Consider the following 110894-nt stretch of genomic DNA (forward strand, 5'->3'; position numbering starts at 1 on the left):
CCAGACAGGCTTCTTGTCAGATTCTGATACAGGCCCAGTTCACTTTCCTTACGCCCCCCCCCCCCACCTTCCTTCCCCTCCGTGTTGCTGTCTTCATCAATCTGGACCTGGAGCACCACCAAAACAGGTGAATATTGCCTGTAGTGACGCCTCTTGTTACCTATCTAACGCTAACTTACTATATTCTTGAGTTGTTGGGTGAGTGTGTGCTTGTCCTATGTGTATGAATAATAAACAGTAGTCAGTTTTCATAAAACTTGTCTCTGTTGACCTATTATTACCTCAGCAGCTTTCATATAAACAGGACAGAGACCACTCCTCTATTTGAGATAATACTAAATTCCCCAAACCAAGGTCTCCTTATTACAACAGTGGGGAAACAGAAATAGTAAAAGAGTTGTCATACCGAGGATCAAACATTGATCAGAATGGGAACTTCAGCCAGGAAATCAGAAGAATGGGGAGGGTAGTTATGAAAGAACTAGAAAAGATCCTAAAATGTAAAGATATATAACTGAGTATGAAAGTCAGAATTGTACAAACCCTTGTATTTCCTGTTACCATGTACGGATGCAAGAGCTGGACAGTGAAGAAAGCAGATAGGAAGAAAATCATTTGAGATGTGGTGCTAGAGAAGAATGCTGAGCATACTGTGAATGACAGAAACAACAAACATATGGGTCCTAGAACTGAAAAGATGGAAATCTCCTTGAAAGCCAAGAAGATGAAACAGGCTGTTGTAAATTAGGCACATCACGAGAAGGCACAACTCATTGGGAAAAACAATAATGCTGGGAAAGGTGGAGGGATGTAGAAAGAGAGGGAGGCTGCATGCTAGATGGATGGACACTATTAAGGAGGTCGCAGGTATGAATGTACAGAAACTAAGCAGAGTAGTGGAGGACAAGGGGTCTTGGAGATGTCTCATCCACAGGGTTGCCATGGTTTGAGATGGACTCAAGGGTGGTTAACAACAACAAAAAATTGGCAAAGCAACTAAGAAGCCAGTAATGAAGATGGGGGAAAGAGAGTTGGAGGAGGAGGAGGAGGAGGTACTATCCACAGCACAATAAAGTAGCTGAGCTGATTAACAAATCACTCCCCTTCTCTCCTTCGTCAACCAACTTGCCTATAGTAGCAGCCATCCTGTCTATCTATCTGCAAGCCAGACAGGTTGTCTTGGAAAATGAGTGAGCTGATGGACAGCTGCACTTTCTCTGGCTGGTTTCACCGCATCAGTTTGTGGTTGTTAACAGAAATGGCTCACCGTTCACCCCATCAACAAGATATGCTTGAAAGGAAGCCAGGCTCCCCGTTGCCAGCCATTTCTTGTTATCTTATGTGGGGATCCAGTGACAATATGTGTTCCTGTACACACTGGTCAGGGATACAGCCTTTAGTCTTCTCCCTCATTATTTGGCCAATTCAGGCTTTGTCTGCATGGGCCAAAAGGCCCACTCCCTCCTCTTCTGTTGTGACATCATCCGTTTCGAACAATGAACAGCCTAAATCCAGGTTTTGGTGCAAGCAGTCCAAATGACATCCGGCACATTCTGCAACAGAAGTGGGGTATAACAACTTAAACTGGTTTTTACAAACCTACATCTTACTCTAGATTTTCCAGGAATAATTAGAGCCTTACAGTTTACATGCAGGACAGTGACTGGGTGCTTCACATTCCCTTGAGAAGAAGCAGAAAGGCAACGCAATGCATTCCCTGAAGTGAAACCTCTGGAAGGAGTTTGTATAAAACAAATTATGCCTTCACTTCCAAAATCCATGTGGATTTGAAGAGGTATGAGTGGTTACAGCCTTGCATTCATCTTTATACCAGGTCAAGCTGTACTTCGTTTTTCTCAGGCACTTTAAATTGGTCCATCCATTTCAATAGTTATTCTTTCATCACTGCAATCACCATTTTTACTTCATATTTATAGTCTACAGCCCCAAGATCGTCAGCTGAAGGGTGGTTTATAAATATCCAAAGACAAAAAGTAACAGGGTTTTTTGTTTTGTTTTTAAGGAAGAATAACCTGGGCAGCTTGGAACAGTGACATATTTTACTACAACTTCCGGAATCCTACAAACCTCCTGACCAGTGATTATGGGGGCTATTGTTGTCGTTGAGTGCTTTCAAGTTGTTTCCTATTGATGACTACCCTAATGTGATCCTATCTTCAGACATGGGGTTTTCTTAGCAAGATTTGTTCAGAGGAGGTTTTGGCATTGCCTTCCCCTGAAGCTGAAAACATGTGACTTCACCAATATCACCAGTGGGTTTCATGGCTGATGTAGAAATCAAACCCTGTTTTCCAGAAACATAGTCCAACACTCAAACCACTATGCCATGCTGCCTTTCATGTGGTTGTAGTTCACAGAATTTTAGAACTGAGGGGACCACCAGAGGCACCTAGTCCAACCTCCTGCCATGCAGGAATACACAGCTAAAGACCTGACCTCTGTTTAAAGACCTCCAAAGAGTCTACCACCCTCCAGGGAAGCATATTCCCTCTTGAACCACTCTTACAGTAATACATTAATATTTAGATGGAATCACTTTTCTTGCAGTTTGAATCCATTGCTCTGTGTCCTAGTCTGTGGAGCAGCAGACAACAAGCTTGCTCAATCCTGAATGTGACATTCCTTCAAATATTTAAACAGGTCTATCATGTCACCTCTTAACCTTCTCTTCTCCAGGCTAAACATACACAGCTCCCTAAGTCTCTCCTCATAGAGGTGCCAGGTGAGGTCAAATAGAATGGTACTATTTTTTCTCTCAATTTGTGCACGATGCTCCTGTTGATGCAGCCCAGTTCAAAGAAGTAATTTCTCCAAGTTGTATCAGTAATAAAACAAAAAACAAAACACCTGACCACAGCTTCCAGGAACCAGGCAGTCCAAGGAAACATCTACAAGCAACTGGCTTTTTGAAAACCCAAAGCTAGATACCAAAGGATTTTTATTGTCAAAAAACCTGACATGAGAAGTTCTTTCCTCCACCCCCAGAGATGAGGCATCACTTGGCCAAACTTCAGTTTTCCACCTCAGTGCTAACCTCAGGTTCTACAGGTTCAGGAGTTGTTGCTCAGAGCACTCAACAAATAACAGAGGGATCTTTTAGAGGTCAGGAGATTATTACCACTGCAGCAACACTACTGTCAGCCACATTTTCAGAAATGTTGCCAAAACCTAATGATTCATGGGAGAGATTCCTACCTAGCTTTAAAGATTCTCCATTAACCACAAAAGCAAATCATAACTTCTTTTAGCAGCATTTCCATCAGAGCATGAAAATAATGAGTTATAAATAGCAAGTTACTTGGAATTAGCTCCTTTTGCCATAATAAAAGTATACGTAAGTTGCTTCGCAGTTGTACCTTAAGGGGATCACTCCACTTCTTTGTGGTCATGACTTTTTAGTTTCTCTTAAAATCATTATTGTGTTGCTTCCTCACAAAACCCAGGAATGTCACTTTTTGGACTGCAATGCCCAGAATCCCTCACCCAGCAAGGCCACTGAGAGGACTATAAAGAAATGGCCATGATCCTGCTTTAGAGACTGTGGCTGCATCTTCACTGTAGAATTCATGCAATTTGACAGTGCTTTAACAGTCATGGCTCAATGCTGTGGAATCCTGAGATTTGTAGTTTGCTGTGGCACCAGAGCTCTCTGACAGAGAAGGCTAAATATCTCACAAAACTACAAATCCCAGAATTCTACAGCATTGGGCCCATACAGACTGGCCAAAATAAAGCTGCTTTAGGTCACTTTGGAGGTATGCTGTTTAAATGATGCATGCGTCAAGAGGTCATGCCAAAGCCACACTCCAGTCCTAAGGACTGTACAACAGCTTTGGCACAGCTTCTGGCCTATTAGGACGCATACATCATTTAAACAGCATACCTCCAAAGTGACCCAAAGCAGCTTTATTTTTTGGCCTGTCTGTATGGGCCCACTGATCCACGGCAGCTAAAGCAGTTTCAAACTGCATTATTTCTTTCATGCAGCCCCTGATTTGAAATTTTACAATGTCATAGCTACATCTTTGACAGGACATGCAGCCCTTCTAGTGAATTATTATGTATATTTAGTGTCCTGTGTGGTATCCCATTGCGCAATTAATGTTCCTGTTTTGCAAATCCCATAGAATCCTGGTGCCCAATGTGCAATGGAATCCATGGTACAATAGCCACACTGTTGGTTACATTTGCACAATGGTCCAGATATGTCACTATATCCCCTCCTGAGAATATGAGCATTGTGCAACATCACAATCCGCCTTTGCATGATCATAAGTCAGTTTACAATTATGTAAATACTTAACAAGATATCAGCCAAACATTTGCAAGCTCTGTTTACTTTTAGCAGGGTCTTGTGGGGGGGGGGGACTCCCAGATTGTAGAATGGCAAGCCTCATGAAATTCTGCAAACCATTTTAACTTTTAGGCAGCTGTTGATTACTTTGATGGAGAGACAGATTCAAAGGCACAGGGGTGGGGAAACGCTCTGGATCACCCGTAAAATAGACTGAAACACAAATGCTACTGCAGGGATCCAGTGTTTGAAAGTGAGATAATAGCCTACCTTTTTTGATGGCTTACAACAATTGATAGACACACTGTTAAAAATATACCATTAAGCTTGCCATAAATTGAAGCCATCATGCCTATGACACACAGACCTCCTTTTAATCTTGTCTGAAATTTAATGGCCTTTTCAGTCCTTGGAGTCTGCAGCCAACCAGCATAATCCAAGTAAGTATTTCCCAAAGGACTGTTTTGCAAAGGCAGAAAGTGGGGTGGGGGGGACGAGTAGCATGTCCTATCCATCAAACTGGCATCCCATTTCAGATGCCTTCTCCTCCTGGCTTCTCTGCCTACATGGGCTGTGCCATCTGCACAGCAGCACTCTCTGCCTGGTTCTGCCCATCCTTCTTGTGAAGCTATGGAGGCTGTCATCAGAAAGCACCTGTTCATGAAGCAGCAGCCCATTCGCACATCCTTAAGCAAGACATAATAAACGTACGCTGCCAAGGGAGCTGGCTCATTTTGACAACATTACTTGTCACAAGAGAGGCTGGCCATCTAGCAAAGCTCTTGACACAGAAGAGGAGGGTTCAGCCAGACAGGAATTCAAGAGGTGCAGCTCTCCCATCCGGCTGCAGCTGCCTCCATCGTACAAAGAAACAGTTTCTCAGACAGAAGTCATCCATCCTAGAGATGGGATTATTTTCCTTCCTGAAAATAAAACACGAGTTTAATATGAGTCAACCATGGGATGCAGAAGCTAAAAAAGCCAATATGATTTTAGGCTGCATCAATAGAAGTATAGTGTCACTCTAGATCAAGGGAAGTAATAGTGCCACTCTAGTCTGTTTTGGTCAGGGATACTGTGTCACCTGGAATACTGTATCCCGTTTTGGGCAACACAATTCAAAAAGGATGCAGCTGGAGTGTGTCCAAAGGAGGTCGACTAAAATGATGAAGGGTCTGGAAACCATGCCGTATGAAGAGAGACATAAGGAGCTGGGTATGGTTAGCCTAGAGAAGAGAAGGTTAAGAGGTGATATGAGAGCCCTGCTTAAATTTTTGAAGGGGTGTCATATTGATGGAGCAAGCTTGTTTTCTGCTGCTCCAGAGAATAGAACAAAGAGCACTGGATTCAAGTTACAGGAAAAGTGGTTCCACCTCAACATTAGGAAGAACTTCCTGACTGTTAGAGTTGTTTGACAACGGAACACATTCCTCTGGAGAATGCTGGAGTCTCCTTCATTGGAAGTTGTTAAATAGAGGCTGGATGGCCATCTTGTGGTCTCTTCCAACTCTATGATTCTATGATTCTGTGACTCTATGATTCTATCTGTCGGGGATGTTTTGATTGTGTGTTCCTGTATGGCAAGAGGTTGGAATGGATGGCCCTTTTGGTATCTTCCAGCTCTATGATTCTATCAAAAATAGTACAGTAAAGAGGCACTACTGCTATTGATGTGTGCTCACAGGGCTTGGGCAGGGGCATCATTAGGGGTGTGTGGACCACATAGGATGAAAGCTCAGAGAGGGGTTGAAGACCCAGTGGAGTGGTCATTCATAGTCTGTTTCAACCCCACTCACCTGCTGCCAGCCCTGGTGCATCTGGAAAAGGGGGAAGGGTGCAATATTGCAGTGATGCCCCATCCTCCCTTCCACTGCTTCCTCCACCTGCCCATCTGGCCACCCAGGTCCTTTCAGATCTGGCTAGACAAAACAGAGCAAGTGAAAAGAGGGCAGGAAAATCCACTGCTTCATTTGCCCAGCCAGCTATCCACCTGATCTTTTCAGGTCTGGCTTCAGTCAGGACAATGGGAGGATGGGAGGGCAGGGCAGTCCACTGCCTCATCCGTCCAGCCTTTCCAGGTCTGGCCAGGCAGCTGAGGAGTGGGGCAGTCCATTGCTGCTGCTGCCACCACCTCACACAGAGTGACACCAAGCCTAGTGATGCCACTGCCTTGGATGTCTTTTTTGTACTGCAGATCCCAAGCTGCTTGGGAGATTCCTGAGCTGTAGTCCAAAAAGAAAAAAGGGCACTTTGCTCTATATTCTTGCAGACTCACGTTCCTCCTTTGTTCTTGTTGTCTCTGTTCAGACAAAATTTGACAGGGTTTCTGATGGCCTGTGTTGACACCCAAACACACATGAACACCTTGCATAGACAGATGGATAAGACAGATATGTGTGTAAGATGTGTTTTCTGGAAATATATAGTGTGCCACGCAGGTGATGATACTTGGGTATTGCTGTTGTTATGTGCCTTTTCTAACTTACGATGACCCCTAAGGTGAACCTACCATGGAGTTTTCTTGGCAAGATTTATCAGAGAAGGTTTCCCATTGCCTTCCTCTGAGATGGAGAGAGAATGTGACTCACTCAAGGCCACCCAGTGGGTTTCCCTGGCTGAGCAGGGATTTGAACCCTGGTTTTCCAGAGCCCTACTCCAATGTTCAAACCATTAAGCCTCACTGGCTCTTTTGGCATGCCACCATCATAGCCCCGGAAGAGAAGATGTGCCTGCTTCCAGAGGGCTTCATCGGCTTTTAGACTCCCTGCATTGCGGTCTCGCTCCCTTTCTCTTTCTCTCTCATCTTCTGACCTTCCCTTGACAACTGGCCAACGCTTTTCACCTTTACAAAGAATTCAGTCCTCTCTTTGCTTTGCAAAGGTCTGAATTCTCAGACCTTTTTATCTCCTGTACCTCCCTCAAGAGACTCAGAGGGATTTGGCAAGCTAAATGAACAGCTTTGCTTTATTTGATTAAGCTTGTCTCACCAGCTAAGGGTTGCATTTTTTAAAAAAATCATTTTTGAAGCTGTTTCCTACTTAAAAACTTGCAGCAAGACCATGTACTGCAAAACTACCAATGTTGTTTATTGCTATATGTCTGTATGCTGACTCCAATTTATCACAACCCTATCCAAGAGCCAGATATCATAAAATCATAGAATCCTACACTTGGAAGAGATTCCACTGGCCACCCAGCCCAATCTTATTCTGTCATGCACAAGAGACATTCAACACCCAACAGATGGACATCCAGGCTGTTTAAAAATCTCCAAAGAAGGAGACTCCACCACACCTGAGGGAGCATACTCCACTGTCAAACAGCTTTTACCATCAGGACGTTACTCCTAATGTTTAGGCAGAATTTCTTTTCCTGTAATTTGCATCCATTGTTCTGGGTCCTAGTCTCTGGAGCAACAGAAAACAAGCTTGCTCCATTCTCAATGTGATATCCCATCAAATACTTAAACAGGAATATCATATCACCTCATAACCATCTCTTCTCCAGGCTAAACATACCCAGATCTCTACATATCTCCTTATAAGGCTCCGTTTCCAGACCTTTCACCATTTTGGGTGCCCTCCCCTGGACACACTCCAGCTTCTCAACATCCTTTTTGAATTGTGGTGCCCAGAACTGGACGCAGCATTCCAGGGGAAGTCTGGAATAAAACAAGGTCAGATCTGATGCAATGCAGGATCTTGGCTGTTACCTGCCAAGAGAGATAGCTGATTTCCCCAACTTGAATATATATTTTTGTGTGTCTTCTGCAAAGCATTTTGGAGTGGCTTGGTCTCAAATGGGCAATCAAGATGCAGTAGCTTTACCAAAGACTTGCCCCAGGTGGAGATGAAATCTGTTTTGTCAACAGAGATCCACACAACTGCATTCCTTGTTGTACGTGTGGATACAAGTCCTATTATTTATTTATTTGTTTGTTTAATTTCTATACCACCTTTCTTCCAAAAAGGGACCCAAGGTGGCTCACAATGAGTGCTAATGAGTGCCTGCAACTCAACATTTAAGACTTCATTTTAAAACAGTAATCCCAGCAGGGGTGAAAATCCTAGAGTCTCTAGCCATCAGTTCCTATCACATTTGTTGGACTACACTTTACTAGCAGCCCTAGACAGCATAGCCAAGAGTAAGGGATGCTGGAAGTTGCAGTCTAGCATGATCTGGAAGTTCACATGATTCCTACTCTTGAATAAAAGACAAGATGAGGGAAATGTGTTTGTTTTTTTCCCCTGCCACTGTTTTCCTTTTGCCAAAACATCCAGCAGAAACCAACTCTGGTCTCTCAAAGGATTCAACCCTTGGGAAATCTCGCTGTTTTTATTATACAAGCACCAACTTTACCTGAGTAGCATCAGCTCCAGATCTGTCCATCATGCAGATAGGACTAAGAGATTCATAAAATCTCTGGGGAGTAACTCACCACTTTTTCCCCCTCCTCCAAATAAAAAATCTTCAAATGTCTATTTCTCTGCTAGCACAAACTGTATGAGCATCTACAGCTCAGAAGTAGAGAAATGTAATGGATGTCACCAAAATGAGCCTTCATGCCCCCCTGGCTGGGGATACTGGAAGTTGCAGTCTGAAAGATCTGAGGGAAAACATCAGGCTGAGGAAGTGTGGTTCATATACTATTGAAAGTTACCCAAGCAAAACCAGAGACGTGCAGCTATCACCTAGATGGGTAAGTAATTCTAGTCACAGGTGGGGAACTTGAAGGCCTGGAACTGAATCTACCCCTCTCAGGGTCCCAATCCAGTCTCTTGCAGTTCTCCCAGATGGTCATGTCCCCTTCGTCATGATACTGTTGTTTGGTGGCTTCCAAGCTTTTGCATGAGTGCATTTTCCCACTCTAAAGGGTTTAGGGTTGCCATATGAGGGAGTCCCTCATATCCGTGCATCTAATTTGCCTATTGTGCAAATTATTAATTTTCATTCTGATTATGCAAATTCAACCCATTAATCACTGCACTTTTTCTACCAGTATTTTTCAACCTCAGTACCAGTACAAAGCTAACAGCTCTTTTTTTCTCCTTTCCTCCCCCCGCCACCAGCTCATGTGAAGAGGAAGGCTTCCAAGCAGCCCCAGAGAATAAAGGGACTCTCTTTACTCTCGAGACTGTTTGAAGTTCCATGGTGTTGCCCAGCCCTAGGCTGAAGCCGCCAACACAATCACTTCACAACACAAGGTCATCTCAGCTTGCCGCCTTCCCTTTCCCACCTTTTGAGCTTGTCAGGGAAGAGGGAGGGAATGGAAAAATATGGTGGCAATGCTATCCCTGTGCAGTGGCAACTGGAGCCTGCAGGAAGGGTTGAGACTCCCACCAGTGTCAGTCTTCTTGTACAGTTTCCTGCTTCATCGCCACTGCCACATTTTATTCTACCGATCATCTTGCAATAAATAAGAAATCCAGGATTTATTGCTTTAACTGGCCCAGCCACCCGGGACATTTTTTAGTCCCTTCAATCTGGGATTTTCCTGGTTTTCCGGGACAAATGGCATCCCTACAAGCTTAAATCACCTCTCTTAAGGCTTAGTTACTGCCACTAAGAGTTCTAAGCTCAACTATGATGGTTCAGCCCTCTTACTTGTGGTCCCTCCTACCACTAGAATCCCTCCCAACATTTATATGGCCTTTGGGTACAAAGTGGTTCTTGGCTCTTGATCTCCAAGAGGAGAAACTTCGTCATTGCTCTCCCATGCGCCTGTTACTGATTCACCAGAGCTTATCAGCTTAGGTCCCAACTATCTGAAAGACCGTATTTCCATTCATAAACCTGCCAGAGCCTTAAGATCCTCAGGAGACTGTTTTCTCTTTATCCTGCCACCATCACAGGTTCATTTAGGGAAGACGCAGGAGAGAGCCTTCTCAATGGCTGTTCCCAGCCTATGGAATTATCTTCTACAGGAAACTTAGGGGGGAAATAGACCACCCCAAAGGGGTGGCTTTAAGCAGTCTCTTCTAAAAGTAGATTGGGGCCGTGTCAACCACATGCTGCAGCCTCAATCCACCTTTTTGCTGGCTGAAAAAGGAGCAGGCAAGAGCCACTCTTTTTTTGAGCTGGCAAAAAAACTGGCTTTTCTGCCCCGCCGCATCCGGAAGCCAGCTTTAAGGCATTCCAGTGGCAGGCAGCATATAAATGTGGGCAGCCAGGCAGATTGAAGCCAGCCACATGTGTATAGTTGGGCAGTTTGAAGTCAGTTTGCGGGCATCTCGGAGGTTTGCATAATTTGTACAACATGTGCCCAAGCCAGCTAGAAACCAGCATTTTATGTTGGTCTGTTCTGGCCCTAAAATGGCCCCCTCTGAGCTCAATTTAAGAGGCAAAGAACTTTTAGTTCAAGAGTAATTGCTTGCAAGCAGCCCTCTTATGGGGAGATTTTGCTTTATTTTAATTTTTTAAAATTTTTGTATGCTTCGGAATGATTTTATACTGTTCGTACTTAAGGTTTTAATGTGATGATTTCTTTTTTTAACTTCATGTTTTAAATGTTATTGTTAGACTTTTAACCAATTCTTTTCATGGCCCGGCTTGGGTCCCACTCTGGAAGAAAGGAGGCATCTAGATGAAATAAGTAAGTAAATAATAGCCAGACATGCAGATTCAACATCCATCAGCTGTATACATAACACTCTAAGCCAAAGGCTGCTTTGACAAGAAATTGTTAATTTTTTCTCTTTTCTTTTTTGACATTTCTTATATAGCACATTTTTTAAAATTGGCCAAGTGCTTTACAAGCTTTATTGTTTGCCCTCACAACAACCCTGTGAGGTAGGTCACTACTATATTCCCATTTCGGAAGGTGAGGAACTGACGGGGGGACACATAAACAAAAAAGACTTATCCAAGGCCCTATAGAAATTTCATTATCAATAATGGGATATGGATCCATGTCTCCCCGGTCCAGCCTCCATCTTTTCTCTGCTAAAAATACACATCTCTTTTCCTTTATGCATAATTCAAGTGTAAAATCTACATTGGTTAGAATGTACTTTTGCTATAACATTTCAAATCATTTGCTTTCTAGCCCTAGGTTAAACCTATTCAGAGACACCCCATTCCAGTTGTGTGGGCTGGTTCAGATATCCGTGAGCCTAACAAATTCCTACATGTGGAAGAGTCCAGGAGAGGACTGTCAATCCCTGGCTGAGTACCTGCATTACATAAAAATATCTGCTGATATCCTACATCACGATCTACATTTCCTAACTTTATGAACCCATAGCTACCTTGAAGAAAAGCAGTGGAACTTGTTAGGGAATTGGGAAGGTGTACATCTGAGCAAGAGTGCTCCAGTGTGCATTGAGCACTTCTGCAATGCTCCAACACTTCCTACCTGGTGTCCTGATATGCATCACTGCCTGTTGTGCATCATGACACTGAACAACAGTCACTTCACTAGCTGCCACTGCATAACAGATGGCCGTACAGCGTAACATCACGACAGCCTCAAGGTGAATATGGACATTACGAACCTAATTCAAATTCCTGCACACGTAACTCCATTTACAAAGACGTACATCTGAATTCCAGCTGTGACTTTAAAAAAAAAACACCAACCCTACAACACCCCAAATTCCCTGGGAAGCATGGGGATTCTGGGAATTGTAGTACAAAAAGTAACATTTCCTAGCTGTCTTCTGCATGCAGAAGATGCCAAGTTCTATTCCTGGCATATCCTGCTAGATGACTTAGGTAGCAGGTTATGTGACCATCAGTCAGAGCGAAACAGTTACCACAGGCAGATGATGGAGGACAGGCACAGCAGCAAAAGTGGAGGACAGAGCTGGGTGAATGCCACATTTTCTCTCCTGCATGCCCTATTCTACTGCCTTCAGGTACAATGCCCTATTGCCAATGTTAAGATTCAACTGCCAGTCCATCCATTCTGTACAACAAAGTGGGGTAGAAGGTGCCATTTTGTCCCTCACTTCAAGAAACAAAAGGGCCTGCTGAACAGATGAAAAGTCTAATGTTAAGCAGCTGGACCATTACACTGAGGAAAAGGCTGGTCCCCCCCCCCCCCCCTGATTTCTATACAGGTGCCATCAGCTCTGTTTTATTCCAACCATTTGGAGAGGAAAGACAATCCTGATCCCTGTCCATATTTTGTCAGGGCACTTTCACACTGCACAGCTATAGCACTATGGCTCCGTACCCTCCAACAGAACCAGTTTGGCAGGGGCTGTCCCAATTAATCTTCTTTCATTCCACATTTTCAGGTGCATTAAAACTGTCCCAATTTCTTTTTCCTCCTTCCACTTTCTCCCTTCATCCTAGCTTCCAGTTGCTGCAGACTGAGTTCAAAGAGTAAAAGGAATCAGACCTTTGAGAGTTGGAAGAGACCCGCAAGGGCCATCCAATCCAACTCCCTGCCATGCAGGAAGACACAATCAAAGCACCTCCAACAGATGGACAGATTAAAAACCTCCAAAGAAGGAGACTCCATCACCCACCAAGGCAGCATATCCCACCATGTTAATTAAATCTGCACTCAATTAATTTAGTGGAGAAAGAAAAGATGAGAAGAGGAGGAATCTTGTCCTTCCCAGGAGGTTCAGCAAAAGCAAACTGCTGCAGCCTTTCCTAGCTTGTGTATTCTTCCTCATTAATAGCTTTTGCAACACTCTGATGCTGGTAAATCACAATCTGTCCCAGTTTTCATCTGTGAGGGCATGCTAATCTTGGGTCTTATTCTGCAGAATGAACCCTTTGGGACTAACCATCAATGGACTTAGCAACATGCTGCTCCCTGTGGCCAGACTGAGCTGTGTCCTGTATCCTGAGCTGTGTCACCTGTAATCCAAAGGACACTGTCCTCCTGAGGAACAGGTCTCAGCAAATGTAGTCCATCTTGCCTTTCTTGCTTTTCAGGCACAGCTGAAAATTTCCCATTATGGACTAGAAGCTTGAAAGCTTCACACCATCCCACCTCTCTTGCTTTGAGTCCTCTCCTCCCTGGCCTGCTGTTCATCCTCTGCTATGTATTGCTCTCTTTTTTTGAATGGGAGGTTTTGCTGGCTTCTGTTTGTTCATCCACAGTCCTTGCATTATCCCACAAACCAGTAACAGCTATGAACCCCATAGAACTTCCCCCTTCGCTCTCCACCCACTTACTTCCAGGTTACTATCAGACTGCTGTGGGGTGCTGTGCATCAGTGGTTTCTAGGGAGTGCTGGTTGCACTGGGTGACATCTTAAGAAGAGGGTGTCTCCTGGATCTGCTTATTGAAGGGAGACCAGGTCCATCTGCCTGGAGGCAGCAAGGAAGATGGCCAGGAAATTGTCAACATGCCACAGCAAACTCCTGGAGGCAATGCCCTTCACCAAATAGTGCTGTCATACCCTGCTTCCAGAGCATGGAAATGGACTCTGACTCAGTGGACCTGTTGGAACCTGCTGCTGAACCAGAGCCAGAGGAGGTTCCAGAGTTACAAGCTTTAGAGACAGACCAGAGTGCAGGACCAGCTCTGGAAGAGAATCCTGCCCATTCAGATTTAGAAGACAACTTACCAATTCCTACTTTCACCAAGCAGAGACAATAAAGGGGGGGCTTGAGGAGGTCTCAGAGGATTTATAAGCAGCAGCAATTAATAAGCAGCAGCTGCATTGAGCTGCTGATCCATAAATCCCCAGCCTTGCCTTCCAGGAGTTGTCAAGGGTTATAGCAAGTATATTTCTATACCACTTATCAGTGCACTTAAGCACTCCCTAAGCAGTTTACAATGTGTAAGCTAATTGCCGCCCAACAAGCTGGTTACTCAGTTTAGCAACCTCGGAAGAATGCAAGGCGGAGTTGATCCTGACTGGGTGGGATTGAACTCACAACCTTGTGGTTTGTGAGTGAGTGACTGCAGGCATTTAACCACTGCACCACCACGGCTCTTATCTGACCTACCTGGCTCCCTGTCATGTTCCTGTGTGTGACCTAAGCAGTGCTGTTGGCACCAGATACCATTTACTTGACTTGGATATTGCTGAACTCTGTTGCCAGACCTGAAGCTTATGACTCAACTTTGGTTGGGACTTAAGGCTTGTGCTTGCTAAGCAAAGTAAGTGCTGGACTGTAAGCTGCTCTGTTAGTTTGCTTGCTCATTAGCTAGTGTTGCATCTCTGCTATCAGCTGTGTAGCAACCAGCCTTTGGGTGGCTGCCTGGACTGCATTTGGACAGGTGGCTAGACCCCTTCAGGAGCTGCAAACAAGGTAGGAAGAATAATCTAGGACACAGGTATCCTAGCCCACCTTCCTGTCAACAATAAGGAGGCTGTCTCTCTTCCTCAGCAGTCCAATTCTACTCCTGTGGGACCACTGGCCTGGCTGGGGGTGTGCCAAGCAGCTTGGGGGTGACAGCATGAGGTACTGCATTAAGGTGATACCAATGCTAGTGATAGCACTGCTGTGCATTACAGCATAACTCTTCACACTTTGGCTCCCTTTCTCCAATCCACTTCTCTGCACCCAAATTGGAAGGGTCACAAACCCTTCCCTCCAAAACGTACCCAATAAAATGAGTTTCCAAATGATGGAAGAGACACACGCAAGCGTACCTATGGAAGACAAAGGGCTGTGAAATGAGTGTCAAAGGACAGGTCAGTGAACTCTTTGGCTGGTCATTCCCAAACCATTCAAGTGTGGCTCAAAAAACTGAAGAGCACCTTGAAATTTTAAGGGGAAAAATATTCAGGGCTAGCTATACTGGCTGTGCAGCAAAATACAACAAAATCAAAAATCCACAAGCAGCGAGAAGCCAGGAAAGCTTTGAAAGCTTGTATAATGGACTTTGGACTCAGCTTTGGACTGAGCCCAAAAAGTATATCTTGGGTACTTGTAAATTTTATTAAAATGTTAAGCTCCTGTGCTGAACGCATTTGTTACTCTTATCTTACAGCTTGCAAAAGGTTCCTTTTCCAAACCTGTCAGATTTCCCCTACCCTTGTCAGTGATCAGGCAAATGCCCACAATTCAGTGGGAGAAGAGCTGCTTCACCTATAAAACTGCCAGAGTTCAGCCCCAAATACCATGAGTTTAGCCTTTCAGAAATCCTGGAGAGCTGCTGCTAGCCAGTATAGAAAACCAGGAAGGTTCATGGGACCTCCAGGTGCTGTTGGACTGCAAATCACAGAAGTCCTGGCCATCATAACCTTTAGTAAGGGATGCTGGGAGGTGCAGTGCAACAATATCTAGGAGGTTGCATGGTGTAAACCAAGGAGAACCAAACCACAGCCCAAGAACCTCCCAATATGGGCCTGTGAAGCTACATCCTACATGTTCAAGCTGAGTAATGAGTGACCAGTTGCCACGACTGGGGCATGCTGGGAACTGGAATCCAAAAAGCAACATTTCCAAACTGTACACATCCCTCTCTTTCTGAGCACAAAAGAAAGGTGCCCTTCTAGTTTTCATATAGGGAACAAAATCAGCACCACACCCCAATTATCAAAAGTTTGGGAACATCACTTGCTGGACCAGGTTTGGTGTGATGACCTGAATGTTTGGACAAGTCCCTGCAGATCAAATACCCACAGATGACTTCCATACCACCTTGAAATACAGTGAAGACCATTCAGCCATTTTCAGCTGCAAGTGCTGAGTAATAATCAAATGATGTACACCTATGGGTGTGCAATCTTTACAGCACACAATCCTATGCGCATCTCATGGAGCTGAGTAAGACTTGCTTCCAATCAGTGTGCAGCAGATTCCAGCCCTAGTCTGCAGCAATTAGTTATTTATCTTGTATGATAAATCTGCTGTCCTCACTAAAGCCAGCATGCTTAGAAGGCCAAATTAGATGGAACGTGGAAAATGTGTGAATGCTATTTTTCTTTAACTTGGAAAAGCAGGTTTGGGGAGTTGTCATTTTAAGAAGTGCAGCAAGTGGAAGGAAATGTTTAACCCTTGCACCTCCTGCCATCTATTCCATAGAAATGAACATGCACACATCCCACCCACCTGTGGAAAAAGAGGCAGGTCATCATGTCTTTCCCAATGGATGTGAAAAAAAGCTGAAAGGGGGGAAATAAAAGTTACAAGTAGGCAAAGCATAAAGTACAACTGCACCCTTCCAGCTGCTCTTCTGCTCCCTTCGTCCTCCTTCAAAGCTACTTTGCCACTTTTAAAAAAAGAAAGGCGTCATGCATTTTCCACATCACTGTCTAGTTCAGCCCTAAGTGTAATGTCCTATATGTATCACTGTGTCTGTTGATCATATTCTATCTAGTTACTACCTTGCTGATGAGATAGACTATTTCGAGATGGCACTTCATTAATTAAACAAAGCTGTTAATTTTAGAAACTATAAACATCAGCTCAGGTAATGCAACATTTTAAAAGACATTGCTTCCCAGTAAGAAAAAGGATTTATCTGGACTGAAGGCTTTCCCCAGTACCTATAACCAGAATGATGACAGCTCAATTACTGTTGACCAAAATGGAAAATAATGGACTTGTTATCTTCATCCAGCCTCTGTGCTGCTGCATCCGTTGTCTGCTTTATCTCTGAATGACATGCAGCACATAACAATGAAGTTGCACCACCATAGTATTGGCTTAAAAAAAACTTAATTGTGTGTTACACTTGCACTGCAGCATGCTCTTATTGGTGTGGGTGTCTGTGTGTGGTTTCATTTGGGGACAGGTTGTATAAACTGCCACTGCCGTGCGGATATGTGATTGGCAGCTGTGATGCAGCAGAAATGCCTTCTCCTGGCCCACCTCCTTTGAAAGAAAGAGAGAGTCACTTGAGAGTAGGACGACACGGCACTGCAGCCTGATTCAAAATTCATCTTCGGAGCTATCGGCTAAAAGCATCACTCGGTCGTGCATGCTGTTAAATTCCCTCTGCTAGTGGAAAAGAGGGAGGGTAGAGAAGGAGAGAGAGAGAGAGACAGCAGAAGACAGAGAGAGAGAAGAGGGGAATAACATCAGCTACAAAGAATAAGAAGAAACCTTCTTTCTTTCTTTTCTTTTCTGCCTCTTCTCCAAACATTCTCTTATTAGAGCCCACATGCATTTCACAAAGCTGTAGGAAGATCAGCCCTTGTTATCAGGGAAACTTGCCATTGTTAAGAGGCACAGGTTGGGAAAATGAAGCCATGGACTACATATGCCCCCCTAAGGCCCAGGCTTATAGTCCCACAAACCCTCCTCTGACTGACCCTCCAACAACAACAATAACAACAACAAAAACCCTGCTAGAACCCCATTTAAAAAAAAACATCCAAAAAATCCAGTCCACAACAGAAAACATTTTGGTTTGGGTCCCCTGTCCTTCCTTTTCTCTACACCACCTCTCCCCCCCTCCATGCTGAAAATCAGCCAAATGTTGGATGATGCCCAGAAGTGAAAGTGTTGTACCGGGGTGAGATTAGGGATAGTAGGACCAGGGCAGATCGGAAAAGAGGGTGGATTTGGGTTGACTCAACTACCCTACAGGTTAGCAGAGGCTAAAGGACACACAGCAAATCAATGAATGCACTCCTTAATACAGATCTCAATTCTCAAAATGCAAAAAATTTGCTTGGAATGCTTGGGACAGTGCCTGTTGAAATAGCATTAACTAGGTAGTTTCTAAGCATCTGAAGGTTTGGGTCTCTGAATGATGGCTTGGTGCTCCTCATGGCACAGAAAGCTTGGCTAACAATGCATTCTTGTCAGTCTCTATTCAAGACACCAAACCTGTCGAAATCAGTAGGGAAGACTCCCAAATAATTGTGTGTAGCAGGGATGGCCAGCTGATGGTCTTCCAGAAAAAGCTTGAAATTACAGTTGGCCCTCCATACCCATGGATTATTTTTATCCATGGATTCAAGCATTCACAGATTGAAAATATTACAAAAAATATAAATTCCAAAAAAACAAACCTTGATTTTGATATTTTATGTAAGGGATGCCATTTTACTATGCCATTGTATTGAATGGGACTTGAGCATCTGTGGATTTTGTTGCCCATGGGCATCCTGGAATCAAAACCCAGCGAACTCACTTCCACATGAGGTCCAGTTAACCCTCTCCATGCTCTCTTTCCTTCAGCAGGCTAAGTTTTATATTATTTAAGCAGGGCTTGGACTGATTATTAATCATATGTCTGAACAGTGTTGAAAGTGCTGTACTTTTATCTTGTATCATTTTCATTGCTTTGATTGAGAGTTCCTGCATGGCTGGGGGTTGGACTGGATGGTCCTTGGGGTCTCTTCCAACTCTATGATTCTATAATTCTATGTTTTAAATGTATTTAAAATTGTTTTTAACTATCTGCTTTTAATAGTACAGAGTGAGTCTCCCTTATCCAGACTTCCAAAATCCCAAATACTCCAAAAACCAAAACTATTCTCAGAGTGAGACAGTGACACTTTTGCTTTCTGATGGTTCATAGAATAGAGTTGGAAGAGACTGCAAGGGCCATCCAGTCCAACCCCAATCTGCCATGCAGGAAATCATACCCGACAGATGTCCATCCAGACTCTGTTTAAAGACCTCTAAGGAAGGAGACTCCACTACACTCCAAGGGAGTGTGTTCCACTGTTGAACAGTTCTTACTGTCAGGACGTTCCTCATCTCTTTTGCTGTAACTTGCATCCATTACTCCGAGTCCTCTTCTCTGGAGCAGCAGAAAACAAGCTTGCTCCCTCCTCAATATGATATCCTTTCAAATATTTAAACAGGGCTATCATATCACCTCTTAACCTTCTCTTCTCCAGGCTAAACATCCCCAGCTCCCTGAGTCTTTCCTCATAGGGCAAGGTTTCCAGACCTTTCACCATTTTAGTTGCCCTCCTTTGGACACGCTCCAGTTTCTCAATGTCCTTTTTAAATTGTGGTGCCCAGAACTGGACACAATATTCCAGGTGGGGCCTGACCAGAGCAGAATATAGTGGCACTATTACTTCCCTTGATCTAGACACTATATTTCTATTGATGCAGCGTAAAATCGCATTGGCCTTGTTAGCTGCCACATCACACTGTTGACTCATGTTCAATTTGTGGTCTACTTGGACTCCCAGATCCCTTTCACACGTAGTCTGCCATGCACAAAATCATCTTAACATATTGTGTAAAATTAACTTCAGGCTATGTGTATAAGATGCATATGAAACGTAAATGATTTTTGTGTTTAGACTTGGGTCCTATTTCCAAAATATCTCATTATGTACACATGTGCAAATAGAAGCACTGAATAAAATCGGAAATACAGAACACTTCTAGTCCCAAGCATTTCAGATAAGGGATACTCAACCTGTACTGTTGTTTATTTGTTTTTAACTCTTCTAATATATCACTTTAGCTAGCTTCTATTTTAAATTATTGTAAGCCATCTTGGGTCCCTTGGTGGGAGAAAGATAAGGTATCAGTTGAATAAAAATAACTAAATAAAGTTCTTGTTTTGGACTACAACTGACCCAGCCATTGCCCACTGCTTGCAAGATTCTGGAAGTTGCAGTCCAAAAAAGTAACTTGAACAACCTCTGCTTCCAGATGTTGTTGGATTCCAGTTCCTCTCATCTTTGGCTATTCTGACTAAAGCTGATACAGACCAATAAAATCTAGAGGAGCACAACTTGCCCTGTCATGGTGAAGATGCCACTTAAATCACCCAGCACCTTTTAAAAAAGCAAACGTCCAGCTCTGCAGACTGGGTTAGGTTAAAAAAGCAAAATTAAATTTGGACAGTTCCTCAGGATGTCTCCACTAAGACTTATTCCATACCGCTGACTTGTCCTGATTTGGCAAAGACTGTCCCAATTAATCCTCTGCCATGCCACTTTTTCAGATGTTTCTCCTTTGTTTCTGGCTTACTTGAACTGAGTTCACACTCAATTCAAGGTGCAAAAGTAGTCTGCACTCAATTTAGCAGGGCAGAGAGCAGAGGAATGGAGGAATCTTGCCCTTCCCAGTAAGCTCAGTCAAAAGCAAATGGCTGTAGCATGTTTTCCTCATCATGAATAAAATTTTCTACGTTGATGACATTTTCAGCTTGGCCACATGTGTCCCAGTTTTCATCAGTGAAATGTTGAAAAAGTATGATAGTGTAGTTTCACAATTGTGAAAGTAAGTGTGTGTGTGTGTGGCGGGGAGAGAATTTAAAAGTCCAGGATGTGTTGCTTTAATGTATTTTCCTCTCAGCATGACTATGCAGTGCATTCAGACCTCAGCATAACTAATACAAGGTCTCTCCCATTAATCTGAACCAAAAAAGTTGTGCTTTTTCTCATCCCAAATTATTCCAAGGATTTTTGTCAGGGGGAAAAGGCTGGGCATTTTGACAACCGAGACAGTGTCCTTGCTACCTTTCGCTTGTGTCTCTTGAATCCATTTCTGCGTCGGCGGTTCATAATCTTGATGCTGTAGAGAGCTCCCAAGATGAAAAGGGCTCCAGCGATGCCAACTCCCACTGGCACCAACATCCCAGACATGTAACCTGCCTGCAAAACAGAGAAAGCAGCTGAAAGAATACTCAATAAGCTACTGGCTCTGATCCGATCTTCTGCCACCACTGCAATGGATCTAAATGTAGCTTTATTGCAGTGTCTGGAACATCAGGTGTCTGCGAAAATTCAGTTTTCATCAGTCAAATGTTGGAGGGTATGTGATTCTGTGTAAAACAGGTTGTTTCTAGTCCTATGGAATGAGGAAAGAAAAGTTTATTCCATCTACCTTCTTAATGCCATGCATGGAGCTTGGAAAAATTGTTTTTTCTTTGGCCATAGACAATACCTCCCCCAACACCCCCAGACTTTTTAAAAATAAAATACCAAGTGGATCTGAGAGTGCATCTACATTGTAGAAATAATGCAGTTTGATGCCACTTGAAGTGCTGTATTTCCATGCTATGGACTCCTGGGATTTGCAATTTTAGAAGGTCTTTTTCTCACCCAGATGTCTGTTATTTATACTGCACTAATGAGGTTGTGAGCTATGCTGGCGGTGGTATAGCCACTGGCAGGGCCTCCCATGCCAGACAGGTCACAACTGAAGGGTCTGACCAAGAGTGCCAAAGGGCAGGATGGGCTCTCTAGTCTTATGGCAACCATCCTAGGAGAAGGAAAACTCTAATCCCAAACCCGGGCAGATGGTGCTCGTCTAACCCTGTAAGGTCAACCATCTAAGAGAAGGAAACTCTAATCAAACCTACGACCCGAGGACCTCGCTGCTACCGTTCATGCTTGCCAAAGCCTCAGCAGTCGAACCTATGGTTTAAAGGGTGAGGCCAGTTCTGTGCACGCTGCACTCCACCAGAAAAATCCATTGCACAGGCTCGAAGGATACATCCAACGTCATCAACGCGCTTGTAGAAAGCATGGATGAATCCTTCCTGAATCTTCGTTCGCAAAGTAAAGCCAAGAATACTGCACTACATTTGGACAAATCCAGGAATTGGGTGAAATGAGTTTCTCTTAATGCAGTTACAGCCTGAGGATGCACCAGAAACCCAAGAGAAATCCCTTTGCTTCTCCTACCACTCCCCTCCCTTATGTTCTCACATCAAATGAAAAGTCAAGTAGCGTAAAGAGATGCTAAAAGCTCAGAATGCAACAACTGTGAAGCTCCCTAGCTTGGGGATATGAACAAACCACTTGTAAACACCTCCGTTTAGGGCAGAAGTGAAGAAACTGTGGCCTCTTTAGAGCTTTTTTGGGGCAGTTTCCCAGGATTCTCCAAAAGCTCCCACACATCCTTTCATTAAAAAATAAACTCAGGTGATTTTCACTACCAAATAACCCCTAAATACCAGAAAAATGGAAAACTCCAACCTAGCAAAACACAAACAGCTTTATGTGAAACCTGAAATCACAACACTAAGAGACTTCTGCTCTTGGGACAAGCTGGAGCATGTTCAGAGGAGGGCAACCAAAATGGTGAAAGGTCTGGAAGCCATGCCCTATGAGGAGCAGAGAGTTGGGACAAAACTAACAAAATGAATTTCCACGTGGAAAAATGTACGGTACTACTCTTATGAAGAATAAATGAAAGGCTCAGATATAGGATGAGGGACACCTGGCTTGACAACAGTTGATGCAAAGGGGATCTGGAAGCCTTACTAGACCACAAGCTGAACATGAGTCAACAGTGCGATGTGGTAGCTAAAAAAGCTAATATGATTCTAGGCTGCATCAATAGACGTATAGTGTCCAGATCAAGGGAAGTAATACTACCATCTATTCTGCTTTGGTCAGGCCTCACCTGGAATACTGTGTCCAGTTCTGGGCGCTACAATTCAAAAAGGATGTTGAGAGGCTGGAGTGTGTCCAGAGGAGGGTGACCAAAATGGTGAAAGGTCTGGAAACCATTGAGTCCTATTAAGAGCAAATAAGGAATCTGGGTATGTTTAGCCTGGGGAAGACAATCTTAAGCGGTGATATGATAGCCCTGTTTAAATATTTGAAAGAATGTTGTCTTGAGGATAGAGCAAGTATGGAGCTATGGATGCAAACTACAGGGAAAAGAGGGAAGAGAGGTTCCAGCTAAACATTAGCAAGAACTTCCTGATCGTGAGAGCTGTTCGACAGTGGAAGATGCTGCCTCGGAGAGTGATGGAGTGGATGGCCAACTGACACAGGGGGTGCTCGGATTGTGTCTCCATGCATGGCCAAATGGGGTTGGACTGTATGGCCTTTGGGGTCTCTTCCAACTCTATGATTCTCAGCCACTGCAACCCACTAAGGAGACTATCACACCGGGAAAATCAGGGGATTAAAAAAAAATTCCCAGGAAAGTTGCGTGATCACAACAAAGTGAAGTCGAAGGCTTTCATGGCCAGCATCCACATTTTTTGTGGGTTTTTCAGGCTATGTGGCCATGTTCTAGAAGAGTTTCTTCCTGACGTTTTGCCAGCATCTGTGCCTGGCATCTTCAGAGAAGATGCCAGTCACAGATGCTGGTGAAACGTCAGGAAGAAACTCTTCTAGAACATGGCCACATAGCCTGAAAATCCCACAAAAAAATGATCACAGCAAAGATTTTCAGACAATGTCACGATCTAAGAGGACTTATCTAGAGATGAACCAGGAATGCTCCAGCAAGAAACCATTCACAGGATTTCTCTATGAATGGTTTGTTGCTGGAGCATTCCTAGTTCTTTCCGGGTTAAGTCCTCTCATATCACAATGTGTGTGAAAATCTTTGCTGCTATTGTGTTACTTTCTTGGAAAGATGCCTTTTTAATCCCCTGATTTTCCCTCATGTGACAGTCTCCAAAGGCAAGTTGTTGGGGCAAAAACTGCCCATGGCTATAGTTGCCCACCCTGACTTAGAACCTACACAAAATGACCATGACCCTGTCTGCATGAACTCCATCCTTTCGACGGGCAGGGTCCAGATGATGCAAGACCCAATCCCAGGCTCTGGTGCAAACTGTCAACACAATGTCCAGTCAGTTCAGCACCAAATCCGGGGTATAACACCCTTATAATAGATTTTAGAAACTCGCTATTTGCTACAGATCTTCAAGAAAGATCCAGAACCCTCCATTGCGGGGCTGGGGAGCTGTTTGCATTCCTGTCCCACTGCCACCTAGTGTAGCCACTGCCAAGGCAAATCACTTGCTCTGAAGTCAGAACGAGTTGCCCAGCCATGTGTCAGTGCTGGGCACATCATTCTGACCTCTGAATGAGCAACTTGCCAGTTCCATGCCAAACGGTACAACCACGTGAACAGCCACTTGGCATTGCAATGGATGGCACCAGGTAACAGAGGGATGTCAGGGCATCTTAGGGCCAGAATACTTCAAATACTCTGGGCCATACAGACACTACCCACAGACCACACCAGGCCAAAAAACCCCATAAGAAACCCCTTGCTCAACACTGAGCTGGAGGCAATCATTGAATAATGTTCATTATCTGTGAATAAGGTTGCCAGATCTCAGAGCCTGGCTCTGAGTTGTGTATATGTGTGAGTGAGAGAGAGAAAAGGAGGGACAGATTTTGAGAAAGTGATTATTTTCCAGCAAACACCCAGAATCTTTCCAATTAGCATTATTGCTGGCTCTTAGAAAAGGCTGCTGTGGAAACAGGAGAGGAAACAAACAAACAAAAAGACCCTATCAGAAAGTGAGAGACCAGAAGGTGATGCTATCAGGTTCATTAACTCAAAAGAACCATCATCAGGAACATACATGAACCGTCTTTCCTTTCAGATGCTCATCCCAAAGAGGCCATTAAGGCTTGTGACAAGCCATGTATCAAAATGTTCCCACCCCATAGATTTCTGAAAGTCAAAAAGAGTGCTTTTTCATTTTTAAATTCTCAGTTTTGATACTGAATGTTAAATTTGGACTGTTTTAAATTTGTATGTCTCATTTGTCCTTTAAAACTGTTTCATATTTTAATTAATGTGTTTTAATTGATGTTGATTTGTTATTGTTCCCTGCCTCAATCCATGGAGAGAGACTAGTAAGATTATTATTGTTATTATTATTATTATATTATTATTAAAAACACATTTAGACCAAATGAAATGAAGCACTTCTTACCTTATCTTTCAGCTTTTCCATCCAGCTTCTCACTAGAAAAATAAAAAAAAAACATACATGAATTGCAAGCAGAATTCTTAGTTTGATGCTAAACAAAAAGGATGAAGTTAACAAGTTTGTTATGGTGGGGGATTTTATTTTATTTTTTTTAGAGGGGGGAGATGTTTGAAGCAAGAACTGCCTACAATTCCAAGCCTTCCCAAGTTTTTGTTTTGTACTGAAAACTGACTTGCATTGTTGCTTTAAGATAATATTTTGTGTGTGTGTGAGTGGCAAATGATACAGCAGGCAGTTTCCAACAGAGGAAAGCATCATAGTCCATTTGCTGATGGACTATGGATTCCAGCATTATAGGCTTTATAGTTTTGGAAGATATTCAGCCTTCTCTGTCAACAAGCTCTGGTGCCACAACAAGCTACAAGTCCTAGGATTCTATTGAGCCATGGAAATTAAAGCGGTGTCAAACTGCAATTATTTCTGCAATGTAGATGAACTGGCAAAACCACCTCCGAGGATTCCTTGCCTAAGAAAACCCTATTGTCAGGGATGATGGGAGTTGTAGCTCTTCACCTCTGGCTCGAACTCACCACCTTGTTACGCACCGGCGCTGACCAGTTTTGGCCAGTGGTTAAAGCTTTGCTCTAAAGCAGCAGAGTTACAGAGAATAGACTGAAGACCCTGACAAACTCTCCAAGCCTTCTCACTCTTGCTTCCACAGAAGTCTTCCCACTTCTTCAGGATCCAGCTGGCTCTTGTATCTTCACTCAAGACACCAGACAACTCAGTAGTCTTATATAAAAGATCTACTTTATTCTACTATATACAGCTCCAAAACTATCCAATAATACTCCACTACTACTACCCACAAAATACATTGGGATTCATAGCCATTATTATAGCCCTTGGAAAACACCACCCACTCTTGTCAGTTTCCACCCAGTGGGCGTGTACATCCACTTTCATTGGTTCTCTTGGTTCATCCCACAATTAATGATTTCATCATCTCAGCCTTGACCACTTAACAATTCTCAGGTGTGTTCAATTATCCACTTTGCATTTCTGTCCTTGGCATTTAGGACTTGTTAATTACATTACCATTTACACCTGTGTGGCTTCTAATTGCTTTTGCTGAGTCATACTGACTCTCACATACATGTTTTATTTCTTACACTGTATATCCCATGTTGCATTTTCCTTAACATTCATGGGGTTGCCATAAGTTGACAGGTGACTTGGAGGCGTGCGCGCGCGCGCGCACACACACACACACACACACACACACCACTTTATATTTCACTATTCAAGACAGGATGTTTTATACTATTTTAATGGTTTTAACAGGGCCTTACAGTATAATGTTTGGAGTCTGTAAATGAATGCACCTTTTATAAGCAATGTAATGAACAGCAGCAATAAAAATACAAGACTTGAACCAAGACCAGCATAGCTTAGGTTTAGCCTACTGACTACTGAACCACATTAACACAGCTTCTTGTCAGTTCTTCTTTTAAAATATCATCCTATTTTCAAAAGATCAAAGTGATGAAACGGCAGGAGTGCCTTTTGCTAAGCCCACTGGTGTTAAGAGATTTGTCCACATGGCACAGAAAATAAAAAGGTCCCCCCAGGAATTCAGGTTGCGAACATCAATTGAAGGACACCCCTTACAGGTAAGAATCAAAGGGCTGACAGATTCAGATAAAATTCTCTATCAAAGTGGAACATTAAGATCAAGGATTATTTTTTTCCTCACACAGGACAGCACTGGAAACACAGCCTTGGGCGTGAATATGGTATGGATGTGGAGCTACATATCAATGTCACATGCCTGTATTGCAGTACATGGTGTAAAATTTTTGAAGGTGGAACTGCTCTATGGGTGCATCAATGGAGATTATCACAAGTCTATTTTCACACAATCTGGGCACAGGCTGGACACAGGCTTGAACAGGTGAAAAACAGATCTTATTGCACACCTTTTTGCTCAACTCATCCACACCGCATGACAGATCCAGACTCCTGGCATACTTTTTGAAGGATGGGAAAGTATCGTAGGTTCGAAAAGTACATTAGGAGGCTGAACTGCCTATGTGATGCAACTGAGTTGGGCAAAAAGGCATGCAATAAGATCCGTTTTCACCCGTTCAAGCCATGAATATAATATTTTCAAGCCATGAATTCTTGAAACTAGATAAAAATATCTGTAGATACTGACTATATAGGATGCAGGCATAGCCATGTCACACAACCCTTGTGCTGAACGGTAAGGTCACAACAGAGCAAAGCATCAAATGTGCAGCCCCCTTCCACAATGTGCATGCACATGCGCATGCACATACAATGTGTATCCATGCACAGTGTCACATGTACAACTCTGTTTCTGCAACCTGGAACTGAATGTTGTGCCTTCTCTCAAAGCCTTCCTCACTCCTTCAAATCTTCTTCTTTGCTATTATTAATGGTGCCTTTCTCCTCCAGATGAGCTTGGAAGTTGCACAGCATCTTTCCAATGGGACCAATGGGAGGTTTGTATGCTTGACCCCCTTTTGAAGCAGCGTGTCACTTTGCTTTCCCGACCACGTCTTCTTGCTTCCCCTTGAGGAATCGGAAGGAGAGCAATTTCCCCTCCGTCTCATGTACTGTCAACTCTTCATATTGCTAATTGCCTCATTAGCCACTCCAGAATCAGGCTGGAGGCCGATTAATTGCTTTGTTTGCATCTCCCGCTCTCTCACACACACACACCTCCTGCTTCCCATCACAAAAAGGTGTAAAAGGTGTAAAAAGAAGGGGAAGCAGGGGGGACCTTCCAAACTACAGCTCCCAATTTGGCCTGAAGGATGGCCATGCAGAACAGCGCTACACATAAAGCAGTGGTCCTTGGACCAGTGCCCATCCCAGAGCCATTGGCTGTTGGACCCTGGCGAGTTTCCAGGAATGAAAGAAACTATGGTACCCAATGGACACAAATATAGTGCTGATCTCTGGCACACAGCAAAATAATGATTGCCAATTCCCCAGATCAGACATCCTGAGAAGCATCACTAAAGAAGTTGGAGCAAGTTTGTTTACTGCTCCAGAAAACAGAGACCTGAACTGATAGAATCAAAATACAAGAAATAAGTTTCCAGAGCATCATTAGGAAGACAATTTTGTTAAAGTAATCAAGCATTTATTGCCCAGCCTTTACTGTCTTTTGTCCTCAATACATGTGAAAGGAGTCCTAGTAGACCACAAGCTAAACATGAATTTAACATGAGCTTTCATAGGAGTTTATCACACGGGAAACCCTGTGCAAAAATGGGGTTTAAATTGGGGGGGGGTTTAAAACTCGCAAAAGCGAGTTGATTTTTCACAAGTCATTGTTAAACTAATGTTAACACAAACAGAAAGTGGAGGGAAAGGAGACAAAAGCCGCTCCTTTTTAATTTCGGAAAATTCCAAAAGTAAAAAGGAGTGTCTTTTGTTTACTTTCTGTTTGGGTTAACACAAGTTTAACAATGACATGTGTGAAAATCAACCCGCTTTTGCGGTTTCTTTCTACCTTTTAAATCCCGTTTTGCACAGGATTTCCCTTGTGTGATAAACTCCATAGATTACAATTATTTTTTAAAATTAGTAATTTTTTTTTAAAAAAATTAACTTTTGTAATCAGTGTTTTAGCTTTGTCCTTTTAAATTATTGTAATCTGCCTTGAATCCCATTGTGGGAGAAAGGCAGGATATAAATCCTTGAAATAAAATAAATACATAAATAAATCTGACAGAGAATGCTAAAGACATTGGGAAATTACAAATCCCAGGATGGAGCTACAGCACTTAAAGTGGTACCAAACCACATTATTTCTATAGTGTAGATTCACACTTTATCTCATTTTTAAAACTCTTTTCTTGATTGCGGTTGGATAATGTCAGCATGGTCATGTTTTATGGCACCCAGTAAACTTACCATTGGGCAGCATGTCAATATTGTTGAGTGAGTGAAGCGATAAATACTAACCATCCTCAATAAGAGAAGGCAATTGGAGTCTAGGGCTAAGTGCATTTTAATTTGGTCAAAAAGTGAGTGTTGTTAAAGCTAAAACAACAGCGATTCTTCCTTTGCCTCATCAGACAGGGATGCAACCATCTCAGCTCTTTAGAGAGGCTCTCTGGAAGCACTCCTGCTGTTTCTGGTAGAGAAAGTGCTAGAGTTATTCTACAGTAATTGCTTTATCGCATTATAAAAATGCAGGACTGAACATATCACAGTTAACAAGCCTAAGGTTCATTTTAACAAGTTATGCTAAAGGCCTTCCAGGCTTCCAACTCATCCGGGTGCTTTAAGGCTGCCTCCATCTGTGGAAGGAAAATTGTCAACTGGTAGTAAACTGGCTTGCAGAGTTCTGAAAGCAATTAAAATAGAAGGTTTTTGGAAAGCAGGCTACCAAATGTTTGCAAAACATAGTGCCTTGCTGTTGTTGTGTGTCTTTCGGACATTTGGTGACCCTGACACAGGGTTTTCTTGGCCAAATTTGTTCAGAGTGGGGTTTGCCTTTGCCTTCCTCTGAGGCTGAAAGAGTGTGACTTGGCCTGTGGGTTTCCATGGCTGAACAGAGATTTCAACCCTGGTCTCCAGAGGAACACACAAACCACTACAACATGCTGCCTCTCTTTAGTGGGGGTTTCCTTTAGCTTCCACTGAGGTTCAGTGATTTGCCCAAGGTCACCCCATGGGTTTCCATGGCTGAACAAGGATTTGAACCCTGGTCTCCAGAATCATCGTCCAATGCTCAAGCCATCACACCACACTGGCTCCCAGTAAGAAGCAACCAGGGACTTCATCACACATGAGGAATTTCTCTTAATTTTGAATGAAAGGAAAGTGGGGCCAGAACGCATTCATGTGAATTTGTTAGTTCAGCGAATTTACGTGAATTCGAATTGCATTCGAACTGACTTCCCACTGCCCCAAAATAGCTTGCCATTGCCCGGATTTGCGTGTAGTGGGTTATCATGCAATAACGTTAAACCTCATGATTGCATTCAGATTGCCATTGGATTATACTTCCAATTTCCCTTGTCTGATAAACTCCCCAGAAGAAACCCTGCCAATTTTCAACCACCGCCCACCATTTTTATCTTCCCCCTTTCCCTATTATTCCCCACTTAATAGGACCCACCATAGGAAAGACAGATTACTTTGCAGAGGCACAAACTGATCACCCACAGAAGGCTTTTCAAATTATCTCCTCTCCCTCCATACATTAGTTGATTATCCTGTTGAAAGAAAAAGCATCCATCTTGCTTTCGAAACCATCTTAAAATGTCATTCCCGCTCCCACTAGGTCCTTGTATCTTTCCTTTCCTTTTTCTCCTACCCATTTCTGGCAAAACTGAATATCAAAGCTGCCATTTAGGGAAATGGGAGGATTTAAGAACCTCAAGGCAGCTAATTTATTTATTTATTTATTTAAAAAATATGTTATTAAGTTTCCCAGATATATAAAACACAACCACAGCCCTACAATACATCAAAAGGAAAGAAATCACATTAAGAGAAAAAAGAAAAAAGTAGAAAAGAAAATCCTGATGCAAAAAAAAGAGAGAAAAGAAAGAAGAAAGATAAAAGTAACCTCCAATCTTCTCCACAATGGTTATCAACCTGTATTGATCTATTAAAAATCCCTCTCCAATACAACAGATCATCAACCACCTTTCTCTAAAATAGAATTGTTATTAATAATAAGTCAATTATAGCTTAAACCTCTTTTAGAATTGTCAAAAGACAATACAGTTATTGTTATGACAGATGGTTGTGAAATGAGAGAATGCCGAAGATAATTTGCTTTGCTTAATTAAGCAAAATAGGCAAGAAACAAGATGATATGGTTTGATACCATTCAGGTTAGCGGAGGACAAATAATAATTAACATTTAGATGAAGCTTACTAAAAATATTTACCATTAACTTTTAATGAATCTATAGAAATGTTTTATTGTTTTTCGGTACTTTATATGTTCAGGATTAAACGCAGGGTTAATAAAGCAGCAGGTTTCTATGACAGGCACCTAGCCTACAAAGAGACACTATAATGTGGCTGGATGAGCTTTTACAGAATCTCCAGCTGAGATCCTGATGAATCCATCCTTTCACAAGTCAAGAAAGAAAGAAAATCTTTTCTTCCAAGGCACACCTTTCAGAAGCGATGGCTGGAAGTGTGTGCTAGTCTATGGATCTAATAATCCTTCTGACATATTATTCACAGTGCTTAACACAGACCTGATGGGGTTTTCAACTCACAGCCGGGTGTGTAATTCAGGAAATGGACTGCCAACAATAGAGGAACAGACTACACTGTGAAATGCAGCCACTGGTAACATTAGCTCTACAGTTATTTCTTTGATGCAAAGTATAGGACTTATATACCCCCGAGGGACTAAATCCTGTCTGATCTTGGAAACTAAGCAGGGTCAGCCCTGGTTAGTACTTGGGCTGCATCTGCACTGCAGAATTAATTAATTTGACACCACTTTAACTGCCCTGGCTCAATGCTATGAAATTCTGGGAACTGTAGTTTTGTGAAACATTTAGTCTTCTCTGTTAGTGAGCTCTGGTGCCACAACAAACTACAGTCCCCAGAACTCTGTAGCATTGAGCCATGGCAGTTAAAGTGCTGTCAAACTGGAATATTTCTGCAATGTGGATGCAGCTTTGGATGGGAGACCCCCAGTGAATACTGGGTGCTGTAGGCTATATTTCAGAGGAAGGAACAGGCAAAACCACCTCCGAGGATTCTTTGCCTAAAAAAACACTGCAAAATTCAGGTTGACAGATGACTTGAAGGCACAAACACAGAGACACATCATTAGGACAGACAGACAGCATGGTGTACTTGAGTATAGTACTACGACCCTGGAGTTTGTTGTTGTTGTGGACCTTCAAGTTGTTTCCAACTTATGGCAACCCTAAGGCGAACCTATCATAGAGTTTTCTTGGCAAGATTTATTCAGAGGGCGTTTACCCTGAGACTAAAGAGAGTATGTGACTTGCCCAAAGTCATCCAGTGGGTTTCGTGGCCAAGGTTAGAATTGAAACCTGGCCTCCAGAGTCATAGCCCAACACTCAAACCACTATGCCATGCTGGCTCTCATGACTCTAGAGACCAGGGTTCAAATTCCCACTAGACTGTGGAAACCCACTGTCCTTGGGCAAGTCACACTCTCTCAGCCTCAGAGGAAGGCAAAGGCATACCCCTTCTGAACAAGTCTTGCTGAGGAAACCCTGTGATAGATTTGCTTTAAGGTCATCCATCATAAGTCTAAAGAAGCAGGGTGACCAGAGGTACTCCTTTTTCAAAACATGTCCTATATTTCAACCTTCTGACCAGGTGGAATTGCAAAATGTCCTCCATTTTGAGCACAACTAAGAAGCATGCATTTATATTTATATTAGTGTTTTTCTAGGTTTTAATTTGTAACGTCCTACAATTTGCAGGGCATTATTCTCCTTTGGAGTTATGGCATCTGGTCACCCTGTGCAGAAGTCAACAGAGCCCTCTTATGGGCACCTTGGTTCTAATTGTATCAGATGAAGACACACACAAAATGAGTCATGAACATTGCTCTGTTTGGGCTCCTTGTACGATTTCCTCCTCTTCTGTCAACCTGCCCAAAGTTGGGATGGTCAGAGCTGTCGGGAGCTTCTAGGACACAGGTTTATTTATAGCTTAGTGGAGGAAAGTGTGAGGCCTATCTCTGGAAGAATGCATACAGGGACCGGTGCTTTCTTTAGTTATTCAAGGTTTATCCAGAGTCATGGATGGGTAACAAGATAAGCAAGCTTTCAAAGGACACTCAATTATTCAGAATAAGCAGAATCAAATGGGGAGGATATCTGATGATGGCTGGATCCACACTAAAGGAATACTCCAGTGTGACACCACTTTAACTGCCATGGCTCTATTATTATTATTATTATTATTATTATTATTATTATTTACAGCTGTAAATTTACAGTGCTTTATAAATAAAGGTTAATTATTATTATTATTATTATTATTATTATTAACCTTTATTTATAAAGCGCTGCAGGTATTGGAAGACTGATATCCTTTACATTAGGCCCTTGGTATCCACTGGGGTTAGGTTCCAGGACTTCCCATGGATACCAAAATCGATGGATGCTCAAGGTCCATTAAATTCAATGGCACAGTAAAATCATGTTCCTTACATAAAATGGCAAAATAAAGGTTTGCTTCCTGAAATTTATACATTTTAAAAATGTTTTCAAGCCATGGATGCTTGAATCTGTGGATATGAAGAGCTTACTGTATTAGGAACTCATTCCAAATAGGTGCCATTTTTCTTGCCCCTGATCTGCTTCTTCCTCTGAGCTGTTTTATAAAATGAGCAGCCATGGCACATCATTCAGACATTTTAGCTTCTACCATGAGTGCTAATAATTCCACCCCACCACTCATCACAGTGCAACTTAAGTATATTGTCTATAGCTGCCCTAGCAATTAGCCGTTAACTAGGGTTAATAGCCGTCAGTAGCTGTTTTAGTGGGATCTGGCTAGCAGAGTCAAGGAGATGACCTTGCATTCAAAATCATCCATAGCAGTTTAAAGGAACATACCTTCAATAGTCTAGCCTGGCTGACTGGTTCTATATCGCTGATTCAGAATGTGTACTGTTACTGTCACAAAATATTTGGACACAATGAAAACTAATTTAGGCAAAATAAAGGCCAGAATTTTTATCAAGGGGGCCAAACAGAAGAGGCCATATAGTTACAATGCTGCAAAGGGAGAACCCTATAACAGGGTGCAAAGGAGATGATGTGACTTAGGACCTTATCGCACACCATACTGTCCTCAAGGTGGCCCCATGCCATCACCCAGCACTAAGCCATCCCCGATCAGGAAAGCCGGAAAGATTCCCTCTTTCAAAAGTCATGCATCTGAGATCTGATTGGGGTTGGCTTAGCGCCGAGCAATGGCATGGGGCTGCCTTGAGGACAGTATGGTGTGCGATAAGGTCCTAAGTCACATCCTCTCCTTTGCACCATGTAATAGGGTTCTCCCTTTGCAGCATTGCAACTATATGGGCTTTCTTGTTTTCAATTATTATTATTATTATTATTATTATTATTTATATTCCGCTTTTTCAGAGGGAATCAAAGTGGATCACAACAGCATACAAATAAAATTACAGTTTAAAAGAAATAATTATTATAATAATAAAATGAAGCCCTGGTTGCTCAGTGGTTAAATGCTGATACTGCAGCCACAAGGCTGAGAGTTCAATCCCAGGACTCCAAGGTTGACTCAGCCTTGCACCCTTTCATAGGTTGGTAAAATGAGTACCCAGGTTTTTGGGCGCAATTGGCTTACACATTGTAAACCACTTAGGGAGTGCTTAGTTCACTGGTAAGCTATTACTATAGAAACAATTAAAGGAGCTCCATATTAAAAAAAACACACCTAAGGAACTATTCAAAACCCCAATCCTTAGTTTAATTTAATCTGTTAGAAGAATATGCAAGAGAACAATCAAGCAGACACTATTGAACCAAACAAGAAGTGAGAAGCAACACGTCGCTAACTGTTATGTTTTAATAAAAGGACTTGGAAGAATCTTTGTTCATATGAGGATCAGTTGGTCAGGCAATAGCCTTCCCAGTAAAATATTACTTCTTTTATCTATTGCCAAGACTATACTTTCAGTAGAAATGTAAAGCTATAGTCCTTTATCAATTAATTACATATGCGCTATTCCATGGAACTACAGGGTTGGGTAAAATGGACTCAGAGGATGGGTGTGGGACTGAAGAAAAGGAAAGAAAAAATGCCACAAGGATGATTATGGATTAATACATCTTCTTACCTAGCTGAAGATGACAGCAAAACCTTGAACACTTCTAAGAGGTTAATGGGAAACAGTTCTTTTCCGTCTCATTATTTCCACTTTTCAGTTCAGAAGGAGATTTAATTTTTTTTTTTTTATTTATGATGAATCAGGAACCAGAGAAACCTCTCTGGTAACAGCCACTCTATTGATCTTCTGTACAGATTAATGCCACTTTCAAAGTTTGGGGAGACCTGAACCCATTATGCTCTTATTGGAAACTGAGCAAAAGAACTGCTACAGTAATACACACACACACACACACACACATATATATATATGCTAATAGAAGGTCCTCTGTCTGGATCCCAGAGCAAAAAATGAGATTTATGAGCTTATTAAAAGAGTGCACTTGGCTGCAATAAAACCTTTTGGGGAAGGGGGCTGGATTCTCAAAATATAATTATTAATAATAATAATTTGGGCCCTTGATATCCACTGGGATTTGGTTCCAGGATCCCCTGTGGATACCAAAATCTGTGGATGCTCATGTCCCACTCAATACAATTACATAGTGAAATGGCATCCCTTATATAAAATAGCAAAATTCAGATAAGAGGAAGGTAACATGATGACCAGAGATGACCGGTGGCTTCTATGTCAGTGGGGTGCTGTAAATATGCTCCAGGTTTAAGTCCAAATTTTAAAGGAACCCTATTCCCACAATAGGTTCACCATCGTGGACAGCTCTGCTGGGGAGAGCCTTCTCTCAGTCCCACCATACGCACAGGTCCACCTGGTGGTAACATCTGAGACAGAGCCTTCTCAGGGGCTGCCCCCAGACTCTGGAACTCCCTTCCCAAAGAAGTTAGACTGGCATCCTCCTTTCTCTTTTTCCATTGAAAGATGAAGACGTTTCTGTTTTGACAAGTCTTTGAGGGCTGATTGTACAGGGCCTATCCCACCTAAACAATGTGCAGGATTTTCTATTGATTATGCCTGGTGTAGTGGTTTCAGTGTTGGACTATGACTCTGGAGACCAGGGTTTGATTCTCAGCTCTGCTGTGAAACCCACTGAGTGACCTTGGGCAAGTCACATGCTCTCAGCCTCAGGGGAAGGCAATCGCTAAGCTCCTCTGAACAAATCTCACAGGGTCACCATAAGTCAGAAATGACTTGAAGGCACACAGCAACAACATTTGTAATGCTGCATTTTATTATGGTTTATGTTTTTAACTGGTTTTAATTTTTCACAGTTTAATCACTTTTGAATTTTTGTATTTTGTGGATTTTCAACTATGGAGATTATCACATGAGGGACGGGACATCATTGTCCTATCCTTGTCCCATCCTTCCCACATGATTGCAGGAATGACTTTCAGATGATGTTGTGCTTATCCAGTCATTATCCCATCTGGAAAGTGTGAGTGACAGCAATCATGCTGAAGACTTTCATATGATGTCGCGCTGATCCTGTCATTGTGCTGTCATTGTCTCGTCATTGAAGTGGCATTGCCTGGCATTTTGCATTAACAAGAGTTCATGTTAATGCAATGCTGCTTCAATAACAGGATAGTGCTACTTTATGAAATAGTTCCATGCGATCACTGTCATGGACAGGATAAGGACCGCTCCCCAGTCCTATCCCATCTCTGTGTTATAATCTCCTATGTTCTTTTCAATCTGCTGTAAACTGCTTTGGGTCCCAAACTAGGGGGAAAGGGAGATATTAATAAGGAATCAGAATCATGGAGTTGGAAGAGACCCCCAAAAGCCATCTGGTCCAACTCCCTGCCATGCAGAAACACACAATCAAAGCACCCTTGACAGGTGGCCATCCAGCCTCTGTTTAAAAACCTCAGAAGAGACATATTCCACTGTCAAACAGCTCTTATCAACAATAAGTTCTTCCCAACATTGAGGTGGAATCACTTTTCCTCTAGTTTGAATCCATTCCTCCATGTCTTATTCTCTGGAGCAGCAGAAAACAAGTTTGCTCCATCCTCAATATGACATCCCTTTGAATATTTAAACAGGGATATCATATCTCTTCTTAACCTTCTCTTCTCCAGGCTAAACAAACCCAGCTCCCAAAGTCCCTTCTCATTAAACGAGTTTCCAGACCTTTCACCAGTTTGGCTGCCCTCCTCTGGACACATTCCATAACAAACAACATGGTCCAATAACAACAAACATTAACAAAATCTCCTTTAAAGTTGGGACTAAAACCCAGAGCAGATTCCCCACCCCTCACTAACACAGGAGCCTCCAGGCACCACTCACAATGATGGAATATGGCCTTCCTGTATTAAATATATCATACAGCCATCCCACATAAAATTTACATAATACATGTTGCTTCCGCAATTCCTTTACTCTCTTCTGGGGAATAGCAATGAAGCCAGTCCTTCTCCAATGAGCCCTGGCTGCTGCTTTTTCGTTTCTGGGAATGCACCTGTGCTTTCATCAATTTTATATCTTCTTTTATTTTGATTTAAAGTTGTGCTTGCTGCCTCTTGAAAGATTTTTATATTGCCTCTTAACATGCCATACCAATCAGTGCTCTTTTATAGTGGTGCACATTTCTAATGATCCCATTAGTCTGTTTTCTTTTCTCCTGCTTGCAAATTAGTTTGGCAGATTCATTAGACATCCCAGGTGTTTTTGTCACAACAGCTCCATGAAGGAGCTGTAAGATGGTGAGGGAAACATTTAACATGTTTCTGTAGGTGGGTGTTGTGTGCCTTGAAGTAGTTTCTGACTAATGGTGATCCTAAGATGACACTATCATAGGGTTTTCTTGGCAAGATTTGTTCTGGGGAGCTTTGCCATTGCCATCCCCTAAGGCTGAGAGAGTGTGACTTACTCAAGGTCAGCCAGTGGGTTTCATGGCTGAGCTGGAAATCAAACCCTGGTCCCCAGTGTCACAGTCCAATACTCAAACCACAGTGCCATGTTGGCTCTCCCAGCATGTTTCTATGTAAAGACATAGATCAAGCCAATGTGGTGAAGTGGTTTCAGCGTTCTGACCTCATTCCTGATCTCAGAACAGCAGTCCTTGAACAACAACAAAAAATTACAGTGGGTCCTAGGTATCTGGTGGGGTTTGGTTCCAGGACTCTCCCCCCCCCCCCAATGGATACCAAAATCCATGGATGCTCAAGTCCCATTAAATACAATGGCATAGTAAGATCATCATCATCATCTTACTCCAGCTAGGACTGAGATAGTGTTCCTTATATAAAATGGTAAAATCAAGCTTTACATTTTGGAAGTTATATATTTTAAAAATATTTTCAAACTGTGGATGCTTGAATCTGTGGATAAAAAAATCTGTGGATACGGAAGGCTGACTATACAAAAGAAGATTGGAAAGAGAAACAGCTGAATTTAGAATATGTCCACAAACCCCAATTCATCAACAGTGAGTCGAAGAGAGACAGAGGAGAATATCACACAGGGGGGAAAGGGGGAAGGGAAAGGCAAAATCCCACAATAATCACGCGACTGCGTGGAAGATTTTCAGACAACGTCACACTCACTTGAGACTTCTCCCGGGAATAACCAGCGATGCTCAAGCAACAAACCATCCACGGGAAATTCCCATGAATCACTTCTCAATAGCATGATTGAAGCACGATTGGCAGCGTGCAAAAGCTAATTGCGTTTCATTCACGCTTTTGGGGAAGCAATGTGGGATCTTTAAAATTTAAAGGGGCTGCTCACTTTCACTTTTAAACGCCCCAGTTGTTGCAATGATACAATGTTCCTTTTAGTTACAGTTCTGTCCCTGCCTTGATTTTTCTCTTTCCAAACAAATGCTATTACTGCTTGTACAGCTTTGAGTAACTGGTTTGTTAAATATTCTTCTTCTTTAATTATTTTTGAAGTTTTGCTTTATACCGTTTTCTTTATTACAAATCAATTGTTTCCCCAATATTTTATTAGTTTCTTGTATTGTATTCAAAGCATCACTACTTTGCTCAAAGTCTCAGCCCTCTGGGGATGGTTTTGTCTTAAATAAATAAATAACGGTTAGAGGAAAAAGACACCAGTGATTACATGCTAGTCTTCCCTGGGATTAAATGTGCTGGATTATAAAGGTCAGAGACTTTTCCTTTGAAGCGTGACCTTTGTCACTAACCTCAAGTGAGCATCAGCAACTCTCTGTTTAATCTAACAACCTTTTGCTGAGTACATTGATCCAAATTGAATTTGCCTCGTTCTCACATGCTGTAGCTGAAAGGATCTGAGGAGGGACTTTGGAGCAGACACACTGCCTTTATTATCCACAAATATCGGAGTTTGTTACCCTGGTACAATTAAACCAGATGCCCACACCGAAGGGAGGAGAATTCCCCATTTTATTTGCTGCATCAAATAGGTGTCAGTGGTCTTGTTGTTCTGGGACTTCAAGTCATTTCTGACTTATGGCGACCCTCAGGCAAAGATATCATGGGGTTTCTTGGCAAGTGTCTTCAGAGGGGGTTTGCCATTGCCATCCTCTGAGGCTGAGAGAGTGTAACTTGCTGAATGTCACCCAGTGGATTTACATGGCCAAGACTGGATTTGAACCCTGGTCTCCAAAGTCCTAGTGCAATACTCAAACCACTACACCACACTGGCTCTCCCCATTGCTTTAGGCCACATATGAACCTTTTCCAACTTCTCCACCAAAAGCATCTGAGGTAGACTGAAGTCTATGAAAGCTCATGCTACCAACTTCTTTCTTTCAGTTAGGAGTTTATCACATGGGACGGATCCCGTGCAGAAACAGGATTTAAAGATCCAGAAAAACCCATAAAAGCAGCTTGGTTTTCAGACATGTCAGAGTTAATAAGCAATAATGCCACACTAATCTGAATGGAAAGTAGACAAAACCAGCTCCATTTTACTTTTGGGATTTACTGAAAATAAAAATGAGTGGGTTTTGTCTACTTTCCATTCAGATTAATGTCACATTATTGCTTATTAAACCTTACATCGTGTGAAAATCAACCTGCTTGTGTGTGTGTGTGTGTGTGTGTGTGTGTTTCCAGGTTAAAATCAGTTTCTGCACAGGATCCGTCCCGTGTGATAAACTTGTTAGTCTCAAAGGTTCAACAAGATTTCTCTACATACTGATTCTACAGACTAACATGGCTCTCTCTTTGAATTTTCCAATGTTGGTTATACCTGGCTAATCCATAGTCCTTGCTCTAATAAGAAAATAAAGATGTCAGAATCAAGATGTATAAAGCATATACAGTACAGGTCAAATGGGCTTCTCTGTATGGAACAATAGGGGGGGAGACTTGACACTTCTGCTGTAGAGGTAAAATGTCTCTGTGCCATTCATAATCAGGATGATGGACATTCATGCAAGCCATGCACCAGAGAGCCTTCTCTGACTATTTCAATGTGTTTGTCCTAGGAGTGGGGGGAAATAAACAGGGAAAAACTTCATTCTTCTTTCAGCAGACTTGAACTTTGGAGTTTATCAGACAAGGGGAATTGGAAGTATAATCCAATGGCAATCTGAATGCAATCATGGGGTTTAAAGTTATTGTGTGATAATGCACTATACACAAATTCAGGCAAAGGGAAGTCAGTCCAAACACAATAAGGTAGTTTCATGTTATGGAGCGATAGACTGCCACACGCAAATTTGGGCAATGGCGTGCTATTTTCAGGCAATGGGGAGCCAGTTCGAACGCAATGCGTATTCACATAATTGCGCTAAACTAGCGACTTTAAGTGAATGCATTCTGGCCCCACTTTCTTTTCATTCGAATTTAAGAGAAATTCCTCCCATTTGATAAACTCCTTTGTCAACGCCCTTTGTGAACTGTGGTGCCCAGAAATGGATGCAATACTCCAGGTGAAGTCTGACCAAAGTAGAATAGAGTGGCACTATTACTTCCCACATCTAGACACTATACTTCTATTGGTGTAGCCTAGAATTGCATTGGCTTTTTTAGCTGCTGCATCACACTGTTGACTCATGTTCAACTTGTGGTCTACTAGGACTTCTAGATCCCTTTCACATGTACTGTTATCAAGCCAAGTGTCCGCTATTATATATCTTTGCATTTCATTTTTTAATCCGTAAGTGTAATACCTTACATTTATCCATGTTAAAAATCATCTTGTTAGTATGATCTTTTTGTCTATATGCTGCCAGACACCTTCTATATACTGGCACTTGTTATCTGTTCTGCTTCCTTTGGGCCTTGCAATTTTGGTCCTATCATCCACTTACTTCATTCAGTTCTCTGCTTCTCTAGATCACTAGCTATATCTTGTAGAACTACAAGAAGGAGGAGGGGAAAACACGTACATTTTTCTATTCATATCGGCATGATATTTCTATACTGGTGTCTTATATTGGTTTTCCATTTTCTCCCAGTATGCCTTATCATCTTTCCCAAATCCCAATCAAGGGCCTGTTACAGACAGCCAAAATAAAGCTGCTTCAAGTCACAGTGGAGGTATGGTGTTTCAATGGTGCATGCGTCCTAAGAGTCCAGAAGTCACACCAAAGCCACGCTCCATCCCTAAGAACTGGAGCATGGCTTTGGTGTGGCTTCTGGACTCTTAGGACGCATGCATCATTGAAACACCATACCTCCACTGTGACTCGAAGCAGTTTTATTTTGGCTGTCTGTAACAGGCCCAAGTAAACCTTAAAATGTACTATTATGGTGCAACACTGCAATATGTCAAAAAGCCAGTTCTTCCAACTAGAATGATGTTTTTATTAGGACAAGAGTGTCCCTAGTGCTGAACATCATGTCAACCACACTGCCAAGTATCTCAGATACTCCCACTTGGTGCTTGACAACACTGGAAGAGTGTTTTCTTTTGCTAAAAATGTTATCAATCAGAGAATCTTTCTCTGCAAGGTACACACACAATGCTGCAAAGAATAAATGTTGCTTACCAAGTCCTTGGTTCTGCTGTTCCCATTCAATTGCACTTGGCACTTGATAAGAGACTCCAGAGAGCTCTCCCGCAGGATTCTCCAGCTCTTCCAAGGTATCTTGTGAAGTCTCTCCAGGAACTGTGAAACTGGACAGGTCAGCATTTCCATCCAAACCTCCATCCATAGAGTTTAGGTCTCTATCATCATCACTATCATCTTCTTCCTCCTCCTCCTCCTCCTCTTCATCTGGTTCCTCCTCTTCCTCTTCTTCTTCCTCCTCTTCTTCCTCCTCTTCCTCTAGACAGGCAAGAAAAGATAGCAAGATGACATTCCAAAACAAACAGATTTTATCTTTCAGCATAATCAGAGATGAGTTTGGAAATCTTATTCCTCCTCTCTGCTTTATCCTCACAACAATCCTGTGAAGTAGATTTAGGCTGAAACTGAGTGGTCCAAGATTAGAGGGCCTTCTTGGTGGTTGCTCTCAGACTTTGGAACGTCACCTAAGTGAGAGTAGAAGGGCTCCTTCTTTGCACTCCTGCTGTTGGCAAATTAATTTTTTTACCTGTTCTGTCACTTAAACAGTTTTATCTGTTAGCTGCCTTGGGTCCCTCCAGAGAGAAAGGCAGGAAATAAATAAACAGAAGGAAAAGATACCTCAATACCAAATAGAGAAGAGAGAGAGAGAGAGAGAGAGAGAGAGAGAGAGAGATGTCTCTCGTGCACTGATTTTTCCAAGGAAAAAATGCAGAATCAGAACATTTTTAACCCTACATCATGGCATTTAGCACTCCATTTAAAAACAGTAAAGACAATAATGCTATGAAAGCAGAAAGCAGAAAGAGAGGAAGACCGCATGCTAGATGGATGGATTCAATCATGGAGGTCACAGTCCTGAACCTGCAGGACCTGAGCAGAGAGGTTGAGAATAGGGAATCTTGGAGGTATCTCATTTACAGGGCTGGTCAACCAAAGACAGTCAACAACAACAACAAATAACATTTCCAAAGGAGAAGGTTAGCACCTTGTTGGATAGAGTCAACAGAGCTCTCGCTGAAGTTTGCTCCACCTTTCCAGACCGAAAGATATAAAAGTGTGAACTGGCAGGTGCATCTGTTTACAAAAGGTCTTGCAAACTGATCAGGATGCTGCAGCTGACTCTCTCTCTCTCTCTCTCTCTCTCTCTCTCTCTCTCTCTCTCTCTCTCTCTCAAAGGATACAGTGGGTTAATGTAGTGTGTGGCATAGCCAGCCTTCTGCCCTAACACTGCCCTGCCAGTTAAGTAATTTCTCAGCCTTTGAAACAGAAGGAAACACTGCCATCTATCAAAAACCAGGAGGCAGTTCAGCCTCCAAGAAAGTTTCAGGAGGAAAACATTGCGTCCTCACAGAGACAAGAAGGCACATAAACGGAGGAGAAAACATAACAAATATAGGTTGAGTCTTCCTTATCCGGAAGTCCAAAATCCAAAATACTCCAAAAAACAATATTTTTTTAAATCATGGGTGGCTGAGATAGTGACACCTTTGCTTTCTGATGGTTCAGTACACACACACTTTGTTTCATGCACAAAATTATTTAAAATATCATATTAGAATTATTGATGGTTCCACCAATGCTTACGGATCCACCAAGGCTGCAAGCCTTTTAGGGTCTATCTCCACATTTGTGGGATGATCTCCCTTTGCACCTCCACCTGGAGGAGGATCTTACCTGCTTTCTAAATTGTTGAAAACCTTCCTCTACAGTTTACTGGATTAAGTTGCTGAGTGTGCCTAAGGCTAGCTACTGGTATATTAGTATATTATTTTAGTATTTTAGAAATTTATAGGATTGTGTTTTAGCATTTGATTTTGATTATATATGGCTGACGTTCCACCCTTTGGTGAAAAGGGTGTTATAAATAGGAATGTCAGTCTTACCCGATATACGTCAATTTCCAGCAGACAAAGGTTCAATCTCACCCTCTCCGCTGGGAAAAAACATTGTTGTTTCTGTTCTAAACGTACCTTCTGACTATGTGTATAAGGTGTATATGAAACATAAATGAATTTTGTGTTTAGACTTGGGTCCCATCTCAATAATATTCAATATGTACGTATATACAAATACAAGTATTCCAAAATCCAAAACACTTCTGATCTCAAGCATTTTGGATAAGGTTGGTGTCACCCAGTTCAGTAACTCATGGTGTCACCCACCTATTGACCTCATCCCATTTCACAAAACTACAAATCCCATCCTTCTACACCCACTGATCCATGGCAGTTGAAGCGGTATCAAACTGCATTATTTCTGCAGTGTAGATAAGACCTCAACCTCCCCATCCTTAAACACCATGGCATAGTGGTTTGAGTGTTAGACTGTGATTCTGGAGTCCAGGGTTCACATCCCAACTCAGCCATGAAACCCATTAGATGATTTTGGGCAAGTCACACTCTCTCAGCCTCTGGGGGAGGCAATGGCAAACCTCCTCTGAACAAATGTTGCCAAAAAAAAACCCCATGATACTTTTGTCTTAGGGTTGCCATTAATTAGTTGAAAGCACACAACACACACACAGCCTATTAAACCCCTGCCAAATCAAACAGCTTCCATCAATTTTGGACCAGAAAGGCATGCAATGAGTTATCTAGTGACCTTCTGCTCCTTCTCTAGAGGAGCTGGCCATGACATTAGGCAGAGTGTGGCAGCTGTCTCAGGGCACATGTTGGGTATGAGAAAAGGGAAGCAAATTGGCAGTAATTTAGTTTGTAGTTGCTTTTGTTACTGCCAGAGGTGGGGAGAGGTGCTGATGGGGATGTTCTCTCTCACTTGCCAGAATAACTCGGCAAGTAGCTTTCAACACCCATGAATCGTGATGGAAATGCTGGCGGATGATTTGTTGCTCTGCTTTGAGTGACAAAATGTCTTGGAACAACTCCGCCACCCCAGCCAAGCTCTGACTGCAGAGCTTGGCAAAATCACTGCTCCAACCTCTGGAGGAATCCTTGCCTAAAACGCTTCTCAGTCTTGCAAAATTGCAGGAACAGCCAAGACTGAACACTGGCATCTCACCATTCCCCCAGTTTGATAAGTCCCACTAGATGTCTTTTCTTTGCCAGCTGGTGGCTCCAATGCCAGTGGAGTGGTTAGCCCACTTTCTGCCACACTGCAGAATTAATGCAGTTTGACACTACTTTAGCTGTCATTGCTCCATCTTGTGCAGGATGACAAGATGTCATAACTGAGAGGGACAAGGCACTGCAAAATGTAAGACATTCAAGAAACATCATAGAATCATAGAGCTGGAAGAGACCACATGTAATGTAGGACATTTCAAACTGAAAGCTAAAAACACTAATGTAAATGGAAATTCATGCTCCTCAGCCACACTCAGAATGGGGGGCATTTAATATAGTAGGTCATGTCCTGGAAAAGTAGGAGCTCTGGTCACCCTGGCCCTATTGGATCGTGGAATTTGGAGTTTCTTGGGACACCAGAGCTCTCTGACAGAGAAGGCTAAATATCTCACATAACAACAAATCCCAGAATTCCATAGCACTGAGCCATGAGAGTTAAAGCGGTGTCAAAGCACATTCATTCTGCATTGTAGATTCAGCCCACATGCTTATTGATGGTCTCAATTTATTCTTATTCTTTATATGCATTTCAACCTGTGCTGGTTGGCCATCTTCAGGGGATTCATTAAAAATAAACACACACACACACATATATATATACTAACTTTAAAAATTTTACAACACATAAATAGAAATATTATACTTATAAATATTTAGTATTAGATTGCATACATACCATTAATTCAAACATCAGCAAAACCTTCTGGAATTACAAAGACCTTCACTCCAACAGCTGGACCGATAAGCAATGGAAGAAAACAATCTTGAGAATGTTTTATTATCTTTTATTTTCCTCTATTTTCTACTATTTTTTATTATTTCTGACCATTTGTTGAAAGGTATAAATAATTTTAATATCTTAAAATATTGTTTTCTTCTATTGCTTATTACTCCAGTTACGGGAGAAATAAATATTTGCTGATGCATGAATTAAGTTCAGACTTGACAATACTCAGCTATATGGATGAATGTCTGACCCAGGAGAACCCACTGGCAGGCTCATCCCTCACCACTGGCCATACTGGCTAGGATTGATGGGAGTTGCAGTCATGCCCTAATTCAGAGCCATGAACTCACTCAGCGACCACCCCCAAGGCTGTATCAAGGCATGCTTGGGCACCCTAGAGAAGGCACAATGTTGATCACCCTGCCTCCCATTACTGTTAGAGCCTGACCAGCTTCACATGCAAGAACATCTAGGAAAAGGCAAAAGCAATAATATATCTTCCCCTCTGGGGAAAAGCAACTATGTCCAGGGCTTTTTAATAAGGAAGGAAAAGTTAGCTGGTGGAGGATTAGCTGGTGGGAGGGATAGTTCATGGCTGGCTGAACTGGAAGAAATTTAACCACTCTGGCACCAAGCGTAAATGTTAGGGGAATAATAATAAATCTCTCTTTTTTTAAAAAAAAAAATAGGCTCAGTCAGGAAGGCAACCATTCCCGACACCCGCATTTCACCACAATTGAGTCTATGCACACTTCCTGGAAATAAGCCCCACATGAGTCAATGGGACTGAATTGCAGCAGATGGACATAGGATGCCATGGTGCCCTACAGTTTATTTTTAAAGCAGAGGCAGGCAAAGTGTGGTCCTTGGCCACAGGTGGCCCTCAAGGCTGCTTTCAAACTTCTCAGACTGTCTTTTTATTCTGCCGCCCCCGCCCTCCAAAACAGGAGGAATTGCCACACTTGTAATTCCCCAGGAGTGAAATTTCCCCTTTTCATAGTTGCAAGGGCTCCCCAACCCCCACACAATGTTTAACATAAGGAAATACACTACTAGTTTCTATAAGCAGATTATGACTTTCTGTCCACTTTTAAGTTGCTATTGTTATTTGCTTTCATGTTTTGTCAGTTTTGGCCCACTGACAAAGTCTTGCATAAAGTCCATAGGCAGAAACCCGACCTACTGCAGTCATCCATCCCTAGAGATGTCAAGGCTTGGGGTGGTGCAGGGAGAATGGAGAAGTTTGGCGGGGGGGGGACAAGCTGGCATCCAGATGGAAATTTTGTTGTGGATGTATTCACCTATTATGGGGTCTTCTTGACAAGTTTATTCAGAAGGAGCTTGCCATTGCCATCCTCTGAGGCTGAGAGGGTGTGACTTGCCCAAGGTCAGGCCAAACCAAGATTCAAACCCTGGTTTCCAGAATCATCATCCAAAGCTTAAATTACTATATCACACTCTGGAATTTGCAACATCATAAATGCACTTATACTTGCACAGTTGAGAACTCCTGCATTGCCCAATGGTCATATTACTAGGAGGGGAGTGTTGTTGTATCTGCACCATCAAGACCATTGTGCAAGTGGAACGATTGGTGTGGCCATTATGCAATGGTTGTGATGAATAACAGTACATCCCTTAGAATCATAGAGTTGGAAAAGGTCTCATCAGTCACTGAGTCCAACTCACTGTTTAATGCAAGATCTCCAGTTGAAGTATCCCGAGAAGGAAGCTGCCCAGCCTTTTTTTGAAGATGTCCAGAGAAGCAGATCCTACGACCCCTCAAGGAAATCGGTTCCATTGCTGAACTGCTCTCCTTGTCAAGAAGTTCTTTCTAATGTTCAATCAAAATCTGCCCTCCTGTAACTTCAAACTATTTCACTTGGGCCTACCATCAGAGGCAGCAGACAAAAGGTCTGCACCCTCCTCCCAGTGGCAGCATTTTCAACCAGAAAAATTGGGGGGGGGGGGGGGACTGAAAGTTCAAAAATCTGGGGACAGAAATGGCCTGTGGGATATCTTCTTATTGGACTTTATCACAAGGGGGAAATCAGGGGGGGGATCAGGGGTTTAAACTGTCATTATCCCGGGAGAGTTGTGCGGTCGCAAGAAGATTTTCACACACATAGCAATTAAAGAGGATTTATCCTGGGAATAACCAGGTAATAACCAGCAACAAATAATTCACGGGATTTCCTTGTAAATGATTTGTTGCTAGTTATTACCTGGTTATTGCCAGGATAAGTTCTCTTTAATTGTGATGTCATGTGAAAATCTTCAGCATGATCATGCGACTTTCACAGGACAATGACAGTTCAAACCCCCAATTTTCCCAGTGTAATAAAGTCCTCTGATTGATTAATAAAATGATTAAAACCAGGGGTGCATCTACATCAGCAATTCCCAAACTTTGGCCCTCCATTTGTTTTAGACTTCAGCTCCTGACGGTTGGCCAAGTTGTCTGGGGATTCTGAGACTCAAAAGTCCAATACATCTTGAGGACTAAAGTGTGGGAATCGCTGATCTATATAGTAGAAATAATGCAGCTTGACACCGCTTTAACTGCAATGTCTCCATCCTACAGAATCCTGGGGTTTCTAGTTTTGTGAGTCACCAACAGTCTGGCAGAGAAGGCCTAAGGCTTGTAAAACTATGAATCCAAGGATTCCATATGATGGAGCTGCACCAATTAAAGTGGTGCCAAGCTACATTCTTAACAGTGTAGATCCACCCCAAGTTTTCACATATCTATTCCCACAATAGTGTTTTTTAAAACTATATAAGTAAGAGGGTTTTATGTAAGGCAATATATAGTATCTGATTATTGCAGTTCTTGGTCTGGGTTTCCTTTTCTAAGTTCTTTTTATGAGAATGAGTGCTTCATGTCAGCTTGACACTATGGAGAACTGAAAGTTTTTGGAACATTGCAACTTTTGCAACGTTGACTATTTCTTCTGCTTTTATTTACTGTTTGCCTGCTCTTAATAAACTAGCAAAACCAAAGAGATCCCTGAGTTCAAGACCTTGAAGCGCCTTTTGTAAGTCTGTGTGTGCACATGTGTAATATTAAAAAGGAAATTCAATTTGCAATTCTTATTTACATAAAGGGTTCTTTAATACATGTTATGTTCCAGAAGCAACAAAGTGACTTTCAACCTGTAAAAAGTGCTAATTTCACATTTTTCCAACTTTTCTGAATAGGTCCAAATCTTCCCATCCAACCTCACCCCAAAAAACAAAAGAAAAGTTGTTTACCTATAGCTTTAAAATTTCTGGAAATTTTACATCTCTACCCATGCTAGCCCTAGTCTAAGGTATCCTTGACAGGGAATGAAAACATGCCCTCCACCTATCCCAGTTTAGCAGCAACAGTCCTGAATAATCTTCTAATCCCACTTATCCAATTGTTTTAATGTCCCAGTTTCTCACTCCTCCTCCCACTTTCCCCCTTTGTTAATTTCAATTGCTGCAAACTAAGTTCAAAGGAAAAGTGGATTGCACTCAATTAATTAACTTTTCCAGTAGGCTCATGCAAAAGCAAACTGCTGCAGCCTCTCTTAGCTTGCTTTTTCCTCATTAATAACTTTTGCCATCTTGACCCCACTTGGATGTTGCTTGGCCACATGTCCTGGTTTTCATCTTGGAAATACTGGTGAGTATGAGCAACTAGTAGCACCTCTCTCACCCACCTTCCTCCTTCACACGAACAGCCTCTCCTAGCTTGGGTGGTCTTCCTCATTAATATTTTTTACCATCTTGACCACACACTGAGGTTGTTTGGCAACAAGAGTCATGGTTTTCATTTGTGAAATGTTGGAAGGTATGTAAAAGTGTACCATGCAATTGTCATGGGACAGTGCAGATAATTATGACACTAGCTACATTTGCACTGCGGAAATAATGCGGTTTGACACCGCTTTAACTGCCATGGTTCAATGCTATGGGATACTGGGATCTATTATTTTGTGAGATATTTAGCCTTCTCTATCAGAGAACTCTGGTGCCACAATAAACTACAAATCCCAAGATTCCATAGAATGGAGCCATGACAGTTAAAGGGATGTCAAACTTCATTATTTCTGCAGTGTCTGTCTCTCCAGGTGAAAACAGGAAGTAACCAAGAGATGATGACCTCTCCCTTTACCTCTGTTCCTTTCATCTACTTTGATTTGCTCTCTAGATTTGCATGGTTGAGGTGCAGGGGGTTATGCTAGGCATCACCCCACACTTTTTAAAATCTTAGTCCTTTGTTTAGCTCGATTTTTTTAGCATGATCAGCACTGAGAGGATGGTGAAGGAAGGCTGGAAAAACAGAGGCTTTAGGTGTCATGTTTCAGCAGCAGGTCTGCAGTGAAGAAGGCAATAAAGCCTCAACTAAGAAAGAATGGGATTATACTCTGGTCTAGCCTATTTTACTGTAACTGTGGGTACAACAGGCAAGGTAAATAGCACCTGGCTCCAGAATCGCCTACTGAACATATTTGTCGCAAAACAGGGAGCAAAGGGGAGACCAGGTACGGCTCCCACACCAGTTACTCCCAGCACATTTATTTTGACTTGATTTGATTTGATTGACTGATTGTTCCTTTCCAGGACTCTTTTGTGAAAAATTTGCAAAACATCCTGGGTTTTGTACCAAAAAATGGTTTTACACAAAAAGAAATTCTAGCATTTTGCATAAAAAACAGTACATCTTGGTCCAAATACACAGTTCCATGTGCAAAATTGGTATTTTGTGCAAAAAAAAAAAAAAAAAACACAACCACCAAGGGTTTGTTTTGGGAGGGGGTGCACAAAATGAAAATGTTGCATTTACAAAGGCGGATTGCTAGCCACCGCTATCAATAGAGAATCGGACATAATCACAGACAGGCGTGTAACTAGGTGCATGCAAGGGTGAGGACTGCACTAGTGATACCTCAGATGGGGTGTCACCTGATGCACTGGTGGAAAGAGGCTACTTTCTGTGTCTAGTGGATCTGCTGGCTGGCCAAGAAAGTAAGGGGCTGTGCACACTGGTGGAAAACGCCGGGATGGGGACGGAATTGGGGCATAGCGTCCATATGACACACACCAAGCTCCACCCCCAGGGCAGCTTGACGCTGCGCACCACACCACACAGCACATGGCAGCATGGTGCTCCTCTGGTGCTGTGTCCACATGACACAGCACTAAAGGAGCACCAGAAAGCCACACTGCTGCGGCTATCTCATCCTTTGCAGGATGAGAAGCCACATCCTTTGCAGAAGCCACTTTTTGTAACTCCTTTTTGCAACCTGCAAAGGCCAGATCAGGGCTGCACCATATGGTTGCTGCAGCCCTGATGTGGCTGTAAAAGGGACAGCTGCAGGCCACCCCTTAGGGGCCATCTGCACAACTCCTAAGTCCCTTTCCTGCCCAGCCAGCAGCTCCATCAGACCTGGAAAGACTGTTGAAGAAAGGAGAGGGTTTTTTTTAAAATATGCACACCAGATATCAAATATACTAGGTATGCCACTGATCACAGGATGATCTTTGACCAGGTTTATATTGTTGTAAAAGATCCAGATTCTTAAACATAAATCCCTGGTTGATTAGGGAGTACAGGGAGAATCACTTAAGATAGGTACCTTCTGATTCCAGCCTATCCAGCTCATAGGTGGCAGCTGTGGTTATCTGGTGTGTGGCAGGAACGGTGGTCTTCCTTGTGGCTGATACCAAGGAAGGTGGGGCAGCCATGGCTTCATTCGCTCCAAGAATCTCTTCTGTCCAAACTCTTAGTTCAGCTGGAGATGTGGGCGCTTCAGCGATGGAAGTGACCTCTACCTTTCCTAGAGCTGTAGCACGCTCTGCAAGATGAAGGGTGAACAAGACAAATGCCTTAGATAATGATTCCAGACTGCCCATGCATCTTCCAATTTGCTTAACTGAAGGTAATGGTTGTGACCTGCAAACCTAAACAGCTTGGAGCCAGGATATGTGAAAGATTTGTTGTTGTTAATTGCCATCAGCTTCGACTTATGGCGACCTTATCAATGAGAGGTCTCCAACCCACTGAGTCATCAACTGTCCTACTCAGGTCTTACAAACTCAGGGCCACAATTTTCTGGTTTGAGTCAGTCCATCTGTAATGCGGTCTGTCTCTTTTCCTACTCCCTTTTGCTCTACTGAGCATTATCATCTTTTCCAATGAGTCATGTCATCTCACAATATGTCCAAAGTACAGCTGTCTGTATCCATGGATTCAATCATCCACAGGCTGAAAATATTTTAAAATATATAAATTCCAAAAAACAAACCTTGATTGTGCCATTTTATATAAGGAACACCATTTTACTATGCCATTATATTTAATGGGACTTGAGCATCCACAGATTTTGGTATCCACAGCTGGTCCTGGAACCAAATGCTAGTGGATACTAAGAGCCTGCTGTATGAGAGCCTCAGTTTAGCAATTTTGGGTTTTAGTTAGAATTCAAGCTTCATTTGCTTTCAGACCCATTAACTTGTCTTTTTGGTGATCCATGGTATCCATAGAACTCTCCTCCAACTCTCCTCAAAGGAGTTCCTTCTCTTCCTATCAGATTTCTTCACTATCCAGCTTTTACAACCATACATAGAAATAGAAAATATGAAGGCATGACTGACTGAAAGACTGCTGCCACTTTCATGTGTGTTTGTATGTACCTTCAAGTTGTCTGTCAACGTATGGTAACTCCATGAATTTCACTGGGTTTTCTGAGTGCAGGAATATTCAGAGGTGGTTTTGCCAGTTTCTTCCTCTGAAATCTAGCCTACAGCACCTGGTTTTTGTTGGCGGTCTCCCATCTAAGCACTAACTAAGGCTGACCCTGCTTAGCTTCCAGGATAAGGCAGGATCTGGTGTCATGAGCCTGTCTGAAGTATGAGATGTTCAGCAGTAGCCCTGTTGCATGTTCCATCATGCCACAAACATAGGCTGGTGGGCACATGTGGCAGCATCTCAACTATATGGGTTAGGTCAGCATGATGTAGTAGTTTGGGTCTGAATCTTAGCTCAGCCATGAAAACAACAGGGTAACCTTGGGCCAGTCACATTGTCTCAACCTCAGAGGGTGACAATGGCAAACCCTCTCTGAAGAAACTTGCCAAGAAAGCCCTGCGATAGGGTTGCCATATGTCAGAAATGACAGCAAACAACACAGAACACACTCCAGGCTATTTGGCAGACTGTATCTCCCTATATGAGCCTGGCCAGGCCCTGAGATCCTCAGAAGAGCCCCTTCTTTCAGTTCCACTGCTGTCACAAGTACAGTTGGTGGGGACAGAAGAGAGGGCCTTCTCGGTGGCTGCCCTCAGACTCTGAGACTCCCTTCCCTGGGAGGCCTGGATGGCCCCCTCTTTGTTGTCCTTCCATCTGCAGGCAAAACCCTTTTTATTTCAATAGGCTTTTAAAACAGAACATTCTTAAAGAAAGGGAAAAGGGGTGCTGTGTTTTAAACTGAACTGTTTTTATTTGCTTTTTTATCTATTAAAATACATTATATTCTTTTAACTGGAGATGTGAATCATTTTAATATTATGAATGTTCGCTTTTGGAATGTTTTTAACTGTATTGTTCTTTTAAATTGTAAGCCGCTGTGGATCCCAAATTGGGGAGAAAGGTGGAATGCAAATAAAAATGACAGCAACATGAAACACCCTTCCAAGAGATGTCAGGTGGCTCCAACCCTTTTGAGTTTCCAGCAGGTAGAGAATACATTGTTGTTTTGACTGGACTTTGGTTCTTATAACCAGCAGTGGCACCCAGCCTCTGCATGGTTTTTAATGGCTTTTTACTATTTTTAATAAGCATTGTGAGTCTATTTTTAAGGGGGTTTATTTATGTAGTTAATATCTTAACTGTTTTTGTCAATATCCTTCTTGAATGGGGGCTCCCAGAACTGGACACAATTCCAGATGAGGTCTGACCAAAGCAGAATAGAGTGGCACTATTACTTCCCTTGATTTAGACACTATATTCCTATTGATGCAGCCTAGAATCACACTGGCTTTTTAGCTGCTGCATCACACTGTTGTCTCATGTTCCACTTGTAATCTACTAAGACTCCTAGAAGGCAGAATTTAATACCTTCTCCATGCATAAAATGTAGTCCTGCAATGGAGTATGGGCGCCTAGACATATGAAGCAAAAATACTATAAACTAACCTGTAGCATCCAGTGTTTCAGCAACAATAAAATGAGTGGCAACAGGGGATGCAGTATTTGCAGAGATTTCTGACTTCTTCAACAGCGGGGATACGCTGGAAATGGTTGGAATTGGGGTTACTGTCTCTCTTTCTTCCTCTGTCACCTGATGTTGTCCTGTAGCCTCCTGGGTAATGGAGCCTCCAGGTGTCACACCCGATAACAGGTCATCAAAGTTGTGAAATGTTGTTGCTACCTCTTTTGTGATGCCTGTGAGAATGAAAGAAATACATAACAAGAGAAACATGCCTGCTATGGGACACATTTAGGAGCTGCACATAAAATGCCACATGCAGATGGGATGCATAGGTGCATGTCGTGTTGTTGGTTGCATATAGGGTTACCAGGTCTCAGGGTGCTGTCCTGAGTCCGCAGTGTTTATGGGTCACCTCTGGGTGACAAACAGAGGTTCAACATCTCTGGTTTTCATGGAGTCACATTTGGGTGGCAGACAAGGCTGCACACAAACCTCAGGCAGGCAGTCTTTTAGTGGCTTTGCAAAAATTAATTGATTTAAATTAAATGTTGCAATTGCCAAAGACATTGATTTCCAATCAGGAAAATACATTTTGCCTATGTATGTGTTCCAGTCATAAACTGTGAGCAATCATGCCTGCTATTTAGTGCACAATGCTTAATGGTATTACCAGCCATGACATAACCAGGAGCTGTCCCTGTTTATCAAGTTTTGGCCCAGAAATGTCAGGATGTGGGATGACTGTGACCTAATACTCTCCAACATTTCACAGAAGAAAACTGTGACATGTGGCCATGCAATATCACAATGTGATCAACGTGGCAAGAGTTCTTAATGAGGAAGAACGCATAATCTAGGACAGTGGTTCCCAACCTGTGGGTCGGGACCCCTTTGGGGGTCGAATGACCCTTTCATGGGGGTCGCCTAAAACCACTGGAAAACACTTATTTAATTACAGTTATGAAGTAGCAACAAAAATAATTTCATGGGTTTGGGTCACCAAGACATGAAGAACTATATTAAAGGGTCGCGGCATTAGGAAGGTTGGGAACCACTGATCTAGGAGATGCTACAGCAGTTTTCTTTTATCTGAGCCTACTGGGGAAATCAAGACACCCTCCTCTCCTAACTGAGTACAGACTATTTTTGCACTTTGAACTCAGTTTGCTGCAGTTGGAGTATGCTGAGGACAAAGGAGGCAAGGAGGGGAGATGAGAGAAACTGGGTCATTGTAAAAGCAGTTGAAAAAGTGGAATGACAGAAGAGTAATCAGGACAGTGCCTGGGTGCATCTGCACTGTATAAATAATGCAGTTTAGAACCACTTAAAATTACAAATCCTAAAACTGTTGTTGTCGCTGTTGTTGAGTTCCTTCAAGACATTTCCGACTTATGGAGATTCTAAGGTGAACCTATCACAGGGTTTTCTTGGCATGTTTCTTCAGAAGGGGTTTGCCATTGCCATCATCTGAGACTGAGAGAGTGTGACTTGCGCAGGTTCACCCAATGGCTTTGCATGGCTGAGTCAGGATTAGAACCCTGGTCTCCAGAGTTAGACTATGACTCTGGCTCTCTAAGATGGAATTGCAGCACTTAAAGTAGTATCAAACTGCATTATTTCTACAGTGTAGATTCACTCAAATTGAGGTGGTTGATGGGTAAAAGACCTGGCAATCTGCCCATTTGGTTGTGTTCAGTGGTACAACATTGCCCCTTAGAACAGAGATTATTTAGCACAACCAATGCATAAAGCCACAGGCACAGACAGTATATACAATGCCAAGGCAGGATCTTGGTTTTTCAGATTTTCATCAGAGGCACTGGACGTTTCCCTTCTGTCTTCTTAGCTCTTGCAATAAACGTTGACAGAAGATTCTTATCACTGCAGCCACAACACTGCAGAAGAGCAGCCAGGATGCACCAATCTGCTTGCCTTTACGGGTCTGTGGCTTTTTTGCTCCAGTACCCACAACATTATGTGGCCTCTGTTGATCTTTCTTTTGCAGAAAGCAGAGGAAAAGCAAATGGGAAGAGATGATTTCAGTCTTGGAGATTCTTGGGCAGCTGTTGGAAGAAGTGCAGGGAGGGGGGAGACAGCATGATTCAGCCTACTTTCCTGCCACAATACTTTATCCCCAAAAAAGAGTTTATTTCTTTGTGCCAGCTAATTTCATAAGAGCAATTGTTGCCTGGACCCAGGCCCAACCACAATGTGCTGCAGTGGCACAGAAACAGCCATAAATAAATAAATAAACTTGGAAGGAGCCTGCAGGAATCTCACAGCAGTCATTGCTCCAGACTGCAGAGTCTGAAGGTCAAACACTTCTTTTCTTCCACACTGTATTGGTGAGACTTAGCAAGGTAAAACAATGCAGAAAGCTATGGGGAAACACACACTCTCCAACAGTCCTGATTGGGCAGGGACAGTCCCGAATTACTCCTCTGTCATCCCACTTTTTTCAACTGCTTTTAAAATGTCCCGGTTTCTCTCTCTTCCTCCCACTTTCACTTTCCATCCTCAGCTTATCTCAGCTGCTGCAAACTAAGTCCAAAGAATGAGAGTAGTTTGTATTCAGTCAACTCAGCAAGCGGAAGAGGAGAGGCGTGCTTGGAATCATGCTCTTCCCAGTAGATGCAGGCAAAAGCAAACTGCTGCAGCATGTCCTAGCTAGTATGTTTTCCCAAAATTAAGAACGTTTGCCAACCTGGCCACACTCTGATGTTGCTTAACCAAACATGTCCCAATTTTCAACTGCAAAATATTGTAGGGTATGGAAACACCAATCACACACTGCCATGCCCACCTTTCTTTTTCCAGGAACGTTTAGGGTAGAAAAAGAGAGAATATGAAATAGATGCACTGGCATCTCTTCCAACAGCCTCTGTTTACGATTTACTGACCCTGTCTCCATCATATATTTCCTTTTGCTGTTTAAAGTGCTTTGTTATAATATATTATTACTATTCTTATTCTTATTATTATTATTTTCATATTTTAAAAAAAAAACAGTAACAACAGTTGTACAGTTGGCCCTCCACATTTGCAGATTTGACTTTTGCAGATTAGACTGCTTGCAATTGTGATCAATATGTTCTCCCTAGGAATCTCTAGGTCCACCAGGGCAACTCTGACAGACGTTGACAATAGTTTGTGCTGGAGACATAGAAATTCCTAGAGAAAGCACTTCTCTAGGCATTTGTAGGTCCTAAGGCATGATTCTATGATCAACATCTGGCAGATGTGGACCCTAGAGTTGTACAGAGGTTTTCTCTCAGGTAAAACGAATAGTATTTTTTTTATCTGTACTTTTTCCACATTCATGAGGGTCCTTCAACCTTAAACCCAGTGAATGTGAAGGGGTCGTTGTATATCATTTACATAAGATGGAAGAAATATTCTCTTTAACACAAAAATAAGAGAAACATTTCCCCTCAATTTATCCTGTCCATCTATTTCTTGGTTACATTACATCTCGCTTTAGAAATAAAGAATAATAATAATAATAATAATAATAATAATAATAATAATAATAATACTTCTCATCTTATCCCAATGAATTTCATTATGCTTATTGATTCCCATATTATGTCTCCTGCTTCTGGGGTTTTTTTTCCTGCTATGTATTCAGCGCTCTTACTCTATTTTGTTGCTTTTTCATCTTCTTTTTCACAATTTTCTTATGGATTTTTAAAAAATTTGGCCACATAGCTTTCCAAAGTGCTTTTGTTAACAATTTTTTAAAGTACAATTTGTAACGGTCATCATTTACACAGTCCAGCATCCTCTGTCAGCAAGCAAAGACGTTTTTTTGCCCAGGTGCTTTATGGTGCAGAAATATGGGGATCAGATATCAACACTGTCAAAACCTTGGAAATATTACAAAACAAATTTCTCTGAAAGCTCTGCACTTTACCAAATGGAACTCCTGCATCTTTTTTGCGCACTGAATTTGGCTTCCCCTTAGTTAAAACAAGAATAGACTTTACACAGATAAGATATTTTAAACATATTACTATCTCACCAACTAATCGTCTCCCAGCATTGTGTTACTTGGAAATGTGCAACAATCAGTTCTGGAAATCAAGTTTTCAAATTCTTTTACAATAATATAACTTCTCTGAGTTGAACACTGTTATTGGCGTGGATAAGAGGCAATTAAGGGAATTCCTCTTTTGGACTGATTCAAGAAAAGATCTGCAGTCAATTAGGACCTCACAATTCTCCTTTTGGTTCTCCTTTTTGAAGACTGAACATTTCAGAGCCAGATATTTGACTAAACCCGTCGCCTACTATGAGAATTGCCTTCACTGAGCTACGACTTCAAGTAATGCCTACTGTGGTTCTAGATGGACGCTACAACAAAGTGCCTTTGGAGAACAGACTATGCATCTGCAGTCAGCCTCAAGTGGAGGATACTGTTCATTACTTGTTAATTTTTCCATTGTACAGCGACCCTAGAAAGAAATCTTTAACACCCTTTCTGACAAACAAAAGTGGGAGCTCTACTGTTGATTTGGTCCAATTCCTTTTGAGTGATACCAACGACTGTGTAACACATAGAGTGGCTCTTTTTGCCATGGCTGCAAAAAAGATTAGAAAGAGAGAGTTAAATAAAATTGCCATAAATTGCCAGGGAAAAGCCAAATATTAATTAGATTTTATGATTATATCATATTTGCTTACTAATATCCAGGAAAGATGTCTCTTTTTCCATTTGCCCTTTTTAACAGTTAACTATTTTTAACTGCATATTAAATGTTGGGACATTTTTTGTCCTTTGTATTCTGTGCCTTTTGTTTTAAATGTTAAATGTTTTATGCTTTTTGATAAGCTCATTTTGTCATGGCCTTTGGCTAGTACAATACTTGAACTTGGTTTATAGAACTGAACATTTTTTAAAGAATGGGTTTTTTAAAGGGTACCATACTGTTTTAATTGTGGTGATTTTAAAACTGCTTTTTATTGTTATTAATTTTATGTTTTATTTTTTTTAAGATGCTGAAAATCTAATTCCATTTTTAATATCGATCCTTTGTATGCTTTAATTATATTGCATTCGTTTTAATTTGTAAGAGGTCCTGAGTCCAAGTTTTGGAGGAAAGCAAGTTATAACCATAGGCCAGAATCTACTCTCACATTGTACATTATGCAACTTTATGCATACATAGCTGTTTAGCAGAGGCTCAAGAAACCATTTTGTGAATTGTAAAGAATCATAACAAGACACTGGCCAGTGCGTCTTGATGTGTATCAGGGATGATCAATGCGCCTCGGCACTCCCTAGTTGGTATCGTTATGCAGCGGTACCATTATGCATTGGTAACAGTTCACATCAGTCATTTTGATGTCTCCCTATGTTTTAACAACAGCTCCTTACTGGATACGGACCTTACAGAACTGTCCAATTCTAATTCCATTTATAACTCCTGTATAGGACTCTGGCTAATATTAGTAATAATAGCAATTTATCTCTAGCACACATGTGTAACCATATACACAGAGATCCTTAATGGTGAGAGTCTATGTATGAAACAAGTTGCACAATGAGGACATACTCCTAAGTATTGACCAGCGCAACTGCGTACCCTCCAACTATCACAATTTATCAGGGAGAGTCCCAGTTAATCCTTTCTCATCCCATTTTATTTCAACTGCTTCTAAAATGTCTTGGTTTCTCTTTCCCCCTCCTATTTCCCCCCTTTGTTCTTATTTGGATAGGTGTAAACTGAGTTCAAAGTGTGAAACTAGCTTGGACACAACTCAGCAAGGGATTTGTGAAGGAGTAAAATCTTCCTCTTCCCAGCAGGCTCAAGCAAAAGCAAACTGCTGCAGCTTCCCTTGGCTTGTATGTCTGGAGTTAGCGTTCTGCAAGGAAGATTTCACTCCCTCCTCTCCTCCTGCCCTGCAAACTATTTTTGCATTTCAAACTCAATTTGAAGTAAAATGAGGATGAAGGCAGGAAATGGGAGGAGAAAAAAGAAACTGAGATTTTAAAAGCAGCTGAAAAAGTGGGATGGAAGAATTAACTGGGACTATTCCTACCAAATCAGGGCAGTTAGAGAGTATGACGTGAATTGCTTCTTCTCGAAATGCCCAAGAGCAGCAATTTATCTTTTGAACAGGTTGCAGCCCTTCCCATCCTTGCTGCACCATTTAACATGATTACAAAAAAGGATACTGGGTTTTCAAGACCAGAAGTAAACTTCCAGCCCCTTCCATTTTTTTTATTATTGTGCTTCTTTTCTTTTCTTTTTTTCTTCTTCTTTTTATTGTGTGTGTGGGGAGGGGGGGATGTGAGAAGCCCCCAGACCCAGAGCAGTTTTTCATCTCTGTTTTAAAATGAGAAAACCCCAAAAAGTGTGTAGATGAGGGAAGAAATTAACCTCTTAATGGGACTCCTTGGGTTTGGAAGACACCGGATTTGGTCACGTCGGTTGTGGTAGCAGTCTCTGGAATCAACCTGGGATGGTTTGTCACAACTGGGCCTGCCTTTCCCCCCATATTTCCAGCAGCATCTTCAGCTTTCACTGACGGATGAGTACCATGGACAAAATCCAGACTGGCTGAGAGAGTCGCGGATTCTCCCCCCTGTGTAGATGCCAAGTCTGAGCCAACCTCAGCACCTTTGCTTTCTTTTGCTGGGATTGCCAAAATTCTTGGTGGTGGGACCCTTTTCACATCATCATCATCTTCTTTTTCTCTTTCTGCTGGCGGGTAAAGTTCAGTGACCACATGGAGCTGGTTTGCTGCCTCTGGCAGCATAGCTTTTGCTTGACTGCCGGGTACCAGTTTTGTATCATCCCAGTCGTCGCTCAGTGGCACCGCAGCAGGAACACTTGTAGGAGTGCCAGGGGCCCATTTTGAGTGGCCCTGACTATCAGAGACTTCCACTTCCAAACTTCTACTGCCCTCAGTGGGCTTTGCAATAGAACCTGTGCTTGCTGAAACCAAGAGCCCATCTCTGTTTGGTGTTTGCTCAGAACCCACCAACTGGCGAATTGGAGGGGAAGGGTTTGTGGTGTGGTCACTGGCCATTGTACCAGGAAAACTTGCCATTTTCCCTTGCATGGGTAGTTGGGCGGTCACTGAATCACTGATCCTTTTTCCTCCTTCTGGGATAATGGGCATAAAAACATCCCCATATGGATTCCCTGTAGAGGTAGGTCTTGCTCCACCATCACTAGCTGTCTCTCTTGTGGCACTGCTCGGGAGATCACCATGTATGTTAAAAACTGGAGCAGTCACCGCTGTGGCCTTGGCTGGTCCATTCTGACTCAGCTCCTTATTGGGTCCACTAGTATGGAACTGCCTTTTGCTTTCACCAATCCCTGTCTCTACAGTGCTGTAAACATCCAAACTCTGGCGTCCCAAGAAACCTGAGACACCCAAAATGCTTTGCAATGTTGTTTTAATGGTGGTGGCTGTGTACATTGAACTCTCAGATGGTTCTGCTGAGTCTCCATACAGCCTTTTGGAGACAGGAGTACTGGCTGTTTGCAAAGGTGAGCTGAAGTTATTTTCTTGGCTTGAAATGCTCACATTGGCCGTGTCTTCTAAGCCTTCTGGTAAGGATCTTTGCAGTCCTCTTATGTGCCTTCCCTCTGGACTTCGAAAAGCAAGAGATTGCAAGCTGCAGAGGCTCAGAAGAACAAAGCAGATGGCGATGTACACGGGAAGCCCCATCCGACATTTCATGTTGGAAGAGAAGTTTGCATGGAAACAAGCAAATCCCATGGGACCAGAGAACGAGCCCTAGAAACAAGAAGCAAAAGAGATCCCTTGGTTTCTTTTTCCTTGCAAAATTAGCATTTTGGAATTGAAATGAAATGCCAAGTACAGTCCTGCCAGTTATAGCTATCTACCTACCATCTGGGAAAGCCGACTATCTTCTCTGCATATTTGTCTAACAAGAGCTCACATGCAAAGATCAGGTACTGCAATGATATCCTCCAAGGGGAAATCTCTTCCCCCAGAAACTTAAAAATGGTACTTTGAAAAGGAAGGAAGACTTCCACCATGGATAAATAGGGGTTCCTTCTGACAGAGGACTCTGAGTGAACAGCATTGTGTTTGAACTGATCTTAAGGAGAAAAGACAGAAGAAACAGAGAAAATACAAAAGGGCTACATAATGAAGACCATGGTGTCTAGACCAGATTTTGGGGAAATTACTCATTTGGATTGCAGCTGCCACTGCACCACCAACAATAACAGCACAGCATAAAGCATCCTAGCATAATATGGGGAAAGGAGAAACAAACAAATGTACATGTTTCAATTGGCTTCCTAACATCGTAAATTGACCTAGGTTGGATCAGCTGACGTAGATCAACTCATTACCTTGGCAAGGGTGGGCAACTGCAGAGGGGCAGGAGGTCATTTGCTTCCTCCTGTATCTCCCTGGCATACTGGACCATCATCCTTCACAGAGTCATAGAATGTTAGAGTCGGAAAAGACCCCAAGGGCTATCCAGTCCAACACCCTGCCATGCAGGTATACGCAAAGCACTCCTGATATATGGCTATCCAGCCTCTGCCCAAAAACCTCCAAAGAAGGACTCTCCACCACTCTCCAAGGGAGTGTATTCCACTGACAAACAGCTCTTACCATCAGGAAGTTCTTCCTAATGTTTTGGTGGAATCCTTTTTCCAGTAGCTTGAATCCATTTCTCCATATCCTAGGAGTTTATGAGACAAGGGGAATTGGAAGTCCGATGGCAATCTGAATGCAACCATGGGGTTTAACATTATTGTGTGATAACCCACTACACACAAATTCGGGCAATGGGAAGTCAGTCCGAACGTAATCATGTGGTTTCATGTTATTGCGTGATAGACTGCCACATGCAAATTCGGGCAATGGCATGCTATTTCTGGGCAATGGGGAGCCAGTTGGAATGCAATGTGTATTCATGTAATTGCGCGAAAATAGCGACTTTAAGTGAATGCGTTCTGGCCCCACTTTCTTTTCATTCTAATTTAAGAGAAATTCCTCCCATTTGATAAACTCCCTAGTGTCTAGAGCAGTAAAAAGCAATCTTCTTCCATCCTCAATAAACATGGCTACCATGCCACTCCTTAACCTTCTCTTCTCCAAGCTAAGCATACCCAGTTTCCTAATCTGCTCCTCATGGGGCTTGGTGGTTTCCAGACCTTTCATCATTTTGGTTGCCCTCCTATGGACACGAGCCATCTTGTCAATGGCTACATCTGCACTCTAAACATAACCCAGTTTGACACCTGTGGAATCCTGGGATTTGTAGTTTTGTGAGCCATTTGGCCTTCTCTGTCAAAGAGTTCTGGCACCACAACTATAAGATCTAGGATTCCATAGGATGGGGCTATGGCAGTTAAAGTGGTATCAAACTGGATTATTTCTGCAGTTTGGGTGGCCTCCAAAACTCTTCAATTTTGGTGCCCAGAACTGGATACAGTATTCCAGGTGAGATCTGACTAAGGCCGAATAGAGTGGTACTATTACTTCCCTCAATCTAGACACTATACTTCTGTTGATGCAGCCTAAAGTTATATTGCCTTTTTTAGCTGCTGCATCATACTGTTGACTCATGTTCTGCTTGTGGTCTTCTAACATACAACTCCACCTTGATCCCTTTCACATGTACAAGCCAGGTGTCACCCATCCTATATCTGTCCATTTCATTTTTTTTCTGCCCAAGTGTAGTACCTTATCTTATCTCTGTTGAAATTCATTCTGTTAGTTTTGGCCCAAGTCTCTAATCTGTTTTTGACTTCTGATCCTGTCCTCTGGGGTATTAGCTGCTCCTCCTAATTTGGCGTCATCTGCAGATTTGATAAGCATGACATTCCATCATCCAATACACCAGAAGTGTCATCACATCACTTCCAGCTGCCATTTTGGACTGACTTATTTGTTTTTTCGGCAGGTTGATGGCTGCTGGGAGGGCAAATAAAATAAACTACTGGACTTGCAGTCAGTTTTGGATCAACGTGGCCAGTTTTCAGGGGCAAAAATATCACCTGAAAAACAGCATTATAATGTATTGTCTTAGGGCTTTGAAGGGGTTCAGGAGATGCATGCTTGGGTCCCAAGGGCCACATGCAGCCCCCAGGTTGCATTTTGCCCACCTTTGCCTCCCTTGTCTTAAATTACCTTCAGTGTAGTTCCAGTATAAAGGAGAATGGATGGCTGTGGAGATGGGAACTGGGAGGCGGATTTGGCTGCTGCATCTGAGACCAATACAGTAGCAAAGTGCTTTGTATGTTCAGTGTCAACACCTTCACCCTGGCAGTTTACAGAAAATGTCATCCAGGCTTCTGTCTCATTGGAGAAGTACTGCAGGCGACTGTCAGCTGCCATCTCTCTACACTTTGCAGCCTTCCTGTCCCTGGCTTAGTCAGAAACAACAATTGGTGCAGCAATTAAAATGTCTAACAGACTGCTTTAATGGAGTGCTCTCATTTTCAATCCAGGAGCAACTAATCTGAAACTGCTCAGGAAGAAGTGTTAGGCTTAAACATGCTTTAAAAAACACACCTACTCCGTAAAAAGATAGGAAGTATATTATTGGGGCTGGATCTGCAATGCAGAAATAATACAGGTTGAGACCACTTTAACTGCTATGGCTCAGTGCGATAGAATTCTGGGATTTGTAGATTTGTGAGATATTTAGTCTTCTCTGTCAGAGAGCTCTGATGCCACAATAAACTACATTTCCCACAATTCCATAGCACTGAGCCATGGTAGTTAAAGTGGTATCAACCAGCCTTTAACTGCCCTGTCTCCATCCGGTGGAATTATGGGAATTATGTTTTCTTGTGGCACCAGAATCCTTTGACAGAGGAGGTTAAATGTCTCAAAAAACCACAATTCCCATAATTCTGTTGCATTGTGCCACGGCAGTTAAAGTGGTTTCAATTTGGATTATTTCTGCAGTGCGGATGAAGCCTGGGAAGAGATAACAAGTGGTGAGGGGAAGAAAAGAGAAAGAGATGCAAATTTGCCATATATCTCTTAGTTTCTAATGAGCAAGGATTTAGAAATGTCAGCTCATCTAGCAATCTTCCTCCTTACCGATTTCTAATTAGAAAAAAAGATTGAGACAAGTATATTGTATAAATTAGCAGATCAATAATGCCCAGTGGCATGTGTCAGCCTTTCTGGATGAATGCAGATTATTTTCACACCTCACCTGTCCTAGTTGGTGCTCCACAATTAAGAATGTTTAGAAGGAGACTGCAAAGGGTAGTAGGAGGGGAGGATGGAGGAGGATGTGGATTGTGTAAGCAAACCCCATGCCCAATTAATCTCTGAGTGTAAAATTTGTCCTAGACAAAGACCTAGATCCTGTAGTACCAAGTTGAACTGATTTCATTTTCACAAGTGGCTGGTACAGTTGCCAGGTCAGGACTCTCCTCGGCCTTGAAACTACGGCATGATACATTAGGCATCAACCACCTTGCAGAGAAAATGCTGTTCAATTTTTTTAAAAACACCACCATATTTAGTTGTTGTTGTGCCTTCCAGCTTATGGCAACCCTAAGGCAAACCTATCCTGGATTTTTCTTGGCAAGATTTGTTCTGAGGAGGATTGTCATTGCCTTTCCCAAAGGCTGAGAGTATATGACTTGCCCAGGGTCACCCAGTGTGGTTCATGGGTCAACTGGGAATCAAACTTGACCTACTTTCGATCTTAGGCTGGTGCAGCAACAGGGGGGTGTTCAATACCTGCCTGCCACTGCGACATATAGTTGCTGCCACCATACACCCCTTACCTTCCATGGTTGTCAGTTCTGGTCTGAAGGTGCCCACCGCCATCCATAAGAATGGAAATAAGGCATCTGGCTACACCCAGATGTCCCTTCCCAATGTCACGGGCCATGGCAGGGGCCTTCAGAGTGAACACGGCAGCAGGCAAGAGGGCACAGTCCCATGCAGTCTGCCAACTGTTGTGGTGGGGTTTCCAGGAAACTCCTCTGCAAACAGCTTGTCTTTTTGGACCATGCTGGACTAGAATTGGTTCAGAACCACTGAATCAGTGTCCAGATTGGCTGATTTTGGTCTGGGGTTATTGGCCTGTATTGTCCATGCAGAACAACACAGGTCTGGGGGGAACATGGGCCTTTTGGCCCGTGCGTTCAGCACAGCAGTAATCCAAATGGGATGTACCACTGGAGCCAGATCCAATGTCTCAAGGAACAGGCACAGTTAGTGCAGTAGCATTAAATGTGCAAAAGCAATCCTAGCCACCACAGAAACCTGGGCCTCCAGGTCCAAATCTGAGCACACGAGTTCCCAAAAAATGCAAACTTTCAGGGTTTAACTCAGGCTGAATCTCTATTCTCTGATCTGCCTTCTCACTAGGAGCACCTCTGCCTTGTTTGGATTAATTCAAAGACATAGCCATGTTAGTCTGTAGAATCAGTATGTAGAGAGATCTTGTAGCACCTTTGAGACCAACTGAAAGAAGTTGGCAGCATGAGCTTTTGTAGACTTCAGTCTACTTCCTCCAAAAGCATCTGAGGAAGTAGACTGAAGTTTACAAAAGCTCATGCTGCCAACTTCTTTCTTTCAGTTAGTTTCAAAGGTGCTACAAGATCTCTCTACATACTTGTTTGGATTAAGTTTCAGTTACAGTTGGCCCACCACATTTGCAACTTTGACTTTTGCTGATTTGATTAGTTGTAGTTTTGATTAACATGTTCTCCCGAGGAATATCTAGGGAGCAACTCTGCCAGAAGTTGACTATAGAATAGTGCTGGAGAACCTAGATGTTCCTAGAGAAAACACTTGAGGCATTTGTAGGTTCTCCAGTATGATTCTGTGATCAACTTTAGGCAGATGTTGACCACAGCATTGCACTGGAGGACCTGGAGATTCCTAGACAGGTGTTCTCTCAGGTAAAAAGAATAGTGTTTTTTATTTGCTGTTTTTTCACAGGAGTCCTTTGCACCTAACCCCATTGAATGTGGGGTGACAGACACTGGTGACAGACACTGATTTAGAACCAGGACAGCCTCCTTGGACCAAGATGGAAAGGAGCATGGTGTCATCCACATATTGATGGCACTGCACTCCAAAACTCTGGACAACCTCTCCCAGTATTTTCATGTCAAATAGCATGGGGGACAAAACAGAACCCTAAGGGAACTCACCCTAAGGGTCAAAAACCAGGGGGTCAGAGCCTCTCAAGCACCACCTTCTGGGTTCATCCCTCAAGGAAGGAACAGAGCCAGTGTACAACAATGCCTCCAAGTCTCATCCCAGTGAGCAGGGAAATGGTATCAAATGTCACTGACAGGTCCAGCAGAACCAACAGGGACACACTCCCCTGACCAGTTCCCTGCATAAGTCATCCACCAAGGCAACCAAAGCTGTCTCTGTTCCGTAACCAGGCCTGAAACCAGATTGAAATAGATCTAGATAATCCATTTCACCTCTGGAGTTGGAAGGTCACTACACACTGCAAAACCTTGCCTAAAAATGGTGTGGTAAACACTAGCCGATAATTATCTATTACGGAGGGATTCAGAAATGGCTTTTTCAACAGTAGCTTAACAACTGCATTCTTACAGGTAGTTGGAACTCTACTTAATAATAATAATAATAATAATAATAATAATAATTTATTTCTATTTTCCGCCTCTCCCAATGGATCGAAGTGGGATTACAAGCATAAAACCACAATAACATCTAGATTACAATAAAATATCATCATTTAAAAATACAATTTCAGGACAATAAAAACATTAACTAACATGCAGTATTATAGCCAAAAGTAGGATTTTCTTTAGGTTCTTTATAGAAGATCGGGTGGGAAAGCCCACCAGAAGAAATCCGTCTCTAGTGCCTTCTTAAAGGCATCTAAGGTGGTAATAAGATGGATCTCTTCCGGCAAGTTATTCCATAACTTAGGGGCTATAGCTGTATACGCTCTGTGGAAAGTTGTTGTTAATGTGATCTTTGGGTATTCTAATAAATTCTTCCTAGATTGTGTAGGAAGAGGCGTTCCCTCAAGTAACTCAGGTCCAAGCCAACACTTTGTATTGCACTCGGAATACAAATTGTTGTAGGGGGTCACCGACTACCCCCTTCACCCACTCAGACAGTCCCCTTCTGGCCTGTGTAAGGAGGCAAGAAGGGCAAAGATCTAGTTCACATATGTGGCTCTCTCCTCTCCAAGGATCCTGTCCACATCCTCAGGCTGCACAAATTGAAAGGTACCCAAGAACATTAGTCAAGCAGGAACCAAGGTTACATCCACTGGAACTATATCAAATACAGCATCCAAGTCAAGAGCAGATCTGAGCAATGTTATCTGCAAAGTGTCCTGCAAATTCTTCAGGATGGGCTGTTCAGTGGCCTGTATTTTTTTGCTTAAGGAGCAATATGCAATAACTCCCTGACTGTTCAAAACAGCTCTGCTGGACAGCTCCTTGCAGATGCAATGGTTGCAATAAAGAACACAGTCAGCCCTCCACATTTGCAGCTTTGGCTTTTGCGGATTTGACATATGTTCTGCCAGAAGTTGATGATACAGTTGCGCTGGAGGACCTAGAACACTGGTTTCCAAACTCTGGTCTTCCAGATGTTTTGGACTTCAGCTCCCAGAAGCCTCAGCCAGTTTGGCCAATGGTCAGGGATTCTGAGAGCCAAAGTCCAAAATATCTGGAGAAACACAGTATGGGAACCACTGACCTAGAGATTACTTGAGAAAACACTTCTCTAGGCATGATTCTATGGTCAGCTTCTGGCAGATGTTGAACAGAGTTGCGCTGGAGAATGTTGAGATTCCTACAGAGATGTTCTCTCAAGTAAAACAAATTGTGGGTTTTTTTATTTGTGATTTTTCCACTTTCACAGGGGTCCTGTGCCCCTAACCCCAGTGAATGTGGAGGGCCCACTGTAATTTCTTTGCTGCCCACACTGCCAAGGAGTAGGCCTTCAAACAGACTCTAGTTCATTGCAGGCTGGTAGACAGAGTTCAACCTGGGCCAAGGAGACTTGGGTCCAGATACCCACTCAGCCATAATGTTCCCTGGGTTGATACTTGAAAAGGCATTGTTGTTCAGCCAGGACTGTTGTGAAGACAGAATGGAATTATCACCAGCCCCACCATGAATACTGATCTTGACTCCTTGGGAAAAAGCGTAAGATAAAATACATGGAAACTGATTCTAGTGAGAGAGTGGTAAGAGTCAGAGAAGGAACCAACAGACCAGACCCACACAACTTTGGATCTACAAAACCAAATGCAAGCAATTAGTAGAAACTAATTCTAGCAAGAGGACACCCTCCAAAAGTCCCAGTTTGTCAGAGACAGTCCCACTGAGGCTGCTGCCACACTGAAGAATTAATGCAGTTTGATACTACTTTAACTGTCATGGCTCCATCCTATGGAATCCTGGGGGTTGTAGTCTGCTATGGTACCAGATCTTGCTGACAGGGAAGGCTAAATATGTGACAAAACTACAAATCCCATAATTCCATAGTATGGAACCATGGCAGTTAAAGCAGTGTCAAAATGCATTAATTCTACAGTGTAGATGCAGCTTTTGTTATACTGCCTTTTCACCTGCTTTCACAATGTCCCAGTTTCTCTCTCCTTCTCCCATTTCCCCCCTTTCTCCTGAGCTTACTTCAATTGCTGTAAACTGAGGCCAAAGTGCCAAAGGAGTTTCTCATCCATGAACTCAGCACAGGATGGTGGAAGAGGAGAGGAATCTTGCCCTTCCCAGTAGGCTCAGGTAAAAGCAAATTGCTGCATCCTCAATTTGTGTTTTTTCCTCAGTATCAACTTTTGCCATCTTGACTGGAGTTGCTTGGCCACATGTATCCTAGTTTTCATCTGTGAAATGTTGGAGGGTATGGAAGAGAAGGTGCTCAAAATCAGAGGAGGAAGCTAGTGGGCAGCCCACACAAATTTGGATCCCCAAAACCACGTGCAACCCTTTGGGCAGGGACTTTAAAAACACCTCTACTTTCCCATTGTCCTGGAAAAATAGATGAGTAATTGGTAGGCTGACCATATTTCCTTGAGACAAAAATGGAACATTGGGATGCCAGAAACAGGACGGAGTTATGCAATATTCCGGTATTCATGAAAAAGTAAGATGATCACAAAAGTTTTATTACATGAATGTATTGTGCTAACAATTATTCTTCAGTGATAGAACTCATGCAAAAATTCTGGTAGACGTAGAGGGGAACTGTATTTAACCACAATCGTAACATGAATATTTCTCCGACGAAATAATCCTACGCAGCAAGTTTTGACCTTTCAACACCTTATCATAAAACTTCTCACACTCCATGACACCATTTTCTTTCAGTAGTTGCAAACACTTCACTTTTTCTGTACTCTAAATTGCTTACAAGATTTTCAATGCTGATGGCTACTTTGTTAGCGGAAATATTATCTTTTTCAATGAAACTAATGTAGGTTTGGAAAGTGGACACTTGATCTCTCGCAAATTTGTTTTATATAATTTGTTTTTATTTAACTTTTACTTGTATTTGTTTTAACTTTTTGGCTAATTTTATACTAGTTTTTAGGTGTGATCATTTTTTTTATCCTTGTATGTATTTGGACATTCTAACATTTAGATTTTGTAGCATGTATTTTGTACTTTGTCTTCTATTGACACGGTCAGCTGACTAACCAATAAAGTTTGTTGTTGTTGAAAACCACAATTTCAAACAGGGATCTTCAACCACAACATAACAGGGCGTTTTTCTTGAAAACGGGGCAAAATTGATCTTTATATTAAAACGATGGAACAGTATGGAGATATGGGGGAAAACTGTACTGTCCCATTTAAAACGGTGTGTATGGTCAGCCTACTAATTGGGTATATTTGGGTTGGCCGTCACAACTTGAACTGATGGCATTGTGTTGACGCTGAACCTGCGACAACTCCACCCCGGGCAGAGCTACTGCACTGATGACATCAGAGATGAGGTGGGCACAGGTGTAAAACATTTTTAAAGAGAGAAAAACTCCGGTTATGTGAGCACCAACCCTTCAGCTTCCATCCTTCCAAAACATCTGATGATCCTTCTGCTGCAGGTGGAACGGCACCAAGCAGTAAGCAATGTAAAATACTTCACTTTAGGTGGAAATTGGCAACTAAACAGATAAGCCTCCATCATCCATCATCAAAATCATCACTGTCAACATAATTATATTTATTTTTGCCCTGCTTTCCCCCCAAAATTGGGACTCTCCTGTTTGTTTAAAAACTAAAGCCAATTCCTTATTGCAAGATGTTGCAACCACAAATAACGTGCGCCTTGCATTATGTATCGTGCCATAGAATGCTGCCGTCTCCTTTTTTTCAAGTTTTCAACAAACCCAGCATCTCTGCACAAACAAACAAATGGCAAATAGTGACAACTTTTCCTTTTCGCCTTCCTTTCCCCCACTAATCAGTATCCCAGGGCCTTTTGGAATATAATTTTAAATCAACCCATGGGGTTTCTTCCAAAGAATAGTACAACAGCAAAATACAAAACCCCTCCTTAAAAAAAAGTCCTCATTTTGCTTTTGCAGGGTCTTCTGCCAACCATTTCATCTTGGCATTCCACCAGACCGCTGACCCGGGAAAGGAGGGAGAGAGCTGAGAGAAATGAATGAATTGAAAGCCATGAATTGAAGGAAATTTGATCTTTTCACCAGAAAGTGGGGTGGGGGAGACGGTGGAGGGAGGAGAGCGACAAATCCCTGAACAAAAGGCAGACAGAATAGGCAGCACTGGGCAAGGGCACAAAGAAAGCACAAAGGAAAGCTCAGCAGTAGCAAGCCACCGTCTCTGTTTTTGTAGGATTCAGTGCTGGTGAGGAGTGGGGGTTGAGAGACTTCTTCATCACCCAGCAAGGCCTATTTGCCTCCCCAGCTTTCCACCCTCATCCCCGAAACAGGCCAAGGGTAGCCTTCATCCTTGGGCCCCTAGTAGAAATTGGGCACATACAAAAAAGACTTGAGATAAGTCTCTGCGGACAAGTTCTCCCCTGGCCTTAAGATCCTGGGTTTCTTTCATCTGCTACCAAAACAAAACAAAGAAAACAGCCAAGAGGTTTTGATCCAGCCTCACCTGAGTGCCCACCATTCTTTTAGCTGGGTAGCATCCTTAGGGTACCCAAGAGGAAGAGATCTTTGCCACTGGTCCTCCTCAGCATCCTGCTCTTACAGATGCTCTGCTGCTGCCTTCATGGCCAGGAGAAATTAGGAGGAGAAAAGAAAGGGAGGGATGGAGAGAAGGAGGGAGCTTGGATGCTTTTCATATTCATAAGACCCTCCTCCCCTGGCTTGCAGATTGGGCAGAGGCAGTAGCACGATACACCCACCTATCCACCCAGCCTTCTCAGAACCTCCTTCGCCAGCCCACCAATGTTAGCCCCTGCTCTGTGCCCAATGGAGCTGTTGGAATGAGAGGGTAATGGGACACATAGACAGACACAGGATAGCTATTTTCTCCGGTGGAATAATGAATGTTAATAATAAGCCTTTGCATGGCACGGTCGAGTGTGCAAAGCTTTCCACTCACAATGCAAAAAAAGCCATGCAACACAGTAGCAGGGTACATGGTTTGCATTGCAGATGGGACATGGTCTCAGCACAGATGGGATACAGCCACCTTCCTGAAGCTAAGCAGCATCAGGGCAGGGTAGTGTTTAGATGGGAAACTGCAACCTGCAAATCAAATGATGGAATTTATTTATTTAATATGCCAGCTTTTTCCCAGAGTGGGATCCAAGGTGGTTCACAGAAGGAAATCAATTAAAATTGACCAGTAAAAGCAATTAAAATAGCAACAACTATATCAAATTCCATTTGGCCCTCCATCTCTATCGATCCAATCATCCACAGATTCAACCATCCATGGCCTGAAAAAGTACAAAAAGATATAATCCCCCTCCTCCCCCAAAAAAACCCACCTTTGCTTTTGCTGTTTTATATAAGGGACACAATTTCACAACACCATTGTATGTAATGGGACTTGAGCATCCACAGATTTTGGTATCCATGTGTTATCCAAAATGCTAGGGTCTCAGGCATCCACAATTAATATTCAATAGGGGAATTTTATTAGCTCAGTTAAATCAGCTGAGGGGGCTTGGGCAACTCAAACCAGCGATCAAGCCTATGTATACCATTTCCAAGAAACAGAACACAGGTTCCAAAATAGTTTTATTTACAAGTCAAAGGTAATCATCATCCTCGCAAAGACACTCATGCACATGTTCAGGACTACGAAACTAAAGGTAGTAGCCTACAGCAATTTAAGGAGTTGCAGTGGGAAATACTGTACCGCTTCCAGAGGTGGGTGTCCAATTGGGGGATACTGGGAAGAGAGATGGCACAGCAAGCTGCCTGGGGATCATGACATGGCAGCAATGCTGAGGAGTCGAGTGAGATATAGACTGTGTATTTGTCTCACCTCAAGCGAGACCGAATTGTGTGTCTAAGCAGACATATTTATAGGGTAAAACCTGTCCTGGGGTAGAATTTAGGATTAAAGCGTAGTTTCCAGGAGAGAAGAATGAGAAGAGAAGTTGTGAATGGCTGGACCATCAGTGAAAATATCTGTGGACAAAGAGAGAAATGTTCTTGGATTTCTGTTCACTTGCAAGCACAAGGTCTATCACCCACCATCACTCTTACTGGTGAAGGAATTATACAGATTCGGATCTTGATTGGTTTAACCTTGGCTGTGCCATCTTGCTGAGCCTCCCAGATCTCTTCATATGGTAAGGTTATTTTTCCCACACTGGAGTACTCTTGCACCTACATGCTGTAAACATGCCTTTTAATATCACCTTGATATCAAAAAGAGAGGGGTGCAGGGAGCTAGATTTGGGAATAATACAGTGGGAGTCCTGGAACCAAATCCCAGCCAATACAAAAGGGCCCACTTTATTTAAAAACATACAAGTTCAAAAATAAATAACTCACACACACAATATCAACAACAACATTGGCAATAGGGTCGTGAGAGCACAATTACAAAATGTGGCACCACTTGGAACATGCACATTATTCGACAATACCTCACTAATTACTAGGTTCTTGGATAAGATCCAAATCATTGAGGGTCCAGAGCTCCAGTCAGTAATACCTGGTAGCCTAGAAAGTGAATAATAATACATGGAAGAAGAATTCGAATCATAGAATCATAGAGTTGGAAGAGACCACAAGGGCCATCCAGTCCAACCCCCTGCCATGCAGGAACTCAAAATCAGACTACCCCCGAGAGATGGCCATCCAGTCTCTGTTTAAAGACCTCCAAAGAAGGAGACTCCACCACTCTTCGAGGAAGTGTGGTCCACTGCCAAACAGCTGTTACTGTCAGGAAGGGGTGATCTCTTTTCCTGTAGCTTGCATCCATTGTTTCAGATCCTGTTTTCTGGAGCAGCAAAAAACAAGCTTGCTCCATCCTCAATATGAAACCCCTTCAAGTTATCGCCCCTTAACCTTCTCTTCTCCAGGTTAAACATACCCAGCTCCCTAAGTCTCTCTTCATAAGTCATGGTTTCTAGGCCCTTCACCATTTTTAGTTGCCCTTCTTTGGACACGCTCCAGCTTTAGTAGTATTAGTATTAGTACAATTAGTATTAGTAGTATCAACAGTATCAGTAGCTGCAGAGCAAGATTCAATCCTTGGCACCTCTAATTTTAAAAGGAGCAGATAGCAGGTGGTGGGAAAGACCATTTAATCTCAAGACATCCTGGAAATCCACTGTCAAGCAGTGTCTGGCCTACATGAACAGCTAGTCTAGGGCCCTTTCACACCATGCAATTATAGCACTATGATGCCAATGTAACTGCCATACCTGGCTGCATCCTATGAATCCTAGGGTTTTTAGTTTGGTGAGGCACTACAATAGAGAATTGTAATACATACCACTCCCTAAAATGCAAATCCCAGGGTTTCATAAAATGGGATCATGGTAGCCAAAGTGGAATCGCAGTGTTATAATTATGCAGTGTGAAAGGGCCAGAATACAGTTTCTTTCTCATCTTTGCCCACAAAATTCAGGTGAATAGCTCAAGGTTTGGACACTGTTCTCCCGTGTGTGTTGTTATCATTCTTGTTGTTGTGTGCCTTCAAGTCCTTTTTGGTTTACGGTAACTCTAAGGTTGGCAAGATTTACTCAGAGATTTGCCATTGCCTTCCCTGGGGCTGAGAGTCTGTGACCTGCCCAAGGTCACTCAGTGGGTTTCTATGGTCAAGCAGGGCTTTGAACCCGTGTCTCCTGGAATCCTAGTCCAATTCTTAAATCCCCTTTACCACTCTGGCTTTTGTGTATGTTTATGTGTATTCTTCATTTATCAGACTCAATGGATTTGGGGTTTTATTTGGAATGGCATTGTTGTTCTGTGTCTTCAAGTCATTTTGGACTTATGGTGACCCAAAGGCAAACCTATTACAGGGTTTTTCCGGCAAGATTTGTCCAGGGGAGGGGGAGTTCCCTTTGCCTTCCTTTAAGACTAAGAGTGTGTGACTTGCCCAAAGTCACCCAGTGGGCTTTCATGGCCAAGTGGAGATTTGAATGCTGGTCTCTAGAGTCATATTCCAGCACTAAAACCACTCCACCACACTGGCTCTCATACTGAATGGCATACTCTGCAACACTGGCTGATGCTTAACATGTCATGCTTAATGACTTCACCAGGGGCTTTCGCTTGTAAGATCACCCTTGTAATACCAACAGAGCCGTCCCTCTGGGACATCAGCAGGGGTTATTCCTTGTTGTTGTTAACTGCCCTTGAGTCAACCCTGACTCAAGGCAACCCTGTGAATGAGACATCTCCAAAAAAAACCTTCCTCACCTACTCTGCTTAAGTTTTGTTCATTCAAGCCCATGATCTCTCTAATTGAATCTATCTATCTGACATGCAGTCTGCCTCTCTTTCTACTGCCCCTCTATCTTTCCCAGCATTATTGTCTTTTCTAGTGATTCATGTCTCCTCAGAATGCAGCCAAAGTACAACAACCTCAATTTGATCATCTTGGCTTCCAGAGAGAGTTCAGTGTTGATCTGTTCAAGGGCCCATTTGTTTGCCTTTTTGGCTTCCCATGGTATTGTCATTACCACATCTTCTCTAGCTCCACTCTTCTCCAGCACCACATCTCAAATGAGTAGATTCTCTTTTTATCCAGTTTCTTCATTCACTGTTCAGCTCTCACATCCATACTTGGTGATGGGGAATACAATGGCTTGAACGATTCTAACTTTAGTGTTCAGTTGTATATCTTTTGCACTTTGGGATCTTATCTATTTCTTTCATAGCTGCCCTTTCCATTCCTAGACTTCTTCTGATTTCTTGACTGTAGTTTCCATTCTAATCAACGTTTGATCCAAGGTACGGAAAATCTTTAACTGTTTCCATTGCCTCATTGTCTGGGTTGAATATATGTAGCTTTTCTGTGGGTGTTATTTTTGGGGGTTTTGTTTTGTTTTACCAACATAGACTGGCATGCATACTATGCTCCTAGGCAGTCATCTTGATGCCAAGTAATCTGTAGTCTGCTGTTTATATCAATGCTTCTCAATCATTAGTTCATGTACCAGCAGGAGAACACAAAAATAGTTTAGCTGAAACACAAGTGCTTAGTCATAGGCATAAGAATTATTCCCAACGGTATTACTGCTATTAAAATCATAGAATCATAGAGCTGGAAGGGACACGGGTCATCCAGTCCAATCCCCTTTCATGCAAGAATACACAACTGAAATATTCATGAAAGTTTATCATCCAGTCTCTGTTTTAAGACCTCCAAAAAAGAAGAATTTACCACCTTTTGAAGCAGTCTGTTCCATTGTGCAACAGCTCTTAGAGTTAAGGATTTCTTCCCAGTGTTAAGGTGGAATCTCTTCTTGTAATTTCAGTCCATCTGTTTGTGTTCTCTGGAACAGCAGAAAACAAGGTCACTCTTTCACAGGATTTAAAGATGGTGATTATGTCACCTCTTAACCTTCCCCGAACAAATCTTGCCAAGGAAACTCTGGTGGGTCAACCATAAGTCAGAAACAACTTGAAGGCACACAACAACAACTCTTAAGTCCCCTAGACACGTTCGACTTGTATTGCTTTCAAGCCAGATGTCACTCATTCTTCATTTGGACATTTCATTTTTCCTGCCTTGATATAGGAAAAATGAAATATTTTATATTCTTTCTGTTTCCCAGTTACCATGGCAGTAAAATTTATTGTCAGCATAAATTTTTGGTTAGTGGAATTATTACTGTAAATGATACGTACAGTAACAAAATGTGTGCAAATATATTAATATATACATGGTAAGAAAACATGCTTTCTTTTCTGTCAAACTAAGAAGCAGGATCTGTAATACAGTGATTTGTGGGACTTAAGATGTAAACCATTGAGAACTGCTGGTTTAGATTACAGTATTTCAACATATGCGTCTGCCTTTCATTTCAGTCCTGAAACTACAGTTGACTCAGAACATGACTCTAAAAATACAGGCTGAGTCTCCCTTATCCAGAATTCTGAAATCTGAAATATTCCCAAAGCTAAAACATTTTCATGAGTGGCTGAAATAGTGACATCTTTGCTTTCTGATGGTTCTGTGTACACAAATTTTGTTTCATGAACAAAATTATTTTAAAATATTGTTTATAAAATTACCTTCAGGCTATGCGTTTAAGGTATAGATGAAACATAAATGAACTTTTGGGTTCAGATGTGGGTCCCATCTCCAAGATATCACATTATGTACCTCTATGCAAATACAGGCATTCCAACTCCCCCCCCCCCCAAAAAAAAAAATCTAAAATCCAAAACACTTCTGGTCCCAAGCATTTTGAAAAAGGGAGATTCAACAAAGCTGCTCTGGACACTATAAACAGATCGTGCCAGTTTACTACATGATCTTTATTACCCCAAGACCCCCTTCCTCTCCATGCATGCCTTTTCAATATCAAAACTGATGTCAAAAAGCCGGCTGAGGAACATAGCTGTGAATGCTCTGCCAGGGTGAGGAAACAGACATACCCTATAAGAAGATCAGGGACCATATGTGAAGATCTGGGAGGGATAGCATGGGGAAAGCACTAGAGCACATAGTGAAGGATGGATAACTCAAGACTGCAATGTGCATAAATCCCTTTACCAATTGGAGTGATGGTGGGTGACAGACTTTGTGTTTACAGATGAACAAATCCAAGAGCACTTCCCTCTGGAAGAGATACCCTTTTGTCCAGAGACATTTGCACAGATTGTCCAGCCATTCACAACTTCCCATCCCATTCTTCTCTCCTGGAAACACCACCTTTAATCCCGAATTCTGCCCCGGACAGATTTTGCCCTATAAATATGCCTGCCTATGCACTACCAATTTGGTCTCACTTGAGGTCAAACAGACTCTGTCCATATCTCACTTGACTCCTCCTCAGCATTGCTGGCCACACCACAATCCTAAAGCAGCTTGCTGAGCCACTTTCATCTCACAAGTGTCCCTTCGATTGGAGTGTGGCATCTGCAATCAATACAGTATCGTCCTCTGCAACTCCTTAAGTCTCTCTCTACTACCACCTTTCATTTTATTAGTTCTTGAATGTGTGCATGGGTGAGTGTCTTTGCGTAAATAGCTATTCCCTTTGATTCATACATAAAACTGTTTTGGAACTCACGTTCTGGAGTTCTTTTTCTCAGAACCAGTATACATGGGCTTGATCCTCGAGTTGAGTTGTACAAGCCCTCTCGGCTGCTTTTGATTGAGCTAATAAAATTCCTTTATTGAATATTGATTATGGGTGTCCTCCTGGGACCCCTGTATTTGGGCAACAAGATTGGTGGAGAACAGCAGGCAGGCCCTGTACCCCAGGAATGCTAAAGTGCATGTTGGGCCATCTGTGGATGCAGAAGTAAGGAAAGAAAATTTGAACTCCCAGACCGCAATTTGAATTGTGTGTAAGAGTGATTGAAAACTCTTTGTGCTTGAACCACTGGGACTAACTTTCGAGGGTGGAATCTGCTCCCCTTTCCATCTTCACTTTGTGTCCGGTAGCTGCTCCTCTAGAGAGAAGGCAGGGGCTGGGCACAGACTGTACCTTGGGAACTGCATTTGGTGACTTCAGGGAACACAAAACCCATATTGCAACAACTTCACTGGCTACCAGCCCATTTCCAATGCTGGTTATGATTTTTTAGACCCTCTACATCCTGAGCAAGGATTCAAATGCCCATAGCCCAACATTCAAACCACTATGCCATATTAGTTCACACTATACCATACTGCTACCTAACTTCTTAAAACCTCTTGAAAATAGAAGCAGCACTTAAAACTCATTTCATTAATAACTTACCAAACTTATATCTTCTTTCTGTCCCACTGCCAGCATAGGTACATCTGGTAGGAGCACAGGAGAGGACCTTCTTGATGGCTGCTCCCAGGCTCTGGAACTCCCTTCCCAGAGAAGTTATGACTGGCATCCTCTCTATTTTCTGCAACCAGCTGAAGATGCTGTATTTCAACAAGGCTTTGAGATCTGATTGCTTAGTCAGGATGTACCTAGAATCATAGAATCATAGAGTTGGAAGAGACCACAAGGGCCATCCAGTCCAACCCCCTGCCATGCAGGAAATCCAAATCAAAGCGTCCCTGACAGATGGCCATCCAGCCTCTGTTTAAAGACCTCCAAGGAAGGAGACTCCACTACACTCCGAGGGAGTTTGTTCCACTGTCAAACAGCCCTTATTGTCAGGAAGTTCCTCCTAATGTTGAGGTGGAATCTTTTTTCCTGCAGCTTGCATCCATTGCTCCGGGTCCTGTTCTCTGGAGCAGCAGAAAATAAGCTTCCTCCCTCCTCAATATGGCATCCCTTCAAATATTTAAACAGGGCTATCATATCACCTCTTAACCTTCTTTTCTCCAGGCTAAACATCCCCAGCTCCCTAAGTCGTTCCTCATAGGGCATGGTTTCCAGACCCTTCACCATTTTAGTCGCCCTCCTTTGGACACGCTCCAGTTTCTCAATGTCCTTTTTAAATTGTGGTGCCCAGAACTGGACACAATATTCCAGGTGGGGCCTGACCAGAGCAGAATACAGTGGCACTATTACTTCCCTTGATCTAGACACTATACTTCTATTGATGCAGCCTAAAATCGCATTGGCCTTTTTAGCTGCCGCATCGCACTGTTGACTCATGTTCAACTTATGGTCTACTTGGACTCCCAGATCCCTTCCACATGTAGTTTCTTTCAGCCAGGTGTCCTCCATCCTATATCTGTGCTTTTCATTTTTCCGCCCTAAGTTCAGTACCTTACATTTCTCCGTGTTGAATTTCATTTTGTTAGCTTTGGCCCAGTTTTCTAGTCTGTTCAAGTCATTTTGAATCTTGATCCTGTCCTCTGGAGTATTAGCTACTCCTCCTAATTTGGTGTCATCTGCAAATTTGATAAGTATTCCCCCAATTTTGTCCTCCAAGTCATTGATAAAGATGTTGAATACCTTGTACAAGGTGTTGGACTTTCTATTTGTTATTTTTGTTACACAGTTGTGATTTTCTATGGCTTATGTTTTTAATTGCTTTTAATTTCTTTTGCCCTTTATGCCACTACATTTCTTTGGTGGTAGAATTGTGTGCTCCTTGAAGCAAGGGGCTATGCTGATGGCAGCAGTGCTGCTGGATGGTATTAATAAGGAGGAGAGATGTAGCAAAAACAGTCAAAGGATGTAATGCAAAGTCTGACTGAATAATATTGATAACACTTCAGGGAAAACCCATCACTACAGCCATAATCTAAGTTTATGTTGCAACTACGGACATAGAAGAAGAAAGTGAACAATTCTGTGCTGGAGTCCAGGATGAAATTGATCACACAGCGAAAATTAATTCTTGTTAATCATAGATGATTGGAATATAAAAATAGGAAAGAAAGCAGAATCAAAGATTGGAGGGGAAATTGGCCTAGGATCAAGAAATGGCTCAAAAATTAGAGCAAATCTAAAGAAGAACATTAAACCAGCTGTCATGCCAAAATACAACCTGAAGAACATCCTCATAAAATTTAAAGATAATGTAAAAAAGAAAAAAGATTTGCTCTATTAAGCCCAATTGAGCAGGGACCAGAAGAACACTGGATTGAAGCCAGGGACATTGCTGGTGATGAATGCAAAAAGACACGATATGTAGCCAAAAAAAAGAAAGAGACACCTCAATAGTTGACAAATAAAACTCTTCAAGCAGTTAAGGGCAGAAGAGGAGCAAAAATAAAAGCAGACAGAAGTTGAGTCAGAATTCTGAATGCAACCATTCAATGATTTATGTGTAGGGAGAAGAACTACTATAATAATCAACACAGAGACATAATGGTCCAGAGAACACACTGCAGAAATAATCCAGTTTGAGACTGTTTTAATCGCCCTGGCTCAGTGCTAGGGAATCCTGGGAAATGTAATTTATTGTAGCACCAGAGCTCTCTGACAGAAAAGGCTAAATGTCTCACAAAACTATGGTTCCCAGAATTCCCTAGTAATGAGCCAGGAAAAGTTAAAGCGGTCTTAAACTGGATTATTTCTGCAGTGTGTTTTGGACCTAAGTTGACTTGACATCAGTTAACAACAACAAAGGCAGCACATGGAGGGAATAACTCTATCGTATGCAGAGAGATTAGACAGATGGTGGTATTAATTTTAAGCTGAAGTTGTTGTTGTTTTCTTTTTCTATCTCTGTCTTTGTTTTATTTCTGGGATGATTTTCATTATCTCAGGTAATTTATTTATTCCATTGATTGCATATACATTTTAACAGACTCGGCCAAGGAGCACTTAGCTCTGGAAGTCTCTTTTTAGGCTTTCTTCCCAGAACTGCAAATTACTTGTGTGACCTTGGGCAGCACAGAGAATTGTCTAGGTATTTTTACTCAGCAGTTTGGCTTCCCAGCTCATATTTATCTGCTGACTTCATTTAGAAAAGTAAAAAGGTCTCCTGCTTCCACCATCAGCAGTATAGAACCAGTGCATAGCTGCCAACATTTCACAGGTGAAAAACGGGAGGCGGGTGGCCAAGCAGCTTTAGAAGCTGGTGAAGACTGCAAAAGTTATTAACAGAGAAGAAAACACAAACTGAAGCTGCAGCAGATTGGTTTTGCCTGAGCCTACAGGGAAAGGAAAGATTCTGCTTCTCCCCTTTCAGCTCATATGATCATATCGCAGTTTAGATGCATACTGCTGTCTAGAATCATATTGCAGTTTATTGTAAGGACTATTATAGGAGTACATAATATGTAATAAGAATACTATATATACCTATCTGTAAGTCAAAAAAATGTATGCCAAAAAAGTGGACTCCCAAATTCTGGGTAGACGTATAAATAAGTCAACATGGTAATATTATTCTAAGCTTTTAAGTAAAAGACAAGATATAAGGGATAGATAGATATAAGCAGATATATATACTGTACTAGGCTTGCCATATCCCGCCTGGGGGCGGGACTTTCCCGGTTTGGGGCAGGTCCGCATGGTCCCGCCCTGGTTTGGCCCCGCCCCCGGGATTCCCCCCCCCCCCCCCCAGCAAGGCCCTGGAAGCGGCTCCCAAGACCCAGCGAGGCCTTGGAGAAGATTTTAATTTCCTGGCCAGGAAATTAAAAAAAAAAGTCCTACATTTTAAAACTTTATCCTACATTTTTCCCGGTTTGGAGGTCCTCGGGGATGGCAACCCTAATACTGTACACACACACACACACACAGAGAGAGAGAGAGAGAGAGAGAGATTAATACACTTTGTTTCACTTTTTTATTATAAATAAAAATAATGTCATGTTTATATAGACATGTAGAGATTCATTTATAAGGACAAATAGGAACAAGCAAATTAAGAATAGAATAGATGGAGTAATGTTTGAAAGAGAAAATGCCAATATGTAATAGAGGATAATACATGAAAACGTCTCTTGATTTTAATGGTCTGCAAACTGTGATCTTTAAGGGATTTTGGACTTCAGCTCCCAGAATCCCAGGCGGGCTACAGACGGGCAAAAAGGGGTGTATTCATGACGTCATGAAGGTAGAGCCTTCAGACGGCCCTTACCTGAATGCCGTCATGAACACGCCGCCCGCACGCCCCAAGCGGGAAGAGGCGGCATTAAAAAGGTGCTGCTTTTTTCCGCTTCTTTTTGATTTGCGGCGTACGTGCGCAGCTCCGTATGTAAGCTGCTGCACCGGTACGCCAGAATTGCTACGCCGCAAATATAAATTGCCTGTTTAAAAGCTCCGTGTCAGCTGTGTCGCATAATGGGTCGGGGTCCGGGACATGCGTGGTTTGCAGTCAAGCTTTAATTGCAACGTCCGCTGCCATGCACCTGTGGAAGCTGCGGCACAGCTGCGGCGCATTTTAAGTCTCGTAACCCTAACCCTAGAGCCACTTGTGCGCATGCGTTGCTAGAATCGCGGGAAGTTGTAAGTTTTGCCAGCGGATGTTTTGGTTGTAGAAAGTGATAAGGGAAAGTTTGGAATTTAAAGTGACCCCCTACACACATTCCTGCACCATTTTCACCTGGGAACGGGCACAGTTCGGCTGCTCCTGGCACAGCTGTGTGGCGGCTCCCCTTTGCCACCAGGCAGGATGGCACAGCCATCCACCAGCACCCCGAAAAAAGGCAGGGGGACGTCTTGGTCTCATACTGAGACGGCTGACCTCATAGCTATATGGTCCCAGCCAAACATTTTGCAGAAACTGGAGCAGTCCTACCTGAATGCTGACACATATCGAGAAGTGGAAGAAGCCATGAGAGCTGCTGCACCGGTACACCAGAATTGCTACGCCGCTAATTTAAGTTGCCCATTTAAAAGCTCCGTGTCTGCTGCGTCGCATAATGAGTTGGGGTCTTGGAACATGCGCAGTTTGCAGTCAGGCTTTAATTGCAGCGTCCGCTGCCATGCAGCTGTGGAAGCTGCAACACAGCTGCAGCGCATTTTAAGACTCCTAACCCTAACCCTAACCCTAACCCTAACCCTAGAGCAACATGTACGCATGCGCTGCTTGGAAAGTTTGGACTTTAAAGTGAGCCCCTACACACATTCCTGTGCCATTTTCACCTAACAATAAAAAAACCCTAAAACTGTAAATATTTACATATGTACAAGGGAGGTGATGGGGGATGGCAGGGGGACAGCGGTGGCAGCGGCGACAGCTGTGGCTGTGCATTGCAGATTCAGCAGGAGCGCGGGGACCAAAGGAGAGGAGGCATCCATGATGCTGGTGACACTGGCAAAGTGCAAGCGGACAAGGATGCCAACACCAGCTGATCACCAGCTGGCAGGAGACCACCTTTGTTGTTGGGCAGAGCGGGGGAAAAAGTTTTAAAGGGGCTTGGGCACTTTAAATGTGCCCATAGGCTTTCTGCCGCCGCTGCTTAGCGCTGCAGCTGCGCAGCTGCGCACCCGCCAGCCGGCAAAGGAAAAAAAAAAGCCCCGTTTTTGGCCGCCCGTGAGGAGGGGCAGACAGTCCCGCAGGGAGCTCATGGAAAGGGCACTGGGATTTCAAGAGACGGCACTAGGATTTCAAGAGAGGACACTGGGAGTTCAAGAGAGGAACTAGAAGTGCAAGTGAGGGCACTGGGATTTCAAGAGAGGAACCTAGAAGTGCAAGTGAGGGCAGTGGAAGTTCAAGAGAGGGCCGTTCAGAACCAGGAGAGATCAATAGACAGGTCAGACCAGGAGCAGAGGCGACTCAACACCACCTTGGAAGCCCAGACTGTTCTGATGGGGCAAATGCTGGAGATCATGAGGGGAGGGCAGGGTGGCCCGAGACGCAGAAGGGTACGTAGGGAGCAGGGTGGAAGAGGCAGGGCTGTCCTCAGGGTCGTGGAGGAAGGGGTTGAGCAGCAGGAGCCCCCAGCAAGAGCTGGAAGAGCCAGGGCTGTCCCCAGGGTCGTGGAGGAAGGAGTAGGGCAGCAGCTGGAAGGATTGCCCCCAGCAAGAGCAATCCTTCCAGCTGAGGAGCAGGGAGTTGCCATGGAGGTGGAACTGGCTCAGCAGCCTCTTGCTGGGCCATCCTCCAGCCTCTTCAGTGACTCTCTGGCAGTCCCACCGCCCACACCCCGCCCCCAAAGGCAAAGGGCAACTAGAGGGGGCCTGGGATCAAGGGGCAGGGAGCACTGACAAGGCACTAGGTCCCATGATGTCCCATAAAGACATCATTTCGCCAGGGCATGTGTTCCCTCCCAGCCCTATCTACTCTAGTCTACCCTTCCTGTTCTCTCCTCCCACCATGCCTGGCTCACTGGTCCCCAAACCAGCAATGTCCAAACTCTGTCCTTCCAGGTGTTTGGACTTCATCTCCCAGAATCCCCAGCCACCTTGCCCTGTGGTCTGGGATTCTGGGAGATGATGTCCAAACGCCTGGAAGGACAGAGTTTGGACATTGCTACCTCCCAGCACTCCTGCCTAGCTTTAGACTGCACAGTTGCGCCTAAGCTGTCACATTCACACTCACAGCCACACTGCCGCAGTTGCGCATAATGAACCACACAATTTTTTTTAAAAAATAAACTTTTTTATTTACAATAACAAAACATTTTTTATTTACATATGTACAATATTTACAAAGGGAAGGGGGAGGGTGAAGGGGGTGGTGGTGAAGGGGGATGGCAGAGGGGGCAGGGGAGGGAAGCTGCTTCAGGGAGGGGGAGGAGGCGGTGGGGCGGGCAGCCGGCGGAGGAGTTCCCGGAGGGTCTCTTCCATGGAGGAGACTCTCTCCGCCAGCTTGTCCACCTTCTCCTCCAGGGCAGCGAACCTCCTCTCCGTCCGGTTCTCTGTGGGGGGAAAAGAAAGAGGATGGTTAGGGTCAGCCTGTGGAGCCCATCACCCACTCCCACAGGCAGGGTTTCTGGGTGCCCCCGCTCCCTTCCCTGGGTTCACCTCTGCACTTACCTTGCTGCCGGGCTTGGAGGACTCGATCCAGGGTCCTGGCATCGAGGGCCAAGTCCCCTGGCTCCCCTGGCAGGCGGCGGCTCGGGCCAGGCTCCTCAGCGGCGGCGGCAGCAGCAAGGACATGAAGCCCTGCAAAGGGGAAGGAAAGGCCCAAGTTACCATGCTGGCATGGCAGACGAGGGCACAAGTGTTGTGGGGGCTGCAGTCAGGCAACCCCCACCCCTCACCCTAGGGACCTACCTGCCGCCAGAGGAGCCTGCTCTGGCTGCGGAGGGGCCACAGCAGCTGGTCCTGGCTGTGGCCCACCCTCGGGGACATCCTCATCCCCCGAGGATGGTGGAGAGGGCGACCTGGCACGGTGCCCTCCCTCCCTCCGCCTCGGCCGCACGCCTGCAGAAGGGAAGAGGAGGGATGGCATTGGCACCATGCAGGAAGGAGAGGAGGGCAAGGGAAGGGTCAAGGAGGGTAGGACAGGGCATGGCAAGAGCTCTGGCTTACCTGGAGGACGGCGATCTTCCGGTCTGGGCCTATCTCCCCTGACCCACAGGTCCTTCAGCCGCTCAAAGAATGGTGGCCGCCTGTCAACCGGGGGGTGCTCCCCGAAGTCTTCGAGGGTTTCGAAGAAAGATGCCTTCAGAGTTTTAAACTTTACTCTGCACTGATGCATCTTTCTTCGAAACCCTCGCTCTTCGAGGGCACGGGACGCCTGGAGAAAATACCCCCGGTTCGGCTTGTTGGTGCTGGCCATCACCCTTCGAGCGGCTGCCTGTGGCATCAGGGAGTCCAGGAGGATCCCGACCTCCTCATCGGTCCAGTAGGCCATGCGGATCGGGACCCTCCTGCGTGGCTCTGCCATCTTGATCGCCATCCTGGGGTCTTGCACAGTTGCGCACGGGTATATATGGGCACCTGCAGCTCAGGGCCGTTAGGCCAAGGTGGTCCTAGGCCAATGATAGCTTTCAGAGGAGCAGTTTGAATCTCTCCCCCAATAGATGCCCTCTGGGTGCCCTATTGATACATTCAAATGAGCCATTAGGAAAGCTTGAATTTGAGGGGGATTGATACATTGTCAAAGGGGCAATTGGCAGTTGGAGCTGATGTCTCTTTTTCACCCAGGAAAACAGGCGCCAGGAGACCTTTTGTGTGTGTGTGTTTGTGTGTGTCCCCCTCAGGCACGTGGCAAAACATGCCCACAGCACAGATCAGGAATGATAGGCAGACTCAAACTGTGGATAATGGGATACATTTATTCATGTGCTTATGCTATTACAGGACAATGCACTCTGACATCACAGATGATGGCACAGGAGCCATGCTTCAGATTCTCCTTGTCAGAAAAAAATCTGCCAGGGCATTCCTCACAGTCTCCCCTGCTGCCTTCTTGGCATCCTCTTCATCCGCCGTGATTGCTCCCAAGGTGGGCAGCACAAAACGGCGCCTATATCGCATGCCCTCATCCAGGACCCTGCCCTTGGTCTCACAGATGTTGTGCAGAATGACGCATGATACCAGGATGGGCACCACGTTCTCCTCTGCCACCTTTGTTGTTGGGCAGGGCGGGGAAAAAAGTTTTAAAGGGGCTTGGGCGCTTTAAATGTGCCCATAGGCTTTCTGCCGCCGCTGCTTAGCGCTGCAGCTGCGCATCCGCCAGCCGGCAAAAGAAAAAAAAAAGCCGCGGTTTGTGCCGCCCGTGCGGAAGCTGCCCCTTTCTTTGCGGCGTCCTCCGAGGCGGCGGTATAGAAGCTACGGGTCCGAAACGGACCCAGGTGAGGCGTCTTCACTGCCCCCCGTGTGGAAGCCCCGACACCTGAAGCACGTCCCCGGGGCGGGCGGTCTGGAGGCTCCGTATTCAGCAGAATACACCTCCAAGACGTCTTCCCCTGCCCGTCTGTAGCCCGCCCCAGACTATTGACCCATATGGCTGAGGCTTCTGGGAGCTGAAGTCCAAAATCTCTTAAAGAGCACAGTTTGGGGACCACTCATTAGACAGTCATCACATTAGGAAATCAAGAATGTAAAGATGAACAATATTCAAATATGTGGAGTTAACAGGCATTCTTTGTTTTTTCACATTTTCCTTTTTTCTTTCTTTATTTTGTACTATCATGTGTATATATCGGTAAATTTTAAAAATATATGGTAATATTGCTTGGGAAAATGGCAGTGGCGGCTCTTTCCGATCTCCTTGCCATAGTGGGAAGAGCAGAAGGAATCCTAAAACAAGTGTCATCCCTCCGTGCCTCAATACCTGTCTTGCCATGAACACTGAAAGAGTCACTGCCAAGACAGGGAAAATAGGGTGATCATTGGCATTTCTTTTACTGTCCAGTTTATGAAAAGTTGCAAAGTTAAAGGCATTAATCACTGCTCGTTCTTTGTAATTGTTTGCTTTGCTTTGTCCTTTACATCCTTTGTTGTTGTTGTGTGTTGTTTGCCTTCCGTTTATGGCAACCCTAGGCAAACTTATCACAGGGATTTTTTGGCAAGATTTGATCAGAGGGGTTTGACATTGCCATCCTCTGAGGCTGAGAGTATGTGACTTGACCAAGGTCACTCAGTGGGTTTCCATGGCCGAGCAAGGATTCGACTTATGCACGAGGTCTATTTATATGGGAAACAGCAGAAAGGGAAATGTTCAAATATTGCTACAAAATAATATTTTTGTTATAAAATATTAAGATAATGGGAAATCATCTGCATCTATCTAACCATCTGTCCATGATGTATCACAAACATTTGGGGAGCTGGCAGAAAATTCATATCCATGAATAAATCTTGAGGCAGGGGAAGAAAAACTGTGTTAACAACTGTTTGCAAGTCAGCCCATGGCAACTCCTCGTTTGCTAATTAGACTAATTAGAAAACGAATGCAGACTGCACTAAGGCATGCTGGGACAAAGAAGCAATGGCTGTTTTCACTTCAAAACTATAAATGCCCCCAAATTATATGGCTGTGGTGTTATTTGGAACCCATGGGTCCCTAGGAAGGCAGAGAATAGTAATAAAAGGAAAAATCAGTAGTTTTTATATTAGCAAAGCTGGGAATTAACAACATGTTTCTAAATCTCAAAAGTCTGAGTGAATAAAAAGGTCTTTGTGTGCTGCCTAATTATATAAAAATAGTTGGCAAGTGACTTCCCAGAAAACAAGGTCAGATTTAGGAGAGGCTAAGGTTTTAAGCTATGTCTCCCTTTGCCCCTCAATCATACTGAAAATGCCTGTTTTAGAGTCTCTTTGACCCATTTTTCCTTTTTAAAATAAGTTATTTTGATATTACATTTCTTATATTGCACCTTTTTCTCTGCAGGTAGGGTTGCCATTAGTCAGGACCTCCAAACCGGGACAAATGTAGGACAAAATTTTCAAATGTAGGACTTTTTTTTTTTTACTTTTTTTTTGGTCCTACATTTGAAAAAGAGCCTCGCTGAGGGGAGGATTCCTTCTCCGCCTGGGCTCCTTTCTCAGCAAGGACGGAGCTCAGGCGGAGAAGGAATCCGCCCCCAGGGAGGCTTTCTTTTTCCCCCTGGGCTCCATTTTTGCCAACGGAGCCCAGGGGGAAAAGAATCCTCGCTGAGGGGAGGATTCCTTCTCTGCCTGGGTTCCGTTTTTGCCGGCGGAGCTCAGGCGGGGAAAGAAGTCTGGCCTCGGCAGGCAAGGCTTCTTTCCCTCCCTTGGCTCCAGCGGAGCCAAAGAGAGGAGGGAAAGCCCCCCCTGCCAAAGGAGAGAGGCCTACAGAGGCCTCTCTCTTTCCCCGCCACCACTGTTGCACACTTTGCAACAAAGCCCGGGGGCGGGGGAAATCCCAGGGGCGGGGCCAACCCAGGGCGGGACCGTGCAGACCCGCCCAAAACCGGGAAAGTCCCGCCCACAGGTGGGATATGGCAAGCCTATCTGCAGGGGACCCAAGGTGGCTCACCTCAAGTTATGCACAAAGTACAGTGGTACCCCGGGATACGAATGCGCCAGGATACGAAATTTCCGGGTTACGAAATAAATTTACTTAAAAAAACTGTTCCGCGTTACGAAAAAACTTTTGGTGCTTTTCGGCGCGATTTCGCACCAAAAAGCGGCTTTCGCTATTAGCGCCTATGGGCATTTCGGCTAGCGAAAGTTTCCGGGTTACGAAAGCGGCGGCGGAACGAATTACTTTCGTAACCCGGGGGACCACTGTATACGAAAAACCGGTTGGATATAAAATTTTAAATGCTACATAGTTATATTTTAAAAAATTACTAAATTACAACTATTGAAACCACATTAAAATCTGGGCCACATCTGCACTGCAGAAATAAACCACTTTAACTACAGTGGTGCAGTTTGATACTGCTTTTATGCAGGTTGATACTGCTTTAACTACCATGGCTCAATGCTGTGGAATTCTGTAATTTGTAGCTTTGGGAGATATTTACCCTTCCCTGTCATAGAGCTCTGGTTCCTCAACAAACTACAAATCCCAGAATTCCATAGGATAAAGCCATGACAGTTAAAGCACTCTCAGAGTGGACTATTTCTGCAGTGCACATGCAGTCCATGCAACATCTTCTTTCACCCAGTTAGTCTCAAAGGTGCGGTTTTAGGCTGCATCAATAGAAATATAGTGTCTAGATCAAGGGAAGTAATAGTGCCACTCTATTCTACTTTGGTCAGGTCCCACCTGGAATATTGTGTCCAGTTCTGGGCAACACAATTCAAAAAGGATGTGGAGAAACTAGAGTGTGTCCAAAGGAGGGCAACTAAAATGGTGAAAGGTCTGGAAACCATGCCCTATGAGGAACGACTCAGGGAGCTGGGGATGTTTAGCCTGGAGAAAAGAAGGTTAAGAGGTGATATGATAGCCCTGTTTATATTTGAAAGGATGTCATATTGAGGAGGGAGCAAGCTTGTTTTCTGCTGCTCCAGAGACTAGAATGTGGAACAATGGATGCAAACTGCAGGAAAAGAGATTCCAGCTCAACATTAGAAGGAACTTCCTGACAGTAAGGGCTGTTCGACAGTGGAACAAACTCCCTCGGAGTGGAGTCTACTTCCTTAGAGGTCTTTAAACAGAGGCTGGATGGCCATCTGTCAGGGACGCTTTGATTTGGATTTCCTGCATGGCAGGGGGGTTGGACTGGGTGGCCCTTGTGGTCTCTTCCAACTCTATGATTCTATTCTGTGATTCTATGAAAGGTGCTACAAGATCCTTTCACATACTGATATTAACCCAGCGGTGTCTCTTGTTTCTTTGCGAAAGTGACTAAAATTTTCCTACTTTCATATGTTGTTCTTGTTCGGGTAGTTCTCCTATTGCTCTTTATTTTAGGAAGCCACAGACATTCTGTGTGTGTGTGTGTGTGTGTGTGTGTGTGTGTGTGTGTGTGTGGTGTTTGCCTTCATGCCATTTCTGATGTATGGCGACCCTAAGGTGATCCTATCACAGGGTTTTCTTGGCATGTTTCTTCAGGGTTTGCCATTGCCATCCTCTGAGACCAGTAGCATTACTAGGGGGTATAGCGGATGTCACAGAGGGATCACCTAAGAGGGGTGACCCTATAAGAAGGGGAAAAAACTGAGATATCAATCCCCACTGGAAGGCCAGTCACACTTACGTTTTTTGCACGGAGAGATTTGCATCTGTGAATTGATTCAAAATTGATTCACCCTTCCCACTCCGTTTTAAGGCAACAAATCTCTCCATGGCATTTAAATCCGGTCTGATGTTCCCATTCACCACCGTTCTGGATCAAAATGGAGGTGCCTCCATTTCCTGAATAGTGGCTATGCGATCCAAATCGATCCCATAGCTTACTCACACCATCAGAGATGCGGATCATTGCAGTTCTTTTAAAAAAAAAACACTAAAGGATCCAGTGCCAAATGCAGTGGTTTAAATAGGGTTTTAGGTCCCCGTCCCCCCAGCAAACTGCACTGAGTACAATCAGTGCAATTCTGAACAATGAGGAAATAAACCAGTTTCCAAACCAGGTTATTTTGTAATGTGAATGGGGACCAGGTTTTCATCCTGAATCTGTGTGAAAATATTGTTGTCCTTGATCAAGGTGGTTTCCTCCCTCCAGAACAGAACAGCCCAGCAGTCTGTACCAGGAGCAAAGAAGAACAACTTTATCGATAGGATCCCAAAATTTGTAAGCTTGCAAGGTGACGTTACAGACGACTAACATTTCACATGTACATTAGAGAGGTTCTCATGACTTCATTTGGTGCATTTGTCTACTTGGTGTTAGTTTTTAGCAAACAGCAATTGAGCATTGCATTTACTTTCCCTTAGTGAGCTGGTGTTATTCAGATGTATAAATAAAAGATATGTTTCATACTGGGAAATACAGTCTTCAATTGTTCAGCCGCTGCTACTTTATCTCTGTCAGCTTCCCTGTTCAAGGTTCTTTCCCAGCGATCAGGACTGTAATATGGCTTTACTTTGGTTTAAGAGTAGTTTAAGCAATTGGAAACAGGGCTAAACAAATTTGGGGTTCTGGGGTAATCAATCTACCTTCTGTAAGTCTCAGAGATACCAATCTATCCTTTTAAACAACCCTACAGGGTACATTTAGCCTGGAGAAGAGACGGTTAAGAAGCTGTATGAAAGCCCTGTTTAAGTATTTAAAGAGGTGTCATATTGAGGATGGTGCAAGCTTGTTTTCTGCTGCTCCAGAGAACAGGACCCAGAGCAATGGGTTCAAACTACAGGAAAAGCAATTCCAGCTCAACATTAGGAAGACCTTACTGACAGTAAGAGCTGTTCGGCAGTGGAAGACATTCCCTCGGAGAGTGGTGGAGTCTCCTCCTTTGGAGGTCTTTAAACAAAGGCTAAATGGCTATCTGTCGGGGATGCTTTGACTGTGAGTTTCTGCATGGCAGATTAGGGTTGGACTGGATGACCCTTGGGTCTCTTCCAACTCTATGATTCTATGGATCTGTACATGTAAACACATTTATTCTGTGCGTATGTACATGAAAATACATTTAGGCTGTGCGTATGATATTGTAATTTAAAGGTATAATTTTAATTTTGCTAGTCGTTTATGCCACAGTTATTACCATGACATTCAGTAATACTGTATATGGGAATTACGATTAATGAGTAACATTAGTACAAAAAACATTACTAAGAATTCTGTGTGGTTTGGGAGGAGGCCATGGGGGGTGACACCATGAGTTACCCCACTGGGTGACACCAACCCTGTATGAGGCTGAGAGAGTGTGACTTGCCCGAGGTCTGAAGATGCCAACCACAGATGCTGGCGAAACGTCAGGAAGAAACTCTTATAGAACATGGCCACAGAGCCTGAAAAACCCACAAAAACTATGGTCACCCAATGGGTTTCCAGGGTTGAGTGGGGACTTGAACCCTGTTCTCCAGAGTCATAGTCCAGCGCTCAAACCACTATGCCATGTCAGCTCACTAAATGTCCTAGTTTATGTGAATTAATATATAAAGCTCTGTGTGTGTGTGTGTGTTTTAACAGTTTTTATCTTTTAAAACTGTGTTTTCATCTTTTAAATAAGCAATCTATTTTAATATTGTAATAATTTAATTCCATTAACGTACCACTTTTCTGTTTTAATTGTACTGTTCTTTTAGTATTTTAGTATGTTTGTAAGAAACTCTTTAAAAATAAAATAGAAAAGAAAATAGTATTGAGGGCCACTCTGAGCCCCAGTTCTGGGAAAAGAGCAGGATACCCATAAATATAATAATTATAATAAATACAGTTATAATTGTATTATAATAATGAAAATAATTATAGTATAATACACAACTATAATTTTAATAATAATAATAATAATAATAATAATAATGTACAATTATAATGTAATATACGATTATAATGTAATTATAATTGTACACATACACCCACTAACAATACTGATATTGCAGTGCCTCCCATCGACAACCGGAAATGTCGCCCGAAGCGCAAAGCACCGTGCCCCTTTACCCACCCTTTCCCACTCTCTTTCTCTCCGCTGAAGGCGGCGCTTGTAGCTGTCTAACGAAATGCCTGCACTCAGCCGAAGACCACGGACTGGAAACCGGGAGCGACCTTTCCCAAGAGCGTTCCTCCCCAAAGCAGTTGCGGACTCAGAAGACGTGCGGTAGAGTATCAGGAATCCCGCGGAGAAGCCACAAATAATTTCCCGGGATCAGGCATATGCGTAGCCAGGCCTGAAGCGCGCCGGCTACGACGGAAGGCCCCCAACGTCCAGTCTCGACCAATCAGCTGCGCTCGCCGCTCTCAAAGAAGGGCCCTCAAGTCATGTGAGGCCTTTCGGAGTTTTGCTTCCGAACCGCAACCTCCTTGGCTCAGAGTCCGGGGGGAGCCTCTGCGATGCCGCTTTACGAGGGCCTCGGGAGCGGCGGCGAGAAGACCGCGGTGGTGATCGACCTGGGCGCGGCCTTCACCAAGTAAGGCGCCTCCGAAGGGCCGGGAAACCCGGGAGGAAAGCGTTGATTCGGGGCTTTGGGGGCTGTGAGGCCATGCTCTAGAAGGGTTTATTCGTGACGTTTCTCCAGCATCTGTGGCTGGCATCGGCAAACTCCTGCGGCTGTGACTCCTTTGATGGATGGTAGAAGCACCTTCCCTTTGGGTGGTTTCTCTGGGAACTGAGGACCATTCCCTTTGGAACCTTTCCAGATGGACCTATTTTTGCTGCAGAAATAAAGGGTTTTTCCCTCCTAAACCTATCAGAAAACATCACAGTCTCCAGTGTCCTGGTTTATGTCCACAAACACCTGGACAGCTTCAACAGGAAAGGAGAAACTCTTAAAGTACACTAAGGGGCTGCGCACACTGGCCATTAAGCCTGGCCTGGGGGCGGAGTCGATGCGTGGTGTCACATGACGCACACCCTGACTCCGCCCCCAGGGCAGCATGACACCACGCTCTGCTCCCCACGGCATGCGGCATCGCAGCACTCCTCTGGCGCTGGGTTCACATGACACAGCGTCAAAGGAGCGCCTTAAAGCCGTGGCTGTCGCACCTTCCAGGGCGCAAAAAGGAGCCACTTTTTGCAGTTCCTTTTTTGCAGCCTGGAAAGGCCAGATTGGGGCCACAGCAGGCGCTTGCTACAGTCCCAATCCAGCATGAGCCTTAGGGGCGGTCTGCAGAGCCCCAACATTTGACTACCAGTCCTGCAAAACACCAAAATGGAGACCCAGCAAATGCAAATGAAAACCACCCAGGGTCAGGGGGACTTCCCAGCAGACAGTGGATCACTAATTAAAGAGACCCCCAATGCCTTGCCATTCAGCAACAGACCAACACAGAGGCTAATGTGTAAATCACTTCCTCTCAACCAAGGGCCACACAGTATGTATATATACCCCACTGACTCCCATGCCAGCATCCTCTGAAGATGCCAGCCACAGACGCAGCTGAAATGTCAGGAATACATTCTTCTAGAGCACGGCCTCACAGTCCAAAAAATGACAAACTGCTGAGAAAGGAGAAAATGCTGGTCTTGTTTAAACATCTGATTCAAGCTGACCCAACTTGACATTTAGTGGTAACCACAATGGGATCAAAGACACGTTTTGATGGTAGCTGGAACTTACACATAGAAATGAAATCAGTCCATTTTGTTCGGCTTACTGAAATACTAAATGTTTGCTTATATACGTCCTTAATTTTTCTAGATGCGGCTTTGCAGGAGAAACAGGACCAAGATGTGTTATTCCTAGTGAAATAAAGAAACCTGGTGTTTCAAAGGTAGGCCTCCTTTTTACCAAAAAGCATGTTGCTAGCATTTTAGTACATATTAAATGTCAATTTGAAGAATTAAAGATTGTTTCACCTTGGATAGGGTTGGCTGGTAAAGACAGGGCAAGGTTCCTGTATAGTTACTGTCTTGTAGAAGAGGGAATTTAAGCAAGTGTTGCTTGTGTGACAAGCAGTGCCTGCTACAATTCTGTCTTTGCACAACTATTAAGAAACAGGGGCCCTTCCTTGTATTTCAGCTGGCATTCCTACCTCTGAAGCAGTTGACATAATATAACAGCCATATAAAATATAGCAATATTGCTAACTACAGTTCTGGAAGATGAAACTGTTAACTGCTTAAGGTTATCAGTGCATAGGCAACTCCAACTAGGCTGTCTAAGTTTAGTAATAGCTGCAAATGGTAAAAGAACTCAGTGACATGGAGGTCACTTGCGCCTCCACTGTCAGTGATGAATCTAGGAACACCTTCAAATGGCATACACAGTATTTTCTGTTGCAGATGCTTAGGCTGAGTTAAGCCATCTTGAAACTGCAAAGAACCCTCCTGGGTAAAGAGAGCCTGTTGTGTGGCAATGGTGGGCTATTAAATAAGTAAGAAAGCTAGGAAATATCAGTTAACGTGTACTTGAAGTGCAGCATCCATGGTGACTCATGGCATGGCACTGTTAATATGCAAAGCTTGCAAGGAGAAAAATTCATAAACTACAGCATTACATTCTAGTCTGCTCTTTAAGTAGCTGATACAACATACGTATGAGAAGGTGTTTTTAAAATAGCTTCATATGGTCTTTCTTTCCTTCACAGCCTATCAAAGTTGTTCAGTGCAACATTAACACAGAAGAGTTGTATTCCTACCTGAAGGAGTTCATCCACATGCTTTATTTCAGGTAGGAAATGAAGGATCAGTTCATTTTCCTCTGGTAAGGCTTATGCCCCCACCCACACTTTTTAGGAGGAGGAGACGGATTATAAATTAAATGATAATGAAGTGAACAAGAAATAGGATGTTTAATTTTTTAAAAAAAGATGTTTTTGTTATACAGTCTAATATTTCCAGTTCCGTTTAGACTATAGAGCAGTGGTGCTCTGCCTTTTTATTCTTTAGACCCACCTTTACATCTACATGCAGATGTTCCTCCCCCCACTTGTAGTGCATGAATAAAAATATTTTGGTTTACACTAATGTATATTTATATTTTAACATTTTATAAGGAAATAACATTTAAATTAGAACAGTTTTATGTAAAAAAAATATTTAACTCAACGCATGTGTCAATTTTATACCTAAAAAATTTAGGAGGAGGGAGCATTTGTTCTCACCTGTAGGCTGGATGGATTTTATACAATGGATAAGGAGAAACTATGGTAAATAGTCCAAAAGTGTAGTCCCACTGCTATCAGAGTGATTTATTCCCATTTTATTGTGCATGCACTGGACTTCTAAGTTTGGAAACTGCTGAGTGTTGTGTCTGCTGGAATCTCTAGTTAAGAAACAAATCTGTAACAAAAGGAACCAGCTGTGATTCATCTTTCTGGTTGTATGCATTACCTTTTCAGACACTTACTGGTAAACCCTCGAGACCGCCGTGTTGTGATTGTGGAGTCTGTTCTGTGCCCTTCCCATTTCAGGGAGACCCTCACAAAGGTCCTGTTCAAGTATTTTGAGGTAATAAATCCCAAGCCCCTGTTTTTGCTGGCAGTCTTAATAGATTCTCCGTTTTCTTGGTTTCCTTGTGGGGAAAACAACTGCTGACTCCAACTGGGTATTTTTAAAATTATTTTTCTTTAATACTTTTAAGCTGAAAGTATTAAATCAGCCAGGTGCTGGGGGACCTGTTCTGATTCCAGGTTTGGATCAGAACTTGGAGAAGTTACTGTTTTTTGGCTACAATTACCAGAAGGACCCAGGATTCTGAGAGCTGTAATCCCCCAAAGTAACATTTCCATGCTCACTTGCTCTCATCTCTCTCAAGGAGGGTGCTTGTGTGCATGTGTTTACATACACAAAGTGGAGAGCCTTTCCTCCCTTACATCCTCCTTGCTTTCATCTTCTCTAAATAAAGGAGAGCAGAAGGACTGCATGAGTAAAGCATGACTATACCAGACCTGATTTATTATGTCCTTGTTTAGATTATGTGTGAAATTGGAGGACAGAAGAAACCATTTTTATTATGAGCCTTCAAGTCAACTCTGGTTTATGATGCTTCTCTCCTAGGGGTTTCTTGGGCAATTTTATTCAGAGGAGATTTATCATTGCCTTCCTCTGAGCCTGAGAGAGTGCATCTTGTTCATGACCTACCAGTGGGTTTCCATGGTTGAACCAGGATTCAGACCCTGGTCTTCTGAGTCTTAGTCCCAAAACTCAAACTACTGCACCACATTGGCGCTCACGGAGGAAGTTACTTTATATTAATTTGGACTATTTGTCAACCAATCCCAGTATTGGCAATTGTTCTCTGGCAAAACATCCTTCCTTCATCAGGTGCTTTTATTTGGAGATACAAGGATCAAACCAGGGGCTTTCTGTGTATAAATCATAGTGGGAGCGCTCTCACATCTTCATTGCCTCCTCTTCAGTTTGTCCCTTTTGTGTTTCCTCTAGGTTCCTTCTGTGCTTTTTGCCCCAAGCCATCTGATGTCTCTTCTGACACTTGGGATTAATTCGGCTATGGTCTTGGATTGTGGCTACACAGAAAGTCTGGTGTTAGCTGTATCTTTTTTTTTCTTTTGTTCTCCCCCCTTCAGTCTGAATAAGACAGGAAGAATATGTTAGTCAAGAGAACGTGGCTCCTCAAGCCATCCAATTAAACTGTACCCTTGGGGAAAATACGTAGTTATTCTCTGGATTTATATCATGCCTTTCCCCCCAAAATGGAACTGAAGGTAGATTTTTATAATGTGGGAAAAACTGAACTTTGAGAACAGAAATATCTCCATTATTTCACAGTGACTGTCTATGATATTTAGTATTTGGTTTTCTGTATCATAAATAGTATTAATGAAGCATCCTTAGCTGCTCACAGATTTATGAAGGAATTCCAGTTCTGAATTGCTGGGCAGCTCTTCCGTTGGGAGGAAAAGCCATACACAAGTAAGTTGATAGCAAGTATTTTGTTAAAGCCTTTGTGCTGTAGGAAGTAGTCTTGAATGCATTCAGGTATAACATTTCTGCCCACAAATGCTCTCGTCCTCCAAACTGCACAGTAAGCTGCAGACAATAGCAGGACAGTGTTCCTAAAACAGAGCTTTTCCTGAATTTATCATTACGAGGATTCAGAAATGTTACATCTGAACCATTCCTTTGGCTATGCTCCAATTGTTTTGTAGCAATTCATGAATTTTTTACAAAATCTGTGTTAACCACTATGTCTCCAATTGCTATAGAAAGTAGTACTATATGTTGTACCGGAGCTTATTGTGGAACCAATAGTAATTACACAGTTTGGCTCCAGACTGTATCTTTTAAAATCATAATATTTCTTGCCTGTCTCTCCCCATGGATCAAGGTGGAGAACAATAATAGATTAACATACGTAACATCATATGTTAATCTAATTGTCTGATTGTTTTGTGTTTTTTTTTAACTTTTGCATTACCCATTTTTCTAAATGTATTTTGTTTGGACTCAAACTGCAACCAGACTTGGGTCTTATTTTGGGAGAAAGGTGGTATATAATTTTTTAAAAAAATAAATGATAATTTTTCACTAAAATAATTTCTGCTGTTGCAATCCTTTAGAGAGTTGGAGTACCAGCTACTGGAACAAAGCACCGTGGATACTGGAGCCACCAAAGGCCAGAGCCTTCCCTCAGTGATGGGTAATTTTATCTTTGTTGATGTAAGAGGGATACTACTCATTGAAACTGTTTCAATGAGTTACATCCCCCTTTTACCCTCATCTTGCTTACTAGAGTTATAAAAGTAAAATCAGCAGGCAATCTATCTTCATTAAAGTTAATAGTAATATCCTTTCTGGAATCTTACTGGACCTAAGTCCTAATGGTTTGTGGGCCTTACTCAAGCCTCTTTCTTCTAATAGGAGGTATGTTGTTAATTTGGGACAGGGAGAAAAATATTCAGTACTCTATATTTCAATTTATTCCATTCCATATCTTTAAAATGAAAGATTAACCTGATTTGGCAGAACCTAAGTATATTTGCTCAAGTGTCTTTAAACACAAATTTCCAGACATGTGTTCTGTTAAACTAGTGTTTAACAATAAAACAGTGTGTGTTTTAATGTTGACATTTTGAAACAGCACTTTCTGCCTTATTTCTACTATCTTCTCAGTGCACTCTGCATTGGGATCCAGTCAGTCAGTTGATGTTGATTGCAGCTCTGTTGGACTAAACTGTTTCCTGTATTTTTAGGTTCTGTTCCAGAAGACATTGTAGAAGACATCAAAGGTAAAACAAATTTCTTCATATAGATCATACCTTAGCTTTCCCCCAATAAAGCAGTGATATCAGATAGACAACAGATTGTCACACTCCAGTTGGATGTCTTTAGGTGCCTCTTTTCATAGTGCTGTCTGAATGACAGCAACTAATGCTGTAATAATTTTCCAAGACAAAACAAAGTTTTAGTTTTTTATCTTGGAATCTTACAAACTAGGTCTGTGGATTTTACACACAACTAAGAGCCGGTACAGACAGGCCAAAATAAAGCTGCTTCGGGTCACTTTGGAGCTATGCTGTTTAAATGATGCATGTGTCCTAAGAGGCCAGAAGCCATGCCAAAGCCACACCTCAGTCCTAAGGAGCATAGCTTTGGCGCAGCTTCTGGCCTCTTAAGATGTGTGTCTGTCATTTAAACAGCATTCCTTCAGAGTGACCCGAAGCAGCTTTATTTTGGCCTGCCTGTATGGACCCTAAGAAGATATATTAGACTGGACAGCCTACAGCATGTAGGCCATATCCACTTCAGAGTTTTGCTTCTAGCATGTGCTTTCATCATATATAGCTTATGTGCAGACTTGTCAGTTTGGCTAAGAACATTGGGTGATTTGAAATAATGCCATGTAGAGAATGGAACAAACTTGTTTTCTGTTCCTGCACAGACTACAAGATGGAGCAAGCTTGTTTTCTGCTGCTCCAAAGACTATGACACAAAATGATGAATTGATGATACAAAAAAAGATTCCACTTAAAACACCAGAAAAAAACTTCCTGGCAATAGGAGCTGTTTGACAGTGAAATAGATTGTCTCAGAGAGTGGTGGACATTCCTTCTTTGGCCATCAATCAGGAATGTTTTAGTTGTGTATTCTTTTCTGGCGGGGGGGTTGGTCTAAGTGGCCCTTGCAGTTTCTTCCAACTCTGTGATTCTAAGTCTATGAATTTGTTTCCTCCACTGATAAGAACAGGGACCTCACGGGCACAGAGGAATTTTATGTGCACACTGGAGTTCCCTCACTCAGAACTAATAGTTGTATCAGGACATTGTACCTGTTAGAAAGATTATATACAGTGGGCCCTTGTATCGAGTGTATTTTATATGATATTGTAGCTATTAATGTTGTAATGCTGTTTTTATTGTTGTAATCCCACCTCGATCCACAGGGAGAGGCGGGAAATATAAATAAAAATTATTATTAATTATTATTATCTGCTGGGGTTTGGTTGTAGGGAAACCCCCCCCCCCCCCATGGATCCCAAAATCCCTGGATGCTCAAATCCCACTATATACAATGGCGTAGTAATTATATAAAATGGCAAAATCAAGGTTTGCTTTTTGGATTTTTAAAAATATTTTTCAAGCCGTGGATGGTTGAATCTGTGGATATTGAGGATAGGCTGTGATAATTAAGAATATTCTAAAGATTTCTTCTGTCTTTCTCTGTAGTTCGTACATGCTTTGTGAGTGATCTCCAGCGGGGGCTAAAGATTCAGGCAGCAAAGTTCAATATGGATGGCACTGCTGAGGTATGTGAGGAATAATGTGACTTTCCAATTCAGTAGAAGAGAAAATTTTAGATTTCTTTTTCATGTTTCTTCTGATGATGATGTTGTTTCAACCATAGCGTCCAACCCCACCTCCTGATGTAGACTATCCACTGGATGGAGAGAAAATATTGCATGTCAATGGAGCAATTAGGTGAGAAATGTGACAGGATTTTACATTATTATGGGGGCTTATGTTACCCCTCTCCCATTATTGTACTGTTTTTTGCCAACAGTTCTGCTCGGTGGCATCTGCCACCCTCCTCCTAGATTTTACTTGCTGGAAGAGCAGAATGCAAAGGTCTTGAGGCAATTACTCCAAATGTCATCATCCATGAGGTCAATGCAAGGGTTAAGATCTATTCAGTGCTTTGGATTTGGTTCTAAAAGGTGGAAAGGGATGCATGATGTGCTTTAACCTCTTGAAAAGAAATGGTTGTTCATTAAGTATTTGGATTACTTAAAGCCTCCTTTTGTTTCTTACCAACAGAGATTCTGTTGTTGAAATACTCTTCGAGCAGGATAATGAAGAAAAATCAGTGGCCACTTTAATTCTGGACTCACTTATGGAGGTACTACAACTAACCTTAGAGGTTGTTGTTTTTCAGGTGCCCACCTATCTCTTCCAGCAACAAACTTCTCCAAAGGCCTGCTTCAATCTGGGACCACAACAAACTACAGTTCCCAGAATTCCATAGCATTGAGCCATGGCAGTTAAAGCAACATCAAACTGGATTATTTCTGCAGTGTGGATGCAGCCTATTTCCTTTTAAAATGCCATGGAATCTTAGGATTTGCAATTTAGGGCAGAGTATTTAGAATTTTTAGCCAAAGAGACTCACCTTGTGCCTCCCCAAACTACAAATTCCAGGATTCCATAGACTGCTGCCTTGGTATTTAAAAGCAGGATCATAATGCTATAATTGTGGAAAGTATTACCCTAAAAGGTATGGGGGGACAAGTGGGTCTCCACCTACAGTGTCAGTGTCTCATTGGTGTCTTGGAGGAATTATTAGCTCAAATGGAAGCCAGTGAGAGGAGGGTAACTTTGGGGATCTTGCCACCTATATATACCAGTACTCACTGCAGAGAAACTCCAATTTAATGAATAATTTTAATTAGAAACATACAAAGGTGCACACATACACACAGAGCTGTTGCAACCTTAGAACCGTACAAGATTAACAGAAGGAAAAGGTGTGAAAGATAGCGTGAAATCTGGAATTAGAGGGGATGATAATTACCAATCCTGGAGAGAGAGTTCCACAGAAGATAAAGATGGCTCAGCCAGCGTCTGAGGCGATACAAAGAGTGGAACTTCAGTTTATGGAAGAGAGCCCTGGTCTGTAGCAACGAATTGGTCAGGTGTGGGGCAGATATGATCCTGTTTCACACCCTTGAGGGGTGTATGATGCTATCCCATGGTGTAACAACGACCTGATGGTTTTCCCATGGAATTAACAAAAGGATTCCAGAAGAACTGATGGTTTTAACTCTGGAGTTATAAAATAGTTTGAGACAATCCCTAGTCATTAGGCAAGAAGGGTAGATAGGATCATAGGTGAAGGTTATAATCTCTAACTGCTTTGCACTGTGGCTCACTTAGCCTTAAGTGCAGAGAGCTTGGGAGTTGATGGAGTGTACCCATTTACCTTTTATTTTAGTACTATCTAGGTTCCTCACATCTCTTTAGGTCACCATGACCCCTTACGTAATTTCCACAGATCATTGTGACCTCTCCAAAAACATGCCCAGTGCCAGATATGAATTAATGAAAACCACATATCCAGTTAGAAGGGTATAGGATGTGCTAACAAAAGAGCCCCCAATTCCTCCACAGCAATAACAGACATGCACACTCTGCTAAAACAGCTGGTCATAACCTGCTGCTTTTTGAGAGCTCACAGTGGTTGTAGTGAACTTCCAAAGCAATTGTAGCTGCCTATCCGTTCCTTTGATCTGCACCTCCTCCTCCCCGCATCCCCCAAAATAATTATTATTACCACCACTTCTTTCCCTGGACCAGTGGATGCTGGTCATTCTATTTATTTCAATCCTACACCAGCTGAATGGGGAATGAGTGACTTCCTGCTGCAGCTTATATTGGGCAGTATACAGTGTGCCTGCACCATATGCGGGCACACCATACGCAGCTTCCAGCATATGCTGGAAGCTGCACCAGAAAAAAGGCTCCCGTGCCCCAGAAGGAATGACGGGGCACAACGCAGGCACAGACCCCATTACTTCTTATGGTGTTTGAGCATATGCGTTTTTTTCTCCTACACAGGGGGGGTCTGGAATGGATCCCCCATGTAAGAGAAGGGCCCACTGTATATGGTTGTTCAACTTGCTTTTCTATAGTAAGCCTATTGTTATTTTTAAAAAGGGAACAAGGTAATACCTCAAATGCCACCAGGCTTTGGTGACAACACTGTTAGCACATTGATTGTCTGACAGAGACCACAACCACCACTACCAACCAGAGTAATGTGGTAAATTCCAAACTCCTTACTGTAGAAGCAGAATGGCAGAAGCTGTTCTAGGTATAGAATAGAACATAGAACGAGAAAGTTGGAAGAGACCACAAGGGCCATCCAGTCCACGTCTATACACAATACACAAGAAAAGCAATCCTGACAGATGTTCAGAATGGCAAGCTCTTGGGAAAGTGAGCCCATAACAATAGGAAGCCAGTTTTCTCCTTCCTTGCAGATTACAGGGTATATTTTGTTTTGTTTTTTGCACACAAGAAATATGCCAACCTGTTATAGAATGAATCTTGTTGAGTTTATGGGTCAAATAAAGCATTTTCATTCCTCTCTCTTGCCAGTGTCCGATAGATACCAGAAAACAGTTGGCTGAGAACTTGGTGGTCATTGGCGGCACTGCTATGCTGCCAGGATTCCTGCACAGGTTAATGGCGGAAATCAGATACCTGGTGGAGAAGCCCAAGTACAAGGAAATACTGGGCTCAAAGACCTTCCGAGTGCACACCCCGCCTGCAAAGCCCAACTGTGTGGCCTGGTTGGGAGGTTAGTCTGAAATAATTTTGGGAGGAGGGTGGGCTGTGGGAGAGACTGGAGTTATGAGGCATATTCAATAGGGCCTTGTAACAGCCTTGAGCAATTACTCAGTATCCGCTGTCTCAGATTCCCTGTTTTAATAATTTCATGCATCCTGTCGAAGCTCAGTGTCAAGCTGTTCAAAGGTTTAAACACTTTATAGTCAGCCATCCATAGTCAAAGATTTTTTTTTTTCATTGATTCAAGAAAATATTTTTAAAATATATAAATTCCAAAACGCAAAGCTTCATTTTGCCATTTTATATAAGGGACACCATTTCATGATGCTGCTGAGTTTAATGGGGCTTGAGCATCCATGGATTTTGGTATCCACAGGGGGGTTGTGGAACCAAACCCCAGTAGATACCAAGGGCCCACTGTATTTTGCAGTATCTAAGGCGCTATACAGAGCGCCCAAAAAGGGCGCTCTGCCAGCGCCCATGTTTGCTGCGCGAGGGACCTGCAGTGGACAAACCGCGTGGCTCCCCCACGCAGCAAAAAGAACTCGCAAAAAGCGGGCTCTTCTTGTGGCATAGTTGTGACACCGCAAGGCGCCAATGGCGCATTTATGGCATCACAACCGCGCCATGACGTGTGGACGCCCAGTACGTACTAGGGGTGAGGCCTGATTGGACGCTGCATCCTTGGCCAACCCCTAGTACATACTGGGGGCGGAGCAAAGGCCTGTCTGTAATGGGCCTAAATTTCTCTATGCCTAAGAGTCCTGAGTGTATCCTAAGAGGAAATTAACCCTTTGATTTTGTGAATGGAACCTATTCCATTCAGTGGTGGTGCAGTGGTTAAATGCCTGTACTGCATCCAATCACTCACAAACCATAAGGCTGTGAGTTAAATACTAGCCAGGGGCTCAGGGTCGACTCAGGTTTGCATCCTTCTGAGGTCACTAAAATGAGTACCCAGCTTGTTGGGGGCAATTAGCTTGAATATTGTATATATGGAGTGTTTAAGTGCACTGATAAGTGATATAGAAATGTACTTGCTATTGCTATAGATTTTACACTGAGCAGAGTCTGGTATGGATGCTCAGAGTCTGCTGACTACTAAGCAGTTGCCTCAAGCTTATATAGAATTCTTAAAAATGATGCATTGGCAGCAAATGAACAGTTAAAGTCTATGAAAGTCATAGAAACCCACCAATAACAAGCAAGTATTGTTTCCAAATTATATATGTCACAGTTGTATCTCACACTGGTTTTCTACTTAGTATCAGCAGAACATGTTAAAATGTTACACGGCAAGACTCAGCTTTCTGCATGGTTGGCTTCATTTTAAATTTTGAAGGGCTTACATTTTCCAAGCTGACATTTTCTTCAGCATGGTTCTACTTTCCTTAGGCCTTATGGTCACTTTCTGACCTTTCTTCTTTCATACAGAAACCATTGCCTTAATTATGAATGGTCCTGTTGCACTTCCAAACTGATAGGCTCTGAATCAGTCCCTGGAATTCACTAGAGACTTTAATCAAGATTATGTACATTTTGAATGTATTCCCCAAACATTCTAGAAGAGAATGTTAAGAGAAGGTTAACTTAGTTGTGTATGTATACGATTGCCTTCAAGTCACCGGTTAACTCAATGGCAACCCCATTAATTTCATAGGGTTTTCTAAGGGAAAGATTAGTCAGAGATGGTTTTGCCAGTTCTTCTGAAATGTAGCGTACCGCACTTGGCATTCATTGGTGGACTCCCAGTCAAGTACTAACCAGGGATGACCCTGCTTAGTTTCCAAGATCAGGCAGGATCTGGTCCCTTCAGGGTATTTAGGCCAACTTAGCTATACCAAATGGTAAACCTTTATAGACAACACTTCAGTCTCCTGCTACCTTTCTGTCATTTGTTTTGGGTTTTTTTTCTCATTACTCAAAACATTTCTTTCGTTTCACCTAACAGGAGCCATTTTTGGAGCCCTCCAGGACATCCTTGGCAGTCGTTCGGTATCAAAAGAATATTACAACCAGACGGGTCGCATCCCTGACTGGTGTTGCCTCAATAACCCTCCTTTGGAAATGATGTTTGATGTAGGGAAAACACCCCCACCCTTAATGAAAAGGGCCTTTTCCACTGAGAAGTAGAATTCTGACTGAGACAAGAGTTTGGTTCGCATTATGGCACTCCCTTCCTTGCTTCTCTTCCTGATGTTAAACTTTGACAGAGTTGAAAGCAGGTTGTCTCTCAGATGTGGAAGATTCTGCTCCAGATGAGTGGTTGAGATGTTGGCCTTTTCTGTCCCCTTGTGTCAGCTACCCCAACTTTATATGATACCCCTTTGTTGTGCTTATTTATTATGTACAGTCATTAGAAAGCAAGGTTACAAGCCTTCAATCTTTATTATTATTTAAAGCATGTAAAACTGAAACTTCTTAGCACCTGAACTTCCAAATGGAGCTTCCTCTGCCAAACCCAACTTAAAGTTTTATTTCACTTTAGTACTTGATTAAAACATGGAAAACAAAACTCTGTGGCATTGTGTGTGTTTCCTCCCCTGGAAGTCTGTCTGAAGACTGGTTTTGCTTTTAGAAAACGTGAGGTCAGTAAAGGTGTATGCAACAGAGATTGATATAAAATCGCAGCCAAAAATTATAAGTTTTTTTAAAATTATTAAACAGCCAACTCCAGCTTATAGTGTTGGTCTTAGTAGGTTATCTTGGCCAGGTTTCTTCAGAGGAGGTTTGCCATTGCCTTCCTCTGCCAGAGAGACTGTGGCTGCATCCACACTGCTGAAATAATCCACTTTGACACCACTTTAACTGCCCTGGCTCAGTGCTATGGATTTCTGGGAATTACAGTTTATTGTGGCACCAGAGCTCTCTGACAGAAACGGCTAAATGTCTCAGAAAACTATAGTTCTCAGAATTCCATAGCATTGGGCCATGGCAGTTAAAGTGGTGTTAAACTGGATTATTTCTACAGTGAAGATGCAGCCTGTGACTTGGTTGAGATCACCCGCTGGGTTTCCATGGCTGAATAGGGATTTGATCCCTGGTCTCTCAGAGTCCTAGTCCAACACTCAAATACTGCAACCTGCTGGCTCTGCACCAGAATTATAACAACACAAATGGAGCGGTAACAATATTGTGCACTATTATTATTTTTTTATTTTGGGCTTAAGGTTTTTTAAGTTAGTTTTCATTTTGTTCAATGTTACTAATGTTTTAGTTATTTACTATTAATTAGTTCATTTCCAAATCAATATCAATGAATTCACTTTCAGGCTTCCAAGCTCCTATTATGTGAATTTTTATGGTCCAAGATGATCAAATGAATGATATGGAAACAAAAATTAAATCACACCCTCTATATGTCAAATCTTTCCTTGTCATTCACCTCTTAAGACTCAGAGCTCTGCCATACTTGGAAGTGAATTTCCAATGACAATCCTGGACCTTCTAGACCTTACAAGGAGCTGAACTTCCCTTACTATTTGAATGTAACAGAATTATTGGTTGTAACACACAAGCAGTAAAGATGTTTAACTGAACAGTGTTTCAAGAGATGAGAGGCAATGTGTTGAGTCTTGGACTCTGACTCCAGAGACCTGGGTTCAAATCCAGACTCAGTCATGGAAACCCACTGAGCAAGTCACACTCTCTCAGCCTAAGAAAGGCAACAGAAAATTTCCTCTGAATATATCTTGCAAAGAATGATTGATGGGGCACATTCAGAGTTAGTTGCCTTGAGGGCACATAACAAAGTACAAATGTAACATAACCAGCTACATATGGAAACACAACTGTGGACTCACAGGGGATTTTTAAAACAGAACTCAAATGGCAGATCTTTTTAGCCGCTGCTCTCCATTCAAAAACAATGGAAATGTTGTTGCTGTTAGGCTGTACCTCCATATGACACCACACCCACAAATACCCCTCTAGGGACTGGAAGAGACATTTTCACCATATTTTTATGCTACCATTGGCCTTTTTCATCTCTGGAGAGACCTTCTTCTTTCCTCAAAAAATTCCAGCTTATTTGCAGGTTTTAAAAATGCACTTTGCGCGTTCCAAAATGCATTTTGGGGCAAAAAAGCTTCTTTAAAAATAATGTAACCCTCCCCTGGGGGGCTCTGAGGACCACACAAGTAAACCTGGGGTCCACATGCAACTGGCAGACTACATTTTGCCTATCCTATGGTATCATTTCCAATCTTATCCAGATGTGGACCTGTCTGTAATGGGTTTATATTATGAACAACTATGGAAGACTGGAAGGGTATGTGTTTTGCATTAGGCACCACCCCCAGACCTTGCAAAAAAATAAATAAACACATTTTACCCCCAAACAACTTGAGGGGTTATAGGGGCATTTTCACCATGTTTGGGGTTTCAAAAAAGGGCTTCCCTGGTCCTACAAAAGAGCCCAAGAGTGTGCAAAATGTGGTAGAAGTCCCAATCCCATCTACACAGTCTAGAGTTCATCTGGGGGCATTCTGGGACAAAAGAAAAACTGCAAAAATTATTTTGAGCCCTGTGGGTTTGTTATTAGAGGAGCAAAGATAGGAGGAAGGAACATCAACAGTCTTAAGATACATGGATGACACCATACTACTGGTGGACAACATCATGGACTTGAACAATTACTAAGTGAGGTCAAGGAAGAAAGTGCAAAGGCAGGCTTACTACTCAACATAAATAAAACAAAAATGATGACCACAGAGGATCTACGTAAATTCAACCTAGATAATGAGGAAATTGAAATAGAGACTTTCTATACCTTGGATTAAACTTTGATCAGAATGGAGGCTACAGTCAAGAAATCAGAAGATTGGAAATGGGAAGGGCAGCTATTAAAGAAGCAGACAAGAGCAATATAAGGATGTGAGAGCGGTACAGTGAATAAAGCCAAAAGAAAGAAAACTGACTCATTTGAGATGTGGTGCTGGAGCTGGAGAAGAGTGGCGAGGATACTGTGGACAGCCAAAAAGACAAACAAATGGGTCCAAAAACAGATCAAACATGAATCTCCATGGAAGCCAAGATTATCAAATTGAAACTGTTGTATTTTGGTCACATCACGAAGGCATGAATAATTAGAAGATGATAATGCTAGGAAAGGTAGAAGGCGATCAAAAGAAGAAGCCCACATGCGAGATGGTTAAACTCAACAGTTTATCACACGGGGCAAACTGCAAAAATCTCGTGCAGAAACAGGATTAAAAAAACAGAAAAAAACGCAAAAGCGGGAAGTTTTTCACACACAACAGGGATAATGTGACATTAACCCAAACAGAAAGTAGACAAAACCCGCCCCTTTCTACTTTCAGGATTTTCCAAAAGTAAAAGGGAGTGGGTTTTGTTTAGCTTCCGTTCAGGTTAACGTCACGTTAATTCTCATTAATGCTGACGTTGTCTGAAAACAACTAACTTTTACGGGGGGGGGGGGTGTTCAGTTTTTTAAATCCAGTTTCTGGATTTAAATCCAGTTGCAGATTTTTTCTACTTTCTGTTTGGGTTAACCCCGAACATCATCTGAAAAACTACCCACTTTTGCGGGAGTTTTTCCCAGTTTAAATCCAATTTCTGCATGGGATCCATCCTGTGTGATAAACTCCTCAATCAAAGAGGCCACAGATCTGAGCCTGCAAAAACAAAGAGCGCTGAAGACAAGAGGGCCTTAAAGGAGTCTCATTCACAAGGTCGCCATGAATTGAGGCCGACTCAAGGTCAGTTATCAACACCAAGGGCCACAAAAGCAGCCTTTGGGTTTACATTTTAGGCTTTAGATCAATGGGGAAAGGAGATTTTTGTTTGTTTCAGCCTGCAGACCAGGAAATGCAATTAAGGCAACACATCATCTTGGAAGTGAAGGGCATAATTGGGAAAATCTGGAAAGGATAAGGAAGATCAAGAACAGGACTGGAGACAAGAATCGCCAAAGGGTGTATCTATGCTACACAACCTATAGCAGTCTGATAGTACTTTACTGTGTCGCCACCCTACCCTGTTCTGGGATTTGTAGTTTGTGAGGTGCTGATATTTCCCTGCCAAAGAGTTCTAGTGTTGTAATTCAGAAGTGGAATAGTAAATTCTAAGTACCTCGCCAAACTGCAGTTCCCAGGATTCTGTAGAATTGGTAGTGACATGGATTATCCAACTGTTAGTGTAGTTGCATTGGAAAGCTAACCAAGAAAAGGAAATCTAAAAGCAGGGATTTTAACAGGCAGGGGAAAGGGAAGCCATAGCAATACAATGCAACTCCATCCAATGCACATTCACTGTTGCCATTTTGAAAAGCTGGCAGCACTGACCCCTAGGCTATGCTCATGAGAGCCATCATGGTGCAGAGATTTGGGTGTTGGACTCAACTCTGGAAACTAGGGTTCAATTCCCAGCTTGGCCACAAAACCCACTGAGTGACTTTGGGCAAGTCACACACTCTTGGCCTCGGGGAAGGCAATGGCAAACCTCCTCTGAACAAATCTGGCCAAGAAAACCCCATTATAGGGTTGCCATAAGTCATACAACATGCTAATAAATCTTGAGGACAATCCCAACGAAACTTCTAGGTGACTCTTGACGAAAAGCCAATTGTTAGTCCTAGCTACACTAAACTGTCTGAATCAGTGAAAGATATGTATGTAGAATCCTAGGATTGGAAGAGGCCACAAGGGCCGGCCCGTCCAACTCCCCGCCATGCTGGAACACACATGTGTGCCATGCAGAAATACATGTGTTGATATACTACTTTCCCAGCTGATTCCCTGG

The 110894-nt window shown here is 42.9% G+C and overlaps 2 protein-coding genes across 3 annotated transcripts; one reads left to right on the top strand and one right to left on the bottom strand.

The window, feature by feature from the left end:
- Window positions 1-16048: 16048 nt before the first annotated feature.
- Window positions 16049-71759, bottom strand: ARMH4 (armadillo like helical domain containing 4). 2 transcript variants are annotated; one of them, XM_089522843.1, is made up of 8 exons: window positions 71640-71759; window positions 59952-61320; window positions 53553-53801; window positions 50995-51213; window positions 41555-41833; window positions 24804-24835; window positions 20620-20754; window positions 16049-17173 (listed from the first exon to the last, which is right to left on the bottom strand). In XM_089522843.1, exons 1-8 carry the CDS (start codon window positions 71652-71654, stop codon window positions 17108-17110), a joined length of 2364 nt encoding a protein of 787 aa, XP_089378969.1. In that variant the 5' UTR covers window positions 71655-71759; the 3' UTR covers window positions 16049-17107. The 2 variants fall into 2 exon arrangements, with proteins under 2 accessions (XP_089378969.1, XP_089378968.1); XM_089522842.1 differs by having other exon boundaries at window positions 16049-17176.
- A 21930-nt stretch (window positions 71760-93689) lies between these two features.
- Window positions 93690-106647, top strand: ACTR10 (actin related protein 10). Its single transcript, XM_089522844.1, has 13 exons — window positions 93690-93853; window positions 95084-95156; window positions 95973-96055; window positions 96726-96834; window positions 97771-97878; window positions 98192-98259; window positions 98907-98986; window positions 99540-99575; window positions 101013-101092; window positions 101191-101264; window positions 101601-101682; window positions 103941-104142; window positions 106084-106647. The coding sequence occupies exons 1-13, from the start codon at window positions 93777-93779 to the stop codon at window positions 106263-106265; spliced, it is 1254 nt and encodes a 417-aa protein (XP_089378970.1). The 5' UTR covers window positions 93690-93776; the 3' UTR covers window positions 106266-106647.
- Window positions 106648-110894: the final 4247 nt, after the last annotated feature.

The sequence above is a fragment of the Sceloporus occidentalis genome, unplaced genomic scaffold (assembly GCF_023333645.1).
Source record: "Sceloporus occidentalis isolate IW3139 unplaced genomic scaffold, rSceOcc1.0.p SCAF_4, whole genome shotgun sequence".
NCBI classification, from domain to species: Eukaryota; Metazoa; Chordata; class Lepidosauria; order Squamata; family Phrynosomatidae; genus Sceloporus; species Sceloporus occidentalis.

Coding starts and splice junctions, on each gene's coding strand:
- ARMH4 (XM_089522842.1), bottom strand. Junction 41,834..50,994: donor GGATAGGCTGGAATCAGAAG/GTACCTATCTTA, acceptor TTGCCTGTCTAG/AGGAAGAGGAGGAAGAAGAG. Junction 20,755..24,803: donor TGGAAAAGCTGAAAGATAAG/GTAAGAAGTGCT, acceptor TCTGTTTTGCAG/GCAGGTTACATGTCTGGGAT.
- ACTR10 (XM_089522844.1), top strand. CDS start 93,777: ATGCCGCTTTACGAGGGCCTCGGGAGCGGCGGCGAGAAGACCGCGGTG. Junction 93,854..95,083: donor CTGGGCGCGGCCTTCACCAA/GTAAGGCGCCTC, acceptor TAATTTTTCTAG/ATGCGGCTTTGCAGGAGAAA. Junction 98,987..99,539: donor GAGCCTTCCCTCAGTGATGG/GTAATTTTATCT, acceptor CTGTATTTTTAG/GTTCTGTTCCAGAAGACATT.